At 53.6% G+C, this 141,780-nt stretch overlaps 1 protein-coding gene across 4 annotated transcripts; it reads left to right on the top strand.

The window, feature by feature from the left end:
* The first annotated feature begins 56,091 nt into the window (after positions 1-56,091).
* Positions 56,092-140,493, top strand: LINGO1 (leucine rich repeat and Ig domain containing 1). Of its 4 annotated transcripts, XM_061394762.1 has the most exons (3): positions 56,166-56,255; positions 70,980-71,077; positions 137,606-140,493. In XM_061394762.1, exon 3 carries the CDS (start codon positions 137,618-137,620, stop codon positions 139,460-139,462), a length of 1,845 nt encoding a protein of 614 aa, XP_061250746.1. In that variant the 5' UTR covers positions 56,166-56,255; positions 70,980-71,077; positions 137,606-137,617; the 3' UTR covers positions 139,463-140,493. The 4 variants fall into 4 exon arrangements, with proteins under 4 accessions (XP_061250748.1, XP_061250746.1, XP_061250745.1 ...); XM_061394764.1 differs by lacking the exon at positions 70,980-71,077 and having other exon boundaries at positions 56,092-56,255; XM_061394761.1 differs by lacking the exons at positions 56,166-56,255; positions 70,980-71,077 and adding an exon at positions 121,652-122,007.
* Positions 140,494-141,780: the final 1,287 nt, after the last annotated feature.

Here is a 141,780-nt window from a genome sequence, read left to right as displayed (position 1 = left end):
CTGGCTGAGCCCCACTCCTCTGCTTGGATCAGCCTATGAGCTACTGGGCACAGACGGTGATGCCCAGTATTTCCATCCACCTGGCATTCAGGCTCTGCCCACTGAGTATGGCCCGAGCCTCTCTCTCCCCTTCCTCCCACCAGACTCTCTCCCCCTCTGTCTGAACCCTGATTCCTCTCAGCCCTGCTCCTCTCTGGGTTCAGCTGAGGTCTTGAAGCCTAGTGTTTGGACGTTCTGGGCGAGGCTTCCCTGGTCTGTGTGGGGACCAGGCTTCAGGTCCTAGCAGCAGGCTGGGCTGGTTACACCGAGCTTCCTATGCCTCCAGCCGGCCCTGATGCCCGCAGAGCCCGCAGCCCCAGGGGGCTGCGCTGGAGAAGCTGAGGCGGGAAGCTACTTGCCTGCAGAACCACAAGGTCAGGCTGGGCTGTTCCGTTTCTTCCTGGCAGGGGTGGGCCCTGGGGAGAGAGGCTGGCCACACTACCATCTGTGGGAGCTGTGGCCTGCCCCTCTTGGGTGGCCAGGCTTGGTTTCCGGGGCCGCCTGGGAGATGCGGGAGGAGCATGCAGTTTCAGGGGCCTTCTTGGGTAAGAGCTCTTCACCTCTACTGTGTCCCTGGGCCCAGGAGACTGGGATCTCAGGGCCCCAACGTGAAGGACAGAAAGCCTGAGACTGGCCAGGGTTTTTTCAGAACAGCCTCTCAGGGCAATATGGTAGGTGGGGAAGGGGATGGTTTTTTCTAAGGTTCAGGCTGGAGTGGGCTGACTGTGTTCCCAGGAGCCTGGCCAAGCCAGAGACCCTGGATGGGTCAAACAGACCTACTGGAGGTTCTTCCCTCGCCCGGGATGACCTGCTGCCTGCAGTGCCTTTCCTGGCCCAGCTAACATCTCCTCAGAGAACCACTTCGGCCGTCTCTTTCCTCCCTAGCTCAGGTTTGGACTCTCCAGGCTCCCATCCCCCATCCACGGGCCACGTGGTGTGGTACCTGCCTGCCTACTGGTCTGTGAGCTCTTCTAATAGGGGTTGAGGCATCTCAGGTGGCACTAGTGGTAAGGAACCCGCCTGCCAATGCAGGAGACTTAAGAGACATGGGTTCGATCCCTGGGTCGGGAAGATCCCCTGAAGAAGGAAATGGCAATCCACTCCAGTATTCTTGCCTGGAGGATCCCATGGCCAGAGGAGCCTGCTGGGATACAGCTCATAGAGTCTCAAAGAGTCGGACATGACTGAAGCGACTTAGCACGCACAGTACTAGAAATGGGTGCTGGTGGACCATGACTGCTTAAGGACCTTTGGACAGCATCCCACCTGCCTCTGTTGCTTTGTAGAAGCAGCTGCTCTCTGAGCCTCAGTTTCCCCTTTTCCATTGTGACTTCTTACGGGCTACAGCTTAGTGATCAGCCTAGGCTTTGGGATGCCCACCTCCTCGGGCCTTTCCTGAGCTGCTCTGTCTCTGCTGCCCTGGATCCTTGCCACCCGCCATGCCCCAGCTTCTATTGTCCACATCCTTCTTTATTCAGAGCCCTGATCCACCTCTTCAGGAAGCTCTCTCTGATGCCTTCAGCCATCACTGATCTGAGCTGGAACCTTCTGATGGTGTCCCAGTTGCTCCCTTCTACTGGCCACACACTGCTGGCTATGTATGGGGCTCTGGCTACACAGAGACTGCTCAGCATGACTCATGTGAACAGGGGGCCTGCAGCATCCCGCAGGCAGGGTGGGGAGGCACCGGTGTAGGAGCCCTGAGGGAGCAGAAATTCCTGCCCAGGGGCCGATGAGGCAACATTTGAGTACTTCCCTGGTGGTTCAGATGGTAAAGCGTCTGTCTACAATGTGGGAGACCCGGGTTCAATCCCTGGGTTGGGGAGATCTCCTGGAGAAGGGAATGGCAACCCACTCCAGTATTCTTTCTGCCATCCCCACCCTGCCCCCCAAACAGCGGCTCAAATAAATATTTGGACTTCCCTGGTGGCTCAGATGGTAAAGCATCTGTCTACAATGTGGGAGACCCGGGTTCGATCCCTGGGGGAAGATCCCCTGGAGAAGGAAATGGCAATCCACTCCAGGACTTTTGCCTGGAAAATCCCATGGACAGAGGAGCCTGGTAGGCTACAGTCCATGGGGTCGCAAAGAGTCAGACATGACTGAGCGACTTCACTTTCACTTTGAAGGAGGAGGCTGGAGATGAGGGGAGTCTTGGGGTCAGAGTCCAGGCTAGAAAGGGACTTGAATGTCAGGTAAGGAATTATGGGATCTGGCCTCCCTTTGCAGGTAGAGAGCCCAGGGAAGAAGCCACCCCCCCACCCCCAATATTGGGTCTGAGAGCAGACCCTCCTGATAATGCCTGGAACCCTCCACCCACACCCTCTGCTCTGTGGTCTTCTACTTGTCCTTAGATTTCTGCTCTAAGGATGCTCTCTCAGGCAAGCCTCCCCTGACCTCTGTCTATGCTGTCAGAGTGCCCCCGCCCTGCCCCACCCCAACCACTGTGACCACTGATTGCTCACCAGGCTTTCGGGCCACTGAGGGCAGGAATCAGAAGGGATTGGTTGTCCCTTGGGTCCCCAGCTGCCAGTCCAATGCTCGGCACAGAGTAGGTGCTCAATAAATGTTGATTGACTGTGTGGACATATGTTGCAGTACAGAGCCAAGACTCCCAGGCAGGAGGGTGGGGTTGACTGGGGATGCAGAGCCATGGACCTCCAGTGAGGTGGGCAAAACCTGGGTCCCAGCTGGGGCTGGGCTTCTTTTGTGCGTCTTTAGGCGGCTCTTTAAAGAGCCCTTTGCCGGAACAAAAGTCGTCTCTGGCAGCGCCTCAGTGGGCGGGCTGGGCCTCGCAGCTCCCTTTGGAAATGCTTTGCGAAGAGGGGGTCTGAGCCAACTTGTCACCCCCAGGCTGGCTGGTGACTCTGGGGAGTGGGGGCAGCCATGGGGGTGGGGCTGTGGGAGGCAGGGCCATTGGCCGATCCAGTCCTGACCTCAAAGAAATTATTTTTAAAACCTGCGAGAGAAAGGGGATATTTTTAACCTTTGTTCCATCAAGGCATCCCAAGGGAAAAAGAAGGGGGAAGAAGGCAGACGGAGAATTGGGAGAGGGGCATGAACAGAGGCGGGGGCTTCCAGGGGAGGATGAGCAGCCCCAGAGAACCCTGAGGATGAGCTTTTTTGTCCCCAGCCCTTTTAAATTTTTTAAAAGCTCCAAACAGCAAGAGGGACAGTGGAGTTCATTATATCGAGTTATCTCCTCCGTTTCAGGCAAAGATCAATCTTCCGAGTCTTGCAGCTCCGAGGGGGAAGAGAAGAGAAAGAAAATGGGAGGCGAAGGAAAAAAACTCCCTGGACCAATTTCCGCTGGCTAACACGATTACTTGGCTGCCTGGCAGCAGCGCCAGCTGTTGGCAGCCATCCTGGCCCCCCACCAGTCGCGCTCAGTTGCCGGCCGCCCCCCAAGGCTCCCTCCTGAATGGGACAGGTTGGCAGGTGTGAGGGCCTCAGTTCCCCCCGGGGGCAGGGGCTGCTGGGCTTGGCATGCCAGGGAGGCCCCAGGCCCTGCTGCTCTCCAGCGTGCATCCGCCACTCCAGCTGGCTTTGTCTCAGCTTTGCGCCCACCTCTCTGCCTTTGCTCAGAGGGTCCTGCCCTGCCAGGTCTGCCTTCTGGCTCCTTCCTGCTTCATATGGGAGCAGGCTGTGTAGGAAACAGAAGCACAGGCTTTGGAGTCAGATAGAGCTGCCTCTGCCCACTCATTCATTCATTCATCAGATATCTACTGAGTGCTCTGTGTCGAGTACCACACATGGTAAGAGGTGGATGTAGAGGTGAGTAAGATGGATACGGTCCCTCCCTGCCTTACTGGGTTCATCTTATGATGAGGAGATGCATGAACAACAAGGAGTAAATCACAAGATAATGTCAGATAGGGATAAAGTCTGGGGCTTCCCTGGAGGCTCAGCGGTAAAGAATCTGCCTGCAATGCAGGAAACCTCAGTTTGATCCCTGGGTTGGGAAGATCCCCTGGAGGAGGGCATGGCAACCCACTGCAGTATTCTTGCCTGGAGAATCCCATGGACAGAGGAGCCTGGCGGGCTGCAGTCCATGGGGTTGCAAAGAGTCAGACATGACTGAAGCGACTAAACAGCAGCAGCAGGGATAAAGTCCATGAACGATGGGAGAGGTTGGGGTGGCTGGGGGTGACCAGGGAAGATAAAGAAGGTCCCATTTGAACAGAATGATAAGAAGGTCTGGGGAAATAGCATTCTGGGCAGAAGGAGCAGCGATGACAGAGTCCCTGAAGCTGGCTGGTGTGGGAGGGGGCCAGATTGTGGTTCAAGGTGAATTCTGAGCCGTGGTGGGCAGACTTTCAACATTCTGGACTTGATTCTCTCTGCCATGGAAACCCCTTGCATATAGCTGGAGAGCGAAGGATTCTGTCTGTAACATTATGTGGCTGCTGTGATAGTTTGGGACCAGGGTGGGATCAGGGAGCCCGGAGAGGCAAGAGGCTGCTGCAGTTATCCAGGCAAGGGCTGATGAGGGCAAGAACAGAGGAACAGGGAAAGCAGGTAGGTTTGGGATGTGTTTCCGGGGTTGTACTGACCTGGTGTGTTGATGGCTTGGGTGTGGGGTGAGGCAGAGAGGAGTCAAGGCTTGAGGGAGATGTAATTTTGGGGATAAAAATTAAGAGTTCTGTTTTGGACAGGTCTCTTAGATGAGCAAGTGGAGATGACAAATAGGCCTGTGGATACACGCAGCTGGTGCTCAGGAGAGAGCTGGGGCTGGAGAGAGACTGGGGGCGTGGCTGGATTTAAAGCTACAGAGACCAGGTGAGAGCAGGGAATGTAGACAGGAGAGAGCAGAGAGCCCTGCCAGCCCTGGGGCCTTGGATGTTTGGAGGCAGTTTGGGTGAGAAGGGAGGAAAGCCTGGGAGCACAACCAGGAGAGGCTGAATCCTGGGAGCTCAGAGATAAAGTGTTTCCTGTCGGAGGAAGCAGTTAGCTGCATCAGGGTGACTGCTGGGTTTGGAAAAACGGAGGTTTCTGGGGACCTTGAGAAGAGCAGTTTTGTGGAGTGACAGAGTGGAAGCACAACTGGAGAGGGAGTGAGGGAGAGCTGGAAGTGAGGGAGTGGAGGCTGAGATGCTGAGTAGGGACTGCTCGAGACCTTTGCTGTAAATGGGAGCAGAAAGATGCAAGGGCATGTGGGTCATGTGGGTTGAGGAACCTCTCTCCCTCTCGCCCTCCTTTTTTTCCTCCCTCTCTCTCTTCCTCCGTAATATCAAAGAAAATCGATATGTTCTTTATCCGATGTGTGACCTTTGGCAAGAAAGTTAACCTCTCGGAGCCTCTGTTCCATATCTGCAAAATAGAAATGACAACCCAGATGTTACTGGATCTGGCAACTAGTATGTACTCAATAAATGGGAATTGTTCTTCAGTAGGCATTCACCTGGGGAAATAGTCAGCCTGGCGTTGGCATAGACATTTTCGGAGGACAATTTGCCAGTGTATCCAAATTTAAAATGTGTATACCCTGAGATCTCACCCCTGTGGTCCAGGGGTTAAGACTCCACACTTCCACTGCAGGGAGTGCGGATTTGATCCCTGACTGGGGAACTAAGAAATGCTCCCCCCGCAAGAAAAAAGTAAGATGTGTACACCTTTTGACCTACTTTTTAGGAATGCATGTGTATACAGAGATAGGCTTTTTCCTAGCAATGGAAATAAAAGATTGGAACCCCCTAAGCACTCATCCTGGGAGGTCTGATTAAGCAGGTGAGAGTTTGTCCCTGAGTGGAGTTCCTCCATGTAGCACTGAACATGGGGGGCAGGGAGGGCTCCCTTTGGAGCACGGACACTGGTGTTCATGTGCTCAGCCACTCCCTAGGCTGGGTGTTCTTGGGCAGGTTACTCTGCAGTTTGGTTTTCTCCTCTACAAATTAGGCTAACAGTAGCACCCATCTCGGAGAAGGCAACGGCACCCCACTCCAGTACTCTTGCCTGGAAAATCCCATGGACGGAGGAGCCTGGTGGGCTGCAGTCCATGGGGTCGCTAAGAGTCCGCATGACTGAGTGACTTCACTTTCACTTTTCACTTTCATGCATTGGAGAAGGCAATGGCAACCCACTCCAGTGTTCTTGCCTGGAGAATCCCAGGGACTGGGGCGCCTGGTGGGCTGCCATCTATGGGGTTGCATGGAGTCGGACACGACTGAAGCGACTTGGCGGCAGTGGCAGCAGCAGCAGCAGCAGCAGCACCCATGTTGGGGAGGGGAGTGTTAGGATAATTAAATGCGTTAATACATATAATGCTCAACCCAGTATCTGGCCCATAGTAGGTGCTCAGTGAATACAAGCAGTGATCATTATTATCTTTATATATAGATGGGGAAAGTTCTCCAAAATCTATTAAGTGAGGAACCTGATTATACACCAGCACAGAGACTTTCCTGGTGTGTAACTGCGGGTTTGTTCTATATATAAACACTTGTGCACCTCTCAGTATGTCTGTGCAAATGCTTAGTGAAAGTTTCACACCAGATGGGCAGTCAGGATCTCTGGAGATGTGGTTGTGAGTGAGAATATGTTTACCCTATAGGTATCTGTATTTGAAGGACTTCCTTGGTGGCTCAGTGGTAAAGAATCCTCCTGCAATGCACGAGATGTGGGTTCAATCCCTGGGTAGGGAAGATCCCCTAGAGAAGGAAATGGTAACCCATTCCAGTATTCTTGCCTGGGAAATCCCATGGACAGAGGAGCCTGGTGGGCTACAGTCCATGGGGTAGCAAAGAGTCGGACACGACTGAGCGACTAAACCACAACAGCATCTATATCTGAAGCTCTTTAACAAGAGAAAGCTTCCACGCAGGCACACCTCAGAGATATTGTGGGTTTGGTTCTAGACCCCCACGATAAAATTAATATTGCAGAAAAGTGAGTCACATGAAGTTTTTGGTCTCCCAGTGTACGTAAAAGTTATGTTTACACTATATTACAGTCTATTAAGTAATAGCATTATGGCTGAAAAAAAACCAGGTACATACCTTAATTAAAAAATAGTTCATTGCTAAACAAATTTTAACCATCATGTGAGCCTTCAGTGAGTCATAATCTTTTTGCTAGTGGAGGGTTTCAACTATTGCAAGAATTACCAAAAAGTGACACAGAGGCATGAAGCAAGCAAATGCTGTTGGAAAAATGGTGCTGATAGACTCACTCAATGCAGGGTTGGCGCAAACCTTTAATTTGTAAAAACAATAACTGTGAAGTGCAATAAAACCAGGTATGCCTGTATTACTTGTTTAGGAATAAGACTACAATATGTAACAAAAGGTAAATTAGGCCTTTCTCTCCTCCAGGGAGCCTTACATGACTGCACTGGCCCATAGCCCAAACCTAGTAGATCTATAAGCCACATTTCCTGCTGTGATCTATAAGCCACATTTCCACATTCCTTGAGTCAGTGGTGGGTACACATACGTGTGGTCTCCTCAGTTAGCCTGTGAACTCCTTGAGGGTGTGCACTATGCACTTTGCAGGCCAAACATAACTAGACGAGCAGTTTTCAAAGTGTGATCCCCAAATGGCAGCATCAGCATCACCTGGGAGCTTCTTGGAAATGCTGATTCTCAGGCCCCATCCTGGCCGTGCTGAAATCAGAAACTCTGGGGGTGGGGCCCAGCACATTGCGTTTTGACAAGCCCTCCAGGCAACTCTGATTCACCGACTGGTATTGATGGGGAAGTCAAGGCCTAGTGAGGGGAGTGGGCCTGCCCGGGGTTGTGGGGTGACAAAGCTGAGATGACCAGGTCAAGGTCCCACTTAGAGGTGAAAGAAAGGGCTTGGGTGCTCCCTCTGGCCACCACATCTGACCCCAGGAGGGAGAATCTGAGGCTCAATCCTGTGTGTCCAGGGGCCAGAGAACCCACAGGTACAGGTAGGAGGGGACAGCTGCTCTCTGCTTATGTGCGCATCCCTCAGGGCCCACGTGGAGCTCGGGTCTGCAGCAGGAACCCCCTGGGATAACTCCGTCTGTCCTGAGGCCCCTCCCCGGGGCTGCAGCAGAGTACCTGACTTACGGAAAAGGGCGTTCTTAACTCTGTGCAGTGAGTCTGGCACCCCTGGGCTGCCCAGTCTCCCGCTCCCTCTGTCCTGGGCTGCGGGCAGAGGCTCGGTGGGGTTGATCGCCGGACGGGTCCTATGGGTGAAGAGTCTGCAGGCCTCCATCTGACTGTGCTCTCACCCCTTCTCTGCTGTCTCTCTGCAGGTGTCCCTCTGAAGAGTCCCTGAGCCTGCTTGCACCCCCTAGAGGTAAGCAGTGGACGTCTGGGGTGGTGGGTGAGGAGAAGACCGGAGGGTGAAATGTGTGTGGGGCAGGTTCCAGGGGCCTCGTCTCCCTCTGCTTGGCCCTCTCTGACATCTTTTCTTTCTTTCTTTCTCCTCTTCTGTCTCCCAGAGCCCCTGCCCTCCTCCAGCCATGACCCTGGGGGTACTTCTGAGTTGCAGAAAGCAGAAGGGGTTTGGGATCAGCTTTCAGGGAAGAAAAGAGGAGAGTGGTTCCTAGGTCAGATGGGGTGAGGCTTACTGATGCTGGGGAGCAGCTGCTGGGGTTTGGGAGCTTCTGGCCTAGGAACCAGTCAGGAGTGGGGCTCAGGGACCCTGGAGGTCCCTCACTGAGCAGGGGGCAGAGCTGTGGGCCTACCTGTGGGGGACAAGCTCAGGGCATGAGTTAGGTGGCCGAGCTCAGGCTTTGGGGGCCTGGCTGTGCTCTGCAATGAATAGGCATTTGGGGGACAGTATTCTGGGGTCTGGAGAATGCTGTTTGATGAGGGGCTGCATGGACAGGGCAGACGCTTTCCCTCCCCTCCCCCCAGTTTCCTGTGTCTCCTCGGACTTCAGCTCTAAGGAGGCTTTGCTGAGTGGACGATTTCTAGGAGGGCTCTGGCTCTAATTTGGCGTCAGGGGCCCCAGGGTGTCTGCTGAGTCAGTCTCGCCTCCATGCAAGGGAGGCAGTGGAGGAGTGTGAGGCGGGGGAGGTGGCACCATCCCCCCCAAGCCTTTCACAGCAATAGTAGCAACCAGTGCGGAGCAGTGAGGGGCTTGAGGGTAGGGTTCCCTGGTCCTCCACCCTCATCTGACAGTCTAGACTTGCTGCAAGCACAGGGCGGGGGTTCACTGGGATAACCATTTGGAATCCTGGCTTCCCTCCTTGTCTCTGTGACTCTTCAGCATTTCCCCATCTGTGAAAGGGGCCCCTCACAGCGCATCCTTCAGGGCATTGTATTGTATAGAGAAGGCTTGCTACAGAGCCTAGAACACAGTTGATGCTCAGGAAATGTTAAAAGTCACATCAGTTATTCTTGCCTCATGGACTGAGTTCTGTGAGCACAGAGCCTAGGGTCAGGCAAGGGCGGGGTCTGGTTATTGGGAAGAGTCTGCAGGACTCTGGGGAACAGAGGAGAATTCAGACACCCCTGCCAAGGCCAACACAGACTTCCTGCCATTCTTGTGAGGAAAAACTCTGCCCAGTGAACCCAGTCCAGGCAGACTGCCTGGAGGAGGGGTGTTAATTTTTATTAATTTGCCATGATTGGCCACCTCTTTCAAGTCTACAAGAAACATTTTTCACACTTTAATTAGCTCATTAATCTTAACAACAACTTGTGAGCAGGAGCAGTTTGTTCCCTTCCTAGAGGTGGAAATGCCAAGGCTGGGAGGTGGGGACGGGGCCCTGTTGGCCAAGATAGGATCTGGCTCAGGTTCTCTCTCCAAGTTCTACAGTCTGCACATCACCCCCAACTACTCCACACATTGCCTCCCAGTTTGGGGCCTCCCTAGGGGAGAGGAATGGTTGGAGGCCACACTCTTGGCCCCCATGCCTCCTGGCCAGCTCCCCAGGAGCTGGGGCCTGCCCTCCAGAGAAGCCATGACATGTGGAGTGGGAGCTGAACTCCCGTCTGGACCAGGGGCCACAATCAGCAGGGCTGCAACAATGAAGCCCCTTGACTGGTCTCTTGGGCTCCCTCTCTGGGCACACCCCTTTCCTCTCCTCTGTGTCTGCCCCCTAAGCCCCGCTGCTCAGAGTGTGCCCCTCTTACAAGCTACCCCCACAGTCCCTGCCCTTAGCTGCTCTCTGCAGTTCTCCATCCCCTGGGTGGCCGAGTGGGCTCCAACCCCACTCGGTTGAGTGAGAGCAAGCCAGGTGCTTGTTTCAGACATGGGCTTCAGCACAGGGATGCTGCTTAGGGGTAGAACTGGGAAGGGGCAGGTTCAGATCCACAGGGCTGACCACAGAAGTCTGAAGGGATATCATCAGCACACCTGGAACTGGCAGCCGATGCACGTTTGATTATTTATGACTCATGGGATGGCCTGAGGAATCTTTGGAAGAGAAGAAACCTGTGCTGGAACAGTGCCCACATCGGGGGGCAGAGCATGAGGAGCCTGGCAGAGAGGCATTATGCAAATCTGGGAGCCACGGTTACAGCAGCATCTGTCCAGGGGCAGAAGGGGGAGCCACGGGTCACACCAGGGCATGGGCTCCATCTGCACTCAAGGCTGGGCATGGGTGGTGGCCAGCCTTAGTCAGTGCTCTGCCCCACGTGAAGCCACACTTGGGCATCTGAGGGGACCAGAAAGGTGAGGGCTGCTCCAGAAGGGGCCTGGGTCCACCCAGCAGAACCCAGGAGGCCTAGGGAAAGGCTCTGGCTTGCCATACACCCACCCCCTCTCCATCACACCTGCCAGAATTCACTGGCTTGACTTTTGGTGTGGGTCTGAGATGTGGACCCAAGCTGTGACTGCCCTCATTTCTAAAACAGGGGACTGATGGGGCTGGGTGTCAGGCCTGTGCCCTAATTGACATCCTATTCCTGGGGATGTAATTTTCAGCTTTAAGAAGTCAGAGTGTCTCTGTTTCCTTCGTTTTCACCTCTGTTAGCTCAGCACAGAAGGGAGACCCCATGGCCCTCTCCCCACCAGGCCTTCAGTCATGGGCATTTCTATAGTGCTTGGGGATAAACTTAGCAGAAAAGTAAGAGGCCAAGTTCAAAGCCAGATCATCTGGGTTCATAGTGTCACCATTTGTGAGCTATGTGACTTTGAGCAAGTTTCCTAATTTCTCTGTTCTTCAGTTTCTTCATCTGTACCACGGGTGCAACAGCCACTTCCTCGTGGGGATGTTGGATAAGATGATGCGTGAGAAGCTTTTAAACATGGCCTGGCACGTGGAAAGGGCCCCATCCATGGAGCTACTGTGATTGCCAGGATTGGTGGCTGGTTACTTTTACGTGTGGGTGGGCAGCTGAGTCAGCTGCAGCTGAAGCCAGTGGTATTTGGGTCTCTGTACTCCGGCCCCTGCAGTTGTGGTGGTGGGAAGGCAGCTCTGCTGTCCTCCTCTGGGTATCAATTACTGAAGGCTGCCGGGGGCACTGCTGGGTTTAAGGGAGCTTGTCCCTGCTTTGGTGATTGGTGCTTTCAGCCGCTAGGGTGGAGGTGGGGCACAGAGGGGTGACATTGAGTTGCGAGGAGATAGAGAGGCTGCTTTAAACGGGGTACAGGGAGGCAGTGGCCATAATGCTGGGGCTGGCCTGAAAGGCAGGGCAGGTGGAAGTGGGAGGCAGGGAGGAGAGAGGGGAAGAGAAAGAACTGGCACATGCCACCTGCCAGGCATCTAGCACAGTTTTCACACACGTAACCTCGTTTAGCCCTCATAGAGGAGAGGGCTATCGCTAGCTCTGTTTCCATATGCAAAACGGAGGCCCATATAGGGAGGGCGAGTTGATCCAAGTCACAGAAGAGGCAGAGGTGGGGTTGAACCCCACTGTGGCCTACGTCCTGGGGGGCCTGCAGGGCACCAGGAACCGGTGGGGTTGCAGTGCCAGGCTCTGGCTGTTCTGGGCCGTGGTCATGCGTGGTCCTGGGTGTGCATGTGCGACTATGTGTCCATGTCCTCCCTGTTCAGCTGGATGCTCCTGGGAGACTGGGGCAGCCGGGTGGCCCTCTGCCACCTCCTGAGGAATTGGCATCCGGGGGGTGGCTTCCACACTGGAGCCTGGTGCCTGGCACCTAATCCTGTTCTGCACATGACTCTGTCCAATCCCCCAACCAGAAAGAGGGGATTTCTAGCATGGACTAGAGGTGCCCCAGGATAATAAAAATAATTACTGGCTGAGATGTTGTATGCCAGGCTCGGGTTAGTGATAATTCTATTATACCCATTCTACTGCTTAAGAAATTGAGGCAAAGAAGGTGTAGTGATTAGGCAGTTGTGGGGTAGGGTTCTGACCTGGTGGGGCCCAGCTCTGGTTTATCTCAGTGGGCAGTCCTGGGAGAGCCTGTAAAGCTTAGGGAGTCAGGATCCTGCCCAGCCCTGTGGGCCAGGCCCCAGGGAGGCCTCTGATATGCACCACCTCAACTAGCCTGCCAGCAGGTTCTGACTGTTCTTATAGATGTGGAAGCTGAGGTTCAGAAGGGGCTCAGGCCACTCTGGTGAAAAGTCAGGCCTTTATCCCCCGGCTTGCTACCTCACAGTGCCTGCTCACTTCCTGCCCTGCTACCTGTGGAGTGAATGCATCCTAACCTAGCCGCCCTCCCCAGGCTCATGCCTGTTAACACAGCTGGAGGGGAAGAGAGAGCCTGGTTCCGTGCAGACACAGAAAGTCAGCGAGGCAGGGTCGGCCCCTGCACGGGTGGGTGGGGGCCAGGGCTGGACTCCTGGTCTCAGGGATGTCTTGCGGAGCCCCTAGCACCCTGCCCAGTCTCATGTCCTTTTTCAGCCTTTTTTTTTTTTTTGCCCCACTGCATGGTTTGTGGGATTTCAGTTTCCCAACCAGGGATTGAACCTGGGCCATGGCAGTGAAAACACTGAATTGTAACCACTAGGCCACCAGGGAATTCACATATCCTTTTTATTATTCATTTATCCCATTTATTTTTAAAATATTTTTTGGAGTATAGTTGCTTTACACTCTGTGTCAGTTTCTGCTGTACAACAAAGTGAATCAGCCATATGTATACATGTATCCATGGGGTCATAAGGGATTTGCATGCGATCTATATATATACCGTCCATGCGGTCACAAAGAGGCAGACACAGCTGAGCGACTGAACAACGACAATGCATACATCCCCTTGTTTTTGGATTTCCTTTCCATTTAGGTCACAGAGCACTCAGTAGAGCTCCCCGTGCTATACAGTAGGTTCCCATTAGTTATCTATTTTACACATAACCGTGTGTCTATGTCAATCCCAGTCTCCCAATTCATCCCACCATCCCGTCCCCCTTGGTGTCTATACATTCCTTCTCTATGTCTGTGTCTCTACTTCTGCTTTGCAAATAAGATCATCTATACCATTTGTCTAGATTCCACCTATATGTGTTAATATGTAATGTTTGTTTTTCTCTTTCTGACTTACTTCACTATGTATGACAGACTCGAGGCCCATCCACATCTCTGCAAATGACAGTTTCATTTTTTTTTTTCTGGCTGAGTAATATTCAACTGTATATATGCACCACATCTTTATCCATTCCTCTGTCGATGGACATTTAGGCTGCTTCTATGTTCTGGCTATTGTAAATAGTGCTGCAGTGACATGTCCTTTTTAGTATGGGTAATTGTTAAGAACCTGGGCTGTGGCATCAGAAAGCCTGCTGTGTATCCCAGCTCTGGTATTTACCAGCTGTATGACTGTTGACATGTTACCTGAGCCCTCTGCGCCTGTTTTCTCAGCTGGAGAAGGGAGAATGGTAGTACAACCCACCGTGCCAAGCTGTTGGAGGATCAGCTGGAGTGCTCATGGGCCCACCAAGAGTCAGGCTTTTCACATAGTAGGCACTCAACAAATTCCAGTCATAGATATCAATGTTGTTATTAGCAGGGCTGTGGAATGTTCTAGGATGAGAACAGGACCCTCCCAGCTCCTGTGTGCAACTAGAGACCAGAGGTAAGAGGGGCAGGGCTGGAGCCTGCCACAACTTCCACCCCCAGTCCCCACCCCCAAACTTCAGGCCCTGAGTTTCCCATGACCTGAGGAGGAGCTGTGGGTGTGGTGGGAGAAAGGTGTTTTTTTTTTTTTTCCCCAATTTACGTGTTACCTATTATATATTTATACCTACTTTATTCTATCAAATATTTGAGAAGGCTTCCAAGCATACTAAGAGACATAATCCAGGGCAGGAAAAATAGGATGCAATAGGAAGAAAAGGCTCTGGGCGCATTAGATGGTGGACACACTGGGTCTGAGGCCACCTGTGCCTGCCTGCCTCAAGAACTTCCAGTGTCTGCTCCTCGCCTGAGTACCAGCCACAGTTTCCTGTGCCTGGATTCTTGGCTCTCAGCCCTGAGATCAGCTCAGCCTTTTGGGGTTGCCCTATGCCCACCTCATCAGTGGCTCCTGAGCTGTTCAGAGGCAGGACAGAGTCTTCCCTGCCACCTTCCCAGTGCTTCCTGGGCTCCTGAGGGATGGAAGTCTCCATAAAGTGGGGCAGGGAAGGAAGGTTAAAGGGATGTTCAGCAGTCACAGAGGATGGGATCTCCAGTTTGCAGAATCTTGCTTATACTCAGCCATGTCCAGCCCCGTGAGGCAGCCTGTGAAATAGGACACCATCAGCATACCAATTACAGAGTGATGCTTTCTAAGTGCCCGCTATGTGCCTGGCGCTGTTCTAGGCATTTTACAAATCTTTATTTATTTAATCCTCACCACAACCCATGAGGCTGTTTCACGGAAGAAGAAATGAAAACAGAAAGGTTAAGTAACTTGCCCAATGTAACACAACTCATAAGTGGCCAAATGGGGATTTGAACTCAGGCGCTCTGGATTCAAGAGAAAGGGGTGGGGCCCACTGTTTATTATACTTCCATTATATTCCAAGCATTTGACCCAGCCTGTGGGCTGGTGAGGGAGTAATGTGACACTCATATTACCCATGAAAAACAGGGCCTCAGAGAAGATGAGGCCTGCAAGGCCACGTAGCTGGGAGGCAGTAGACAAGATAGGTTCCTATTAGCTCTGTCTGATCCTCTAGAGCCACCGCTGGACGTGCCTCCCTGGAGGCTGAAAGGAAGGGGCCAGAGTGAGGTGGTGAGGGCTGTAGAAAGCCCAGCTCCAGACACGGCCATCACTCAGGCCCTGGCCCTCAGTGAGGCTTTGGTCTCTGGCCTGGCGGGAAGCTAGGAAGACTCTGAGGGTCAGGACTCAGGCAGGCCCCAGTGCCGCCTACCTGCCCTGAGCTTGTGGGGCTGTGGCATGGCTGTGATGAATGGGCTCCTGGCAGGTTGAACATTAATCATACTGCTGGTGGCGGGAGAAGGCAGCTGCCTGAAATGCTTGCACTGTGGGGAATCTATCCCCACCAGGCCTGGCTGGACTGGGATGGGGAAGGGCAGTCAGGGGTAGAGGGGAAGTGGGCCTAGTCTGAGGGAGGAGAAACAGCCTTGACCCCAGGAGTCATTTCTGAAGAGGCTCAGTCTGAAGGGCCCCCTCATTTGTGTATCTTCTTTGGAGAAATGTCTATTCAAGTCCTTTGCTCACTTTTTGATTGGATTATTTGGTTTTTGATGTTGAGTTCTGGGAATTCTTTAGATATTAACCCTTTACCAGATATGTAATATGCAAGTGTTTTCTCCTGTTCAGTAGGCTGCCCTTTCACTTTGCTTCCTTTGACATGCAGAAGTTTTTAAGTTTGATGTAGCCTCATATGTCTATTTTCGCTTCTGTTGCCTGTGCATTTGGTGTTATATTCAAGAAATCATTGCCAGGTCCAATGTCATACAGCTTTCCCCTTATGTTTTCCTCTTAGAGTTTCATAGTTTCAGGGCTTACATTTAGATTTTTAATCCATTTTGAGTTAATTTTTGTATATGGTGTACCTTTAAGGGTCCAACCTCATTTTTTTTTTTTTTTGTAAGTGGATATCCAGGTGGCTCAGGTGGTAAAGAATCATCTGAAATGCAGGAGTCCTGGGTTTGGTCCTCGGGTCATTCCCCCTGGAGAAGGGAATGGCTACCCACTTCAGTATTCTTGCCTGGAGAATCCCATGGACAGAGGAGCCTGATGGGCTATGTTCTGTGGAGTCACAAAGTGTTGGACATGACTGAGCAACTAACACTTTCACTTTTCATCCAGAAACTTAATGCAGGATGAATTAAGTTTCTGCAAGCTAATTCTTTCCTGTGCAATATCTATATATCCAGGTCCATCAGACCCACGTCCTTTCTACCTGGGGGATGGCTGTTGCCCTGGCCATGAGTCCCTCCTCCTCACCTCTTTGGGCTCTGCTGTACCCAGGCCCAGTTAGGCAGGGCAGGTACCCACAGCCCCACTGGGGTGGTGTGGGTCCCTTCAGGGATGCAGGCTTCTTCCCCACCCATCTTCAGGGCTGCTGGGGCCTCTGGGTGAATTCTGGGGCTCTGTGATGGGACAGATATGGGTGTAGTGTACTCAGGAGAAATGGACAGGATCAGAGACACAAGGAGTCCACAGCAGATATTGGTTTGTGGGAAGAAGGTCCCCGGTTGGGGGGGCATTTAGGGCCTTGGCCTCATTCTGCCCCAATCTTCTGATGACTTAGATGAAGGCACACAGTCCCACATTTGCCAGCAAAAGGCGGTTCTCACTTTGGATCCTCAGCTGATGGAAGCTCTGGGCTAAAAACCCACCAAACCAAATGGAATCTTAGAGATAGAAGAATGAAGTTCTGAACCTGGGCACAATGACTGGAGGATGGGTATAGGAAGGGGACAGGGTGCTTTCACACACATTGTAGCAGTGCCATCCTGCTGGAGCTGGCTCACACACTGCCTCTCGTTGGCACACGGTCGGGAATTTTGCTAGCCAGTGGTTCAGCACAGGCATCCCAGGTGTCCTGGCTTCCCCAGGCTTGGTGGTGCAGGCTCCACCTCTGATAAGGCCGCCCATGGAGCCACCAGCTTTCTGTGTGACCCAGGCAGGCCTTTTCCCCTCCCTGGGCCTCAGTTTCTTTATCTGAAAAATGACCATTGTTTCCTTCCCTTAGGGGAATTTTGAGAGTTCAGCAAGATGATGGCTGCAAGTCTCTCTGTGGGGAGTCAGTTGTGCTCAGAGTGGACTGTGATCCCAAGGTTCCCAAAGACCACGAGTCCACTCCCTGCCCTGTGTAGATGGGGAATCTGATACCCCCAAGATCACACGGCTGATCCAGGACTCAGACTCCAGTCACTGAATTCCCCATCCAGGGCTCTTTGTCCTGCTTAGGTCCTGGCACAAGAAAGCAGTTAAGTCCAGTGAGGCCTGCCTCTGGACTGGGTACACCCAAATCAGCTTCAGACACTGAGGAGGAGCCCCACTATCTGGAGGGGGGTGGTCATGAGGGTGAGTCCTCCTACCCTGACCCTCTACCATGGCTTATGTGACCAGTGGGAGGACAGAGAGGAGGCCAGAGTGCCATCTCAGGCTCTCCTAGGGTAGGTGGTAAGTGGGTCCACGTGCCATCTGGGAAGCACCTGCTGTGGGCTGGGTGGAGACCTGCCAGGCTAGGATGTGGGGTGGAAATGGACCAGTCCCTGGCCATGAGGCTGGAGCCTGGCCCACTGGGCCTCTGGCCAAGGGAGACTGTGGGTTTCTTCCCGGCCCTTGGGAGCTCATGGCCCTTTCTCATTATAGAATGGTGGCTTCATATGCCTCACTCCATTCACTCCTCACAGTAGCCCATGAGGTGGAAGCCAGCCTGCCTCAGCCCCACTTCACTGATGGTGCAGCTGAGTTCAGAGAGGTGAGCTTGAAGCTAGCAAGTGGCTCTGACTGGCTGGTGAGCTTCAGCTCTCAGTTTCCCCATCCAAACTTGAGAACTCGGATGGGTGTGTTTGGGGGAATGTTTGACTTCAGATGTATCTTCTACTAAGGATGCTAAGTGACAGAGTCTGAAGATTTGACAAGTCCAAGAAAGGAGCCTGATGGCGGTGTGTAGACCAGCAAACCCCAGGCCGAGAGAATTAGAATTAGGTTTTTGGAAATCATATTACTCTCCTCACCCAACCCGCCCTCCCTGGGAGGGGGCTTGCCGGTTGCTCTGGGCCTTCTCCAACGACCCCCTGAGACGGGTCCGAGCCGGCAGCCACTGGGACGTGTGTCTGGCTGTGTGTATGTGTGCACAGGCATGTATTGGGGTGAGGGGTGTGCCTGGAGGGAGCCAGAGCAGTCGAGCAGACTTCGTGGCCCCTGGGCAAGAGGAGGGCACCGTCCCCGCCCGGCTCCGGCTCTGGGGGCAGTGAGTGGGAGAAGCCCTGGGTAAGGGTGTGTGCCCACTATATATAGCTGCTCAGACACGCACACCCAGCTATTTCGGTGTTCTTCCTCCTACTGAGGCAGGGGGAGGGGCCAGAAAGTAGTCCATCTAAAAATATAACCCGGGGAAAATATCACAGCGCCAGAGCCTGAGAGAGATCCGTCTCGTTCTCTCGCCTCCCGCCCCCGCGCCCCGACTTACCTCACAGCCGCCTCGGCTCCCTCAGGAACCTTCAAGATATGGCCGCCTCTCCAACCCATGCCGCCTTCCCCTCGTGCCCGCTAGGTGGGGCTGGGGACCTGCCCCCATTTCACAGGTGAAGAGACGGAGGGTGAATCCTGCCCCCATTTCACAGGTGAAGAGACGGAGGCCTGGAGAGGGCTGGCTTCAGTGGGGCCACAGGCTCCCGGCCTGGGCACTTTCCACTGATGGCCCCTTGGGGTGATCGCGTGTCCCCAGCGGCTTCTCGCCCTGTTGGCCCTTGGGCTTGGGTGGCAGGTTTGGGCTTGGCTCGGCCCTCTCTTGCTGTAACATCTCCTTCCTCACCTCGATGTCCTCGGCTCCAGCGGGGAGAATGGTACCGGGTACCTGGGCGGGGGTGGGGAGAGGTGCAGGTGAAGCCTGTGACCCAGTGCAGTGAGTCAGGCCCTATTGTTGTTGTTGCTGCTGTTATTGTTGGAGTTGTTCAGTCGCTAAGTCCTGTCGGACTGTTTGCCACCCCATGGACTGCAGCCCACCAGGTTTCCTTGTCCTTCACAATCTCCTAGTTTGCTCAAACTCATGTTCATGGAGTGGGTGATGCCATCCAACCATCTCATCCTCTGTCATCCCCTTCTCTTCCTGCTTTCAATCTTTCCCAGCATCAGGGTCTTTTTCAATGAGTCGGCTCTTCAAGTCAGGTGGCAGAAGTATTGGAGCTTCAGCCTCAGCATCAGTCCTTCCAATGAACATTTAGGGTTGATTTCCTTTAGGAAATCAGGTTGGTTTGCTCTTCTTGCAGTCCAAGGGACTCTCAAGAGTCTTCTCCAGCACCACAGTTTGAAAGCATCAGTTCTTTAGCACTCAGCCTTCTTTATGATCCAACTCTCACATAGGTACATCACTACTGTATTACTATTGCCTTTTTCCTGCGCCAAGTCCCTTTTTCCCCCAGTCCTAGAGTCATCTCAGCCCCATTTCCTGAGGCTTTGCTGGGTACTGTGTAGTTTACAAAATGACATTATCCCTGGGTGCTTCCTGAGAGCGGAATGGCTCTTATCAGGTCTGCATCCCTGTGCCCAGTAGGAAGCTGGCCTGCCCACCCCAGGCTTCAGTAGCTGAAGGCTGTCTTATATAAATTTACTGAGTAAGGCGGGGCCAGTCCAAGGGTGATTAAGCACCTGCCTCAGGCTGGGCCCCTGCTACCCTGGGCAGGTCAGACAGGTCAAGTGGGGTGGGGTGTTACCACCCCCTTACGATGATAGGAATCTGGAGCTCAGAGAGGGAAAGCCATAGTCCCTGCGTCCCTTAAACAGAGGCTGCCTGACTCCCAGGGTATCCCAAGTCTCTGGATTACTGGGGCCCCTCACCTCCCTGTCTCCCCTTCTGTGGATGGCAGGAGCCTCTGGGGGTATCCCTGTGAAGGTTCAGCTCCCACCCCACGCTCCTTCCTGGTGTTTTATGTTGTCTTGCTGGCCCTTGCTGTGCAAGGGGTCCAAGGCTTCAGTGGCTGGGAGAGCACGTCCCTGGGTTTAATGAACACGTGCTGGCTGGATGCCTATGTGATGGTTCAGTGTGAAAATGTCAGCCTATCTGAAAGTGGAGGGACTACTGAACCCCACATACTCATCAGGGAGCGTGGACTCAGGACCAGACTGGTTTCCTCTGTACCCACCCACTCCCCGCCACCACTGGGTTATTTTGACATCGTATAATTTTATCCATAAATGTTTCAGGGTATATCTCTAAAAGGTAAGGACTCTTTAAAAAACATAACCATAATGCCATTGAAAGAAAGTGAAAGTATTAGTCACTTAGTCGTGTCTGACTCTGCGACCCCATGGACTGTAGCCTGCCAGGCTCCTCTGTCCGTGGGATTTTCCGGGCAAGAATACTGGAGTGGGCAGCTGTTCCTTTCTCCAGGGGATCTTCTCCACCCAGGAATCAAGCCCAGGTCTCCCGCATTGCAGGCAGATTCCTTACCATCTGAGCCACCAGGGAAGCCATAACCATACCTTGAAAATCTAATGTTAGTCGGCACTTGGTTTTTATTACCTGATTCGCTCTTCAAAAAAGCCCTGAGGCAGGAGTTAGCATTGCCATTTTATAGGTGAGGAAACTTGGGGCTCAGAGAGATTTGGTAACTGGATTTAGGTCACACAGCTGGTAAGTGACCAAGAAGGAACTTGAACCCAGGATACCTGACTACAAAGCCCATGCTCATTCCACTGTTTTTCTACCAGGCAGGGCCCAAGTCTGCACACAGCCATTCCCAAAGGGTTACTGAATCTTGTGGCCCTAGTAGGGATCTGGGCATATTTTTGTTGGGAACTGTCTAGTTCCTGGCAATGCCAGAGTCCAGCGCAGGTGGACTCGGTAGCATGGGTGCTACTCAGAGAGCAGACTGCAAGGGAGTTCAGGCCACGCCAGGGCCAGGAGTGAGCTGTTTCCTCTGGCCAGCGCTGAGCTTTACGGGGGCATTAACGAGCCATTTAAAAAGCGCTGACAATACACTTTGCGTCTCCTATTTAAGAGGTACTAAAAAATAAGCACCTTTTCAGGGAGGAAACGGCAGCATGTCTGGGTAAGATATGCCCGTGGTGTCACCTACGCACATGTCACACTGCAGGTGTTGGTTTGGGTAGCAGCAGGCTCCCAGCGTCACCCTCCCTGGGTGGCCACGGAGGGTGGCACGTCCTGGGCGAGCAGGTGTGTTTGTCAGTATCTCCGGCTCTTCAGGGGAAGGAAGAGGGTGGGTCTGAAGCTTTGAGGGTGTTAGATGTCAGCTGAGTCGGAGTAGGGGTTGTGGGTAGAAGGCAGAGGATGGTACCTGCTCCAGACTGCCCATTTCACAGATGGAGAAGCTAAGGCTCAGATGGGCTGAGAAGTCCAAAGTCACACATCCTAAGACGTGCTCCTAGCAGTTCTCAATCCCCCAAGCCCGAGGGGAATACTATACCCACAGTGGGTACTCCTGTATCTCTCTCCTCCCTTGTTGTCCCACCTCAAAACAGACATTCTCAGAGCCCGAGACAGGCCCAGACTCTTGCGCTGCTTCACCACAACCTTGATCCTGCCTCTCTACGCCTTAGTATCCAGTTCTGTAAAATGGGGAGAGTAATGATGCTGAGGGGCTTCCCTGGTAGCTCAACTGGTAAAGAATCCTCCCGCAATGTAGGAGACCCCAGTTCAATTCCTGGGTCAGGACGATTCCCCTGGAAAAGGGACAGGCTACCCACTCCAGTATTGAAGGGCTTCCCTGGTGGCTTAGATGGTAAAGAATCTGCCTGCAATGAGGGAGACCTGGGTTCGACCCTGGATTGGGAAGATCCCCTGGAGGAGGGCATGGCAGCCCACTCTGGTATTCTTACCTGAAGAATCCCATGGATAGAAGAACCTGGCAGGCTACAGTCCATGGGGTCACAAAGAATTAGACACGACCGAGTGACTAGCACACAGCACAGTGTGGCAATGATGCTGAGATGGGATGAGGGAAGTAGGACATTTCATAGTTTGTTGGGGTGACCCCTTACCTCCTCGAAATGCCCTCAGCAGTCCTTACCTCCTCCGTGAAATGCCCTCATCTGACACAGGGGCTGTGACAGTCTACCGGCACATGCCCTGAGCCAGGACTTTCTTCTCCTCCCTCCTCCTTCTCTTCCTTCTTTCCTTCCATGAGTATTTCTTAAGTACCTACCACAAGCCAAGCACCGTCATGGGCATTGGGGACACAAGAGTGAACAAACAGGAATACTGTCAAACAAAGCAAAACAATAAAGTGTCTGGCTGCTTTCTGAACTTTATAGTTGAACGGAGGAAACTAAAGCTAAATAAAGAATCACAGCACTGTTGTAAGGCCACCGCACACACACTAGCAAGGGGCGGGGATGCAGTGCTGTGAGAGGGTTTAAGAGGGGATGGATCAGGTCTGGAGGTCAAGGAGGGCTTCACCGAGGGGGTGACACATGAGCTAGGCACTGCAGGATGAACAGGAGAGCTGAGAGCGTGGGTGGTGGTGGCTGGAGGGATGAGGGCAACAAGCAGAGGGCATGGCATGTGAACTGAGAAGGATGAGGAAACACTGGGGAGGCATGGTGGGAGGTGTGGCTGAAGCGGGCTGGGCCAGGCCTCTGTGAGGTCCACGAAGATTTTTAAAAAATATTTATAGTTTATTTATTTGGCTGCGCTGGGTCTTAGATCTTAGTTCTTTGTTGTGGCATGCTGGATCTAGTTCCTTGACCAGGAATCAAACCCAGGCCCCCTGCATTGGGAGCTTGAAATCTTAGCTACTGACCACCAGGGAAGTCCCCAAGAAGGGGTTTAAGTTGGAATGAGGAGAGTTATACACTTAGATTTGTGGTATGAACAGATTTCTAGCTGTTATGTGGCTAAATGGCCTGAATTTGAGTCAAGAATAGATGGGAGAGGTAGGAGGTGAAGGTTGAGCATCCAGGTGGCTTGGACCAGGGTGATGGTCTGGGGTGCCCACTGGCTGGCTGTCCTCCTCCATTATTCCTTCTGGGTCAGCTGGCCCAGGAAAGTCCCCGCAAGTGTCGGGAGGAGCAGTGCTCTAGGACTTGTCATCCAGCAGGGAGTTGAGGTGGATGCCTCTGGAGATGGGTCTGTCTCCTTCCTTCCCAAGGAGGTGGGGAGAACCTTCTGAGGTCAGGCATGAGAGGGGGTCATGGTGCAGGGCCCATTGACCAGGGGCTCACCCTCTCTGAAATGCAACTCCAGAGGCAGCCGGGGTGTGAGAGTATGAACCCGTGGAAGGCGTGACATCTGCCTTGTCTCTACTTTGAGATCTAACCTAGGGAGGAGCAGTTGCCCAAGAGGGGAAGGGAGCGAGAGAAAAAAAAAAAAAAGGCTCGCTTTACTTAATTATGACTGATTGTGACAGCTTGCATCTTTAGTCTGAAAAGTATCTATGGAGTAAGGACTGCTTTTCTCAATCGGGATAATTATGTTAATTAAAATGCTTTCTTTATAGCAGTTCTGATTAATAAAAACAGTTCCACTGCTCTCTTTAAACACTCTAACCTTCTGTTGCATGGGGAAAGAGGCCCTTTCTCAGCGATTTATGGTTCTTCACACAGATTCCAAGAGGCAACCTGCTGCCGGGTGGCCCGGTGGCAGGCCCTTTGCTCACACACATGTGGGGATGGATGTGGGGAGAGGGCGGGAGAGTGGACCTTGCAGGCGGCTGGGCTGGCCATTAGGTGGGGATGATGGGGGCCCCGTGCTGCTGAGTATCCCGGAGAATAAAAACACCACTTATTTCTCTAATTGCTGTTTATTTCCTCTGGAAAACATAGGGATAATTGATGAGCTCCCAATTAAGAAAAATTACATATTGGGGAAAGAGGTGCTTGGACCAGGAGTGGTTCTAGAATTGAGGGGTGAGCTGAGGGGTGACCCCCATCCTGGCCTTGGTGGGTGGGAGTGGGGAGAGTATGGAAGGGGGGTGAGCTGGAGGGTAAGGGGCAGGGGGAGGGTCCCGAATGAGATGGGGGTGGTTGTTGATGTGCAAGGATGAGAGATGAAGTGAAGAAGGGACAGAGGATGAGAAGGAAGAGGGGGAGGTGGGGGTGACACCTGTCTCTCACCCCAGGGAAGCTGAGCTGGAAGGGAGTGAGATAGGACCAGGAGAGCAGAGGTGAGGCATCAAGGCTGAGAGACAGCAAGGCCAGGCTCAGAGTCACACAGCACGTCTGTGGAGGACCCCAGCCCAGAGCTCAGATTTCTGCCATCAAGGGCCCCTTCTCATTCCTCTGTGATCAGGATCACAAAGGCTGTCAGTGGCAGAATCTGCCCCAGTGGCCCATGTGTACACGTGTTTGTGGACTGCGCTGGGAGCCGGCCCACTGGGGACACTGGAGATACTGTCCTTCTAGGCGGGGCTCAGACCCTGCTGGCGGCTCTCTGGCCCCCTTGCCCTTCTGTGGAAAGAGCATGGGCTATATAACCTGGCCCATGACTCCGCTGCCCAGAGGAGGGCTGAGGACAGAGTAGGGACCCTCTGTGGCCATTCCCGCCGAGACCCAGCCATGACTGGGGTAGGCTGGTCCCCACATGGCCCAGCCAAGCCCTGGATGTGCAGTGGGGTCTGAGCGACACTGAGGAGGGCCTGTCTTGGGGCCTGTCTGCTGGGGTTCCCTTCCCACAGGGCAGCCTGGTGCCAGAGGAGCTGCGATTGCCCCAGCCTCCCAGGGCTGCCCCTGCCTTTGCCAACACACTGGCTGTGGTAGAAATCAGCTCAGTCCTGCCTCACCTCTCCTGTCTCTCCCCCTATTATCCTGGGGCTGTCCCCTTCCCAAGAGGGAATGTGTTTTCAAAGATAGGATGATTTCCCTGCCCCCCCACCCAGGACGTGGTATGCTAATGGAGGGGTCTCAGGCACTGTGAGCCATGGCGGGGGTGCCCCTTCTGGGCAGGAACACCCCCTCGCCTCTGTAGACACAGCTGGCTCCTGCCTAAGTGTGGTGGCCCCACAGGCCTGCTGGGACCTGGGCCTGCCACCCCCACCTCAGCCTGCCTAGGGGGCTGCCCCCCTCTCACCTCCACTGTATTTACGTGTCTATTTTATGATTTCAATTTTTAATGCCTCTGCTCTTTGAAGACGCTTAATGCTTTCGAGTGGAACATTTCCTTCCAGGACCTGAGCGCAGATTGAGGACAGAGCAATAAATCAACTAATAACTGGAACCTCATTTTCTGCTCCACGGCAGAGAGTTAACCCCCGCCTCGCTGCGCTCCTCTCGCTCCTCTCAGAAGCAGGCAGCTTCAGGCAGGCGGGGAGGAGGGCTGGCGCGCTGAGCCTGGCCCCCTGCAGCTCGCTGCTCAGACTTCCCTGCTGCTCCCCTCTTCTCCTCTCTTCTCCCAGGTCTGCTTCTGGCCTCTGTTTCCTCTCTTTCTCTTCTGTCTTCTCTTCATTTCTATTATTTCTGTCCTGTTCAAAGCAAGCAGAAATAGAGATGTCTGGAATCAGAGATTGTGGAGGGGACCCCGGGATGGTGTGAAAACGCATTCGTTGGGAGCTTTCTAGGCTTGGGCACTAGTCTAGTTTTGTCCTGACTTGCTGTGTGACCTAAAAGGAGTGTCCGACCCTCTCTGAGCCCCCAGGTTCCACCAATATAAATAAATCTCACCATAGGGACCAAGCAGGATTTGGTTTTAATATCTAGGATAGACTTGACACCAGGGGTGGGCAGTGTCTGTGACTGCCCCACCCATGGTGACTTGGGGAGAGGAGAGATGAGAGACTCCTGGGCAATGGGACTGGTAGAGATGGATCTTCATGCCTTTGTGTGCGTGAGTGTGCACGTGCTCACTAATGCCTGCATCCGTATGGAAGTCTGTGTGAGAGTATTTATGTATGTGTCCTGGCCTCCAGGGTCATGAGGCCCCACCACTGTTCACCTGGGATGGCTTCTGATCCTCTGCAGGACTTGTGAGAGCACCTACAGCGGGGAACGCACATCTGCATTGCGAGGCTGAATGGTACAGGCGGAGGTTAGGCACACCGACTCTGCCTGGGTGCAATTCTGGCTTTGTCATTTAGTGCTGTGTGACCTTGGATAGGTCACTGAACCTCTCTGAGCTTCAGTTCCCCAATCTGTAAAACAGAGATAAAATAGTGCTTCCCTCATAACTTTGTTGTACAGATTAAATGGGTTAGTTGCCTATAAAGTGCCTGGTACATATTAAGTGCAGTGTATTGATAAATGTTTGCTGTCGTAATTGTTTAACACACACACACAGAACACACTCTCGTCCCCCAACCCACTGACCATGAGATACCAGTGATGCAGTCGGCACATGTGCCCAGACCCACGTGCCTCCAACACCCAGTGGGTACCACAGCCTGCAAGGCGGGAGGAGCCCAGCACCTATCAAAGCAGCCTGGGGCGGCTTCCTGGAGGAGGTGGTGCCGGTGCTGGGGTCCAGGTAGATACTAGGGGTCCAGATACATGGGTGGACCTGAGCACCTGTTGGGCCAGGGCAGGAAGAATATTTGGAGAGTCCCAGGGCCCAGATGGCTATGCTTACATTGATTCTAGGGAAGCAGGGCGGGGAAGGACAAACATTTAGTAGGCACCAACTACCTGCAGAGATCTTGTACATGTTACCTCTCTGTGGAGACGAGGAAACTGCATCTGAACCCTGAGATGTAACTCGCCCCAGGTCACCCGAACTGCAGCAGAGGCAGGATTTGAATAGGTGTCCGTTTAATCCTGAAGCGCTACTCCACTTGTGGCTCCAGTTCCAATGCTGCAGGACTGGAGAAAAGCAGCCGGTCCACACCGTCTCCCTACAGTGTCCTACTCCACTGGACACCGGCGGAGACAGGAGGTCACTGCCTTTCAGGACAGTTCATGCCCTTTTCACAGGGTTCCACTCACTCTAACCACGGTGTTCAGCCTCAGCCCAACTCCAGTTGCTCTACGTCATCCCTCACGCGCCCCGCACCCCTTGAGCCCCGCCCTGCCTGGTGGGCCCACACAGAGCAGGCTGCACCATTTCCTCCCTGTGTCCCACGGACATGGGAAAGTAATGGGAAGTGCCCTTCAGTGAGTGCCTGCAGCGTACCGGATGTGGTACATGGCACCGTGGCCTTCCACCTGTGGCCACGGTCGCCCTGTAGAACAGGCTTGTACCCCGCCCTCGGCGTTGTGTGTCCCACACAGCCAGGCCCCTCAGTGGCATCCAGGGCAACCCGGAATAGTGCTCAGCCTGGAGTGTTCAGTTTCCAAGAGTATTTAAACAGATGAGTGTACCAGGTTATAATTTTAGCCCATTATAGCTGATGTCTTCTCAGGGCCATAAAACAGCAAACTTTTACCGCTGGAAGCAGCTTCCAGCAAGATGTGGGGGAATTATCCTGTCGTCGAGTCATCGGGGTGTCAGTTACTGTTTTGGGGAGAGTGGATCATGTGGGTATTTATAGGCACGTGCACCTTTCCCCATGCACAGGCGAGCCAGCCTCATCAGGGGAGAGAGGATGCTGCCAGGGGCGCAGAGACCGGGGACCTCTCGCTCATTCACTTGACAAGCACGGCTGAGCGCCTACTATGCGCCAGGTACTGATGCACAAACTCCCTCTGGCTGGCGGGAAAAGAAGACACGAACAAAATAACAGCACACAGGGGATCTGAAATCGCTGATGGTGCAGTGATGGGGTGAATAGGGACACCTGTGGGGTGGGGTCCAGGCCCCTCTCAGGTGAGGCTGCACCTGTGTGAGGCCCCGAGTGTGAAAGAGGCAGCTGTGTGGTAGGAGGGGGGGGATCTCACATGAGGGTGTTGGCCTGGTACCCTGGCTATGCGGAGGAACTGCGATGTTTTCCAAGGGGGTGATGACCAGCTAGCTCCTGATGGGTTAAGCCGGAGAGTGACAGATCTGATTTATGATTTTTAAAGAGCTTTCTGGCTGCTGTAGGAGGGTAAGGCAGAGAAGTGATCGAGGCTTGGGCCAAGGTGGTAGCCATGGAGATGGAGAGAGGAAGATGATTTTAGACTCATCGTGGAGGCAGAACTAAGAGTTGGGAGAATTCCCTGGTCCAGTGGTTAAGGACTCCATATTCTCACTGCAGAGGACCCCAGTTCAATCCCTGGTTGGGGAACTAAGATCCGACAAAACACGTGGTGTCCACCCCCCCAAAAAAAAAAAAGAACTGGGAGAAAGACATGATGGAAGCAAGGGGTCTCCTTGATTCGTGACTTGAGCCACTGTGGCCATTTTCTGAGATGGGGAGGACCAGATGAGGTTTGAGATCGGGAGTCAGATGGGAGTTTCATTTTGATTACCTCCGGAAGCAGAAATGTCCACTGATAGCTGGGTCCACAGGGCTGGAGATCAGGGAGAGACTGAGCAGGGGGTGGAGATCCGGGGGCCAATGGCTGTAGGTGGAGTTTGTGGACAAAGGCACAGATCGCCCAGGAAGAGATCTGGATGGTGGAGAGAGAGGACCCAGGTCTGGGGCCTAGGCTCCTGCATGGAGAGTGGGTGGAGGTGAAAGAGTCAGCATAGGAGGCTGACAGGGCACACCCCAGGAGAGCAAGGAAAGCCAGGATGGTGGCATCTCAGAAGCCAAATAAAAGTCGCTCAGTCGTGTCCAACTCTTTGCGACCCCATGGACTATCTAGTCCATGGAATTCTCCAGGCCAGGATACTGGAGTGGGTAGCCTTTCCCTTCTCCAGGGGATCTTCCCAACCCAGGGATTGAACCCAGGTCTCCGGCATTGCAGGAGAATTCTTTACCAGCTGAGCCACGAGGGAAGCCCCAGAAGCCAAGAGGGGGTTCCAAACAGAAGGACAAAAACAGCCATGGTTGAGGATGCTGTGAGGGTGGGTAAGATGGAGACACTGTTGCTTTTGACAATAGGAGGCCAGGATGGGAAGAGAGAAGTGTCATGAAGGGGTGAATGCATCCAACTTCAAGTAGGTTGAAGATGGCTGGAGAGAGAAGGGAGAAAGAGCGTAGTTGGCTTTTCCTAGAAATGTTGTGAAGAGGGAAAAACAGTGGATGGAGTGGGGGCTGGAGAGGGGAGAGTCACAGGAAAATTCAAAGAATGTTTAGGTGAGTCCCGGATACCCCTCCACCGGACTGCCCTCAGTGGTAATGTTTTGTGTAGCTCTAATACACAGCAAATATCAAACCTGGTCACTGACATTGGTCAAGTCATAGATCTCATTCAGATTTCCCAGTCATATGTGTATGTGAGTGTATGAGCGCACATCAGTTACATGTTAATTGTGTAACTGATCAGTTACACGTTGTAACGTTACACGTTACAGTTCAATGTGTAATTGCACTGCATGTGTAGTTTGGTAACCACCATCACAGTCAAGATTCAGACTGTTCCATCACCATGAGGCTCCCTGGGCTACCCCACCCCTCCCCACGGTCCCTCCCCTGCAGCTCCCACTACTTTATCCTCCGTCTCTGTAGTTTTGTTACTTTGTGAGTGTTATATAAATGGAATCATACACTACAGAATCGTCTGAGATTGAATTTTTAAAAAACTCAGCATAATTAAGAAAGGGGTTTTTAAAGGACAAGAGATAGCAGAACATGACTGCTGATGGGGGAGGATGGTGGATCCAATAGATGATAAGATGGGTGATGCCAGGAGACATTGTAGTGGTGGGAGCCAAATCCCTGGGACCAGAAGTGATGGGCTCAGAGTCCAAGAGGAGCAATGGACCCTTGACAGGCAGCATGGCCCCTCCGCAGGCAGGAAGAGGGGATACAGGCAGAAGAAAGTGGGCTTCTGGAATCTGCAGTGGGCAGGGAGGGAGTTCACATCTGGTGCTTTATGACCGGTCAGACAGAGCTGGGAGGTACGGGGCAAGTGGGGACGGGGAGACATGGTCATGTTGGAGAGCAGGAAGTGAGCCAGCCCATGACTGAGCTGGGACTGCTGGGCAGTGCTGGGACCACTCGAGGTCTGAGATTTTGAGCTCACAGAGGGGACGGTGTGCATGGCAGGCTCATTTTCTCCAAGCACATTTGACTTTTCAGTGTTAGGTGCCTAGAAGGTGCTAGTTGGATTTCTCCAGATACGGGTTTCATGAAAGTACTGCCAAAGGAGAGAGGCAGGCAATGCGTTTGAGGGATTTATTATACTGATGGATCATGGAGCTCAAACTAGACAAAGAGGGTGAGGACAGAAGAGCAGTGAGGGAAAGAGGGAGGTGTGAAGATCTCAGGGTGATGAGAGACTGGTGGCAAGAGGGCTAAGAAGAGGCACAGGTGGGCCGGGCAAGGAGGGTTGACTGGAAGCTGTGTTGCAGACAAGGGCCTGGCTGTGGCCCAGGATGGGAGCTGGCAGACATGGAGGCCAAAGGTCACTGGAGGCAGGAGATCTGGGAACAGGGAACCCCAGCGTTGGTCATCCCTAGCGTGGGGAGGTCACCTAAAGGGTGACAAGGGCTGAGGCTCAGAGGAAGATGGGAGCCTCTCAGCGGATGAGGAGAAGTGGCCAGGAAGGTGGAAGGAGGAGATGGTGGAGGCAGTCCGACAGGGTAAGCATCCAAGGGGCAGGAAAATTCTAGGTGGGAGAGGTTTGGAGCTGAGGTCTGGAAGGGGCTCAGAGGAGTGGGGAGCACTTCAGCCTGCAGATAGATGGTCTAGCAGAAGCCATCTATAAATGTCATTGTATGCCCATCCCCGAGATGGGAAAACAGAGGCCTGAGAGGTTAAGGAAGTTCAGAAATGATGGGTTCTGTGGAAGCTTGGCTGAAGCCTCCTTGAAAGTTAGTGCGGTGGTGAAGAAGGCAGGTTCAGGAGCTAGCATGCTGCCTAGAATTGAGTTCTTCTGCCTCCTCCTACCAATAAGCTGCTTTTTAAACCTCCCTGGGCCTTGCTTCATTTGTGAAATGGAGCTAATAACAGTATATATTCCACAGGTGGTCATGAGGATTGAGTGAGTTAATACGTGCATCCTATGAGTCCTGGAGCCAACCTTGTTAATGTTAAGGGAAACTGAGGCTCAGAGCGAGAAACTTGCTTGTCCAGTCCCAGGGGTCCCTGGCATCCCTGCCAGATCCCGTCCCCCTGCTCCAGGCACATCCTACCCACTGCACTGCCTCGCTTCCCCCAAACACATGGTTCTGTCAGGGTCAGCCTGGATGCTCCAGCAGCCCTAGAAGGAAGCAGGGTGAGGGCCTCGTTCCCATTTGGCAGATGGGGAAACTGAGGCAGGATGGCATCTTTTCTCTAGGTGCATTCTGGAGCACCCAGGGAGGGTAGGCTCTGTATTATCAGCCAGTCTTTCCTGTGGGAGGGACACCGAGGTGACATAGACACTGTTCCAGTCCCCATGCCACAGTGTCACAGGGGAGGCAGGACAAAACCATGAGCCAAGGAAGTAGCATTAAACAATGGAATACACAGCAAGAAATGCTTGCTCCAGGTGACAGGGATGTGGGGCTGGAGGATCTCAGAAGGGGAAAGAAAGGTCTGGTGACTGCGGTGGTGAAGGAGGAGCAAGGGGCGGGGCTGGGATTTGAAGGGTGCTATGAGTTTAGAGAGAGGGGGCCTTCTCAGGGAGAGAGAGGAGAGGAGCTGTGAGCAAAAGCCCAGAGCAGGGGTGGGGAGGAGGCTTCTGCTAGAGCAGAAGAGGCGGAGGGTGAGGCCTTGCAGGCCGGCTCCCACGATGTCTCAATCTTCTCGAAGACTGGTGAACCAGATGTCCCTGAGGCTTGTGAACAGATGCCAACAGCGGGAAATTGGCCAGTGGATTCTCTGTGGCCCAGCACGCCTGAAGCCGCCAAGAGCTGAGGCAGAGGGGCCTGCAGGCCGGAGTGGGGCTCTTGGCCCCTGGGGGTGCGCTGGGCCAGCCAGCGGTGCAAAACGGGGCTAGCCTTGGCCGCTCCTTGACCCTCCCGGGCGGGCTGTGGGGGGTGTCACGGCCCTGTGAAGTCTTCTTCAGCGAAACAGAAGCCAGCGCTGGGAGTGATGCGATGGAGGTGAAGGCTCTTAGCTCCCTGGCAGAGACACCCTGCAGAAACCCGAGGCACGTCAGAAAGCAGAGTTTTGGGAGAAGCTTTGATTTAGAGAACAAGGTTTTGGCATCAAACTGCGATCAGAGAACAGCGGCAGCCCGCCACGCCGTGAAACTGAGCACCATAAACCTCATTAATCTGAGGCCTCCGTGTTCAAAGCGACGCCTAATTAGAAAGAGCCGAGACTCTTCACCAGGCTGGGTGGCCCATTGTTCCTGCTGGACAAGTCACACCAGGTGACTTCAAAGCCCACTCCTTCCATCCCTCCGCCGTGCAGCGCCAATTAGCCAGCATTTAGAGCGGGCCACCCTGGCTGGTGAGCTTGGCTGTGCTCACGCTCCATTTGGTGCCAGAGCTGGGGGCCTCCGCGCCGTTCTCTAGCTCCTGGGGTAACAGAGCCAAGCCAAGTGCCAGGCGCAGGTGGGAGTGTGGTGCAGTCTGCCGGTGCTCAGAGCCTGGGAGGAGCTGGAGAACGCCACACTCTCACTTCCCATCCTTCAGCTGCCTTCTCCGGAGGCCCCAGGAGAGGGCCTAGGATGTCTACCCTGAGGTCACACTTGGTCTGGGGACACCCTGTGAGATCTTGCTGGGTGGTCTGATCCGCATGAACTCTGGGTCCCCAAGGGGATGCAATATCCCGCCTTCCCTGGTTTTCACCCCCACCCCACACTGTGCCAAGGGCCTTGCATATAGTAGGTGCTCAGTAAGGGTCTGTGGGCCAGGGTAGCGCCTCCTTGAGCCAGATGCTGTGAGGGGCTGGTGACTGTACCAGGATGCAGTAGGCAGCCAGTGTTGCTTGGAAGCCTCTGTTTAGAGTTGGGCTAGGCTTTCAGCAGTGTTCCATTTTCAGTCTGGAACACCTGGGTCCTGGGAAACCATGGGTTTTTCTCTGCCTTTCAGGATGTTGAACTGCAGTTGAATCTAGAGGCAGGGGAGGCACAGAAGGAAGACTCAGGGTCATGAGCCTGAAAGAGCCCAGGACTGGCACCGGGGACTCCAGGATTCCAGACCTGTCGTCGGCACTGACTGGCTACCTTGTGCTTTTGAGCAGGTTGTTTACCTTCTCTCAGCCTCAGTTTCCAAATCTGGGGACGGGAATGATAGCTCTTTCCTCCAGCACTCTGGACTTCATACAGTGAGGTCAGATGGGGGACTAAGTGTGAACCTGCCCCAGCATCTGTTCAGAGTGCAGGGGGGAGATGGGGATACTCCTGGCTTTGCTTGTACAGCTCTAGAGGCTGGGTGCTCATCACCTTTTGAGGCTGCCTTTTAAATCGCTGGATAGTTGCAGTTATTAGAATGGTCATTATATTAATTTCCTAGGGCTGCCATAACAAAGTACCATAAACCTAGTGGATTAAAACAACAGAAACTTATTTTCTGATTTCTGAGAATTGGACTATAAAGAAAGCTGAGCGCCGAAGAATTGATGCTTTTGAACTGTGGTGTTGGGGAAGATTCTTGAGAGTCCCTTGGACTGCAAGGAGATCCAAACAGTCCATCCTAAAGCAGATCAGTCCTGGGTGTTCATTGGAAGGACTGATGTTGAAGCTGAAACTCCAATACTTTGGCCACCTGATGTTAAGAGCTGACTCATTTGAAAAGACTCTGGTGCTGGGAAAGATTGAGGGCAGAAGAAGGGGACGACAGAGGATGAGATGGCTGGATGGCATCACCGACTCAATGGACATGGGTTTGTGTGGACTCCGGGAGTTGGTGATGGACAGGGAGGCCTGGCGTGCTGCGGTTCATGGGGTTGCAAAGAGTCGGACATGACTGAGCGACTGAACTGAACTGAGAGGCTAGAAGTCTGAAATCAAGGTGTTGGCAGGGCTCTGCTCCCTCTGGAGTTTCTAGGGATGGAAATTTCTTGTTTCTTCCAGCTTTTCATGGTTGTTTGGCATTGCTTGGCTTGTAGAAAAATCATTCCACTCTCTACATCCATCTTCACAGGGCATTCTTCCTGTTTGTGGGTCTGTGTCCAAAATTCCCTCCTCTCATAAAGACACCAGTCACTGGGCAAGATCCTACCATAATAAAGCATGACCTCATCTTAGCTAATTACGTCTGCAGTGGCTAATTACCCTGTTTCCAGATAAAGCCATGTTCTGAGTTTCCAGGTTGACATGAATCTGGGACACAATTCAACCAGGACCTTCATTTTCCTTCTCCTGAACCCACCCCTGTGACCCTACCCCAGAGATTCTCCCCTGTCCAGCTGCAGCTCTGTCAGCCTTCCGGGCTCTTGTCTGCTCTTCCAGGACACCTGTTGGTGTTGCAGACATGTTTCTGGGAAAGTGTCCATCTTGCCTCCCCAGGTTTGGCGTCCCTCCCCCTGCTCTCCTCGTCTTTAGACATGGAACTCCCATTGCTGCACTCCAGGACACAGCCCAGGTCCCACCAATTAGCAGCCGCTTTGATGTATAATACTATAAACCCCTTCACCTCATTATAGGAAATTTCTTTTGAATGGCCTTTAAAAACCGTCTCATTACACAGGGAGAACTGTAATTATGTTGCACGAGAAGGAGGTTCTGGATGAGCTGGTGCCCAGCACTGTCAGAACCGCCCGGCAGGGTTCACCGCTGGCTGGTTTGGCCACTAGGGGTGAGCTCTTCCTTTCCCCCATTTAACCCTTTCTGGTCCCTTTTCTTCTGGGATCTGGGCACCCTTGTCTCCGTTGGTGGCCTCAGGGGGTCAGAGCCTCCCATGGAGAGAGCAGAGCTGCAGAGTGGCCAGGGCTGGGCCAGGCAGCTTCGGATGTGTGCCTTGTGCTCAGAGCCTCCCCCAGCCATTTTCAGGAGCTTCCCAGCTTTTCTCAAGCCTACCCTCCAGGAGGTTGATGGAACTTGCCTGGTGGTCCAAGAAAATCACAGTGGAATGGGACCCTCAGGGTCAATAGCAGGGCAGGACCCTGCCCTCAGCCATTCACCCAGTCCTCCTCAGCAGCCTCCTGAGAGGGGCTCCAGCCTTCCTGGGACCATCTTCCTGGGATGAAGTTTTCTCCAGCCCTTGGGGGATTTCTTCTGTGTCTGGCTAAAACCCCTTCTGCTGATGTTGACCTGATTTTAAGCCCCTCTCTTCCTGGCTGTGTGATGGTGGGTAAGTCACATGACCTTTCTGAGCTAAATTTCTTCACCTGCAGAATGGTCAGCACTGTTTCTGCTTAAGGGTGTGATGAGATGGGCATGGCTGCCCATGTGGATGCCTGGCGTTGGTGTGTAGTGGGGAGTGAATCCTCACTGCTTCCCTCCCCAGAAGAGGCTGCGTGGGGGCTTCTCTCTCTCTCCTCTGCTTAATGCCAGACGGAGTGGCCACCCTGCTGACTTAAAGAGTGGCTCTGCGCATCGCTCAGTGGTCCTGGTGGGGGTGGCTCTCCTCTCTCATACACCTCCAGCCTGGGGCGGGGGGGTGTGTGTGCACGTTGAGGGGTGGTTTCAGGGATGCTTTCTTCCCCCTTTCACCACTCGTCCAGCCTCACCCTGCCCTGAGGTTGGCACCATGTTGGAGGAGCTGCAGTGGGAGGGGAGGAGAGACCATTAGGGTGCCCTTCACTGGAGATGCCCGCCCCCATAGAGCTTTTGTGTCAGCCTGAACTTTTCAGTTCTCAGCTTTCTGGGAGTCTCTCAGGACCGCCTTGGTCCCCACTGACTAGTTAGGTGGGCCACGGCCGGGAGATGGCGGCATGCGGAAATGTCAGTGGCGTCGTGGAGCCTGGCACAGTGGCTCTCTGGGGAGGGGACCTGCTGCACCAGTGTTAGGACATCTTTGAAGAGACCAAATTCCCTCCCCCGATAGGCCTGGCGATCAGGAGTTGGGGGGCAGAGTCTGTGTGTGGAGGCCCCTGAGTGCCAGGACAGGGCTCCTGGGGTTTAGTGACAGTTGCCCGAGACCCTCCCTGCACCACTTGCCTAGCCTCTGTCACACACTGCATCTCAGCACAGACACTCTCCTCCAGGGAGTCTGTCTCCAGGATCCCTAAGCCCTCCCAGTCTGGGCTAGGCGGCCCCCTCAGCATCCTGGACTGCCAACCACAGAGTGCTTACTCCACGCGCCGGTGCACCACCCAGGACCTCGGGGGCCCTGAACAGGCAAGCGTGCAGGAATGTTACTGTGTGGTCCTCTCTGCCAGTAGTCGCCCAGGGAACAGAGCTGGGTTTATTCACTTTGGTATCCCCAGCACCCAAGAAGTGCCCAGAGCCTGGTGTAGGTTTGCTCAATGATTGACTGACAGGAGGGTTGGACCTTGTAGCTAGGTCTCCTTCATCAGACCAGTGCATCCTGGGGGCAGGGATCATGCCTGCCGCCCCCGCTCCTTTCAGAAGGGCACAACTGGCTAAGGAGCAGGAAGAGCTGGACTCACAGCACACGCTTGGCCCTGCTTGCTGCCGGCCCTCCACCTTGCTCACCGGGTCTCCACCCTGTCTCCTAGGGGTGCCGACCTTCACCTGCAGGAGCAGTGATGGGAGCAGAGGGCTGCCTCTGTAGGGGTTCCCTGGGCCCGGGGGGTCCAGGAGTGCTTCCTGTGTGAAGTGGGACTTGATCAAGATGAGATCTGGAAAGAGAGATGATGAAGAAGGAAGATGTGAAAGTGTGACTGGACGGCCTGCTGGCAGGAAGACAGGAATCTGAATTTGGGGGAGGACCCATGTAGGAGGATGTTGAAGGGATCAGGGAGATGCTGATCCCCGATGCTGGGCACAGATGCCATTTACTCCCTGCCCTGCCAGCACTTCCAGGAGAGTTCACGTTGATCTAATTCCATGATTTGAGTCCTGAGAACCCTGTGTGTGAGACCCAATCATACGTAGCCACTGCTCGCCTCGAACCCAGGTCAAGTTGTCCTGCGCCTGGGTGCTGTGGGGGGTGTGCCCCGTGGAGGGCTGACCTGCCTTAGGCTGCTGTGGGTGGGGCCAGGCTCAGGGACCTGCCAGAGCCCAACACTGAGAAGGCACAGTCAGAGGGGCGAACTTGGATTATTTTTTCATCTCTGTGTATCCTGGAGCATCAGATGTGGGCACATGCCCACCCACTGCTTGCTGCCTGCTGAGATGGTTTGCTGTGAGAATGCCCAGCCCCTGGCACAGTCTCAACAGCTGCAGGTCCTGCCCTGCTGTGTCCCTCACTGTGCTGTTCCCTGCAGGGTATCTGCATGGTGTCTTGGCATAGCTGCAGTCATGGGCACCAGCCAGGGAGGCAGAATCCTGCCTTTCTGGGTGTCTGTGCCTGCCAAGTCCTCTTCTGAGACTCCAGATATGGCTTTTGGAACTGGCTGAGGAAGCTGGGAGGGTGGACTCTCTGATTGGCTCTGGGGTGATGGGCCTCAGGGGGGATTCCTATTTATCGGGCATCTAACTAGGCCCAGACTCTGGGTATACAGGGCTGAGCAAGGCAGCTCTGGCCCCTTCCCTTGTGAAGCTCACAGCTTTTGTTGGGGGGGGGGACAGATAATAAACAAGTAAACAAACACATAGATGTATAATTGCAAATTGTGACAAGTGGTGCAAGAGAATAATAGAGAATGCGGAGATGCGGAAGGCTCCAGGCTCCCTGAGACAGGGTAATCCGGGAGGGCTTCTTTAGGAGGTGTCTCATCCCTTAATTGGATGGATGAAGAGGAGTGGGCTGTGTGCAAGGATCGGGGAAGAGCATTCCATGCTGGTGGGAGCTGGGGGGGACCGTGGTGTGTTGAGAAGCTGGGAGGAAACTTATGGGGTAGGAGAAAGAAAGCTGGAGGAGGTGGGTCAGGGCAGGTGGGCAGGGGTGGGTCAGGCAGAGTCTGTGGACCATGGCCAGGAGGGTGGGCAGGTTTTGTTCTAAGAGAAAGTGGAAGCTGCTGGAGGGTTTTAAGCAGGAAAAGGACATAATCTAATTTACTGGCTGCCAGCAGATGGGGAGCAGAGGGGAGAGGCACAAGGGCAAAGGGTGGAGCCCAGCAGACAGTGATGGGCTTGCCTGGGATGGAGGTGCAGAGAGGAGTTTGGACTGGAGATACGTTGAGCACTCATGCTGGCTGGGATGGGGTGAGAGTTGGGGAGGAGTCGCAGGGGCTCCCACGTTTCTGGAATGCACAGCTGGGTGGATGGTGGAGACATTCACAGAAGCAATAGCTCAAGAGCAGGGGGAGCAGACTTGGAGGAAGATGCAGGATGAGGGGTTTGTGGGACACCCTGAGGGAGATGGCAAGGATGTCAGGATTGTCGTGGTACCAGCCAGGTGACTGACATCTTATCATCCCCATCTTACAGATGAATGATCTGAAACTCAGAAAGCCACACAGCTGGTAGTACTCAGAGCCAGGATAGGAACCCAGAGCCATCACCTCTAGAGGGGACCCCCACCCTTGCCTAGTCTTGTGTTCGAGAAGGGCAGTGCTTTACCCAAAAGGATGAGTCAGCCTGGGTGGGCAGGTTGTCTCCCCGCACTGCCACCTTGGTTTTCCCCTGGGGCCAGGTCTGCGTTCAGATGCACACTCCCGCCTAGTGTCACACTGTAGTCTTGTGGGCCAGGAGGCCTCAGCTGCCCTGGGAAGGGTGGGGGCAGCTCACCCCTGTGGCCCCATTATGCCAGGGAGGATCTGGAAAAGTTCTTCAATTGTTCAGCCTGAGAAGATGTCCAAAATTAACCTTGAGTTAGGGCTTTCTGAGGACAGAGGAGCCCAGGACAGGGTGGCTCCATGATGCTTCGCTGCCTCCTGCTGCCCGCCTGGATGTGGGAGGGGGTTTGGGGTTTGCCTGACTCCCATCTGCTGGGGCCCCTCCTCTGATGGCTGGGTGGGGGGCCACTGAGAGAAGGGAAGGCCTTTGGCAGCCAGAGGGCCAGGTAAAAAAGTTCTGGACCAGGATGGAAATCCCGGGGTTGCCATTCACCCTCAGTGACCTCAGCGTCCTCACCTGGACAGGGAGCCCAGTGAGTGGAAAAGACCAGGGGTCTTTCCCACAAGCATCCTAGGATCGCCACCATCTGAGGTCAGAGTGGCAAAACATACCAAGGGCTTGGGTTGTGGGGCTGTGGTCAGGGGACAAAACTGGTCAGGGGGCCTAGAAAACATGGCCAGGGTGATGGAAGCAGATCTGGGGTGTGTGGGGTGCATCTTTAGACAGAAGCCAGTGGCATAGGGCAAAGGGGTGAGGAGGGTGTGAACAGAGGGGCAAAAGGCCAGGGACACACACTGAGCCCACAGGCCCCTGCCCCCTCCCCACTGGGGATGAGCCAATTTATTCGATGGAAGATTATCAGCAGCTTTTCTACAGGAAAATGGGAGTCTGACAGCCCTCACTAGGGCAAGCTATGACACTGGTCTCTGGTGGTGACTGCCTGCAGTGGCTGGTTTCTGATTCAAGGCTCAGCGTAACCAGGGTTGGGCCCAGTGTGTGTCCAGGGTCAGGACTCAGATTGTTTCTCTAGGGAGAACCCTGCTGGGGTGGGTTTGGTACCCACCTTATCCATACTTCCTCTGAGCTTTCAGTGCTCATCTCCTCCATGGGGCATGCTATTTACTTGTCCATAGCTGATGTCACCCACTCTGGGCTTTGATATGAGAAAACCCAAAACCCTGGCCAGGAATCTGATCACAGTTCCTCCAGAACTTGCCACTACTGGACACTATATGGTGTGATTATTCTGCCACTTTGTAGATAAGAAAAGTGGAACTCAAAGAGGTAAAGCAACATCCTGGAGTCAGCCAGCTAGTTAAATGGTGGAGCCAGGATAGAACTCTTTGTTCTTTCCCCTCTTTCCCTCAGCATCCCTTCCTGGTCCAGAGAAGGGGCCTCAGCAGAGCTTTTCCTGCCCAGGCCTCCCATGGAATCTTATTCTCTTTTCCATCTAGATTGGGGGTGTAAGTTCAGCCTTTCTCAGGCTGAAGCTCCCTGTATAAGTCAGTTGGGCCTGAGGATAAATGAGGGGACCCTTCTCCAAGGTCCAAGGCATGCAGGCAGGCCTGTCCTCATTGGGCCTGGGAGTGGGTAGCGTCTGTCTGCTGGGTCCCCTAAAGACCAAGAGTTTGACTTTGGTCTTTGTTGGAGGATAAAGGAGTGTGGCAATCCCAGTGGAGGCATTTGGACATCATGGTCCTGGATTTGAGAGCTTCAGAAGGTCCTTCCCAGCGCCTCTGATGTCACTCCTGCAGGCATTTTCTCCTGGAAGTGGTGCAGAGAGGGCCGTCTCACCTCCTGGATGCCTGGATACTGCATGCTGCAGGCCAGAGAGAAGAAGACACTTCTACTAAGTAATAGTATGTTAGTAGAGAAGAGGGACCAGAACCCCAGGACCCCACCTCCACTGTCAATATTCCTAGGTGTTTCTGCTTTCAGGCTCAAAGCCACTATGGCAATTGGACACTCATGAGCCCACAAAGGCATCAATTCTAATAGTGGAACTCCGAACACTGTACCAGCTGTTTTCTTGTGGGCTTCCCTGACCTGTCTGCTAGGCTCAGACTTTTCTCAGTGATAAGAATCCACCTATTTATGAATCATTTGGAATATTTCATGGGGGGAAGTGGTCCATAACTTGAATGAGGTCCCAGGAGGGTATTTAAGAGGGTGTCAGCAGGTAGTCACACTATCATGGGGGTAGCAGCTCCTCGCATGGCTTATCTGTGCTCTGTGTAAACCACAGTAGGTTTGTGAGATGGACAGGATCAGCTCTTTTCCCAGCTGGGGAACCTGAAACTCAATGAATGAAGTAAAATGATGAGCCTAGAGTTTATCAGCCTATTCTCACCCACATCCAATCCAAAGTCAGTGGATTTCCACAAGTCCCCTCTGTGTGCCCAGACTGTGGCAGAGAAAGGAGAGAGGGAGATAGTTCCTTGCCCTCAGGTTGCTGCTGAGAGAATGAGATTTAAGTCAGAGAAGTAAAAGGGAGCAAGAACTACTGACCTAGGGCCCAGTGCTGTGTGCACAGATCACGGCCATGCCAGGAGTTCAGGAGAGATCAATGAAACTGGAGCAGTAAGGGAAAGCTAGGAGAAGTTTATATAGGATGAGGGAGTTGGGAAAAGCAGACATATCTAAGAGTATGTGTGTGTGTGTGAGAGAGAGGTGGGGGTGACAGGTGGTGGCCTGGAAGGAAGGCAGTGGCTGGGAGCTGTCCAGCGTGCTGAACAAAACAGCACTGGTAGGACCTGTCTGAAGCTCTTCCTGGAGGCTCGGAGTGTCCTTTCTCTTGTGTGAGCCTCAGTTTGCTCCCCTAGACAATGGGAGTACCGATATCTATGTTATAGCCTTGTTGAGAGGTTAAAGAAAGACCACAGAGGATTATGTTGAGCATGGAGCCTGCGTCTAGTTGATACAGGCATTGGGAGGAGTTGCTTGTCTAGGGTGTTTCCACTCCCTTTCCGTGTCCCCCAGCCTTCAGGCCTGGGCATCTTACAGATGGGGCAGCTGGGGAGTAGAGTGGGAAAGACACGTGTGCCAAGAAACACAGTATATCAATAGAGGAGGGGGACCATAACCTCAGAGCCCTACCCCCCACTGCCAGTATTCTTAGATGGTGCCTCTCCCTGGTTCAAAGCCTTATGGAAACCAAACACCTCTGGGAACTCAAAGGAATTATGCTCTAATAGTGGGAGTCTAGGCACTGTGAGACCTGTTCCCTTGGGCCTTCCTGACCATCCCTTCCCATCCCCTGCTACTAGTTTTAGTCCACAGGTGGTCTTGTTCTATCTTTGGGCTGAGTTTCATCTCTCTTTAACCACACCCTTTGCCCCCTACCCCAGCCTCATAAAAAAGTCCTTCTCAAGCCCTTTTGGCAACATCAGGTCACCAGGGAGATGGATGTTTCAGGCAGGGTTGGGGTGAGGCAGAGGGCTGCTGGAAGCCACCATGAGAGGTCTCCTTCACCGTCCCCTGCCTCTCAGCTCCTCATCTTCTCAAACTGCCAGACCATCTGAGTCCTGGTTGTGGACAGCTTGAAGCCACTGGGAGGGGAGCCAGGAAAACTTCACCCCCCAAAGGCCTCTCCCAGGCCTACTGATTGTGCTTGAGACACCTTCCAACTTCAGCCCCATGAGCCTTTTAGCCTTTGGCATCTCCTTGTTTGTTAGAAATAGTCCTAGGTGTGAGTACCAGCTTGGCCATTCCCATCTGTGACCTTGGGCAAGGGACATAATCTCCTGGAACCTGTTTCCTCATCAAGTGGCAACAATAATACCTACTGCCTAGCATCATTGTGCAGTTTACCTGCCCTGCCTCTTCAGAACAGAGAACTTCTGGAAGCTGGCATGTAGGTGAGATTGGTCCTGTGGGAGATGGTTAGGCTGAAGTGGCAGGTAGAGGCCGTACTCATCACCAGTGTTTTAAACACTGGGAGGGCCAAACTGAGCTGCCACCATGGTCATTGCATAACCTCTGACCTTGCTGCATCTGACCTGGCTCTGGAAGTTTCCCTCCCCCACCCCCTCCCCCCACCCAACTCACTTGGAGTTATGCTGACAACATGGGGCAACTCGCAGACCTTGGCGTCTTGCCTACCGACCTCCCTCCAGCTGGCCCAAGGCTCAGACCTCAGTCAACCCTCCACCAGCTGGTCCAGCCAAAGGGAGGCTAGGAGGGGGTGGGCTTGGCCTCAGCTCCACCTCAATCTCTCTGGGAACAAAGTGTTCACACTTGGGCCTAGCACCAAGTGAGCACCCCAGATACTTAAGGCATTATTATTACTAGTAGTAGTTACAGCAGTAAGAAGAGGAGGAGGAGTATACAGTCCTATTTCACAGAAAAGCCAGGTGAGACCCGGAGCAGTTGAAAAGCCACCTCCTTTGGGAAGCCTTCCAGGTTCTGCCCCTCCTCCCAGAAGTGGCTCTTCCTTCCTTCTGACTTGTGTCAGTTTCTCTCCAATGCTCTTGTTGGTTGGGCGGGGCCTGGCTTCTGAGGTGGGCCGGGTGAGTTGGCGGAGCAGCTCACAAGGCTTGGGGGTCATGAGGAGGCCTGGGGCCCACGAGGCCCATTTTCCCTGGGACTCTCCCCTTGGGTGGACCCCCCTCCCTGCCGCCCTCACTCCCCTCCCCTGGCCCCCCTGCCTGCTGAATTATTAAGGAGTGCTAATGCGTGTGGTGAGAGCAGGGGCCTCTGCTGCCCCAGCAACCTTGGCCTCTGGGGCATCCTCACGTCTGCTCCGCAGGGCGTCTCCACATCCCCCCGCTGCTGTCCTGCTTTCTCTCAGCCCCTTCCCCACTGCGTCCAGTGGGCAGAATTCTGACCTCCTTCCACTGCTACCAGCCGGTTAGCTGTAAAGTGCAATAAAAGTGAACTGAGCAAAAGTGTGTGCGAGGCACTGCGGATGCTATGAGGACTAGAGAGGCTCCACCGCCGGGGACAGGAGGGCCAGTCATCTGTGCACACCTATGTGTGTGCATCCGGGCACTGGGCAGTGCTCTCCTGACCTGACTGGCCACTGAGAGGTGAGGTCTGCCTCAGTTTACCCATGAGGAGAGGAGGGCCCAGGGCAGTGGGGAGCCTGCTGGTGACAGCTCAGAGTGGATGGGCTGGCTTGAGGAACTGAGAGGGAAGAGCCATTCCTGAGCTGACTCAGGGGCTCCCTTCAGTGGCAGGGAGAATCCAGAGGCATGTAGCCTGCTCTGGGCTTTTCCCATGCCTGGGCCCTTGGGAGCCCACACCCCAGGGAGGTTCTCAGTCCCCTAGGGGCACAGGGCAGCCTGAGGCTACTGGGTGGGGCACCCACTAGGGCGGTCATGAGGCCTGTTTCTCCCTGCTGGGGTTCCCTGCCCTCTGCCCCTCCCCTAGAGCTCAGACACCTTAGGGGGCCCAGCTCAGCTCTGGGTCCTCCTGATGGGCCCACTCTGACCCCTGACCCCCACCCTCTGGCCCTGCCTGCGGGCTGCTTCCTCTCCTCGGGTGGGGCTGATGGTCATTCCTCACCTGTGCCTCTGCCGCCCTGTCCCCAGCCTTTACCCACAGAGATCAGCACCCTCCACCGTGAACTTCCCTTCTTCCCCTCACACTTTCTGGCTTCCCACCCCACCTCAAAGGAAGAGGTGCTTTCACTCCAGACTGAGGCCCCTCCCTGCTCCCGCCCATGATTCCCCCTTCACCCACCATTGGGCTTCCCCTCTCCACAGCTCCTATCTGGCATCTGGCCCGCTTCCTTCCCCATCTCCGGAGGCTATCTGGGTCTCCCAGCCCGTGGGCATCCCCGATCACTCCTGCAGTCTCTGGGGCTATAGCAGAGGCCCTGTGGCCCCACTCACTAATGGAGACTGACAGCAACCTGGACTTTCCGCCCGCTCCATGGGGCCATGGAACTTCCTGGGCAGCACTTCTGGGCCTCAGTTTACCCTCTGTTGAGTGAGGCGTAACAATGCTTAGAACAAAGCAGGCATTCCACAAGTTCTTGTTGAGTGAACGAACTAAGGAACTGCTAACAGTAATCCCTGAACTGTCCCCCGGGCTTCCCAGGTGGCGCTAGTGATAAAGAACCCGCCGGCCAAAGCAGGAGATGTAAGAGACGTGGGTTCAATCCCTGGGTCGGGAAGATCCCCTGGAGGAGAACATGGCAACCCACTCCAGTATTCTTGCCTGGAGAATGCCATGGACAGAGGAGCCTGGCGGGCTACAGTCCACAGGGTCGCAAAGAGTTAGATGCAACCTAGCATGCTTGCACAATCTGTCCCCTCACCTGAAGGCTGTGCAGATCAAAGGAACTAGTGGATTTAAAGGACTTTACAAAGTTGGATGCTGGGAAAGACTGAAGGCGGAAGGAGAAGGGGATGACAGAGGATGAGATGGTTGGATGGCATCACCGACTCAATGGACATGAGTTGGTGAAACTCATGGGCAGAGACTCATGTTTCACCAACTCATAAACTCTGGGAGTTGGTGATGGACAGGGAGGCCTGGCGTGCTGCAGGCCATAGGGTCACAAAGAGTCGGACACAACTGAGCAACTGAACTGAACTGAATTGACAAAGTTGGACAGTGTTGTTTGGACATGAGCACCCATGATGTTCAGCAGGATATCGCTGCTCCACACCCAGCTACTCATTTGACCCTTTCCTCTCCCCGCACAGGTCAGCGAAGCCCCTCTTGACACGTAAGGCCCTTTCTGGCCTGAGCACCTCCAGGGCCTCAGTACTGGGCCAGGAACCCAGTACTAAGTCCCACCGCTATGCTTCTCTGACCTGGCCGAGCCCTGCCTTGTGCCCTGGCCAGCCTGCAGATGGTCTGGCTGCCATTGCAGACTCATGTTCTGGAATGTCTGGCTTCCTAGCTCAGCTTCCCTGGTGCTGAATGTGTTTCCACGAGTGATGCCCTTCCATGGACCCATTCCATGCCTGGTCCTGGCTTCCTCCAGCCCTAGTCTGCACATCTAGCAGAGTCCTGAGTGCCAGTCATGTGGGTGAGAGGGCTTGGGGAGGATGGGAAGGCGGAAATACTGTCCGGTTCAGAGGGAACCCCTGAAGGTGAAGGGCCCACGTGTGAACCACCACTGGAAGCTGGCACAGCCCAGAAACCCAGGAGGTGGGGTTCTGGCTGTAGGAGATACTCAAGGGGGGGCGGTCAGGGAGGGTTTCCTGGCGGAGGGAGTGGTGTCCTGCGGGGGCCAGTGAGAATGAGAAGGAGGGGGTGAAGAGGTCCTCACAGTGGGCAGAATGGGGTGGAGGGGGTGATGCCCTGCGGGGGCCAGTGAGGATGAGAAGGAGGGGATGAAGAGGTCCTCACAGTGGACAGAATGGGGCAGAGGGGGTGATGCCCCATGGTGGGTGGTGAGGATGAAAAGGAGGGGATGAAGAGGAGGTCCTCACAGTGGGCAGAATGGGGTGGAGAGGGTGATGCCCTGCGGGGGCCAGTGAGGATGAGAAGAAGGGGATGAAGAGGTCCTCACAGTGGACAGAATGGGGAGGAGGGGGTGATGCCCCGTGGGGGCCAGTGAGGATGAGGCGGAGGGGAGGAAGAGGAGGTCCTCACCAGTGGGCAGAACAGCGTGAGCAGAATTGTCCTGGGTGCCCATTTTGTGCCAGGCTGGGCGCCAGTCATCCTCCCCACAGCACAGCCTTCGGGTGAGTATTATTAGCTCCATCTAGCAGACGGGGAAACAGAGGTTCAGAGGGGCTCAGGGACTCACCCAGGGTCACCTGCTGTCATGGAGGATTGTCTGGCCTCGACCCCACATCTAGCATCTTTTCAGACTCCTTAGTGGAGGGAGAGTCTGGGGAGGAGGGGGTGGGGTGCTGGCACCCGCCACAAGCTTCGCATAGCTGGTGACTGTGACTTTCCCGGGAGTGGGTGTGGGGTGGGGGGCGGCTTTCCTAGCTGGGCCTATTCTTTCCTTCCCCCACCGCCGTGGGAGAGCCCTCACGATGAGAGGTTCCCACCGCGCCCCCCTCCCTGGAGAGGCCGGCAGTTTGCCTTTTCAGAGGATAATTCCCTATTATCCAGAGATATTTAGCCTAATAGAAGCCGACAGATCATTCAGGGCAGTAATGTACTCCAGCTTCCAGCGTTTAGTTTCCTTGGCCTGAACTCCCAGATTAAAGGCTCCTTGCCCGCGACTGCCCCACAACGATGCCTGTGACCTTGACTGCAGTGATGCGGTAGGTTTCTCCCACCCTCCTTCCCTCTCCCTCCTTTGCTGGCTTCCTGCTCCCTCCCTTTCTCTCTCTCTCTTAAAGAAAAAAAAAAAAAACAGGAGGGGTAATTTTCTTCTTAAATATTCAGTTGAGAGGCTGTTGCTAAACCCTGCATACTCTGGGGACAGACCAATTGTGCTCGGCTGCCAGCGGGACCCGGGAACACCTGGCTAGCCCAGAATACTCCTCCAGACGCATGGGGCCGGCAGGAGTGCTGTACTTGCTGGGCGGTCGGGGCAGGTGGACCCTCCAGCCTGGCATGGGCAAACAGAAGCCGGGCTGAGGGCCTTGCCCAGGGACAGACTGGCCCCTCTCTTTCTCTGCCCACCTCCTTGACCCAGGGATCTGACCTGACACCCTCACTGATGGGGTACTCCCAGGATGGGAGTTTTCTTCTGCTCCTTGGACCTGGGCATCCTGCGGAGGACCTAGGGAAGACTAGTAGCTAAATTGGAGCAGCAGATGGCTGCAGAGGTGGCACTTGGGGGCTTTTCATTGATCAAGATTGGGGCTTCTGTAGTTGCCTCCTTCTGGCCCCTGCAGGGTCCGCTTGTCAGTTCGTCTGTCCCTGCTGATCTCTGTCTTGTCTTTGTCTTGTCTTCTCTCTCTGCCACCACTGCCCCCCTTTCATCTGCTCACCAGGCTGCCTATTTGAGCTTCCTTGCACTTCTGTGGAGGCAGCAGGGAGCCTGGGAAAGCACAGGGTATTTAGAACCAGCCAGTCCTGGATTCAAATCCTGGCTCTAGAACTTACAGGCTGTTTCTGTTCAATTTAGTATTTTGAATTTGAGCAAATTCTTAATCTCTCTGAGCCTTCATTCCATCACCTGTAAAGTGAGATGCTGCTCCTTGGCTCACAAGAGTAGCCGGGGGTTCGATGTATGATGTGGCATGGGGTGGTACTGAAGGTGTCAGCTTTCCTGCCTCGGTGGTCCCAGTCTCCCCACTCACTGACACCGTCACATCTCCTGCCCAGATGCCCTCTCTCTGACCCTCTGGCTTGGAAAAGGGAAGGTGTTCTGGAGGGATACCTGGTAAGGTGGACTCTGGTTCTCCCATCTCAAGCTGCCTGTGTAGGTGTGAGGTGAAGAATAAGGCTGAGCAGGAGGGACACTTCCCTTTGAGTTCATTTCCTGGGCAAAGCCTAGTGTCTGGTCCTCAATCTGGTCTGAAGGAACCAACCTAAGGGGCTGTGCCAGGACCATAGGGGAGTGAGAGGAAAGGGGTGGGGAGCAGGACACGTGTAACCTGGGAGGAGACACCTTCTGGCCTGGGACTCCATTCCAAGGTCTTTTGTGGGGGTGCACAAAGAGAGCCTCTAACCTTCAGGGATAGGGAGTCTTGGCAAACGGACAGGAGCCCTGGTTGGAGGGCAGATTCCTGCTCCCTCCTCTGCAGCAGGAGTGGTGGGATGACCACTGGAATTCAGGAGGGGAAGGCCCCTCAGTCTGGGCTGACGTGCTGTTGGACCTCAGGCTAGTGCCATTCCCTCTCTGGGCCTCAGTTTCCACGTCTGCTAAATGGGGTTAATCATCCTTTGTGCCTCTGGGATGGGCAGAAGATCGAGTTAGAGAATAGATGGGAATGTTTGGTGATCTGTAATGTAGTAATAATAATAATAATAACTATTATTCTGGGCATTATCTTGCCTTCCCTTCACTCTCTGTAACACCTTCTTTGATCCACATAATCTAGTCCTGATTCACATGTGAATAGAATTAAAGAACCCCATGGCTGAAAGCAACCCCCACATTTAGTGCAAATCCCTACCCAGCATATATGTTCTCCAGACCTCTGCTTGCATGCCCCCAGGGACAGGGAGGTCACTACTCTTCGTGCTGAAGAGAGATCTCTCTTCCTGGAATCTTTTCTCACTGGGCCTAGCACTGCTCTTTGGACCCATAAATGCCAACGCCAGGGACCTGAAGTCCTGACCAGGCCCTCGAGGCTTCCCCGGGGAACATGGGGCTCAGGCCCACCTCTTCCTGTCAAGCCCCTGTGCACAGACCTCACTTTATCCAAAATCATCTCGACAGGTACACTGATGACGGAGCATGGCTGCACCATCTCCAGAGTTGGAGTGGTTGGCTTACCCAGCCCCTGCGAGTCCTGGCCACCAGGATCCACAGACGCCACAACTCCCTGGCCGTTCTTGGAGCTACTCACAGAACTCCGCCAGGGCCTAGTAACCCTCTCTTGTCCACTTTGGCCCCTTCCTGGCTAAGTAGAGGGCTTTGAACAGGGGATCCTGACTACTTAATTGACCCTTCCAGGCTACCCTTCGAAGCTCCATCCTAGTCTCTGAAGTTGAAAGTCACTCAGTCGTGTCCGACTCTTCGTGAGTCGGACTGTAGTCCACCAGGCTCCTCTGTCCATGGGACTCTCCAGACAAGAATTCTGGAGTGGGTTGCCATGCCCTTCTCCAGAGGATCTTCCCGACCCTGGGCTCAAACCCGGGTCTCCGGCCTTGCAGGCAGATTCTTTACTAACTGAGCCACTGGGGAAGCCCACATCCTAGTCTCTAGTCTCTGGCAAAAAAGGTTGTTCCAGGAAGGGCCAAGGACCAACCCTGCTGATGCTGGTGAGATTCCATCCCAGGGGCCAGTCCTCCTCACTATCCCACATTCTTGGACGTGGTTATATAGCTAACCACTGAGAAGCCCAGCCCATAGTTTTCTGTCTCATCGACAAGGATGTATGAGGGCCTCACTTTTGGCTGGCTGGAGTGCATGTCACTCTTTTGAGCAGCCAAGAGAGGACATGCAGTTATCCCACAAGACTCTTTGGTCATGAGATTCTGACACTTACCATCGTCTTTCCTTGCATTCTCGGCAGCACTTCCAGAATCTTGATTGGGATAGATGTAAGTTTACCTGTCTAAGCTTAAATTGATTTCTTTAGCCCCTTTTTAAACAAAAGGGGAAAGGTGCTAATATTTATAAATGTCAGTTCTTGACATATATTACTTCACTGAGTCTTCATCACAACGTTGAATGGGAGGATTGTGGGATCTGAGCCTTTAGAAGCAAAGGAACTAACTCAGGGTCCCATAGTGGGCCGGGGGTGAAACGGAGACTTAAACCCAGGATGGTCTTACCCTCAAACTCATGCTTTTCCCAGATGCTGCGCCCTGCCTCCCCAGTCCCATGCCCCATGCTAGAACTTCTCAGGTTCAGCCAGCATGTTCTTTAAAACCTGCTCTGGACCAGCCCCTCTACACCCTCCCCCTTCCTGCCCTGTCCTGTCTTTTTGGATAATCTTGTCTCCTGCCAGCCTGAGGGTGGGACCCAATCTCTTTCCCACCCTGTGTGCCACATGCAGGACCAGAGAACACAGCAGGGGCTTGGAAAGAAAGATGCACCCTGGGGTGTGTGAGACTCAGTGTGTGTGGGGTGGCGGTCTTCATGGTGGCTCATCTGCTGTTATTTTTTAACGGTTATTTAAAATTTTTTCGTGGGGGGTCTGGTGGTAAAAGCAGTTTGTGTCCGTGGTAGAAGATCTAGGAGTCATCCTTGATTCCTTTTTCTTACCCCCACCTCCTCACATCCAACTCATCAACCAACTGCTGATGAGCTGTGTTTGTAACAGCATATATCCTCAATCTGTCTAGTCCCTCCCTCACCCTGGCTCAAGGCACATCTCCCTGTCTTGGGCAACTGCCAGAGCCAGCCCACGGGTCCCCTGCTCCTGGGCCTGCTCCCCTTCAATCCAGTCTCCAGTTGACAGCCCAGAGGAACTTTTCACGACTAGCAAGACGTCCCAGCACTTCCCAGGTGACTCTTCATTGCACTAGGGATGAAGGCCGAAGCTTTATCTTGGCCTTCAGGGCCCAGCCTCCCTCTGTGGCCTCCTTTCCACAGTTGCCCCACCTCTGCCCGTCTCATTCTAGGAGCCAAACAGCTTGCTGCTCCTCAGAAACACCAGTCTCCTTCCCCACTCTGTTCGTTGCCCTGTTCCTGCTGCTCTAGATTGCTGCTGCTAAGTCGCTTCAGTTGTGTCCGACTCTGTGCAACCCCACAGATGGAAGCCCACCAGGCTCCCCCATTCTTGCTGCTCTAGGTTGACTGAGTTCTTATTGTCCAGATGTAAATTCAGATGTGGCCTCTGCAGACAGGCCTCCTCGGATCATCCCACTCGAGGGACCCTTGAGCCCCATCCCAGGCACTCTCTCTCACGTGCCCAGGCTTATCTTCATCGCACTTGTCACTCTTTGGAACTATCTTGTTTCTTTATTTGCTTATCGTCTGTACCCCCCATCCCTGTGAGGGGCACCCCAATTAATCTCCAGCACCTATAATATAGTTGGTACATAGTAAGTGCTCGTAACTATCTGGTGACAGACAGAATGAAAAATAACAGAAAAATGTAAAGGAGAAATAGAAACACCACTGTGGATATGGTAACAGTTAGTAACATAATCATCATTGTGTGTGGTAGTGTATAAGCTGAATATCAGCGGATATTTTAATTATACGCACACATGAGAGACACACAGGGCTTCCCAGGTCCTGCTAGTGGTAAAGAACCCGCCTGCCAATGCAGGAGACTTAAGAGAAAAGGGTTCGGTCCCTGGGTGGGGAAAATGCCCTGGAGGAGGGCATGGCAACCCACTCCAGAGTTCTTGCCTGGAGAATCCATGGGCAGAGAAGCCTGGAGGGCTACGGTCCACAGGGTCGCAAAGAGTAGGACATGACTGAAACGACTTAGCAAACACGGTAGACACGTGTTCGTGTGGGTTGTATGCACGCATAGGCACGTGGACGCACACGCTCCCCTGTTCAGTACCAGTGTGACCCCTGATGAGGTCTTTTACCTTTTGGGTGGCCTCAGTTGTTCCACTTGTGGAACGGGGCTGCCTGGGGCTGGAGGCAGAGTCCTGGATGACTTGGCCTTTCGAGGTCAGCCCTGGCCAGCGACAGTATGCCGCAGCAGCTCAGGCTCTGAAGTCTGTCTGCTGGCCTGCTGTGTTGTGCCGAGGGCTCTGGGAGGTGTTTATTGAAGTCCACTCGCACACAGGGCCGCTCCTCGCTGCCCTCTGAGGTGAGGATCTCACCCAGGCAGGAGGGAAGAGTCCGGGGTCAGGAAATTGGCAGGAAAGCCTGGAGACATGAGCTTGGCTGCCAGGGGCTGGATTGCATTCACAGTCTCTTGGATGTATCAGTAGCTTTAATTTTGAATAGGTTTTCATCTTTGTGTTTGTGCTTGTTTTGTAAAGAATTTTTGGTACAATATTTTATTTCTGGAACTTTTTTCTTTCAACTGCTACAAGAAAGAATTTCCATGCAATTAGAAAGGGAGGCCACACACGCACATACACGTGTGTGCTTGCACACATACACCTGTGTTTCTGCTGCTCCAAGTCAGCAGCTCTTCCCTCCCTGTCACCTTGCCCTCCTCCTGTGAAGACAACGCTGAAGGCTTGTAGAAATGTGGAAAGTAGAAGTGAGCCTTGACCTCTGTGCCCTAGTTTCCTGATCAAAAAAAATGAGTATCAACTTCTCCCTCTTACAGCTATTGTAGAGATCACATGAGCCCACGTTTGTAAGGCACTTAGAATGTATCTGTTAAATAAGATGAGTTAATAAATAAAAAGGAGAGGACAAAAGTTAACGTCCCCATCATGGCACAAAGAAACAGCTGTGGAAGTCTGTCCTTAGAGTCAGAAATCAAGAGTTCAAGCCCTATTCGAGCCCTCCCTCCCCATGTGGCCAGGGCTGTGGGTGGCTTATTGAAGCCTCAGCTCCTCCATCTCTGGAATGGGTATGAACTCTGGATGTCATTATGCTGCAGTGCAGGCTGGGATAACAGATCTAAGTGGGCTCAGTGAGCACAGGGTGCTGTACACCACTGCAACCCCACCCCACCCCCATCCGTTTTCTGTTTTCTTGTTCAATATTGTTAGGTAAACATTGCTCTGTGCTGCTACTAGCCTCTGTGTTTATCATTTTTAGTGGTTGTATAATATTCCATCAAACAGCAGTGTCGTGATGCACTGCGTCATCTCTATTGTGGGATGTTTAGGCAGCCTCCAGCATTTTGCTGTTATTAATAACCCTGCAGTGAACAGCTCTGTGCCCAGAGCACTTCCTCTCTGATGAATGATTTCCCCAGCTATATTCTTTGGGGCTGCTTGACTAGAGGCCTGAGAGATGGGCCAGCAGCAGTGGCTGGGAGAGATGATCCCTTCAAAGGTGGCCTGATTCCCTGTCCTGGGAGCAGTAGCATGGTTTGTGGGATAGCAAGACTCTGTGTGACGGGCCTGATCAGGATGGGAGAACATGAGCCCAATATGGGAAGGGCAGTGGGCGCTATCAAGAGTTGGGGCTAGGAGTCCGAAGAGTTAGGTTCTAGATTTTGCCTTTGCCACTCTCTATGTGACCTTGGGCAAATCCTATCTCCTCTCTGGACCTCAGTTGTCTCTGGGTACTGTGACCAGGGGGGCTTCCTCAATGGCTCAGAGGGAAAGACTCTGCCTGCAATGCAGGAGCCGCAGGATACGCGGGTTCTACCCCTGGGTTGGGAAGATCCCCTGGGTTAGGAAATGGCAACCCACTCCTGTATTCTTACCTGGAAAATTCCATGGACAGAAGACCTGGGCGGGCTATAGTCCATGGGGTCACAGAGTCCAACACCACTGAGCATGCATAGCACTGGGGCCAGGGGCTAGGCAAGGGTTGGTCCAGAGATGTACTATCGAATATGGTAGCAGCTAGCCACATGTGACTATTTAGATTTAAATATAAATGAATAACGGAGAAGGCAATGGCTCCCCACTCCAGTACTCTTGCCTAGAAAATCCCATGGACGGAGGAGCCTGGTAGGCTACAGTCCATGGGATCGCTAAGAGTCGGACACGACTGAGCGACTTCACTTTCACTTTTCACTTTCATGCATTGGAGAAGGAAATGGCAACCCACTCCAGTGTTCTTGCCTGGAGAATCCCAGGGACGGGGGAGCCTGGTAGGCTACCGTCTATGGGGTCACAAAGAGTCGGACACGACTGAAGTGACTTAGCATCAGATCAGATCAGTTGCTCAGTCATGTCCGACTCTTTACGACCCCATGAATTGCAGCACGCCAGGCCTCCCTGTCCATCACCAACTCCTGGAGTTCACTCAGACTCACGTCTATCGAGTCAGTGATGCCATCCAGCCATCTCATCCTCTGCCGTCCCCTTCTCCTCCTGCCCCCAATCTCTCCCAGCATCAGAGTCTTTCCAATGAGTCAACTCTTCGAATGAGGTGGCCAAAGTACTGGAGTTGCAGCTTTAGCATCATTCCTTCCAAAGAAATCCCAGGGCTGATCTCCTTCAGAATGAACTGGTTGGATCTCCTTGTAGTCCAAGGGACTCTCAAGAGTCTTCTCCAACACCACAGTTCAAAAGCATCAATTCTTCGGTGCTCAGCCTTCTTCACAGTCCAACTCTCACATCCATACATGACCACTGGAAAAACCATAGCCTTGACTAAACGAACCTTTGTTGGCAAAGTAATGTCTCTGCTTTTGAATATGCTATCTAGGTTGGTCATAACTTTCCTTCCAAGGAGTAAGCGTCTTTTAATTTCATGGCTGCAGTCACCATCTGCAGTGATTTTGGAACCCAGAAAAATAAAGTCTGACACTGTTTCCACTATTTCCCCATCTATTTCCCATGAAGTGGTGGGACCGGATGCCATGATCTTCGTTTTCTGAATGTTGAGCTTTAAGCCAACTTTTTCACTCTCCACTTTCACTTTCATCAAGAGGCTTTTGAGTTCCTCTTCACTTTCTGCCATAAGGGTGGTGTCATCTGCATATCTGAGGTTATTGATATTTCCCCCGGCAATCTTGATTCCAGTTTGTGTTTCTTCCAGCCCAGCGTTTCTCATGATGTACTCTGCATATAAGTTAAATAAACAGGGTGACAATATACAGCCTTGACGAACTCCTTTTCCTATTTGGAACCAGTCTATTGTTCCATGTCCAGTTCTAACTGCTGCTTCCTGATCTGCATACAAATTTCTCAAGAGGCAGATCAGGTGGTCTGGTATTCCCATCTCTTTCAGAATTTTCCACAGTTTATTGTGATCCACACAGTCAAAGGCACTTAGCATAGCATAGCATAAATGAATAAAAGGAAAGAAAACTCAGATTCTTAGTGTCAGTATCCACATTTCAACATGCACATGTGGCTGGCAGCTATCATATCAGGCAGCACAGGTATCGAACACACCCATCGTTGCAGAAAGCTCAATTCCACTGCACCGGTCTAGAGACGTTTCTGGAGACCCAGCCAGCCGAGTGTCTGTGACGCAGGATCTCAGTTGTTGTGCCTTTTTTATGGAGCCAAGAAGCAAGCCAGTATCCCTTAGATCAGAGGACTCACGAAGGGATAAAGGGGCTTAGTGACTTTCCAACGGCCAGGACTGCAGGCAGTGTCCTGAGTCTGAAATATCTCCATCCTTTGTCCCTCCCCAAAGGTGCCACTTGGCCTCAGAGAAGCTGGGGAAGACTGTGTTTATCACCCCCTTGAGGGGTGGCCCCCACAAGCTGGATCAGTGCCCAAAGGAGGCTGATGTGAAGGCAGAGTAGATGATTTCTGCTTCTTCAGCTGGGAAGGCACTCAGAGGCGCTACATTGTTCTCTGCCCATGCCTGGAACACCACCATTCATTCCCTTAGGTTAAGCATTGTCCTCTCTAGAATTCTTTTAGAAGTCCCATGTGCCAAGTCACTTCAATCTGACTCTTCAGTCAGACTTGCAATGTCTGACTCTTTGTGACCCCATGGACTGTAGCCCACCAGGCTCCTCTGTCCATGGGATACTCCAGGCAAGAATACTGGAGTGGATTGCCATGCCGTCTTCCAGGGGATCTTCCCGACCCAGGGATTGAACCCTTGTCTCTTATGTCTCCTGCATTGGCCGGTGGGTTCTTTACCACTAGTGCTACCTGGGAAGCCCATAGAATACTGGAGTAAGTTACCATTCCCTTCTCCAGGGGATCTTCCTGACCCAGGGATTGAACCTGTGTCTCCTGCATTGCAGGCAGATTCTTTATCATCTGAGCCACCAGGGAAGCCACTTAGAAGTCCAGACCAGTGATCAAAGAAGATAGCTGCCTCACTCACCTTTGTCCTGTTCTGGCTGCCTCAGGCCCTGGGCCCGGTTCTGGGCACTCACTGGAAGAGGAACTGTGAGAAATGAGCCCATAGTCTTGAGGGGGACGCTCCCCTGCTCTCCATCTGCCACCAGGCACATACACTCTGGCAACAGCACATGGACTCCAGCCATGCCTGCACGCCCCTCCCCCACCCTCCCTTCTCTTCAGAGGGAAGGGCTCCTACAGATGCTCTTCTGCAGCCTGGAGGTACTCCAGGTGAGGGTGCAGTAAAGGGGTAAGTGGCGACATACAAGGGGTGAGGAAGTGAAGATAGACTTGGCTGACTCTGGCCTCACCTTGGTAAAGGTGTGACCACTGTCTGCCTGATGCCCTGTGCCCCGATGTCCCCCATGTGAACCATACTGCTCATTCTTGCTTTTCCTCTTTTCTAGGGACTCCACAGCCATGTCCTGGTTGCACTGAGCCTGCCTCCTGCCAGCATTTTGGGGCTCTGTCCCTGCCCAGCTCCTGGACCCACTCCCCAGCCTATTCCTCACCCAAGCCTGCACCGAAGTGACTCCTCAAGCTTCAGGACTCAGTGGGGCACAGTGGCAGTCACGGTAGGTGTCACACCCACCCTGCCCATTCCCTGGCTCCTGGGAATGCCTTAGCCTTCTGCATCTCTGGAACTGGAAGGATATCTTTCTGAACACTGTGTCTGTGAAGATCCCTTTGGTTGCAAGTAACAAAAATCTTATTCCAATAAAATGAGATTATCAACTCATGACACTGAAGTGTCTGGGGGTAAGTTGGGTTTCAGGCAGGGCTTGATCCAGTCACTTCAACAATGTGACCAGGACTGTTTTCTGTCTGTAATTCTCTGCTTCTCTTTTTTTGGTGATGGCTCCCCTCCTAGTAGCTTTTCACATGATGTAATCATAAGATGTGCCAGCAGTTTCCGGGGCTACTGGCTACCAGGTTGAAATCTGGGGTCTCGGCTAGAGACAAAACCTGCTTTTCTGATAGAACAAATAAAAGTCCTGGAGTTGGGACTTGGGATTTGTAGTCCCAGGTGACTGTAAATCTCTTGGGCCCTATTGACAGGGTTAAGATAATCCTGATCCTTTAACTGGGTACACAGGAAATGAGGGTGGGCTGGGGTAAGGGTCTGTCCTTCCTTAACCATGTGACCAGGAATGAGAGAGAAGCTTCCTTTGAGAAGCTCAAAGGAATCTCAGAGTCCTGCTGGCAGAAAGGAGATGCCTCTGCCTCTGACTGGGGAAGACAAATAATAAATGATTACTAAAGATGGAGTCTGCCCCATCCTCTTTTTCAAGGCCTAGTTTAGATCCCTCCTGCTCTAGGAAACCTTTGCTGACTGCTTCCGCCAATGGTCATTTCCTTTAGTTCATGCTCAAGCTCTGCCCTTTTTATAGATGGAAAGACCAAGGTTTGGTGTGCATTTCCTTATGAATACTCTGTTGGTTATGACCTTAGTGCTGAAATGTGTTGCTCTCTTTGTCTTGGCTGCTAGGAAGCTCATAGCTGGTTTGTGGCCCCTTTCTGATAAGTGCTTGGGTTGCTGTGGCATGTAGTTGCTCAGTAGCCTTGGCTTTGGCTTCCTCTTCTTCTCTTGCACATCTTTCCCTTGTTCTGATTTCTTCTGTTATTTTTCAGCTTGTGCTGTTCTTAGCAACCTCAAACTCTTTTAGAAGGAGGTGGGGTATAAATAACCAAGAGTGGCTGTAAATGAAGCATTCAGCGCTGACTGTATCCAAATTCTAGGCCTTTTCCTTTCTAGAGGTAGTTGGGAGGAGGGTCTCCCTATGCCCAGGGCCAAGCCTGTCCTCAGGGAGACACCAAAGCCTGACCACAGTAGCCCCAGTATACTGTCCACCTTGCCCTCTGTGGGTTGAGAATGGCATTGTTCTGCTTCCCATCCCCTTCCCTCCCAACTCCCCCATCTTATCAGAAGCTAATGAAAGAGGCTGGGAAACCCAATCCTCTGGTAATTAAATTTACTTAACGGGTATTCAAGTGGAGTAATGAGAAGTTTAATGCAGTGATTAGATTTTTCTTTAATTAATTAAAATGAGAACCATGTGTCTTTCCAGCAAACCAACTTGACCCTCTGCTTGGGAGTAGCAGGCAGAGGGAGTGGAGGGTTTGGCTGGGTGGGTGGGAGTGCTGAGGGGCGCGGGCAGCCTCCTGCCAAACTCTGACACGCACTCAGGTCAGTCCCTGATTCAGCTCCCATTTCTGAGCCCTGTGAGTGCCAAACCTGGGTTAGACATGAGTCACCCAGGGCCGAGGGATCTGGCAGTCCCCACGCCCAGCTAAAAACTGATTCCGGATGGAGGTTTCAGAGGAGGGTCAACAAGATTGACTTCAAGCAAGGAACACAAAGGAGGATTTCAGGCACTGTGACAGGAGGAACTGTTTGGGTGGCACATCTCGTTGCCACGTACCAGCCAACACCTTTGCCTGCATGTTCAGCCAGACCTGGATTTACCTCCACTGGCACTGGATCATCTAGGCTAATAGAGTGGGGACAGTGGGGTGGCTAATAGAAAAACCAGAGCTAACCCAAAACGACTTCTCCTTGGCTTGGGAACGCATTCAGGCCAGAAGGCTGACTGTCCTTGCTGTGTTTCTGAGGGCCAGTTAGGGATGCAAGGAAGCACTTCCCACCTTGAACCCCTTCTGTGGGAGTCAGGTGGTGGCTGGGCACAGTGAGTATGGGTTGCCTCCACTCCATGGCTGCCTGGAGTGGAGCATAGGTCAGGCCTTGCCTGGGTAGAGCGTGGGCAGGGTGGGGACTCAAGACAGGCCCCAGAACTCCAGGGGCAGGAGAAGTTATTTTCAAAGCAGGGGGTAAGGCTGGGAGAAGTCCTGAGCCCTTCATGGTAGAGGGCAGAAAACTTCCTTCACTGAACCCTGATCCCAGCCCCGAACTGAGCCCTGATCCCAGAAGACTGAACCCTGACCCCAGCCCCACTGAGCCCTGATCCCAGACAGACTGAATCGTGGTCCCACACTGAGCTCTGCCCCCAGCCCCACGTGGAACCCAGCACTGTCATGAATATTCAATAGAGCAACAGGTGCTGGGGTGGGAGGGGTGAATGGTCCTGCTTGTTCATCCCCACTGCGAGCTCTGCTGCCTGTGGGCAGGACTCTCGTGCCAGACCCCACACTCTGCAACGGCCAAGATGAATCAGATGTAGTTCCTGCCCACGGGGCTGGTGGGGGAAGTGACAAGCAAACAGTGACAGCCAAGTGATTAGAGTTGAGGTGGGCCTCACTTAGAGAGTTCTTCTGGCAGCAGGTGGGCAGGGGCAGTGCTGTAGGTGGGCCAGTGGGGAGGCTAAGATGGGGTCCCTGTGAGCAATGAGGAGGATGGCACCCATGGGTGTCGTGGGGGTTCCTGGGGGTGAGTGATTCTCCCCCACTCCCAGAGCTGGCTGAGACTCCCCCAGGTCCTGCTCAGCTCCTGGTGAACCAAAGGGCTCACCTATGAGGCAGGTTGCTGGTGTGCTGGGCCCCAGGGTAATAATGTTATTTGCAAGGAAAGCATATTTATTCATCTCCTAGAAGAGAAAATGGAACTGTGCAGGGACTTGCCTAGTGGCACTCAGCCTGAAGTAGCCCAGTGGGGCATGACCCCCGGTCTTACCTGCCTCCTGGCCCACCCATCGCTGTTTCTGCTGTTCCCAGGAGTGAACTTGCCCTGGGACGATGGAGCTCCACTTCTTTCAGCTTCTCCACCCCCAACTGAGTGAATACACCCTGGGCTCTGACTGGGGCTGTGGGCCTTGGAGTAGGTGGTGTGAGGAGGCCCTTGGCTAGTTAGGGGACTAACCCAGGAAGGAGCGTCTTCTGCTTCCTTCATCCCCGACCCTCCTCTCTCTGAATCCCATCCCTCTGGGTTTCCATACCTCCTTGCCATCACCCTTGGCCCATTTCCCTCCTTCCACGGCTCAGCCCCTTCTGAATAACCAGGCCTAGAGAAACCACCCAACCTGTCACCTACCCCCCACATGGGGAGATTGAGGCCCCGAGAGGGGTAGAGACCTGCTCAACATCGTGAGGCTCTGCCTTTCACATCTCTTTAAGAAAGAAGAGAGTCTGAAATCACATTGTCTGGAGTTTGTACTTTAAACACAAGGCTAGTATTTGAGTACTTTTGCTGGGCTGGGGGGCCTTGAGGGGCATATGCCCACACCAGTTCTCATCACAAAGGCCGATGCCCCCGGCGAGCCGCTCTGTCTCCTCCAGTACGGTGCCCCCACCAGACGTGTTCCCCTGCCTCCCCAGGTTCAAGGTGCTGCAAACCACCGTCTTGTTTAATTCTCTCACCAGTCCTGGAAGTTGCGTGATTTTCTATAGGTGAGGGCACCGAGGTGGGGAACTAGGCCACTGTCACGAGCTGACAGGGGAGGTGGATCTGCCTGACAGGTTCCGGTCCTAGGCAGTCCACGTGCTTCAGATTGCCCCCTCCTTGCTGTGGGCAGCTGCTCCCTCCAAGGGCCCCAGCATCTCGCACCCCCACATCCACTGCTGCTTCCCTACTTATCTTGTTTTCCAGCCAAAACCAGTGACTCTTCCCCAGAGCTCTCCACACTTGCCCACCTCCAGCCCTTGCTTAAGCTGTTCCAGTCCCCTGGAGTTCCCTTCCCCGCTCCATCTGCCCAGATCCCCCTTCGTCTTTTGGGGCTGGGCCCAGATGCCACTTCACAGAGACCCCTGTCTGCTTTGTCCTGATCGGAAGCCAGGCCCCTGCTCCTCTGAGCACCATCCCACTGTCCCCCTCTCTGGCTCCTGGCTTCCATGTGTCTGACTCACAGCACGTGGAGGGCAGAGCAGTCTCCTGGCCCCTGGCTTCCCTGGCCCGTGACCCCTAAGGGCCTGGCTCACAGTAGGTGTGCAGGGAGTCGCTTGGGTCCTCGCCCCGGGAGGGGCTGCACCTCCACAAACCATGCCATTCCTCAGCAGTCCCAGGTCCGCTGGCCTCCAGCTGAGCTGGTCCCAGCTCTCCCCACTGGGGAGACCAGCTGCTTCCTTTAGCACTGGATGGTTGATGTTGGGAGCTGGCTTGTTGCCCCAGCAGACTTCCCTGTGTACACTTACCCACCCAGGTTCTGGGGGCAGGAACAAGGCAAACCCCCATCTCACCCACCTACCAACTCGGGACTCCTAGGCAAGTCTGGGAGCCTGGAAGGTATAGGTCCTGGGTGCTGAGTGCTGGCAGAGGGCCTCACGCATGCTCTGCCTGGCACCGCCACTCACTGGCTCTGTTGATTGCTGGTGGTGTGACTTTGAGCAAGTTGGTTAACCCGTCTGTGCCTCAGATTCCTCATGCATTAAATAAGGTGATGGCAGACCTTCCTAGGGTTGTTGTGAGGATCGAAGGAGTCGATACGGAGTAAAGCATACAGCACGGCCCCGACACAGACACACACATGCTCCCTGGATGCTGGCTGTCACCGTTGCCGGGAGAGTGGAAGCAGGGTGTGGGGGAGTGTTCAGGGAGAGTTTCCAGAAGGTGGCGATACGTGAGGAGCCACCTGAAAGATGAAACGTGGAAGGCAGGAAAGGACGCTGCGGGAAGACGGAACTGCAGGGACCAAGGCTTGGTGTGGGGACCTGAAAGGGAGTGTGGGAGACCCAGGGCTGGCGGCGCACAAGGGCGGTGTCCCGGACTTCAGCTGCCGCCTGGGGAGTTTGGACTTTGTCTCACAGCCACTGAGCGGCTGTGGATGGGGCATTTTTTTTTCTTTTTCTTTCTTAACCACAAAAGCAATATCTGCTCATGTAAAAACTGAAACAATACAGAAGTGCGTCCTGTTAAGAAATATCCTTCTTTGCCCTTAAATCTCATTCTGCCGAGGTCCCACTGTTGTTGATCTGGTGTGCTTCCTTCTAGAACTTTTTCTGTGCCTTTATAAACATATTTATTGTGTGTTATCTTTAAAAAAAGAAAAGGAATGAATCATATTATGTGCATTATTCTACAACTTCCATTTTTCATTTCCCAGTGTGCTGTGGGCATCTGTCAGTGTCACGGAATACAGATCTCCCGTGTTCTTTTTAATCGTTGCCTAATATTCCATTGTTTGGCCGTAACGAAATTTATGTAACTAGGCCTGGGTTGATGGATATTTAGGTTGCCTTCAATTTTTCACTCTTGCAAATAATGCTTCAGTGAACATCCTCGTATATATATCTTGGCTGACACATGTAAGCCTTTCTGTAGGATAGGCTTCTAGGCGTGGAGTTGCCCTGGCGCAGGGTATGCTTATTAAATTTTAATAGGTACTGTCACATTGCTCTTCCAAAAGGTTGGACTAGTTTTTGCTCCCACCCTTGATATCTGCGGGGAGCCATTTCCCCAGTTGCCCTCCGCACTGAACATTATCAAGCTTTTTAATTTTCGCCAGTCCAGGAAAACATCTCACTGTGGTTTCAACACACTTTCTTTCTCCCCAGCGAGGCTGAGCAGCTTTTCATGTGGTTATTGGCCATTTGTATTTTCTTCTCTGTGAATTGACTGTTCATATCCGCTGCCTATTTTTCTTTTCTTTCTGCCTTTTTCTTATGGGTATGAAGGAGCTTTTAGTATATTAGGGATTTTAAAACTTTTGTCTGTTATGTGTGTTGGATATATTTCCCCTAGTCTGCCATTTATCTTTTTAACTTTGTTTATGGTATCTCCAGCCATAGAGAAGCTTTAGATCTTTATTCAGGCAAATCTGTCAGGCTTCTCTTTAGGGCTTTATGTGAAACTCAGAAGTTTTCAGAGAAGGCAATGGCAACCCACTCCAGTACTCTTGCCTGGAAAATCCCATGGACAGAGGAGCCTGGTAGGCTGCAGTCCATGGGGTCACTAGAAATCAGACAGGACTGAGCGACTACACTTTCACTTTTCACTTTCATGCGTTGGAGAAGGAAATGGCAACCCACTCCAGTATTCTTGCCTGGAGAATCCCAGGGACGGGGGAGCCTGGTGGGCTGCTGTCTATGGGGTCGCACAGAGTCGGACACGACTGAAGCGACTTAGTAGCAGCAGCAGCAGCAGAAGTTTTACATCCTGCTTGATTAGGCTTCCTGGGAGGGTTTTAAGTGGTGTGCGGGTGAGGTAAAACTTGCGACTGGGAAAAGTCATTCTGGTTGCCACTGTGTGGAGGGTGGGTGGAGTGGGAACTGCACGCTGGCTGGGGTGCGGGTGAGGGAGAACTGGGAGAAGATGCGATTGAGAAATATTCAGGCATTGGCTGACCATGGTGAGGGAACGTGAGGGTGAAGAGGGGAAGAAGGGACTCATGAGTGATGTCTGGGTATTTGGCTGGGGACCACGTGGCTGATGCCGCCACCAGCCTGAGTTAAGGATGGGAGAGGAAGGGAAATGTGTGCACATGAACGTGAGTGCTCCCCTTGGCAGGGACACATGTGCACACGAGTACACACATGACAGGGGCACGTGTGCAATGAGTACACACATGACAGGGACACATGTGCACATGAGTATACACACGACAGGGACACATGTGCACACGAGTACATACATGACAGGGACATATGGGCACATGAGTATACACATGACGGGCACATGTACACACATGACAGGGGCACATGTGCAACGAGCACACACATGACAGGGACACATGTGCACACGAGTACATACATGACAGGGACACATGTGCACATGAGTACACACATGACAGGGACACATGTGCACACGAGTACACACATGACGGGCACATGTACTCACGAGTACACACATGACAGGGGCACATGTGCAATGAGTACACACATGACAGGGACACATGTGCACACGAGTATACACACATGTATACATGTGTACACGTGAGTACATGCATGCCCATGTACATGGTTGGAAGCTCTGAAGATGGGCATATCTGTGCTCTGGCTCCATGGCAGGCAATAGGGGGGTGGTGTCTGCTTTTTGTGGAGTTTTTGTTCTCTACCAAGTACTGTACAAGGCAAAACGCATACACACACACACACACACTCACACGTGCTCTGTAATCTCTATTGTCATATGAAATACACTTTATAGGTAAGGAGCCAGTCTCAGTGTAAGTAATTCACTCAAAGTCACAGAGCTAGGGGCAGAAAGTGGATCTTTTTGACAACTTGGATCCGACCACACACAGACAGAATTCCTGTCAGTGGCACTGAGGAGCCTTTCATTCAAGTCTAACCTGACCAACCCAGCTTCATCAGGGACTCTTAGGATGAGTGCTACAGCCTGACTGCCTGGGTTTGAAACGTAGCCCCATTCCAAATAAGGCAAGTTACTACCCCTCTCTGTGCCTTGGTTTCCCCACCCTGAAGATGCAGGCAGTGGGACTTTCTGGTGATCCAGTGGCTAAGACTCCATACTCCCAATGCAGGGGGGCCCAGGTTCGATCCCTGGCCAGGGAACTAGATCCCACATGCTTCAACTAAAGATACCACATGTCACAACAAAGATTGGAGACCCCACATGCTGCAACTAAGACCTGGTACAGCCAAATAAATAAATATTTTTTAAAATTAATAAAAGAAACGCCGACAGTGACAGTCTGCATCTCCTGGGGTGCTGGTGGGCACTGAATGTGTCAGCGAGTGGGAAGTACCTAGCACAGCGAGGGCTGAGCTCTCGGGGAGGCTGACTGTGGTGACGGTGACGAGATGGGGATGTCCGTGCCCTTTACCCTCTCCCACCCCCCACCCTCCCTCTGCCTGCCATCTCTCTCCTGTGTGCCAGCTCTCCCTCCATCCCCCACAGGAACGTCTCTTATTTGCCTTTGAAACTTCATCCTCTGTTTTCAGCCCCCAAACCCTTAGCAGACAGTGAATTAAAGCCCAGTCAGTCAGCAAAAACCATTCAGGGGAAAACGATTCATGTTGTGCCCAGGGAATCCTCCCCCAAGCAGTTCTAGTCAGGCATTTTCCATGAGCCAGTGCATCCATCCCAACATTGCCTGGGTCCCTGGGTACCAGACCATAATGTCCAAGCCTGAAACCCCTTCGTCCCTGAGTGGGGATGTCCGAGTGTACTTTCGAGCCAGGGGGCTGAGCTAACCCCGCCTCAGCCAAATCTCTACTCTCACCACAAGCCATCACTGGAGCCCTGACCCCAGGATGAGTAATTCTCAGCATCATTGGTCAGGAAACTTGCCTCCAGGAAACAAAAGGAGAAAGCGCAGCACATTCTGGGCATGGTTCCTTAGCGCTAGCATGTCTAAGCAAATCCTGTGGCCATCAGGGCCGGGGCAAGGTATGCAAACTGGGTTAAAACCTCAGGTCTGCACCCAATTTAAATTTTCTCCTAAACCAAAAAGCTCACCGAAATCACCCAACTTATCATTATGAATTTCTCATCATCAAAATAAGCCCCCAAGTAAATAAACGCTTGTGGTAAAGAATGGAGCAGTTCTTGCCTGTTTCTTTGTAGGGTTTAGTTTTCAGTTATACTGTATCAGTCACACCCTTTTATTCTTAACCAAAAGGATGGCAAAACTCGCTTAAGTTTTTCCCAGAGACCAGCTACACCAAAAACTGCAGGCCCCCAACCCGAAAGCCTCCAAGAGAGGATTCTTCACGACCGCTCCTTTGGAAGCCCCCAGTCCCCAGGTCCCCAGGTTCCACAGAGCCTGCCTTTGCTCCAGGGGCTTCTTCACTTTAAACAACCCCACCCCTACCTCTGACCCAAGTCCCCACCCCCAGCCCACCCCAGCATCTCCGTAGGGTGCCACGCATTGCTGCAGTTTTCATCTACCCTGGCGTCAGTTCAAAACTACGGGCCTTTGGATGCACACATTCAAGTACTGACACCAGCACCCAGCACTCATTCTCAAGAAGAGTCTTTTTACTGGCCTCAAAGAAGCTGCATTGCACCAATTTGGGGTGAGTGTGAGTAGCAGAGGCAGTGTATTTTACGGCAGCCAAATCTCACTTCTTGGAAAAGGCAAGAAGTCACAGGGACCCTATATAAACTAAGGGATTTCCCCCCAGGTCCTCTACCGGCCTCCTGCTGTCATCCTGAAGGGCTGCCTCCTCCCCTGTTCCCTGTGTTGTCCCATAGGAGTACACACTATTTAAGGTGATAATTGCCAAAGTAGAGTTCCAATAAGTTCAAAACATAAATCTACAGTTAAACCTGTGGCCCACTGTTGCTTGTGGCTTCAGGGCCCTGGTTGAGTTTTCCTGCGCTTTCCCCCACCCCAAATTGTCCATCCAGGACAAATCAGCTTGAAGTTCAGGGGACTTTCTGGGAGCTGGTCCCAGGCCTGAGTCAGCGATAAAACTCAAGATGTACCAGCCTTTATTCTAAAGTCAAGTTCAAGTCCTCGAACGTGGGCCAAGGCCCTCACTGTCGCAAAGATGCTCCCAGTTGACTCGGCTCCCACCTCCCTTCTCCAGGTGGGGACTGTCCTGCTAGTGGATCCTGTGGAAGGGCCAGGAACTGCCCCCCTTTCCCTTGTAAACACAGGGAACCCTTCAACTTGGGAACTGAAGTCATATCTCTCACGGGAATCCTAGTTATTTTGGGGATCCTATTGTTCTGTCACCCAGAAAGCTATCCAAACCTGTTCTTAAACCATATGCCCCCATGTGGCTGGTGGGGGTGTGGGGAAGGTGGTGAAGTGCTGCCCTAAAAAGCTCTCTCTGAACTCTCAGTGATTTAATGCCATAGTCCCAACCTTTCTGGCACCAGGGACCAGTTTCATGGAAAACAATTTTCCCACCGGGGTGAGGGTGGGGGAAGGTTTGGGAATGATCCAAGCTCATTACACTTACTGTGCACTTTCTTTCTGTTGTTATTCCATCAGCTCCAACTCAGATCACCAGGCATTAGATCCTGGAGGTTGGGGACTCCTGATTCAATGTGACAAGGCTCCCTTCTTTTACCATATGAATTCACATTACATGACCAATGTGGGAAGTGGAGAGGGTGGCAGAAGCTGGTCCATTTAGTCACACGGGGACCCAGGCTGAAGCTCAACCATGTGGCAGCTGCCCCCTGGAACTCACAGCCTTCTTTGGCCACAGTGGCAAAGGAGGGGAAATGGTAGAGGTGCACACGGGCTCCTAAATGCATTGGCGCAGAGGTGACACACCATTTTTGTTCACAGCCCACTGGCTAGAACTTCTCATATGGTCTCAACTCCCTGCAAACGGGCCGAGGAAATGTGGGGACATTTTGTTGGGGAGAGGGCATGGAGGAAATGTGCCAGACATTCAGTGAGCAGTGAGAAGTGAAGTCTGGACAAAGGGTTTTTATGTTATGGGATGTTCTCAGAGCGATGTTTCTGAATTCCTGAGGCCATGACTTCCTGTTCATTCTCTCCGCCTGGGGAGGCCTTGAGTGTGTGGGAGGGAGTGGTGGGAAAAGCTTTGAGGAAGAGTCCCTGTAAAGGAATAAGCCCTTTGGCAGGCCTGGGCCCTTCACGGCCAGGCTCCAGGTTTGACTCAACCTCACCCCACTTGTCCCTATTGGTTGCTTGCAATACCAACATAAAATGAATTTTTTAGGAGGTGAAGTAGAATCAAGAGTGAGAATGAATTCACCTTTGGAGGGGAAATATCCAAGAGGTAGCATCTAGAAGCCTCTGTGTCTTTGTTTGGGCTATGTAACAAAATACCAGAGAAACTGGGTGCTTATAAACAACTGTAGTTGACGTCTTACAGTCTGCAGGCTGGAAGTCCAAGATCAAGGTGCTGGCAGACTCAGCGTCTGGTGAGGGCTGGCCTCCTGGTTCATAGATGCCCTCTTCTCAACATGTGGCCATATGGCACAAGGGGCAAGAGAGCTCTCAGGGGTCTCTTCTATAAGGGCACTAATCCTGTTTACGAGAGCTCCACTCTCATGACCTAATCACCTCCCCAAAGCTGCACCTCCAGATACCACCACATTGGGGATTAGGGTTCAACTATGAATTTTGAAAGGGACACAGATATTCAGTCTATGCCACGCTGGACTGAGTTGTCTTTCTTCCACATTTTCATTCCTTCAGCAAATGTGACCGCTATGGACCATGTTCTTGTATTGATCATGACTCCAAACTCTTGACTCCAGCACACCAGAGACTGAAGCTCTGCTCATCGCCTTGTTAGCTCTGAGTTAATTACATCTGTCTACCTCTGTTTTCTCCTCTTTAAAGTGGGGATAGCATCTGACTCTCTTAGGGCGGTTGTCAGGATTAAATGAGTTAGTATTTGTCAAGCACTCAGAATGGTGCTGGGCGTATGATCAGGACTTTGTAAATGCATCAGCATCATCACCATTATCCAATACCAGGTACCGTTCCAGATATTGCAGGAGTAGATCTCACGGTCCCTGCTCTCACATATGATGGGAGAAATGGAAAATAAACAGAATTAAATCAAGATGTACTTTCAGATAGTGATGGTACTAAAACAAGTCAGGTACATTTAAAAAAAATCACTCATCTTCATGAGTCAGTAGGGAAATGCAAATCAAAATGACAATGAGAGTTAAAGCAATTCTACAAATGCCCCCCAAAAACTTGGATTTGATAGCCACCCCCTCCAAAAAAATGAGATACCACTGCTTATCTCTAACATTGACTTTTACAAAGTTGACAATGGTAACTGCTGGTGAGGGTACAGAGTGACTGAAACTCTCGTATGTCGCCAGTGGGAATGAAAAATGGCACAGTCACTTTGGAAAAAAGTCTGGCTATTTTTTATAAAGTTAAAAATATGCTTACTGTATGACCGGGGAATCCTACTGCTGGGTATTTTCCCAAGAGAAATAACAACTTATGTTCATGAAACACTTGTATGTGAATATTTATAGTGGTTTTATTCATAATCACCCCAAATTGGAAAAAATCCAAATGTCCTTCAGCTGGTGAATGGATAAACAATTGAATACTACTCAGCAATAAAAAAAGAATGAAATTCTTGTACAAGAAACAACACAGATAAATCTCAAATGCATTATTTGATAAATGAACAAAGCCAGACTCAGAAGGTTACATATGGGTGATTCCATTTGTATGAGATTTTGGAAAAGGCAAAACTATAGAGACAGAAAGCAGATCAGTGGTTATGAGAGGCAGGGATAGGGGGAGTTGACTACAAAGGGGACAACTCATGGAGACTTTCAGATATGGATGGTTAATAGAATTGTTTTTTATCTTAATTGCAGTAGTGGTAACAAGCTATATACAGCTATCGAAGCTCAGAACTGTGCACTAAAAAGTGTAAAGTTTGTTCCAGTTTTATTTAGAAATAATCAATATACATCACTGTAGACATTTAAGGTGTACGGTACTATGGTTTAATTTACATATATTGTGAAATGATTACCGCCCAATATCCATCATCTCATATAGATATATAGAAAGAAAAGAAAGAAGAAAAAAGGTTTTCTTCTTGTAATAAGAACTCTGAGGATCTACTTTCTTAGTAACTTTCGTGTGTAACAGAGTGCTAACTATAGTCATCATGCTGTGCTTATCCCTGGCACGTACTTATCTTATAACTGGACGTTTGTACCTCTTGACCCTGCTGTGCCGTGCTAAGTTGCTTTAGGCGTGTCCGACTTTGTGCAACCCCATGGACTGTAGCCCACCAGGCTCCCCTGTCCATGGGGCTCTCCAGGCAAACTGGAGTGGGTTGCCATTTCCTCCAGGGGATCTTCCCAACCCAGGGATCGAGCCAGAGTCTCTTAAGTCTCCTCCATTGGCATGCAGGCTCTTTACCACTAGTGCCACCTGGGAAGCCCTTTTGACCCCCTTCCTGCAATTCCTTCTCCACCCACCCTCTGGCTCTGGTAACCATAAGTCTGATCTCTTTTCCTAAGAGTTTAGTTTTTTATTTCTATTTTTTTAGATTCTGCAATACAGTATTTGTCTTTGAGTTATTTCACTCAGCATAATGCCTTCAAGGTCCATCCGTGTTGTCACAAATGGATTTCCTTATTTTTTCTGACTGAATAATTTTATCATATAGATGTATATGTATATATCTCATACCTTCTTCATTCATTCATTCACTGATGGACACTTATGTTGTCTCCACATGCTGGCTGCTGTAAATAATGCTGCAGTGAACACAGAAGTGCATCTATCTTTTTGAGATAGTGTTTTCATTTCCTTTGGCTATATACCCAGAAGTGGAATTGCTGAATCACATGGTAGTTCTATTTTTAATTTTTTGAGGACCCTCCGTAATGTTTTCCATAGGCGGCACCAATTTCCATTCCCACCAACAGTGCATAAGGATTCCCCTTTCTCCACATCCTCACTAGAATTCTTTATCTAAAAAAGGGTAAATTTTACTGCAAGTAAATTGTACCTCAATTAACCTGACTGGAAATAAAGCTCGCCGTGGGATTGTTGAGATAGGGAACACCGAATGACACGTTAGTCACTCAGAGTAGTGTGACTCGGGGAAGGAGCGGTTCCTGTGCAGGGTGGTCAAGGAAGGCTGTCTGAGGAGGTGCCTTGAGCTGAACCTGGCTGAGGAGGAGCCAGGCCTGTGTGGAGCTGGAGTGGGGTGTGCTGCAGGGCGGGCCTTGCAGCTGGAGCTGAGGGAGGGAGGAGAGGGCGGGAGACAGGTCAGGGGCCTCGACTCTCCTCCAGGCATGATGGAATCCCCTGGGGGGCATGGACAGAGGGTTACTGAAACACAGGTGTGGGTAAGTGGTCCAGGGAGGAGAAAGGAGGGAACATGGCAGCTGGGGGCCATGTGTGAGGAGGAGTGGTGAAAATGAGGGGAGTGTGGGTCAGGAGCCTCATACAGGAGGGAGAGTTCAGTTGGCCAGAGGCCCAGCAGCTGGGGCAGGAGGACTGGCCTGGCGAGTGGGGATCCTGGCAGAGGGTATTGTGTGCAATGGTGGGGCAGAGGCCAGCCATGCTGGGGTGAGGTGCTGGGGGTGAGGACATGTAGTTGAAGCTTCCAGGAGGCAGGGGAAAGGGTTGCTGGGTGGCAGAGGGAATCTTAGAGAGAATGAGGTAGAACTGTCTATGTGTGTGTGTGTGTGTGTGTGTGTGTGTGTGTGTGTGTGTGGTGAACAAAACTTGCCGAGGTGGGCCTGACCTATTGAAGACAGTGTGAGATGATGAAAAGTGAGGGGTTTGGACAAGGCCTCAAATGCCAGACCTGGGGGGCTATTCGAGGGAGCCAGGAGATAGCAGGGAGACAGGTGGCAGAAGGCCCCTCGCTGAAGTGGGAGGCAGCACTGAGCCCCCGGGGGCAGAGGGTCAGGATCTGCTCGGGGGCGGGGGGCGCATGCTGAGCTGGGCACCCCCAGGTTGCAGAGGCCCAGTGTTTGTCCGCACTCACCTCCCTGCTCTTCCCCGCAGTGCATGCTGGGACCGAGACGGACGGGCCGCAGCTCCCCCTGCCACGCCCCCGGCCCCCAGAGGCCCGGCTGTTTGCCTCCCGGAGCCGTCTGACCCAGGTAGGGGGAGATGGAGGTAGGCTCTCCCTCGTTGTGTCTCTGCAGTGGGTGGGAGGACTCTAAGAGTAGGGTCCTCGGGCACTGGGTGGATGAGCCCCTGTTTGGACGATTGGGGGGGTGGGCACATGGCGTGGGGTTTGAAGCCCCCAGGCCCCCTCAGGGCCTCCTGGGGAGGAGTTCCAGACCTCCAAGAGGCAGGCCGCCTCAGCAGCAACGCCTGCAAACCAGGCCTCATCCCCGAGACACGGAGAGGCCCCCGTGTGGCTCCCACATATCGCTGTCTGCAGCTGGTTAAGGATCCTTCGTGGTACACACCTGCCAAGCTCTTTCAGCGGTGGGAGCTTTTGCCTATGAGGTTTCTCATCCATTGCTGTCACTGGCTTTTCCCTGCCGGCGCTGCCGTCTTCACTCGCCTGGTGTGTGTGCTTCTGTGAGTGGGGGCTCTTACTCTGGAAGGTCCCTGCTGTCTACAGGACACCCCCAGGGCAGAGGCGCTGTTTCTGGCACCGAGAAGAGCCCTGCTCACTTTTAATCCCTTTTAATCCCTCTGCGTTGGGCCCGAGAGAGGACATTTCTCGGTTGCTCCTGGGTGCCCCAGTAGAGGCTTTCTGCTTGGGGTCAAGAGCTGGGATGCGGTGGGAGCTAGGCTTGCCAGAAAAAATACAAGATGTCCAGCTCAATGTGAACTTCAGAAAGACAACAGATCATTTTTCATCGTAAGTATGTCCCAAATATTGCATGGGACCTGTGATTTTATTGATTCAATGTGGCGATGTTAATGGGAGCTGAAACCCCAGCCCCCTCTTCCTCTGTTCAGTCCCCGCTTTGCTGGGCTCATGTTGGCACCCTCAGAGCAGCTGTGTCCATGGCCTACAGAGGGAGCCCTGGAGCCAGGGGCGGTCAAGCCTGCTCAGGCCACAGTAAATAGATCCTGCAAGCCATCCCTGGGGCAGAGACCTGGGGTTCCCGCTAGAGGCTGCAGGGCTGGCTGTGAAGGGTGCTCTTGGGGTCCTTGTTTTCGCCCTTCTGGCTCTCTGACAGCAGAATTCAGGCTGAGGGGGTCACTGTGCGGGGTCAGCTGGGCCTTTGTGCCTGTGAACGGAGCTGTGAGACAGGTGTGGAGCTGTGAGAGGAACCAGGAATAGAAAATTGTTTCGTGAGCTTGGAACCCAGAGTGCTGGGGTTTGGGGATGGAGGTGGGTGGGATAACAGGGATGAGGCAGGGCCAGATAATGAGGGCTTAGAATGTCCTATTTCTGCATCCTTCAGCACTGGGGAGACAAGGGATGTGTTTTCTCCTCAGGTGGAATAATTTTTCCAACTATTAAGGTCATATGTTCCCTATATCTACCTATTGATCTAAGAATGTAGATAGATTATTTTTTAAGATTTTTTTAATGTGGACCATTTTTAAAGTCTTTATTGAATTTGTTACAGTATTCTTTCTACTTTATGGCTGTGAGGCATGGGGATCTTAGCTCCCTGACCAGGGATCAAACCCACATCCCCTGAATTGGAAGGCAAAGTCTTAGCCACTGGACCACCAGGGAAGTCCCTGTAGAAGTATCTAAAGTATGCAGTTCACGCTCTTCCCAAAATCTCTTCCTTGCCAAGGCTAGCCCCTGCTAACTAGTTCCATATATCATATCCTTCCAGATTTGTTTCTATGTGCTTAGAAACATATTTTAAAAGGAAAAACTATCACACTAGTTATACAGCCCTGTCGCTTGATTTCTCACTTAATATTATTGTATAGATCATTCTAGTGTTCTTCCCTTCCTTTTACGCCCATTGTATGGATAGTCTTTAAGTTATGTTATCAATTATTAATCCTGTCCGGGGCCATTTAGATTGTTTCTGGTGTTTGGTTATTTATAAACTTCACTCAGGGAAACTCCCAGTTCCTACATCTGTGTGCACTTGTGCTACGGGTCCTTTGAGGGTGTTTCTGGAAGTGGACTGCCTGGGTCAGAAGGCACGCACATTTCCAGGTTTGACCCACAGGCCAGATCAACTTCCAGAAACTTGTGCTGACTTGTCACATACAAGACACCCTTGCCAGCCTGACACTTAAATCCGGGCCAACCTGGTAGGTAAAGCTGATTGATTTTACATTTCTTTGATCACCAATGAGATTGGGCATATTCGTGTGTGTTCTTTGGCCATTTCAGTTTGTTTGCCTGTTTATCAAGTGCTTATTCATGTCAGATCCTCAGCTTATTCGTCTATTCATCTGTCCCTTTATTCAGTAAGCATTAATTGAGCATCTACCATGTGTTGGATACTGTTTTGTTTAGGGACCTAACAGTGAACAAAATTAACAAAACAAAATCCCTGCTCCGTGGAACTTAAGCTCTTGTGAAGGAGAGACAGCCAAGGAAAAACAGATAATCAAGTGAAATCTAGTGTGTGTATGAGTGCTAAGTGCTAATGAGAAGAAAAGCGAGCAGGGTGGGGATGAGAAGTGTTGGGACACTTGGTTATGGCAGTCAGGAAGGCCTCGCTGGGAGACGGCAGTAAAGAAAAGACCTGTAGGAGGCGAGAGAATGAGTCATACAGATGTCTGGGTCCCTGAGTTAGGGGTAGGCCTGGCCTGTTCAGGGCCCGGGGAGAAGGCCAGTGTGGCTGGAACAGGGTGAGGGAGGGAGAGAGTGGAGTGTGCGACCAGAGAGGGATCAAGAGCCAGACCTCACAGGGCCTGGTGGGCACCCTAAGGCCTGGGCTTTTCCTCGGAATGAAGTGGGGAAATCAGGGAGACATGGAAGGTTCTGACTAATGGTATGACACAATCTGAATTTCATTTTAGCCAGATCGCTCCGGCTACTGAAGGGGGCTAGAATGGATGCAGGCAGATCAGGCGGTAGACGGTTGTGATGATCCAGGGAAGAGATGGTGGGGTTTGGACTAGGGGGTCTTGATGGAAGTGGGAAGAAGTGAAAAGGTTCTGAGTACATGTTAATGGTAGAGCCAATAGGATTTGCTGGCAGATTGGATGAGGTGGTGTGTGTGTGTATGTGAGAGAGAGAGAGAGCCAAAGATTACTGTCTTAGTCATTTTAAGCTGCCATAATCAAATACCATAGGCTGGGTGGCTTAAACAACACACATTTATTTCTCACACTTCTTTAGACTGGGAAGTCCAAGATCAAGGTGCTGGCAGACACAGTTCTTGGCGAGGACCCTCTACTTGGCTTGTAGATGACTACCATCTCACTGTATGCTCATGTGATTTTTTTGTGTGCACACGGAGAGACTGAGCCCTGGTGTCTCTTCCTCTTCTTATAAGGTTACCAATCCCATCATGAGGGCCCCACCTTCATGACCTCATCTAACCCACATCACATCCCACCTCCAAACGCCATCACATTTGGAGTTGGGGTTCCAAAGTACGAATTTTGGGAGACACAAACATTGAATCCATAACAGTGATTCCAAAGGTTTTGGCCCAAGTAGGGAGAAGGATGGGACTGCTGCCATCCACAGAGCAGAGTGAGTTGATTAAGAGTGGGTTTGATGTAGGGGAGGAGAGGAGCTCGGCTATGGACGGGACCAGCTACATGATGTATGGGAGCCAGAGCTAAATGAAATGTATGGCTTTTTGTTTAAAAAATAATATCAAGAATTTCAAAGTTCTGAGAGTAGAGCATTAAACTAAGCCTGGGACCTTGCTGAGTGTGGGGCTTGGTACACCGCCCAGGTGGGCCCCGGCTGTGGAGAGGTAGAGTGTGAGATGCTAGTAGACATCTAAGTAGAAATGGACATGAGGGTGAAGTTCAGGGCCCAGGTCTGAACTGGAGATACAAATACATGGTCATCAGCATAAAGCTATGAAATTGGATAAGAGCATGAAGGGAGTAAGTATAGGTGCAAAGGGCTTCCCTCGTAGCTCAGCTGGTAAAGAATCTGCCTGCAGTGCAGGAGACCCTGGTTTGATTCCCGGGTTGGGAAGATCCTCTGGAGAAGCGATAGACTGCCCACTCCAGTATTCTTGGGCTTCTCTGGTGGCTCAGATGGTAAAGAATCCACCTGCAATGTGGGAGACCAGATTCGATCCCTGAGTTGGGAAGATCCCTTGGAGGGGGGCATGGAAACCCACTCCAGTATTCCTGCCTGGAGAATCCCCATGGCAGAGAAGCCTGGCAGGCTGCAGTCCCTGGGGTCGCAAAGAGTGGGACCCAACCGAGCGACTAAATGCAGCACAGAGGTACAAAAGAGAAGGACCAGAGGCCCGGTCCTGGAGCCTCCTTTGGTCTGAAGTGAGGGAGCTGAGGAGGCACCGAAAAGATGACTGGGAAGGTGCAATGAGTGAGGTGGAAGAAAGCCAGGTATGCTATCCTGGAAGCCAAGGGCGAGGCATGTTTCAAGCATGAGGTCGAGTACAATGCAGACTGAGCATTGATCATGCATTAGCCGTGGGGAGGTCACAGGCAACCTTGTTTGGTGGGAGAGTGTGTGAAATGCATCTTATTGACCTGCAAGAGCAAATTGATTTATAAGAGGATGAGAGATTTAACCCTTTACCTGCCATATGTTGCAAATTTTTTTCACAGTTTTGTGGCTGTTTTTTGGTCATTTCAATTTATAGAGCTTTTTTAAAAACCCCTTAAAAGTTTGAAATGGTCCTGCGGTCAAGTCCATCACTATTTTCCTTTAGAGTTTCTGGCATTACCCACCGAAAAGTTTTGAAAAGTTGTCTTATGTTGTTTTCTACTTCTTTATGATATATAAGGGGCTTCTCAGGTGACGCTAGTGGTAAAGAACCCACCTGCCAATGCAGGAGATGTAAGAGATGCATGTTTGATCCCTGGGTCGGGAAGATCCCCTGGAGGAGGAGATGGCAACCCACTCAAGTATTCTTGCCTGGAGGATCTCATGGACAGAGCTCTCATGGCGGGCTACAGTCAACAGGGTTGCAAAGAGTCAGTTACTACTGAAGCGACTGAGCATGCAGCACGCATAATATTTAAAAATATTTAGATTTCTGGTTCATTCAGAATGTTTCTATGGGTGTGGTTTGAGGATAGCTATCTAAGCAGTTTCCCTCCAAATGACTAGCCGGTTGTTTGGACACTGTTTACTGAGTGAGCTGTCCTTTCTCTTTGCTCTGAAGCTCCTTTCCCATCATCTGAAAAGTGTCCCCACAATCTCATGTCTGTCCAGGCCTTGCTGTTTGATTCCATTGATCATGGCCTGGGGAAAGATGGTAGGGGGTTCAGAGAATAGACTTGGCCATTGATTAGGGGTAGAGTGTGAGGAGGTGAGAGGTGTGGAAGGAAGAAGCAAAGGGAAGTTGGAGATGGTGGGAGCTCTGAAGGGTGGAGGGCCTCCTGTGTGCTGTTACAGTCCTGCAAGGCTGGTATTCTATAAACCCATCTATAGATGAGGCAACTGAGGCTCACTGAGGTTTCATCACGTGTCCAGTGGCATCAACTCTAAGGAGGTGGAGAAAGCCTGGGAGGCAGCTCCGATGCCTGAGTTCTGTCCATCCCATGACAGGGGAGGTGAGACAGAGTGGGTTTCAGGAAGGCTGGAAGGGCTCCAGGCACAAAATATCCTCCCCCCCAACCCCCCCAGCATCCCCCGTCTGCCATTTGGCTGGGTCTTGAAGGTTTTCCCATTTCAAAGAGCAACCTGTTAAAACCAAAATACTCCTGGCACGGAATCACATGTTAAGTTCTCAGCTAACGTCTTAATTATCAGCTAACACCTCTGCAGGGATTAACTGACAGTCAGCTGAGGACACTGAATGGGGGCCTGTTGCATGTGTATGTGGGCTGGGGAAGGCCAGGAGAGGGGAAGGGGGAAGGCGGAGGGGACAGGTACCTAGAAATTCACAGCTTTTTCCTGGAAGAGGTGGCTCAGATGGTAAAGCGTCTGCCTGTAGTGTGAGAGACCTGGGTTCTATCCCTGGGTTGGGAAGATCCCCTGGAGAAGGAAATGGCAACCCACTCCAGTACTCTTGCCTGGAAAATTCCGTGGACTGAGGAGCCTAGCAGGCTACAGTCCATGGGGTCGCAAAGAGTCGGACACGACTGAGCAACTTCACTAAGGAGAGGGGAAGGGGGGAGGGGGGAGGGGGAAGGCAGAGGGGACAGTTACCTAGGAATTCACAGCTTTTTCCTGGAAGAGAGGGAGGTAGAGCTGGATCCTTGTGGAGAGGGGAAGGGATGAGGAGGAGCAAGGGAGCAAGCTCTGCTGGGCTGGGGAGGGGAAGGGATGGGCATGGCAGCTTCGCCATGGAAGCCTGGGGCTGGGGCTCCTAGAGGACCTGGTGTCTACTAGACACATGCTGTGTCCTGGACACAGAGGAGCTTGTCACCTGCTCAGTCTTGGTCTTGAGAAGGTCAAGAAATCAGCCACCATGAGCCACCTTGGGCACCAGCTGCCAACAGTCACTCAGAGCTGAGCTCTGTCTCAGACACCCAGACACGGTGTCTGTCACCCAGGCCTGAGGAATGGGGGAGGTGAAAGGCTGATGCTGCTGGAACCTCCTCCGTATCTTTGAGCGTCAGTCTGCCCCGAGGGTCAGGGCTCCATGTGGGACAAGGTCCGGGCTCCATGTGTGAGGAGGGTCAGGGCTCAATTTGTAACTAGTGTCGGGGCTCCGTGTGTGACCAGGGTTGGTGCTCCTTGTGTAAGGAGGGCTGGGACTCCATTTGTGTAGAGGCTTCAGCACGTGATGACGGTCAGCTTGGAGTGTGACCATGGTCAGAGTGCAGTTTGTGATCAAGGTCAGGGCTCCATGTGTGAGGAGGCTCAGGGGTCAGCTTTTAGTGAGGGGCCGTGCTCGGCGTGTGACCAGGGTTGGTGCTCCTTGTGTGAGGAGGGTGGGGGGTCCCTGTGTGACCAGGATCAGAACTCCATGCATGAGGAAAGCCACGGTTCAATGTGTGACCCGAGTCAGGGCTCCATTTGTGGCCAGAGTCTGGTTTCTCCACTTGAAGAATGTCGGGGCTCAGTGTGAGAGGAGGGCCGAAGCTCAGTGTATGACCAGGGTTGGTGCCCCTTGTGTGAGGAGGGTGGGGGATCCCTGTGTGCGAGGGGGGTCGAGGCTCAGCGTGTGAACAGGCTTCAGGCTCAGAGCGTGAGGAGAGTTATGGGACCAGGGCCTGGGCTTCGTGTGGGAGGACAGTTGGGGCTCCTTGTATGAACAGCGTGGGCACACAGTGTGTGACCAGGCTCAAGGTCACTGTCTGAACAGGGTTAGGAGGACCTTCTCTCCCCCTTTATCACTCTGAACCGTGGGGCGGTGATCTGCATCTCTGGGGGATATTTGTGTCTAAGTGTGACCGGCTGTCCTGCGCGTTCATCACTGTGTTGAACTTTGACTCGGCCTTCCTGGGACTCCGGGGCTGAGAGTAGCTTCTCCCTCATCCCCCCTGTTCCTCCCTGTCTTGTCCCTTCTCTCCCCTCCCCTCCCTCCCCTCCCCTCCTCTCCTCTGCTAGCCCTGGCCTCGCACCCAGGTGCTGCCGACAGACCCCGAGACACCCAGACACCCTTCCATCTCGAGGATGACCCAGGTCCTGGGCAACCTGCAGTTGGGCCCACTCCAGCTCTTCCCTCCTTCTCACCTGCACACCCTCCCTAAGGTGTTCCAGGGCTCAGCTGGGGAGAGAGCCTCACGGAAGGGGACAGATAGTGATGAAGTCAGACTTCACTGAGCTTGGTGCCCAAGAACAGGCCTGAGAGAGACTCCAGAACGGTGTCCTATGGGAGCGAAGGCTGGGGGTCTCTGGAGGTGCCAGGCATGGGGACTGTCAGTGAGTTAAGGGGTGGCTGGGAGGTATGAGGGGTCAGAGGGAGGAGGCCTTCATGGCCACCTGAAGCCTTCTTTAGCAGTTCAAACCTACTGTAGGAATGCTTGGCATGGAAAATAGACCCAGTCATTCATTCAGCAAATGGGCACCTAGTCATCTAGACTAGGCACATATGAACTGAACAAGAGGTAGGTTCCTGCCCTCTGGGAGCTGACAATTTACAGGGAGGCCGTGACTGAAGGAGCAGTAAACGGCCTCACCCCGGCCTCTCCTCTTGTTCACCCAGTCAGTGGCTCCCAGGGTGTCTTCACAAACACAGGGGCTCATGGGGCTAGTGCCAGGAACCTGCTGCCCTTGAGGGACCTGAAGGGGAAGCTGAGAGAGAGGGCTCCTTTCTGCTGATGGATGGTTCTGGAAGGAAGGATGACCAAGATGAGGAGAAAGTGAGTGTGAGAGGAAGGGGTGAAAGGCTTCTGAAGAAAGGAGCCCCCATACTCTGCGGCCTGCCCTGGGCCTGAGAAAGGAGATGGACCTCTCAGGCACTGTGGCCACCCGTCCCATTTTGCCCAGGGCTGTCCAGTTTAGCACTTCTCAGTCCGGGGATCGTTGGTCATTCCACACCAGAAGGCCATTCTACAAGAGGCTCAGCTTCTGCCCCTGGCAACCTACGTGTCCAGGCCTCTGAGGGCTGGACATCTAGGTCATGGTGCTGGCCATGCCTGGGACTTGTGGGAAGTAACTGTGGGCTCCTGGGGGTGGTGCTGACAGAGGAGAGAGGAGCAAGGGGCTCACCACAGTGCCCAGATCTGGCGGCTAGGCTTGAATCTGAGGCCTGGGCAGGACACAGTGGCAGAAATGCCCATGCTTTTGTGTCCAACTTCCTCTGTCCACCAGAGGCTGGTTACCAGCGGCCCTGATCATCCTGCGCTGGCTTGGGAGGCTTGGCTTCAAAGTTCTGTCTCCAGCTTGTCGTGTGACCCTACTTCAGTCAACCCTGAACCTGGGCCTCAGGGGTCCTTGCCTGAGTTACTGGACCAGGGCCCTCTGAGGGAGGTTGTGTGAAACATGAAATGTGGCCTGCGTTCACATGCTGCCATGGTCACTGTTGTGGCTCAAGTGCCTGCCTGTGGAATGCCAGCTCTGGGGACCACTGAGGGGCTGGCCTCAGGTAGGGCTGACTCCCCATTCTTGCAGAGGAGACAGATGTATAAACTAGAAGTTGAAAACTGGAGGCCCCAGCCAGGGATGTGGCTGATGGATATGTTTTGTTCCATTTTAAACCATTTGTTTTTTCTCATTGAGATATAATTCGCATACCATAAAACGGGCCACTTTAAAGTGTACAATTCAGTCTTTTTTAGTATAGTCACAAGATTATGCAACCATCATCACTAATTCCGGAGCATTTTCCTCACCCCAAAAGGAAACCCTGTGCCCATTAGCAGTCATTCCTCCTGTCTCCACCCAGCAAGCCCTGGCAACCACTAAGCTTCTGTCTGTCTCTATGGATTTGCCTATTCTGGACATTTGATATAAATAGAATCATACAAGAGATGGCTTTCTGTGACTAGCTTCTTGCCCATAACTGAATGGTTTCAGTTGATCCATGTTGTAGTGCGTGTCGGTATTTCAACCCCTTTTATGGCCCAATAATACTCCAGTCTGCAGATATTCCATATTTTGTTTATTCATTCGCTCATGGACATTTAGGTATTTCCACCTGGGGGCAGTTAGGAATACTAGCACTGTGGACATCTGTGTCATAGACTTTGTGGGAACATGTTTTCCATTCTCTTGGGTTTCTCGCAGGAGTGGAATCACTGGGCCATAAAGTGACCTGGTGTTGATGCCTTAGGCAGGCCACGAGCTCTCCCCTTCTCGAGTCTTAACCCAGCTCCTGACTGCATGACTTACACCCCTTTACTCACTGTCATTTCCCCTCTGGTCCCTGTAGGCATCTAGGCTTCCAGCCCTTGCTACAGGACAGTGATGGAGAGACGCAGGGGCTGTAGGAGCCAGGGAAGCCTCCTCACCTAGGGAGGACTCCGGAGGGCTTCCTGGAGGAGATGCCACCTGAGTTTAGTTTAAGCTGAGTGGACCTTTTTTTTTAGGGAAAAGGAGTGAGGAAGAGTGCTCCCTGTGGGAAGCAAAAGTCTGGAGTTTTGAAGCCCCCTCCCCTTTCTCTCCTTTGTTGGCTGAGCCTTCGTGAGGTAGGGGATGGATGAGAACTCCAGGGAGCAGCAGAAGGGCCCTCTCTTCTTCCTCTAGTGTGTACCTCCCCTCCATCTTCTCTTTCTCATTCTTCTCTGTTCTCTGTTTTCATTTTCCTTTCTGTCTTTTCTGTTTGTTCAGGGAGCTGAAACAGTTTGATGAACTGAGAGGAGAAGGGGAAAGATGAGGGAGTGAGATGAGCCAGACAGTCTTAAGCCCCTACAGAGAGAGCTGGGGGTGGGGAGTGCGTGGGCAAAAGGATCTGTCCCTTTCTGAGCTAGGGACAGAGGCTGAGAACTTAGGACAGAGGTGACCCTGAGCCAGGACACCCTGTGTCCCAAATGGCATTCCTCAGGGGCGGGTGAGAGGGGGGCTGGGCCCCACCAGGCTGGAACCAGGCCCGCAGGCAAGGCAAAGCGAGGGGCCCAGATTCAGAGCTGCACGCACATCTTCCCAGGTTTCTGCTCCACTACCTAATGGGTAATTATACCCTGACATGCATGGAGCAAAGAAGGGATTTTCTGTGAAGCAAAATCTCCCGTGAAATATTCAGGCCATGCTGGGCTTCGCTTCCCAGCCACCTAATCGCTGCTGCTTGGCTGGGCCACAGCTTGAGAGGCCACATGAGCCTGGAAGGCCACATGGGGCTTTTTATTTCCTTCTCTACAGGGAGAGGTTTCCATGGACTAGGAAGAAGCTTGGTGTTGCGCCTAAGACAGGCTGCGTGCGTGTGTGTCTGTGGTGTGCATGGAGTGTGTTTGCCTGTTTAGCCTCTGCACATTCATTGGTGAACCTGGTCGTGCATGTGTGTTCTGAGTGTGTGTGCTTACACACGCCTGTGTCTGAGATGCACCCTGGCACGGACAGTGCGTTTCACACCACTGTCTGGATTGTCCCTGAAGGTGCTTCTCTGCTGTGCCCTGTTCTGTGATTCCAGGCTGGCTGCCTAGGAGACCCTCTTGGTGGGTGGAAGTCCACCCTGTGTGTGACTTCTGTCTGTGACCCACCTTGGGAGTCTTCAGGGTCTTGGGATTGCACTGAAAGCCTTGAAGTCCTCCCAAGCTCAGGGGCTCAGAGGTGGCAGCTGGTGCGCCGCACATGAGTCAAGCTTTGCCTCTCTTTTCTCTGGCTTATTGTCTGTTTGGAGTTCTGAGTGGGGCCACAGGGGAGCACCTTTGCTTCTGAGAGTTCGTTGAACTGGGACACGTCTGTCTCTTTGTTCGGGCCCCTGAGCCTCTAACCCTCGTCTCACTTGTCTCCTCTGGCCCATGAAGCCTCTGTGTTTGCACTGAAGGGCACCCTTCTAAAGCCTTGCTTTTGCGCTTCAGTCACTCCTCCATATTGCACAAGGTAGGCAGGATTAGAATTATTGTACCCATTTGGCAGATGAAGGAACTGAGGTCTGGAGAGGCAAAAGGACATACCTAAAGTTGCCTAGTGAACCCAGGCTTCAAGCAAGATCATTAACTTCTCCTCCTTGTGTATGAACCCTTTACCTGCAGCTTTGGCCCTGGTCCTTGGTAAAGGAGACCCTGCTCAGAGGAAACGGGCCCTGGTTTCATGAATGAATCAAACTGAAGGGTGTTCCCTTCTCCACATGGAGTTCTCCTCCTCTCTGTCATCATTCAATGTTGTCAGCCCTGGATATCTCAAATCAACAGGAAGGGACGCAAGAGGCAATAATATTGATGTCCAACATTGATATTTCCTTATTGTGGCTGTAATTAGCAATTCTTCCACGGCTGAGGCTCAGTCTGGCAGGCAAGTGGAGGAGCTCTGGCTTATTAATGTCAGCCAGTTAATGTCACACTGACATGGCTGATGTTGTGGGGGGGTTCTGAGGTAGGGAGAAGGAGAAGGGGGGGCTGAGCAGAAGGTCGACAGCTCTTCTCTCCTCCCCAGGCACTTGTTCTCCTTGAGCACAGACTGTTAGAGTACTCCTTATCCTGTGTATCCCAAGACAGTTCATTTTCCAGGTTGCCCCCTTCACCCCATGGCCCCTCGCCCCTCCCTGTCCTACCAGGACGGCTAGGAGGATATAGTGGCTTACACCTCCTGGGAAATTAATGTATCCATTTGGCAGATGAGGAAACTGAGGCCCAGAGAGGCTAAAAAGACATGCCTGAAGTTGCACAGTGAACCTGGGCTTCAAGCAAGATCACCAGCTTCTCCTCCCTGTATGTGAACCCTTTACCTATAGCTTCAGCCTAATGTCTTCACAGCTCAGGAAGCCTCCAGGAGGACTTCCCAGGTAGCCAGAGGTGGGAGACCAGCTCCTCAGCCCTCTGCCCTTCTCCTCCAGGTGGAAAAATGCCCCCTACTTCCACCCCGAGCCTTGCCACACTCAGATCTGCATCTCCCTGTTTATGCTGGCCTCCTAGGCAAGGCGTGCACCACCCCTTCCTGCAGGGCCTGGCACACTTCCTCTCATCTATGTATGTCACACAAGGGCTGACGTGAGGACTCCCAGACCCCTAGGAACCTCCTTATCCATCCGCTGACACCATCCCCTCTTTACCTCCCTCAGGGTCCCTCTGCCCAGATCTCTGTAGATCCTTTGCTTCCTTGAGCAGAAAAAGCCACACCAAACATCCTCTGAACAGATTGATTTCCTCAGCCCTAGACATCTCTCCAACTCCATTGCTGCCAGCCTGCCCATTCTCTGCATGCCTAGTCTGCATGCATGCTCAGTCGTGTCCGACTCTTGTGACCCCATGGACTGTAGCTCACCAGGCTTCTCCGTCCATGGGATTTGCCAGGCAAGAGTACCGGAGTGGGTTGCCATCTAACTAATGATGAAACAAACAATAGTGGCTGTTCTTGTTCCTTGGGTACTTATTCTGTTCCAGGCACTGTTAAAAGCAGCTTGTAAGCATTTGATCCTCATAGGAACCCTATGGAATAAATACACATAGCATCCCCATTTTACAGATGAGGAAAACTGAGATGCAAGGCAATTAAGCTAGCTGCCCAAGATCACGGCTTGCTAAGTGGTGGACAGCATGAACCAGGATGCGTGGCTCCCAAGCCACCCTCTCCTGCTTCGAGTTTTAGCCCATCAAGTCATTTCCTCTACCTGCATCTCTACTTCATGAGCTCCTAGGGCAGGCAGGGGCAATAGCTTCCTTGGCCCTGCAGCAGGTGCTCATAGTCGGCAAACGAGGGTAGTGGTGGCAACAACACGCTCTTCTGAACTCTGCGTCGTGCAGATGGCTCCCCTCCAAGGCTCTCTGGTGCTCCCAAGGGCACTGTGCACTCTCTGAGGATGGAGCTTCCTACATCGTATGCCCTGCTGGTGGTGTCTGCTGAGTGAGGGACCAGTGTCTGACTGCAAGACTCCCTAAAGTAATCTGCCCCCCTCGAAAGAGACCTTCAAAGCTGTGTCTCAGCTTATGCTGGGCCTTGGCAAGGATGTTCACATGCTCGCACTGTCCATTCATTTATTCAATAAATACTTGCTGGGTCCTGGGTACTGAATGCCAGGCCCTTTGGAGGGCCTTAAGCATGCTGAGTGCAGGTCCCAGCCATGCCCTGGGGTGCCCACAGCCTGGTCAGGACAAGAGCTTAGGCACATCTGACCAGTGCAAGGTGAAACTTGTCCCATGGAGGCAGTGCCAGAGCGTCATGGGGGTATAAGCACATTGAGGCACGAAGGCTGCACAGAGGAGGAAACATTTGAAAAGAGTCATTAAGGAGAGGGAAGCATTTCACAGAGAGGGAAGGTCATCACAGCAAAGGAACAGCCTGTGTGGAGGCTGTGAGCCTGAGAGAGCAGGGCAGATTCAGGAAAAGGCGAGGAGTTCAATTACAAAATACCGAGTGGGCCTGGCTGTGGAGACGGAGGAGGGCTCGCTGTTGGAAGGAGGGGTGCACGCTGTCTCCCCTGCAGATGCTGGGGAGATGTACGGCAGGGCACGTGAGGACGGAGGCCAGGGCTTCTGCAGATGGTCCCAGCCTCAGGGTGGCTCAGCGTTTCTCCTTTCCGTCCTGGTGCAGGGTGAGGCGTGGACTGGGTCAGCATCCAGGGGTGGTGGTGCACACAGGCGTGGTGAGGGGATGGAGGGTGTGTATGAGGACAAAGGATCCCCTGACCATGCTGGGAGGTCGCCTCGGGCTCAGGAACTAGGTGCTCTGGGCTGCGGCTGGCCTGGAGGGTGCCCATGACCATGGAGGCATCCACCCTTGTACATCTCCAGACCTCCCAGCAGCCCCTCCAGGCTGGTCAGTCCTAATGGGCAGAAGGGAGACTGAGGCCCGACAGTGGCAGGCCACACCCAGGGTTTCAAACAAGCAGTAGGTGAGCATAGCGTTTCTCTCACCCTTCAGCATCACTGACTCAATGAACATGAGTTTGAGGAAACTCTGGGAGATGGTGAAGGACGGAGTGCTGCAGTCTGTGGGGTGGCAAAGAGTTGGACATGACTGAGCGACTGAACAGCAACAACACGCTTCAGCGGGATGTTGGGGTTCTTGGCAAGGACAGACACCCCAGCTCTCAGGGTTCAGGATGGAGCCAGGGTGGCCCTCAGGATGGAGCCTTGTTTGGTGCAGAGAAGGCCTGGCTGGAGAGGAGGACAGACACCCCAGCTCTCAGGGTTCAGGATGGAGCCAGGGTGGCCTCCTTGTTTGGCACAGAGAAGGCCTGGCTGGAGAGGAGGTGATGCAGGGCCTGTGGAGGTCAGAGGTCAGGTAGGGAGCCTAGAATGTGGCCAAGGAGGAGGCCTCTGTCTCGAGTCTTACCATGGAAAGGGTTTCAAGGATTTAGCTTGAGCCCCTAGTAGCCTCTGGGGAAAATTTCTCTCACAGGCCTCAGGGGGCCCAGCATAGCCAGGAGGGAACCAAACATATCCTTGGTGGGTCTACGGGTTTACCAGCTCATGCTTGAGTGTACAGCCTGCTTCTGTGTGTACACTCAGGTCTCTGTGTACATCATGTGTGTGTGTCTGAAGGAGTGTGACCCTGGCAGGATAATTCTGTGTATGTGTGCACCAGTGCCCCCGGCCACAACCAGCAGCCCCCCACGACCCTCATCCTCACTCCCGAGCCAGAAAGCTCCCCAACCCGCGGGGGCTGGGTCTAGGAGGCCTGGGGGCAGCTCTGCCCTCCCCCTCACAAGGCCCGCCCCTTCACAAGGCCCTCCCCCTCACAAGGCCCGCCCCCTCACAAGGCCCGCCCCCTCACAAGGCCCTCCCCCTCACAAGGCCCTTCCCCTCACAAGGCCCTTCCCCTCACAAGGCCCTCCCCCTCACAAGGCCCTTCCCCTCACAAGGCCCTTCCCCTCACAAGGCCCGCCCCTTCACGAGTCCCTCCCCCTCACAAGGCCCGCCCCTTCACAAGGCCCTCCCCCTCACAAGGCCCGCCCCTTCACGAGTCCCTCCCCCTCACAAGGCCCGCCCCCTCACAAGGCCCTCCCCCTCACAAGGCCCTCCCCCTCACAAGGCCCTCCCCCTCACAAGGCCCTCCCCCTCACAAGGCCCTCCCCCTCACAAGGCCCGCCCCTTCACAAGGCCCTCCCCCTCACAAGGCCTGCCCCCAGATACTAAGGTCCAATCCCTTGGGGACAGGCACTGTGGGTAGGCGTGGCATCAAGGGGACAGCTCAGACTGGGAGGGGCCATCTAGCTCTTTTTTGTGTTTGCTCCCTCCTCACCCATCTCTAAGCGCCTGTCACGGGCTCCTGACAGGTAGGTACCTGCCCGCTGCCGCTTGTACAGACCCCATGACGAGGAGCTCACTGCCTTCTAGGGCAGCATCCGTGGGACCTGTGGGACACCACCCAGAAAGGAAGGCCAGAGGGTGGCGTGGAGGCTCAGCTCTGACCACCCAAGGCCTGGGCCCTCCCTCAACAGCCGGGCCTGGGGCGCCAGCAGCTCCCGGGGGCAAGGTCAGGCCGGAGTCTTCTGGGCCTTTCACCTTGTTGTCAAGAGCATATTTTAGCTATTAGTGACAGAGCAAGGGATTTGGGGAGGATTTCTCTCTCATTTCCCAGAGCTTTCAACAAGCTTCCTCCCTTCCCACCCCTCCGCCTGCCAGAGCTGAGAATAATACACACACACACACACACACTACAGACACACACACATACACACACACACACGCTCATACCCGGTGTTCCTGTGTGGCAGGGCGAGAGGGAGAGAAATCTGGGTCAGTCTCCTAGGGAGAGCTCCGTGGCATCTCCCCACCTTCCCCAGCAGATGCTCAGTGCTGCAAACTCAAGACTGTGGTCTGAAGGCCGAGGCCTGTCTCAGTCCTGCCCCAGAGGCCCTGTGGGCCTTCCCTGGGCCTCCCTGCCAGGTGACCTCATGTTCTAGCCTCCGTGTTTCCCTGGCCAGGCCCCGGGACTCACAGTTCATTTTTGCCAGCCTCTGCTGATTGCATGGAGGGTGGCAGAAGCTCTCCCATCTCCCACTGACTCTCCAGCTTCAGCCCCTGGGGTCTGGGGATGAGGGGAGGAGTGGTTCGGGGAGGCCTGGCTGGAGCTGGGGCTCATCTAATAGCAACCCCCATGTAGGGGGCTTCCGAGGTAACTAGTGGTAAAGAATCCACATGCCAATGCAGGAGACACAAGAAACTTGGGTTCAATCCCTGGGTTGGGAAGCTCCCCTGGAGAAGGGAATGGCAACCACGCAATGAAGTCTTGCATGGAGAATTCCATGGACAGAGGACCCTGGCAGGCTACAGTCCGGGGTGTCACAAAGAGTCAGACACAACTGAGGATGCACGCAACCCCATGTAGAGAATGCCTGACACAGGAGGGACCCTAGTGGTAGAATTTGGGGCAATTTGCAGGATCTGGAGTCTGAGTAGGATGCCTCAGGGGTAGAAAGGAGTTTCCAAGAGAAAGTGGACAGAGAAACAGCCAAGAATATTACTGCCGTTTCAGGATGGACTCAGCTAGTCAATGTCTGAGACAGGACCTAAGTTGCCACACCCTTTGAGCTCAGAGAGACATTCTTGGGACTAGGTGCAGAGTGATGGAGGGGGATTTCCTGTTCAGCTGGGAAAACTGGATCCTGGGAATTGCCGTGGTGTAAGTCACCCAGGGACTCGGGACACCTTCTCCCCGCTCCACCCCTGGAGACACCAAGGCCGCTTCCTCCTTAGTGCACCCAGCACACAGTTCTCAGGTGACCCGGGAGATTTTTCCTTCCTTCTGCCAAGGCATGACCACTGGGTCCTCAGCGCCTGCCCAAGAATATCTGTTGAGTGAAAGGATAGACAGTTGATTTGATTTAGGCTAGATGGAGAAAGGACTTCCTAATGCCACTGAGTCAGCCTTAGCCTCCAGATGTGATGCATACACAGGTGAGACATTCGAAAGGGCTGTCAGGTGGAAGGAGGGACCCCAGCCACCCCCAGCTTCCCGCTGAGGCCAGTTCCTAACCTACCAGGTGTGGGGAGAGAGCAAGCGGCCTGCCTGCAGGGGCTTCAGCTCATCTAAGAGCCTCCAGGCCCAGAGCCTGCTACACTGCTTGTCTTTTTCAGAGTGTACACGTGTGTCCCACGTGGGCTTCCTAGGTGGAGCTAGTGTTAAAGAACTCGCCTGCCAATGCAGGAGACATAAGAGATGCGGGTTCCAGCCCTGGGTTGGAAAGATCCCCTGGAGGAGGGCATGGCAACCCACTGCAGTATTCTTGCTTGGAGAATCCCATGAGCAGATGAACCTACAGTCCATGGGCTTTGAAAGAGTCGGACATGACTGAAGCCATTGAGCGCACATGCACACATGTGTCCCATGTGGGGGCTGGCTGTTGAAATGCTGGTGTCACTGGTGTTGTTGTATTGGATGTGTATGCACAGGACGGCTCAGGAGTTGCTTCATGGACTTAGAACCTCTTTTGAAATATGGAACCAGAGACCATCCATCTTTAGGAGCTCCAGGAGTTGTGTTTGAGGCCACAGAGAGGGTGGTCGGCCTCCCTTGACTCACCAGCCCCTTGTGGAGTGAAGACTCCCAGGCAGGGGGACTCAGGGGAACACTGGCCTGGCTGTGAGAGGAGTTAAGGAGAGTCAGGAAAGAGAGGATGGAGTGCAGGGGGTGTTGAGAGGTAGAGGTGAGAGCAGGGTCATGCACGGCCTCTTCAGATGGGCCCCAGAGCAGGACTGTTTTTTTTTTTTCTCTCAGACTGGGGTCCCTGTGGCCTCATCTAGGCTCCTGGACTACTTGCCCCCTCCTTGAGAAACTGTGAGAGGAGTTTCCTCCTCCTTCATTCCCAAGGGCCCCAGCCAGTCCCATCTCTCTTCCTTTCTTTCCACGCCGGAGCCCATCCTTCCTTTGCTCCCTGTGGCCCTGGCCAGGCCAAGCCGCAAGCACATGTTCAGGACCCCTCAGGGTGGGGCGCTGGGGGCAAGCTCAGCTCCCTCCTGGAGGGCCTGAGCTGGCAGCACACCATCTGTTTGCAAAGCTGACTGACTCAGCGCGTGCACTGGAGCCCCCAGAGCCCTGCGAGCTAGGTGCACACGCCTGCTCACACATGTGAGTCCTCTCGGATCAATAGGGTAAGGAACTGGAAAAGGTATAATTCAATCTGCCAGCCCGGTTAATAGTTATCGTGCTGGAAGTAGCTTCTGGTCCTCCGTGGCCTTCTTCCTCTCACCTCCATTCAGAGGCCCAAGCAGGATCCGGCTGGGAGGAGAGCTGGGCAGCGTGCCGTGTCCCGGGTCAAAATGACCCATGAAGACTGAGGCAGAATCTGGGACAACCTCTCCCTGTCCAGAGCCATTAGCCCTTGGAGTGTCTACAGGAACCTCTGGGTCAGCATGTACAGATGGAAATTGAGCCCCAGTGAAGGTAGAGGGCCAACTCGTGCCCGGGTGTGGTGAGGGCTGCCCTGTGCCAGCTTGCTCAGCCCGCTTCAGGAAGGGCAGGAGGAAGAAAGGAGCAGAGGGTGGGGAAGTCAGCCAGGGAGGGTGTGCAGGATCTAGAGAGGTGTGAAGATGTGACCACCAGCTCACCTGGCAAACGATGTCTAAGCCCCTGGGCCAGGGAAGGGCTTGTCTCCACCCTGCCCTCAGGGATGGAGGCCCAGCTGGGAACGGACAGTGACCTGCACTGTGTCTCATTCGGATTCTCGTACAGCCTGGCAGGGAGGACACTGTTATCCCCATTTCACAGATGCACACACTGAGGCCCAAAGGAAGCCTTCCCAAGACCTATGGATAAGGAGGGGCAGTGCCTGCCCATAGGGGACAGAGACCTGCCCGTGGTAAGGGGTCTCCCACAGGTTAACACTCTCAGCAAAGCGGGCTTTGCTTCACGCCTTGAGGCAGAGCTGGGACCAGCTCCTCTGAGAGAGGCAGACACTTGTCTTTAGGACACTGGACTCCCCAGTTGGTGCCTTTTGCTGGCCAAGAACTTCCTCTGCAAGTCTGACCACAGTCACTCATGTTTTAACTTCACCCCACCACTTGTGGGTCCCTATGCCTTCTTGGTTCTAGGTGAGTGTCGGGGTATGCACCCTGCCTCCTGCAGCCTGGCCACCCCTCAGGGCAAGGGGTGAAGCTGATCACCTCCCCCACCCTCTGTTTTCCTAGCTGGGCCTGTTTGAGAATCAGCTCACCTTTGCCCAGCATTGCCATTCTTATCACAGCCTCTGCCCATCTCATTTCTATTAAACTCATTTGCCATCTGAAGGGCTTCATTTTCCACTCTGTTTGCCTGTAATCACCCCCCCAACCCATCCCCATCTCCCCAATCCCCCCCTGCAGTGCCCAGAGTGGTGGTGAGCAGGCAGCCAGGCTTGGGCACAGCTCAGAGCCCCCCATCTTCCCCCCTGCCTGTTTTGGGAAGAGACTTGTGCTCTGGGCAGCATTTCACCCCTTCCTCTGTGAGTCTTCCTGCTCTCAGACCAGGTGCCCTGTTTAGTTGAGAACTAGGGGGCAGACTCTTCAGCCCCTGAGGGCTTTTCACCCCTCACTCTCAATTTTTTTTCCCCTAGCCAGGCTAGGAAGACCTGGACATCTTCACCTTGAAATCTGATGCTCAAGGCCCAGGTGTTTCTTATTATGTGCCCCCCTCCCAACAAGCTTCAAATTTACCCTCATCCCAAGAGAAGCTGATCTTAGATGGGTGAGCAGGAAAGCAAGATGGTTTTTATTTTTTATTTATTTATTTTTTTTAGCAAGATGGTTTTTAACTTATTCATACTAAGGTGTGAGTGACTGATAGCAGTTTATCCTGCTTATGGTATTTGGATTTGAACAGAAGAGCATTACAGTAATTGTATTAATAATAATAGCAATAATAATCACTAACACTCAATTTTTACTGTGGGTCAGGCACTATTGTTAACACTGTATGAGTATTAAAAAGCAGTATAAAGCCATTTATTAATAATTAATCTACGGACCCAAATGAATTTCTTGTTGGTAGGAAGAAAAGGGAACAGTGTTGAGGGGCAGGAGGAGAATGAGGGAGTGGGAGCAAACCTCTCCCGCCTCCAAACCCCCATCCAGTTGTACAGAGAAGTACCAGTGCATCTCCACTGCACAGGGATTACCTCCCACTCAGTACACGGAAGAGAGTCCAGTTGTCTGCACTGCAGACTGTGTCAGGCATTCACCTGGGGTCACCTTGCAAGGGCAAGAGAGTCTCCTTTGCTCCCTGGGGGCTCCGGGTTCTCCCAGGAGATGCTGGGAGGCTGGTGCTCCAGGGTTGGCAGCCTTCCCCCAGGAACCTCAGAGCACCCCTTAGAAGGGCCCTTGGTGCCTAGGGTCATCACAAGGGCCCCTGAGAAGCCAAATGCAACGTCCTTTATGGTCTCTGAACCCCTCCACGTCTCCCATGGCTCCACTCTTGACTCTACTGTAGGCTGCACGTGCCCCAGAGCCCATCTATAAGCTGGACTTTTTAACATGAGCTTCAGACAAACCCTATAAGGTGAGTGGAGCTGGGACAGGATCCCCATTCTGTAGGTGGGGGGACAGAGGCTCTGAGAAGAGAAACTTACTTTGAGGACTCCTCCTATCTAGAAGGATGCCCTGATGAGCTCTGCAGTGAGGGGCGAGGAGAGCTGATTGCATTCTGACAGAGACCTCGCCACTTTCAACAGACGAGCGTGAGATGGTGGTGACATTTCAGTCCTTACCCCTCTCCCTCTCTACCAGGCGGTCTCCTGTTTCTCCCAGGCACGCCCTCCCCTATTGGAGGAGGCTGAGCTCTTGCTCCCAGGCTACCTCCTCACCTTACTCCAGCCTTTCTTGCCTGCAAGCTTTCAAGGTCAGATTGCCTGGTAATTCAGTAATTGATCTAGGAGACTTCCATTATAAATCTCCCAGCCGTGGCCAGCTTTTCCCATATACCCAGCTACTACGCCCCACAGCCCATTCTATCCAGCTTACCCTGGTGATGACCACTCATGTGTTCCTCCAGGGGAAGACAGCCGATCATCCTCTGTTTCCCCCCTTTCCCCCAGCCCCCTGCCAACAACACTGCTGTGGGCAGGGCCCCAGGGGCTCTGAATTTAGACAGAAGTGACATGGTTCTGAACTGACCTCAACCATCAAATGCTGTATGGTCTTAAACAAACCACTTCCCCTCTCTGAGCCTCCGTGGCCACACCTGGAAATGGATCTGGTCAGATGGCTTTGAGGATCTAGTATGACAAAGTGTGGGAGCTGGCAGGGTAGCCACTGTGATGAGGGCTCCCTTGGGACCCAGACTTGCGGATCCTCAGGTTGAAGGAGACCAGAGTAGGGCATGATTGCCCCTGCTTCTCTCAGCAATCAGGGAAGACTTCTCAGAGGAGGTCCATTTGGGCTGGGCCCTGAAGGATGACCAGACTCTCCTATATTTGGGGGTGGGTACAGCAATGGATGGTGTTCTGGGGCCCTCCACAGAGGCTTGACCAACCTGTGGCCTTTGGATTTCTTACTTGGAAATCTGACCACAGTAAGCCCACATTATATATACCCTTCTGTGGTGGCTCAGATGGTAAAGAATCCACTTTGCAACGCAAGAGACTTGAGTTTGATCCCTGGGTTGGGAAGATCCCCTGGAGAAGGGAACAGCTAACCACGTCAGTATTCTTGCCTGGAGAGTTCCATGGACAGAGGAACCTGGTACAGTCCATGGGGTCACATAGAGTTGGACACGACTGAGCAACTAACACATTTTTTCACTTTTTCATTCCCTTCAGTGGCTCCCTGATGCTCTTTGGCTAAAGTCCCCACTCCCTCGGGAAGCTTCAGAGGCCTGGCAAGATCTAGTCCCTGCCAGCTTCACATACCCGAGCCGGTGTCTCCAGCTTTGATGAATTTTTTAAACATTTATTTATTTTTGGCTGTGCTGGGTCTTCGTTGCAGCACGCAGGCGTTCTCTAGGTGGGAGCTACTCCTCGTTGAGGTGCGCAGGCTTGTCATTGCAGTGGCCTCTCTTGTTGCAGAGCACAGGCATTAGGTGCACAGGCTTAGTTCCCCCCCACCCACATGTGGGATCTTCCTAGACCAGGGATTGAACCCGTGTTCCCTGCATTGGCGGCAGATTCTTAACCACCAGACCACCAGGGAAATCTCCTTTGATGAATTTTTTAAAAAATTCCGTACAGGCTTTAACCTGTGCACCAACTGCTCCCTAATTTGACTCTATGACCACAGTAAAATTTGACTCTGTGACCAAGTAAAACCCCTACTCCCTTCCAGGGCCTACTTACTCCCCCACCCCTAGAGCCTGCCCCTTCTTTCTCAGAGTCTCAGACCCTCACACCGAGTCCCCACGTTTGGACTCAGCGCATACGTGCCCAGCGCTTCCCAGGTGGCGCTAGTGGTAAAGAATCTACCTGCCACTGCAAGAGACACGAGACACAGATTTGATCTCTGGGTGGGGAAGATCCCCCAGAGACGGAAATGACAACCCACTCTAGTATTCTTGCCTGGGAAATCCCACGGACAGAGGAGCCTGGCGGAGGAGCCCCAGTCCATGGGGGTCACAAAGAGTCGGACATGACTGAGCATGCACGCACGCATGCACGTATGCCCATCTTAAAGTGGCCATCAGGTGACCAGTCATCCCGGTTTACCTGGGACCGAGGCATTTCCAGGATGCAGAAGTTTTAGTGCCAAAAGCAGGACAGTCCCGGACACATCACGATGGTTGATCTCACTGATTCCCCTCCAGCCGTTGCCACGAAGCCCACCTGTTTTCTTATCCTCGCCACCCTTCTGTTGGAAGACACTCATTCATTGAATGAATGAATGAGGGGATGCACTCGGACCTGAGCAAGCTTCTCCTCCTCTCTGGCCTCAGTTTCTTATATACATCATGAGGGGATCTCCCAGACCTTGTGCACACAAACACAGCAAATTGGAGAGAAGGGGCAGTGCCCAGCTCAGTGAGGGGCTGTGCGTGCACTGGACCCCAGGGTGGGCAGAGGTGACAGTGGTCTGGCAGTAGGGTGGGCCACCATGGCTGGGGATGAGCCAAGTGTCCGAGCCCTCACCTTCCTAGATGTCCTGCCATTACCGGAGGGCCATTTCTGGGCCAGGCTGTTGGTCCAGACCCAGGGTTGGGGGTGACCAGAATGCTGACACCGACTGCCAAGCTTCACTCCCCTCCCACCCCCGGGGAACAGATGGCCCAAGCTTGGGCGGGCGGCAGAGATGGGGACTGGCATTTGTGTATGTGTGTGGTTTTTAAAAAATCTGACACATTTTTGTCACGTCTTGGTGCATCAGAACAGTAAAGGAGGCGGGAGTGTGAAGAATGTTTTAACTCGCAACTTTGTAACAGTTCCAGATTCTCTAGGCCTCCTCCCCCTCCCCCAAGCCCCTGCGGAGGAGCCTCAAAGCCCATCTGTTCCTGGATCCCTGCTCCCGACTCCCCACAGCACCCCCCATCCATCTACTCATCTATCTATCCATCCATCCACCTATCCATCCATCCATCCATCCATCCTTCCCTCCTCCCTTTGCTCCATCAGCCGAGAGGGAGAATCAGAGAAAGCAGCTTGATACTCCAAGAGACCCTGAGCAGGGAGGCAGGAGCCCTATTTCAGGGCTAACTTGACCTCAGACTTGCTGTGTGAACTTGTGCGGTTTCTGATCCTCTCTAGGCCCCACCTGTGTGCACCTGAGGGTCAGGTGCACCCCCTTTGGGTGTCCTGACTCTGACACTCATAGACATGTGTATGACATAGGGAGAGAGATTAGAGATGAAAAGATACAGGAAGGCAAGTTTTGCGTTTAGAGCTTCCAGGAGGATGGCCCCACAGTGGCAGAGGGAACCACGTACATGAAGCCAGACTAAGCGGGTCCCAACCTTCACTCCCCTCAGGTTTGGGGCCTGGGTCCCCCACTTGACTCCCACTGCACCTAACCCACCCAGGGTGGATCTTTGAAGGTGACCTAGGGCTGACAGAGGTCTGGAAAGCTGCTCTGAGTCAGGTGGGGATCCAGGCAGTACCAGCGACCTAGACATCCCTGTGCCGCCCCGCTGTGCTTGTCTAGTCCTGCAGGGCCCTGGAAAAGGAAGCAGCGTGGGTGCCAGGCCCTGGAAGGTTTGCTTCTCAGCCGCCAGCCCTGCTGTCCCCAAGCCTGCCTGGCACTAGCTTCCGTTTCATTAGCCATGAAAATGCCAACTGGCCTGGAAAACTAGGAGTCCACACAGGAGGCTGGTAGGAGCTGCTCTGGGCATGGGGAACAGCTAGACACACGAGCAGACAGCGCCCTGGGGCAGCTTAGCCATGGCAAGGGCCCAAGCCTTGGTTCCTCATTCCACAGCTCCGAGACCAGCAGGCGTGCTGTGGCTTGGGAGGGGGTGGGGGCAAGTAGCTGGAGCACGGCTGCTAGGACCAAGGAAACCCTCTCCAGGTCATCCTGCTTCCTGCAATCCTCCACACCTGACATGGAAATCCTAACGTCCACGGCATGGGGAGCAAAGGCAGAGGGAAGGGGAGGCAGGGGAGCTCCCTCTGACCCTGTTTGACCAGCCCACTCTGTTCTGCCTTGAAGGTTGAAAGACAGAATTCAAAGCCTGCATCAGATCACAGAATTCCCATTCTCGGGGCCGAAGCAGCTCCTGAACATTGCCCCCACCTGCCTGCATCCTGGGTAGGGCTTAGCACCCCCAAAGAGTCCCTATAGGATGTGGTCTTGTTTGCTCAGGAGGGTAGGTTGTGGCCAAGGCAGCCGAATAAACCAACACTGACCACACTGAGGCCTAGGCCCGGGACCCCAAGGCCCAGCTGAGTCAGCGCCGTGCGCATCTCACCATATGGGCATAGGGCGGCTGGGCGGGGAGGAGCTGGGGTTGCCATGAGAACCCGCACGCTGGCATTTCCTCTTTTGGGGAGGCTGAACCATACTTTGCAGGCGGTGTAGGCTTCTGAATCCCATTTTTTTCTGTGTTTTTTAGGAAGGGAAAAAGGGCAGGGGAAGGGGGTGGGAAAGGCAAGGAGGGAGAGATGGAGTAAGACAGAGGCAGCAGCAAGAGGGTGGGAGCTCCTGCGGACGGTTGATCAGGGTTCTGTGTCCTGCAGAGCTCGTCCCTGGGCCACAGGAGGCCTGGCGTGCCCTCCGACCCCCTGTGCAGGCCTTGGGTAAACCTTGTCCTTAAAACATGGAACCCTGTGCCCGGCTCGAGTTTTCAAGTCAACTCTTTGGCCCTTTCTGGGTTCCTCACCCTTATCCCTGTCTGCTGAGCCTTCCCCTGTGGACAGGTACACTGGGGCAGACATGGGCAGAAGACTCAGGCCCCACTCCTGGTCAGGGGCAGGCATCCGTCTAACCTGAGTGCATCACAGACTCCTTGGGTGGTGGTGGACTCCACACTGCCTGGTCAGGTGTGGAGGGCTGCCTGGAGAACAGGAAATGGTGCAGAGGCAGGAGGTGGGAGATTAGGCTTGGGAGGGTTGGGGGAGCTGAAAGGAGAGGATGGTTTCCACCCACCCATCTGATCAGGGAGTGAGGGGTGAGTGTGTTAATACAGGCTTTGGGGACCTGGCTGTGAATCCAGATCCATCTCTTCTTGCCTGTAGTACCTCTGCCGAGTGAGCCTTCTTGAGCCTCAGTTTCCTCATTCTGTAAAATGGGCTCATAATCCCTCCCCTGTAGGATTTGTGTGATGTGCAAATAGCCCAGGGGCTAGAGCAGATCTCATTAAAGGCAGCTGCCACTGGTGTGGTCATTCTGGACGTGATCCCTGGCATTCACTGGGGACACAGGGATGAGTTCGTATGGTCCCGACTCTGGAGGAGGGACTGCCCCAAGCAGAGGCCTGACCCAATGTGGCCATGCTGTGGAGAAGCAGCACTGTATTGAGGGGCTCTCTGGATCAAGAAGAGTGGGCTGGCAGGAAGAGGCTGTGTTGTTGTTCAGCCGCTCAGTCATGTCCAACTCTTTGTGACCCCATGGACTGTAGCACGCTAGGCTTCCCTGCCCTTCACTATCTCTTGGAGCTTGCTCAAGCTCATGTCCATTGAGTCGGTAATGCCATCCAAACATCTCATCCTGTCATCCCCTTCTCCTCCTTCCTTCAATCTTTCCCAGCAGTAGGATCTTTTCCAATGAGTTGGCTCTTCACATCAGGGAGCCAAAGTATTGGAGCTTCAGCATCTGTCCTTCCAATGAATATTCAGGGTTGATTTCCTTTAGAATTGATTCATTTAAAAAAGAGGCTGGGATGGCAACTTGAAGAAGAGGTTGGGGCTGGGGTAGAACGGGGCCACATGGGCAGTTCTAAAGTAGGACCATTGCCTCCACTGAATCTGCAGCTCTCCCCCAACTCCTCTTCCTGGAAGCCCTGCCTGGCATGTCTGGGCAGCCAGGCTTCCTTCTTGGAAAGCCACCTCCAGACCTTTGGAAAATGGGGCTACTGAACAAGGAGGCCAGCACAGTGACTCCAGCTCCACCAGCACCTTCTGATGTGTGATGCTGGGAAAGCCTCTCCCCTTTGACTGTAAATGCAGTCACAGAGTTCTCCTTCACTCCCCCAGGGGCTGAGAAGGGCCCTGTAAGATGATGGAGCAAACTTCCTTTAGGATGTGTCTAGAGGAAACAGGACAATAGACATGACTTTAAGTAAACTCTGGGAGATAGTGAAGGACAGTGAAGCCTGCCTGCTGCAGTCCATGGGGTCAGACACAAGTGAGAGACTGAACAACAACAACAATAACAAGAGAAATCAGAGCAGGGAAGCCTGCCTTTATTCCTGTTGAGGAGGTAGGAAGGGCAGGGATAGAGGGTGAAGCGGCCTCAGCCCTGTATGTTGCCTCCAGTAATAATGGAGCCCAAGTAGCAGGTCCTACCATGTGCCAAGATCTTTGCATCTCATTTCATTCTTACGGTATCTAGGGAAGTAGCATTATTCCCACTTGACAGTTGAGAAGATTGAGGCTCAAAGAAGGAGAATATCTTGCCCAAGTTCGCCCAGCTAGGGTAGCAGAACCAGGATTAGAATCCAGGTCTGCCTAACTCTGGACTGTATCCATGACCTCCCCAAACTTCTCGCTTCTGACCTCCACCAGCCCTCACAGACTGAAAGACCCTAATCTGGCCATTCCAACGGGCCACTCAGAAGGGTTACAGGGACACTACACTCAGTGGAATGGAAAATGAGGAGACCTGGATGCTGAGCAGTGGGCCCCCATCCCCTGACTGGAGTCTGACCATCCCTAGCCAGCCTGGCAGACGCAGAACCCCAGCTTAGGAAGAGTGTGGTCTTGGCATCAGGTATATAGAGACTGAGTGAACTACTTACTCTGGTTCCCCAGCAGGTTACTGAACCTCACTAAGCCTCTGTTTCCTCATCTAGAAAACCGGTCCAGAGCAGCACTGTATCAGTCAGGCTAGGTAGGTTTTGCTGCAATAACAAACAGCCTTAAAAATCTCAGAGACTTAAGATATCTTAGTTGCATTTCTTGTGCAACTGGAACTGGAGGCGAGAGAGTCCATTCTTAACTGTCACTCAGGACACCAGGCTGAAGGAGCTTTCCCCATTTCAACACGTGTGCCCACGATACCATAGCAATGGGAAGAGGCATGGCCCAGCTGGGGCACTGGCTCTGACGCTCCCTCCAAAGCCAAATGGGTAATTTCCACTAACAGTTCATTGGTCAAAGCAAGTCACATGGCCATGTCCGACTTCAAAGGCAACAGGGAAGTCCAATGCCTTACTACATGCCTGAAAGAAGAAAACTGAGATCTTAGCAAACATTCCTTACTGATGACCCTGTCCCCCAAGGATGCCAGGAGCATACAATATGCTACAGGGGATGGAGACCCTGGCAAACAGAAGGTGCCTAGTTAGTGTTAGCTGTCTTCCTCTGCACTTCCAACTCCTAGGGAATCAACCCCCTTTCCTTTCCTGGCCATCTCCTCTGATGTCATCAGGGCTGACGGACAGTCCCTGCCTTGAAGATGAAGACCTTTGCTTCCAGGACAGAGCAGAGGGGTGTCTTCTCCAGGGCATATGGCGTGCCTCTTAACACATGAAAAAAAAAAAAAATCAGGAGATAACAGTAATACCTTGACTTTATTAAGGGCTTCATAAGACCTAGATCAAATTACATCTCCTACAATCGAATAGTAAATTCAATTCTGTTCAACAAATGTTGCATTTGACATGGAGAAGGCCTGGGGTGGTCTGCGTGGCCCACCAAGCCAAGGACCCCTCCTCTCACTCAGCACCTTCCCTCATTACACAGAAAGGTGCCACCCTCCCTGGCTGGAGGCCCTAGAGTCCAAGGCCTGGGGCAAGGCGGGGACAGTAGGCATACAGAGTGACTTAGGACTTGGGCTTGAGTCCTAAGTCACATAAGTCACAGCCACATAAGGCTGTGTGATCTTACGCAAGTCCCTTTCTCATTTTGGCTCAGTCTCTTCCAATGAAGGGATTGACTTAGGTCCCAACCCCTACCTCTGACATCCAGTTTCTGAGAGCTTCTCTACCAACCAGCGTTTCCCCCTATACTGGGGAAAGAGGTGGCTTTTCCTTCCCCTTCTCCTCACCCTATATTCACTGAGCAAGTCAGACCCTGCCCTACCCTGCAGTAGCTCACAGTCAGAGGGAGAGACAGGCAGGTAAGCGGGCAAAGACCAGGTGGTGTGACAGAGGCACACTCCCTCCAGGGAGTCTCATTGGTTACCAATCATGGCACAAACCAGACAGGCTATAGGTTGAGCCTGATTTCTTGTCCTCTCCTCCCAGATCCTGGCATTGACCACTGCTGGGCTGGGAGAAATCCAGGAGGACTCCCTGATAAAAGAGGCATTGGAGCTGGACCTCAAACCACTCAGCTGGAGCAGGTTCTAGGTAGAGAACAGCAGGAACATGGCTTAGAGGTGGGGTGCGTCTGGTGTGGATGTGAGTGACAGATGTCATCTGGAGTATACATTTGCATGGAGAAATGTGATTTCCCCATGTTCTAGCAACACACACACACACACAATTTCCCCAGCTGCTGCCACAGGCAAGAGCTGTTGGGGCTGATCAGAAAGACAGAAGAGCTGTCAGCCAAGATTTCATAGTTCAGAGCAGGGATGCTGCTGGAAGGCCCAGACAGGTTTCTGAATCTCCAGGGACTGTGGGAAGGGACCCCCTTCTACCCAGTGAATCAATAACAGCAACAAGAATACTAGTAATTCTTTGGTTCATATTACTGTGAATGAAGCTCTTGAGTATTCATTGTCTTATTCAGTCCTCACAGTGGCTTTTTGAAGGATGGTTTGTCCCACTGAGTCCCTGATTCACAGAGAAAACAAAAGTTTTGGCCAAAGCTGGTTGGTCCGTGAGGTGTGCTCATGCCCTTTGACCCCATGATGTATATACTGCCTGCTTTTCAGAAGCCATGTGGGCCTTTACCAGGGAAACGGTTCCTTGGTGAGTAGAGGGAGCAGGGTTCTGTCGTGAATGGGAAATGGGTTCTAGGTGTCTTGTTCTGAGGAGTTTCTTGACTTCTTGGACTTGAAAGGTCTCTCAAGGTTTGCTGGTCTCCCAAGGACTCTCTCCCAAGGCTACCCTTGCTCAGCCTTCAGTTGAGAGTCCCTGAGGGCTTGACCGAACCCGGAGATCCAAAGATACCAAGCCCCAAACTATTGCAAACCCTCTTTCCTTTGAAACAAGACTGCAGCAAAAGTTGATGGGTGAACGGGTCTGCCCTGACCATGCCCCAGAATCTACATTTCCACTAGCTGGAATTGCTTACCCATCAAAGACTTCCCACTGCCTATGTGTTTGCTCTTCATTTGAAGCTGTTTGGCAAGTATAACTTCCAGGATGTCAGACTGTGAGGTTGGCATGTGTATCAGAATCGTGGTTTATTAAGTCCAAGCAGGACCTAAGGAAGCCTGAACACCTGGCACAATGTGGTACTTTCTTGGTAGGAATGGACTCTTATCAATCACACTTGATACAAATGCGGGTTTTTATCATTTGGCGTTAAGAGGAACGGTGACCACTTTTCCCCAGTTTAGGTTTCCAGACGCTCTGGGTGTGCCCTGGGCCACGTGATGCTCAGATTCCTCCGGTTTCCTGGGCCAGCAACCTCCTCATTTGCATTTTTAGGTCAGCTTGGTTTCTTTTGCTGCTTAACTTTCAATACCAGCCTGCAAATGATCAGAGAGAAGGTGTCAGCTGCCTCCTTAGAGCTCGCATGTAGTGCTCTGAACACCATTCAGTCAGACCTCTGCCATTCATTCATTTATTCAAAAAGTGTTCCTTGAATGTCAGTGCTAGGAATACACAGTGAAAGGGGCAGTGAACTCCCAGCTATTTTTCACAAATGTAGGACTCTTTCTATCCCCCAATTCAAATTTCCATTAAAAGTGGCCTCTGTATGTACCCAGATGCATGAATCTTCCATAGCTACTTTTTTTTTCCAATCAGGATTTTTTTTTCATTTTTAATGAAAAAATTTTATCTAGTTGTACTGGGTCTTAGTTGCTATGTATGTGGGATCTAGTTCTCTGACCAGGGATCAAACCCAGGCTCCCTGCATTAGGAGTTCAGAGTCTTATCCACTGGACTACCAGGGAAGTCCCTCCAATCAGGATTTTTCTTCTCCCCATTTCTCTCTTGTCTGACCCTTACCTTTGGAGCCAAATTCACTCTAGACCTAGCCTCTAAAATGATAACTTCTCCATTAACACAGGCTCAGGGGTGGTTGGGAGAGCCACCAGCTTCCACACCATGCCCTGTCCATTCCAGCACCCAGGGTGGACCCTCCAACACTTATTCCAATCCTTGTTCAATCATCTGTTGGCCATGCATGGCCTCTCCCCTCTGTAACTACCACATAGGATTCCCTTACTGCCCCGGCAAGCCTTCAGCCACCCATCTCATCCCATCCCCATCCTGAGACTTCTCCACCTTCAGATTCAGCTCCCAGGCTGAACCTGGACTGGCCCCACCATGAGGCAACTCCTGTCTGTCCTTTTCCCATTGTGCTGGCCCCCAGAAGAGGAGGAACTGGTGGCCTCTAGGACACAGGTACAGGGCTGGACCCAGCCCCATCCTCCAGGGTCTGCTGAGCTGACTCACCCTGTTCAACCCAGACAAACCTGCGGAGTCCAGGCCGCCCCCTGCCGGATGCCCAGGGTTGCTATGACGACCCTCTGCCTGTCTTCCCTGCGTGGAGACAATCGAAAAATAAAAGCAAAGACTGTTTTATTCTGTGTCCCACCTGGGAGCCATTTAAGCCTCTCCACTCCTTTTGACACGTAATAATTTTTTTTTTCCGCTTTTAAGATTATCCTGAAATTTTACTTCCTTCTCTTCCCCCTCACTTCAAAACCCCATGGCAGAGTCTCAGAGAGCCCCAGGCCTTAAAGACATACAAACACACGTGCGTGTACATGCTGTGCACATGCTTACACACCATGGAGACATTAAACTGGCCTCCCTGGTGCTTGTCAATCAACAGCAAAGCCCCAGGGACCAGGACTCCTCCACCTCACATTGCGCATCACTTTACAGTTGGCAAAGCCCCTATCTCATGTGGGAGCCACACAGGTGGTATTTTCACACTCTCCATTGTTTTTCTTTTTCTTTAGTATATTTATTACAAAATATATTCAATGTATAACATTGTTTTTAGAAATAATTTGTCCATTTATTTGTTTATGCAATCAATTTTAAACTATCTTTGTGTGTGTGTCCAGTCATGTTTGACTCTTCACCACCCCATGGACTGTAGCCCACCAGGCTCCACTGTCCATGGGATTTCTCCAGGCAAAAGTACTGAACTGGGTTGCCGTTTCCTTCTCCAAGGGATCTTCCTGACCCAGGGATTGAACCCATGTCTCTTGCGTCTCCTGTATTGTCAGGCATATTCTTTACTACCGTGTGTGAATTATGTGTGAATTACTGTGTGTGAATTATTTACTACTGCATGTGAATTCTGGAGATATAATTCATATATTATAAAATTCACCCATCTAAAGTATACAATTAAATATCTTTTAGTATTGCATACAGTTGGGCAACCATCACAACAAACTAAATTTAGAACATCTTTGACCCTCCCCCCCCGCCTACCAAAAGAAACCACAAATCTGTTGACTCCCTTTGACACCCCTGTCTCTCACCAATAACTAATCTAATTTCTGGCTTTGTAGATTTGCCTGTTTTGGATATTTTAAATAAATTGTCAACCTCCATTTTTCATGTGAGAAGACCGAGACTTGGGATCTTAGGTCCATTGACCAGTGTTACCTTGATTAGGGCTGGAACTAAGGCTTCTTGACAGTCTAGTTTTATTTTTCTGTCATCGACCTCCTGGGATGATAGAGTTGGGGTGGTGGTGGAAGGATGCCCCCCTTTTATCCTCCCCACTCTCCCTTTAGTAGAGTGGTTTCGCTTGCCTGGTCATGAGCAGTCTTGGGAATTGCTCTTCTCTGAGGGGCAGCCTGTGGGAGCCCAGGCCAGGTCCAGGGTCCACCTGGGCACACGGATTCCAAGGTCCCCTCAGTGCACTCTGGCTCCCTTGGCTTCTGTTTTCCGCTGGAGACCTTCCCCAGCCACGTCTGGACCCCAGCTGAGCAGGCTCTCCACCCTGACCCCAGGGCTACAGTCCACTGGCCCAGCCTCTCTCTGCACCCTCGTCCCCACTTGGAACCCTTCTCTCCTTTCCCCAGTGTGCCCCGGGGCTTTGCTCTCACGGTACCACCCTTTCTTACCATGATTTCCGTCTCTGATCGCTCCATCTGCCTTAACCGTCCATCTGTGTGAACACACGCATTACCATTGGTCCCACACGTGCATCTCACGTCAACTAGACGTTTTTTTCACGAAGCCCTCTCTCTTACCGAAGACTGGATGTGTGCATTGAACACAGCATCGCCACCTATCATGTTTATTTTGAAGTCATGAACATTTACACGAGCCACACGTTAGCTTAGAACATTCCCATTGACATGTACATCTGTGTTGCTATTTAAACACATTTATGTTGGACGGCCAAGGAGGGCCGCGGGTTTGCAGATAACACAGGCTGCTCTCCTATATTACTGCCAGCTCTGATCCAAACAGCCTTTCTTAGCTTGCAGGACTGATCGTCATTCCTTGGATGAGTCTTAAAGGCACTGTCCCTAAGTTTGGACTTGAGGGTGCACAGATCAGGACCCACAATAACACATACAGAGCTGAAGGCCTCCTGGCCTTAACAGGGGTGCCCCAGGGTGTGTGTGTGCAAGATTCTGATGGCTGCTGGGGTGTGTACCAGCAGGTTTGTGGCCCAGGCCAGGGTTCCTGTTGTCCCCTCCTTGAGTCTTTTGGCCACAGGGAGCAGATTAGAATCCCAGAGGAGCAGGGGCCTGCCTGTGTTCTCCAGCCTTGGAGAAGAGGATGAGCAAAGGGACCCTTGGGAAGGAGGCATGCATCGCTCAGCATGGTCCTGGGGGCCCTCGGCCCCAGTTCCTGTGTTGCTACCTGGAGCTCAGCCTGTCCAGTCTCCCCCACTTAGCAGGGTCTCTGAGGTCCAGAGAGGGCAGGTCAGAGGCTGAGCCAGGCTTGGTCTGGAGGTCTGTACCCCTTAGCCTCAGGAATCAGACTGGGGTCAGGATCAGGCCAGGTTATTCTCTGATTAGAACTTCTGTCTAATGTTTTCTTGGCAACAGCAATCAGCATGGAGTAGAGTCCAGCTTTGGAATGAGAACATAGACAAATGTGGTTTCAAATCTTGATTCTCCCACTACCAGCCATCTGGAGGGCAACAGGGGGTTGCAGCTGGCAGAATGAACATGGGCATGGTTGTATGGGGGGATATTCCACTCTACTGGTCCAGCTCTGTGGCCTTGGCCTAGTGACTTCCCTGTGAGCCTCAGTTTTCCCCTCTGTAAAATGGGCTCGGTAATATATCCGCCTCATTGGTTCATTGCATGCGAAAGGTCTACCACAGTACCTGGCACGCAGCAAGTGCTCCTTAAATGCCAGCTCTGTGTTTAGTGTTAGTACTGTAATTACTGTTGTATCTGGGTGGTCTTGGGGCTCAGTCTCCTCATCTGTAAAATGGGATTAACGATCCTACTGAGGGCCCCAGTTGCCCACCTGATGCCAAAGTTCTACCCCTTACTACCCTTTTCCTCCCACTGCTGTGTGACTTCCCTGTCTTTCCCATATACCCCGGAACAGAGCCCAGAGAGGGAGAGGAAAGAAGGAGACAAGGAAATAAATATCTCAGCGTCCACCTGTCAGTTAGCAATGGTGGCGTCAGTTTTCATAGAGAAGGGGAATCTGCAAAGTAGTCAAAAAAATATTTCCTCTGTGACTCCAGCAGCCCAGCTGTTCTTTTTCAGGAAAAGTGCTGAGGGCTGAAAATAAAGGAACAATGATAGAAAGACACAAGGAAAGAGGGGAGGGGGGGGATGGAAGGGAGTGGTAGGCGAAACAGATAAAGGAGAGAGGGCTTGGGGCATGGCAGCAGAGAGGGGACCGAGGCTTGGCCAGTGCCTGTCTCAGGCTGCCTGGAATGGCCTTCAGCGAGGCTGTCATCGCCCCAGCACAGGCTCTAATGGAAGAAGCCGTCTCTGATCTCTAACACTGGGATTTTTTTGTGAGTCTTCCTGCTCAATTTCAGGGAGCCCCTTGGGCCCCTTGGCCTTTTAGAAAAGGACACATCTCATCAATGAGTTAAACATTGCCCTCAGTGCTGAGGAGGAAGGACTTGAAGAAGAATTCCCAGGCCCCTACTCAGCCTCTGATCATATTCTGACTCTGACCTCATTCTGGGCAGTTGTGGCTACTCCATGGGCCTTGTGTACACCTTGTCCAACCTTTACACCTTTGCACCTACTGTTCCTCCTCCTAGAATGTCTGTCCCATTCTCTAAAGGTCAGAATCCTACCACTTCTGAAAGACTGCCTCGTCCAGGGAGACCCCTGGGATTTCCTCCCTTCCCTGGGGTTCTTCTCTCCTCCCTTCCTGCTCTGATCACTGATCATCTTGTGTCAGACCCTCTCGTGAGCTGGGCCTGCCTCTCCACTGGCTTGTGCCCTGGCAGACAAACTGGAACCCTTTCAGCTCTGGCTTCTTAGTGCCTTCTGTGGGGGGCAAGACAGCACAGGGGGCATAGCAGAGGCCTGGTCTGGGAGGCTCCAGGGGCCTTGATTCTCAGCCAGGCGCCCACCTGGCCCTAGACTCCCACCAGGGAGGCTACAAGAGAACCGTTCCTCCCAGCTTCAGCATTAGTACCTGTAAAATAGGCAGTTAGACAAATGAATTCCAGGTCCCCCACCACACACCCAACCAGCTGAGAGCCTTCCCCAGTCTTCACACTATGCTGGAATGTTCCCCGGGTGCCACTTCCTTCCCTATGACCTTGGGTAAATTACTGTGCTTCTCTGTGCCTCTGTGTCTTCACCTGTAAGACAGAGACTCTCTCAGAGCACCTTCCTCTTGGAGCTGTTGAGAGTGGGAAATAAGTGAATGCCTAGATTACAGGAGGGCCCTGGTACCTGGCACAGAGTAAACGCCCAGGAAGTATTAGGCATTTCTGTTTTTCTCCACCATCTGTGGTGGGGCCTGCCTCTCTTTTGGGCCTCATTTAGAGGAGCACATCGTACCTGGCTGCCTGCCAATCCCAGCCCCATCTCTTGTGACTGTCAAAGTCCCTGCCCTTCCTGGGTGCCCCTGAGGACAGAGAAGAGTCAGAGACCCCAGGGAGGACACCCGATGCTTGAACCGCAGGCGGTGGGGATGGAGACGGAGAAGGGTCATGGCAGCTCAGCATGGGGAGATATCTGAGCCAGGGGCTGACCCTCAGACCCTGCCCTGAATGTAGGTTTTACTGGTCTTTCCAGGAGAGATGGCCCGCTGGGCTCTGCTCTGGTCCACCGGGGTGTGGGGGAAACTGCAGGTTTCTGCCTGGGCTCCATGTGCTCAGAGCCGTGTGACCTGTATTGGGAGCGCTGAGAGAGAGGTGAGAGGCGGGAAGGAGTCCTTGACCTCTCCATGGATTGTGAGTTGCAGCCCAGTCTGCTCCCCCAGGCTCCTGTTTCCTCATTCCTGCCCCCGACTCAGCTCTCTTGGTTGCCATGACAACAGGGCGCTGGGAAGCAGGACTCCTTATGGGGACAGAACCAGAGTTTGCCAGCATGTATACCAGGGGTGGAGGTTGGGGTGTGCCGTTGTGTACACGTGTGCTGGGTCCGCCGGCACACTGGCATGTGCTGGAGTAGCGGTGGGGGCCATGTGTTTGGGTGGGGTCCCTGGTTCACACACGCTTCCCTGACGTGTAGCTGAAGCAGAGACAGGAACCAGCTGTGCCTTAACTGACTACGGGGGGCGTAGGTACATTTGCCCCTCCAGGAGATGGGTGTCCGCCCCGTCACACCCCCAAGGCCCTTCTGGTGTCACTGTCCCCTCCATGAAGCAGGCAGGCTTGGCAGAATCCCCAATCTGCAGATGGGGAAACTGAGGCTTGCTCAGGCACTCATGCGTCAGCCATGCTGAGGCTCTTCTGGGGCCTCCTGGCTCCTGCAGCAGAGGAAGTGTCGGGGGAGGCCTTTGGGATCCTGTGCTCCTGGGATCCACTGAGGAGGACAGGCTAATGTCCGCCACGAGGGGAGAATTAGCAGCAAGATGTTGAACTATTCTTCTCTTCACTCTCCATTTCCCAGAGCTAATTGATGGCTAAGGGAGGGCTGCTGGCCTTTCTAAAGTGGGTCTGGAGCCTGCTCTCTAGGGGGACCGGGAAGCTGTGTAGTGAGCGCAGGTGTGGGCAAAGCCAGGGAGGCAGCTGGAGGGACCAACCTGCCGGGGGATGGGAGGGCCTGAAATTGTTCACGGCGCTTCCCACACTTCAGACGCTCGCTGGCATTTATCTTTAGCCATGAGCTGTGCAGGTACCCCTCCACCCCAACACACTCCTCCAGCATGTTAACTAAATGTGGAGCTGTCCCTGCCAAGTTCAAGGGTGGGGAGAGAGCACTGGGCACTGGCGGGATGTGTGGTGATGAGTACCACCCCCACCTGCTGCTTGGGCTGCCTCTGGGGAGTGAGGCAGTGAGACAGAGCAGGCCTCGGGGTCAACCCTCCGCTCAGCCCTGTGGACCCCTCAGTCCCCTGAGTTGGGAAGTGTTGCGGGGGGGAGAAGGAGGCTCCCCACTAGCCAGTTTTAGGGGATGTGCTTATGCAAGGAGTGTCTGGGTGTGCCAAGAGGGGGGGGTCCACAAGTCTGTGAGTCACTGGGAAATTTCCTGAGGGCACACCAGGCCTCTCTTCCCACTTGCCTGATGAGCACCACGACAATGCAGGTATTTATGGCTGGTTTTCACACCCCAGCAGGTGGTGTGAACACACTGCATCTGAGTGTATGAGCCCATGCTTTGGTTCAGTGTGGGGGCCCCCCTTTGTCTGGGGCCTTCTAGATGTCTCCACCTCAGGCTGCCCTGAGCCACATCATTTACCCCTTGGAAAAGATTCCAACTGGAGTGTCCTCCTTCCATTCCCAAACCTCTGTGACTGTCAGCAGGGCCAGACCTGGCTGCTATTCCTGGCTCCACTGACTAGGACAAGTCACTTCCTGTTTCTGAGCCTCAGTTTCCCCATCTGTGAAATGGGCACAGTAGTGCCCTCTGTACATGTTGCTGAAGGAATTGAGGGTACCGTCCAGCATTGTGTCCACCAGCTTCAGGAGTGACCAGTGAGAAGTCAACCAGGCCTCAGCCGTGCTTTGGGGCCCCTCTCCTGTGCTGGGTTCTTTCTTGCCCTCCTGGTGTCATTCATATGTCTATCAGTGCCACCCTCATTTCACTGGTTATAGAAATGCCATATTAGGTAGCAGGCCCGGAAGGGGCAGATAGGTACTCAGGTCTGCTTTTGGAACTCCTGGAACCAGGGTGCGCCCCTCACTCATCTGCCCTTCAGGCTCTTGTCAGCCAGTTGGGGGAGGTGGGCTTCTAGGACAACATGGGCAGAGAGGGGATTGAGAGGGTGGACATGATCTAGGTGTAGACCACAGTTTGCTCCTCTCCAGCACAGCTGGAAATCCTGAATGGGGACTTGGGTTTTCCATCTGTGGACTGACGGGGCTTTGAAAATGGGGAGATGCAGAAAAGTCCTGTTCAGGTCACTTAACCCTGACATACGTGACCGAAATGACACATCACGTTCAACAATGACACAAACAGATTTGCAACACAGCACTGTTATAATAATGATGATGATAAGACCATAGCACAAAAAACTGGATACACACACAGAGCAGACATTGCCGCACCAACTAGACTCATGATCACAGCGGTGCACTCTCTTGAAGGCCGATCGTGGCGCTGGGTCCTATTCCAGGGCTCTGAATGGGTTATGTCATTAAATCCTCACAATACTTTGGAGCAGGTGAAAGGACTTGCCTAAGTGCTCTGCCCAGAGGGCTCCTTGTTCCAGAAGGTTATCCCACTCATCACACTCACCCATATCCCTGTTTGCAGATACATCATCCCCTTGCCCAATCTCATACTAGAGGGAGAGGAGACAAGAGGGCAAAAGGCCCAGGGGTCTTGCCGTGGGTGGTCCAGACTCTCAGAAAGGATGCCTGGGTTTCTCACATCCCTGCCTGTGATCTTCCTCTGGTCCTAGCTGCCTCTGGGCCAGAGCTGTGGCTCCTCTTGGGATGGAAACACTCAACCATGGAGCTTGGGGTGCATCCTCCCAGGGGCCCAGCCTCCCTGACGTCAGTGCTATGACTGGTGGACAGCACACTCAAGAATGGCAGGAAAGGGGGTGCAGCTCACGTCACCAGGAGAGACCCGAGGAGGTGCCATGGACCTGAGGCTCCTGTCCTCCCTATGTGTCCACCCTCCAGCCTTCCGCAACGAGCCTCTCTTCCCCTCCGTGTAACCTGACGATTGCTGATAGTCCAGCAGTCCTTATCAAGGTCTGACCTAGCTAAGGGAGGAGAGAGGGTCCTTCTCACCTTCAAGGGTTGCCCAGCCCTCAGTCCTACCCCCAGGGCCCTGTGTTTCCCCTGACCCCCTGGACAGCCCTATTCTCCCCCACCGATCCAGACCAGGCAACCTCCCTACTCTCCACTCCTCAGCTCCCAGCGCCATCCAGGGGGCATGGTCAGGTCCACCTGTCACTGGCCCAGGAGTCTGGCCTGCCTTTCTCTCCCTGACCCTCTGAGAGAAGGAGAGTAAGCCAGAGAGATGGAGAGAGAGACAGAGATAGAGCGACAGACCCTCTAGCGGTCAAGGAGGGACCAGTGTGGATCTCCAGGAGCCATGAGGGGCTGACCTGATCAACCCACCCCCCCCAAAAGTGCACACCAGCCTGTAACCACTCTATGCACCTTCTATATGCTCTGCCTTTTTAGTTTGGTGCAGACTTTGAAACCAGATAGACATGTTCCAGCTCCCCCACATCTGACTTTTGTGATCCTGGGCAAAAGATGTTCCCTCTCCTGGCAGGGGTAGGGAGAGGTGTCCTTAGGTTCTGAGTGAGCACCCAGCCCCAAGAGCCGTCCCTCCAAAATGTCTCCATTCCTCTCTGTCCAGGCCAACTGGCTGTCATCCCACTGGGCAGGTGGTAGGTAGATAAGCAGGTGCCTGGGGCTGGGAGTCCTCAGGCAGGAGGAGTGCTCCTGGGAACCCCACACCACAATGGCTGTCAGAGTGTTCACATCCCAACAGTCACAGCACAGTGCCCAGCAGCCAGTGTGACAGTTCAAGCCTCCCACTTCCTCCAGGGCTGAGCCCAGCAGGTGTGGGAAGAGGCAGGAGGGCCTGGCTCTAGGCATCAGTATTGACTTGCTGTGTGACCTTGGGCAGTGATGATGCCTCTATGCATCTGCAAAGAAGGCCATGGTGGGACAGAGCAGTCCTGCACCAGATAAGGGGTGCAGAGGGGACCCCTGGAGGAGAGGCCCAGCCCAAAGCATAACTGATAGAAACTATCAGGATTCCTTTCTTTCCCCCAGAAGAAGGAAACCACAGACAGAAGGAATGCTTTCCTGGGGGTATTTCTGCTGCTGGAAGCCAAGCCCAGGTGTCAGGCCTGCCCTTAGCTCCCTGTGTGGTCTCATGCAGGTTATGGAGGGGGATCTGGCTGCCTCTCCTGGGCACCCTCCCTAGGCCCAGGAAGGAGGCCCTCTTGTCTTGTGTGGCCCTTCGCAGAGCTGACCACAACATGGGTACCCAAGTGCCCCACTCAGGCTGACTGGCTGCACCCCCTGGAGGAAAGCATTCTAGAGACCACAGGTCTCCCAGCCTGAGAGACAGTGAGGTTCAAGCTCTTTATCATCCAGGAGCCAAAATGCTTGCCTTCCCAACCTCCCTCCTACCCTCCCACTCCCCTCTCCACCCCGAGGTCTCTCTCTCTGGCTCCAGAGTATCCCCCATCTTCTTCCTCTGTTCCCTGGGGCGGGGATGCCCTGTGTGTGGTGGAGCCTGGGGTGGCCAAGCCCTGGCAGCTGGACTCCTTTCCCCTCCTCAGCTGTCTCTCTCTTCCTCCTAATGTCCTGCAGGCCTTAAATGAAGCATAAACAGAGCCTGGCAGAGGGAAGCCTCATTAGGCCTGATCTAATTAGAAGCCCCTGTGAGGGTGGGGGTGGACGAGGGAGGTAGAGGGGGCTCCTATGCACACCCAGAGTATCACATACATATGCTCCTAGGATCCTCCTCACAATCCTCCAAGACAGGCGTGGCTAGACCCAGGTAGTGTGAATGGGAAGTGGCCCAGAGAGGGTGGGTGACTTGTCCGAGGTCACACAGCCAGCAGGTGGCTCTCCTGTGATGTGCACCCTGCGTGTCTGGCCCTAGCATCCGGTTCTTCCCAGTAACCCCAGTCAGCCTCAGTGTGTCAGACTGTGCAGGACCTCAGAGTTCTGGCTCCTCTGTGCCCTCTGGACATTTGGTCCAGCCTCTGCTTGTACATTGCAGTGAGGGGAGTTCACAGCCCGTTTGGGGCTCTTTACGTCTGTGGGCCTCCTCTCTTTCCCAGGACCACCTGACTCCACAGTGGGTCAGGATGCTGGATGGGGGCAGGGAGGGGGCGGCCAGTCTCTCCTCCTCTCTCTCCACACCCACCGTCATCCATCTTCCCTCTGCAATCAGGGAGGCCATTGGGGGAGCCCACACGATGCCAAGCGGCAGGCTGCCCCTTCGTTAGTCTTAGCTAACAAGCTGTTATGGGTGCGACATGACACCTGCTTTCTTCTTTATAACTTCAATAATTTATGGGCATATTAGCGGCCAGGCGCTGCCCTGGGTCCCAGCCAGACGGGACGGGGTGGCGATACAGCCGGGTTCCTCTGCTGATATTTACTCTCTCCCACCATCAATTATTAAGACGCTCTCCTTCATTTTTGCACATAATTACATGCACCGTTATGGTTCGTACTCGCCTGCTCTTAATCCCTCTGGAGAGGGGCCCTGCCTGCCCAATAGGGCTGAGCTGGCTTGGGGACCCAGCTGGTTAGAGAACCCAGCACGCGGACACTGTCCCTACCTGGTAGAGAGATGGTGGCGGCCTCAGCCCCCCAGCCCCTTCTCAGCTGAGCTGGAACCGCCTTGGTCATTGTTGGCTTCCATGGGGTCGGCTGTCTGTCCCCACTGCCCCAGGGCCCTGCCTTTGCCCCTGGTGTTCTCTGTTGGAGTCCCATCCCCCACCTTCTGTCTGCCGGTTGACCCCTTACGTTTTGGAATTCAGCTCAGCTATCACCACCTCCTGGTTATCTATCCCGCCTCCCTAGCCCCTGCTCTGTGTGTGCACGACACCCCATGCGTCCCTCACCTCAGTCTAGATGGCGCTGTGCTGTCCTGTGCAGGAGATCATGGGCTCTGGTGCACAGAGAAAGCTGTAGCATTAACTGAGGATATGAATGGGAGAATGGACGGATGAATGCCTTCACCTGTTTCACCATTAATGAGCCCATTGAAGCAACTGTCCCTCCCTCTCCTCCAGGAAACCTGTCCTGATTGCCCCAGCCACACACATCTCTCTCTCCTCCCAACTCCTCCAGACCTTCCTGGTCGGGGCCAGGATCCCCAGAGGGCAATGAGGCCTGGACCCTTCCCATCTATGCCCCTAACACCAAACAGAGGGCAGGTCAAGGGTGGAGGGAGGACAAATCCTGATAATCCCAGTTCTACTGTGTGGTCTGGGGAAGTTGCTCACCCCCTTGATTATATGGGGATGATAGTTCCTACCTTCCTGGGTTGTGGTTGAGGCTTGCATGAGCTAATTTAGGAAAGCACCTAATATAGGGCCCAGCATATTGTAGGTGTTCAAGCAATATTCCTTAACTTCAACAATTGTCTGTGAATGAAGTCTGTGCAAAGTTGAACGGAACTGAATTGTGTTGAATGGAACCATATTCTTCACACCTCCTTTTGTCCATGTGCATACATGTGTGCTTAGTCACATCCGACTCTTTGCAACTCCATGGACTGTGGTCTGCTAGGGGGCCTCTGCTTATGGAATTTTCCAGGCAAGGATACTGGAGTGGGTTGCCATTTCCTACTCCAGGGAATCTTCCTGACCCAGGGATTGAACCTGCATCTCCTGCATTGGCAGGTGGCTTCTTTACCACTGTGCCACCTGGGAAGCCCCCTCTTATCCACACCTCCTTGTTTTTAGTCTCTCCTAGCCAGCCCCAGACTTGGTTCATGGGGGCTTCTGCAAATATTTCAGATTGACTAATCAAGACTTTCCCAACATCTCAATCCACACCTAGGAAGGGGGAGGCAGAGGGCAAGTCTCTCCCAAGCTACAGAACAGACTGAGGCCTGAGAGGTAATGTGGCCTCCCTCCGTTTAGTGACAAAGTGAGGAACCAAGTCCTGGTGTCCCACTGGACTCCAGGAAAATCTCCCTGAGGACCTTGTGCCTCAGTGTTCCCCTCTGTAAGATGACAGAATAATAGAATGGACCCCATGGGGTTGTGGAAAGGATTCAGTGAGTGACTTAGATCCACTGTGCTCATGGTAAGTGGTCAGTATGGGGTTCAGGCCAACTCTACACCTCCCTTGCCTTCCTCCCTGGAGGTAACACTCCCCTGGAGTCAGACTTGATCATCCTTATGTGTGTGTTTATGCTTTTAAAAATATATAGAGATATCCATACATCACTTACAGGGTTTGGGGCTTGTTTTTAAACCTTCTATAAGTGGTACCATCTTTGATTTCTTTCCTCAACATTGTGTTTGTGAGCGTACCCACACTGACACGCGTGGCTCTAGCTTGTCCACTTTGAACGCTGCATAGTATTCCACTCATGGTATACCACACTCTGTTCATGCCCGCTACCTGTAATGGGCCTTCAGGAGATTCCCGATTCTTCACTATTACAAACACTGCCCTTAGGATCATTCTTGTGCTTGTCTTCTGTGAAGTGCTTCTCCAGGCTGTATACCCAGGAGGGGATTGTTGGGTCACAGAACGTGCGTCTCCTCAACTGTATTAGATAACCACCTGGTTGCTGTGTCATCCTTCACCTCGATTGGCAGCAGGCACTTTTCCTGCATTATCTCAATGCCCCCAGCCATATGGGGAGGAAGGAATTTGTATGCCCACTTGACAGATGAAGCATGTATTAGTTATCTCCACTTGCTGCATAACAAATCATTCCAAAACACAGAGGTTTAAAACAACAAATAATTTATTTTCTCACAGTTTCTGTAGGTCAAGAATCCAGGTGAGCCTTAGTTGGGTACCTCTGGCTCAAGGTCTCTCACAAGGATACAATCTCTCACAAGGATACAATGTCCACCAGAGCATCAGTCATCTCAAGGTTGGACTTGGGGAGGGTCTGCTTTCAAGCTTACTTGTGTGGCTATTGGCAAGTCTCAGGCCCTCCTGGAGTGTTAGGTTAGAGACATCAGTTTCATTCCATTTACACTTCTCAGCAGGACAGCTATAACATGGCAGCTGGCCTTTTTCATAGTGAATAAGCAAGTGATGGACAGAGGGTACCCAAGATGGAAGCCACAGTCTTTCTGTAACCTAATCTCAGAAGTGACATCCCATCCCTTCGGCCATATTCTGTTCACTAGAAGTGGGTCAGTTAGTCCAGCCCACAATCAAGGGGAGGAGACTGCACAAGGACTGGGGAATACCAGAATACAGGGACCATTGGGGGACATTAGGAGCTGCCTATCACAGGGCAGCTGAAGCTCAGAGAAGCAAAGTGACTTGCCCAGGATCACACAGCGATTAGAGACAGAGCCAGGACCAGAACTCAAGGCTGCCTGGCTCTGGGGCTGGATGTCTTCCGAGCTGCCATGCTGCCTTTGGCTTAAGTTAATAACAGGTTCCGACTTAAGTTAATAAACAAGTCTCCTGCACAACAGAACTCAAGACAAGTGCTTAATAAATGGATTTGCTAATAGTGCTGTCTGTTTACACACATTAGCTCGAGTTCCCCCTGACATGATCCGTGGGGACAGCCAAGCCCAGGCTCTTGGGAGAAGTCGCTCTGCCAAGCCTAGAGCCTAGATTCCCAAAGAGCCAGGGAGTGCCCCTTTATACAAACTACTTTTTATATTTGCTTTTTGTTTTTGCTCTCAATTTAATCATTTGGATATCGTGTGTGTGTGTTTGTGTGTGTGTGTTTAATGGAGTGCATGGCTTCCCTGTGTTCTCAAGGAGAGCTAACTTCAAGGTCAGGAACATGAGTTATTCCCCTGGAGGGACTTCAGGGTGGACTGACGAGCCCCTTCACCGACTGGCCTCAGACAGATTTCCTGCATCTCAGTCATTATGGATGCAGCAGCCAGGCGCCAAGCTCAGCAGACTGAGGAGGGGCAGTCCCAGGACCTCATCCCTGCCGTGGGCTCCTGCCGTGGGCTGCTGTGGGCTCCCCAGGAGACTTTGGCCTCCCCCAATTCTCAGTGCAATTCCAACTAGTGGAGGCTGCTGCCCACATTGTTTCTAGATAAGTGAATGTCACCGATGCTGGAATATTTCCAAAGGAGGCGTGGGTTATGGAGGCCCCTGAGATGAGGGGAGGTGAGAATTGGGGATTCAAGAGTATCCATGCCCACCCCGCTCCATGCCTTGGCCCCCTTCTCCAGAGGAACCCATGGCTTCTTCCTGATGAATGGATTTCAGTTGAGTGTAATTTGCACACCCCAGACTCTCTGGAATCCGGGCTTCAGGCTCTCTGAGGAAACTGGAGGAGACACAAGATCAATCTCTGCTTTCAGGGTGTTCCTGATTCTCGGAGAATAAGGAACTCGGCCCAGGCTTCTCCTGATGGGAATGTGAAAGGAACCTTAGGGTGGACCAGTCTTTACAGAGGATGGGCTGAAGGGTCAGGAGGAAGGTAGGCCCCTGTCTTTACAGAGGACGTGCTGCAGGGTCAGGAGGCAAAGCACAGCCATAACAGTATGTATAATAACTATCAAAAGTACCTAAGTTTATCAACCACCTACTGAGTGCCAGGCCCAGCGGCAAGTACAGGGTGTGCATTCAGTCCTCCGTATCCACAGGTTGCATCCACAGACTCAGAAGGCCAGCTGTAAGGGACTTGGACGTCTGCGGATTTGGGTATCTGCGTATTGTCATGAGATCCTCACACCAGCCCATGAAATGGTCCTACTGATCCGCCCAGTCTTACAGAGGAGGGACTGAGGCTTAGAGAGGTGCCCAAGGATACAAAGGCCAGCTCAGAGAAGGAGACAGAGGGGCTCAGAGCAGGCTTCTGGAAGGAGGGGGCCACATAGTGCCCTGCCTTGGAAGGGGAGTGGGTGAAAGGATTCAAGGAAATGGTCTCAGGTCTAAGGATCTAGGAAAGCTGTTAATGATAAATAAGAGGATGCCCCAAGGAAGGGAGGGTGGGCGTTTCACATTCCTGCCCTTGGAGTCTTGGCCTCAGCCTCTACCCACGGTGGGTGTCCCTCTGTGTCAGCCAGCACATCTCCTCATCCAACAGAGCCAGCCACTGTATAAATAAGTTCCCTGCGTGCCAGCTGCCCCAGGCAGGACAGAGAGCTAGGGCGCACCTGGACAAGTGACCTTGAGTAAGTCCTTTCCCTTTTAGGTACCTCAGCCAGATCTTCTGTTACATGTCTAGGTGGGACCCTGGAGTCCCCGAGTCCCTTCTGGCTCTTAGGGAAGGGCTGAAGAGAGAGCAGGAAGGTCTTAGCCCTGGTCCCAGCTCCGGGCCTACCTCCTAAAGAGAACTTTCCTGCCAGCCCCCTCAGGTGTCACCCCATCCCTCACCCCCTCCATAGCTGCTCCAGCACAGGACTCTGACCTATGGATTTTCTGCCATTTCCTGATCCACTTCTCTCCAGCCTGAGTCTTCAGGACTTCATTACACCAGCAGCCTCGGCAATCCCAACATGGAAGGCTTTCTAGGTGGCTCCTGGAGGCTACAGGGCCCCCTACCTTCTGGGCTTCAGCCTTCCAGGGACTCAGGGTCGTCTTTCAAGGAGCCCCCTCTTACAGCTTCATTCCACTCTTCCCATAGAACCCCTCAAACTTAGAGACCCCCCCAGGTCAACTCCTTATTGCGTAATTGGGGAGACGTGCACCCAGAGAGGGCGATGACTCCCTCCAAGGTGACACAGCAAATGAATGAGTGCTCAGAATCAAATTTGTGGCCTCAAATGGGATACAGTGTCCACCTGCTCCACAGGGACCTCCGGCTAGGAGTTGGCTCCAAACCACTTCCCCAGCCCTGCTTCATGCCCAGTGCCACTTGCCCAGCCCCCACCTGCCTCCCCAGCTCCTGGTCTCCTCCGTTTTTCTTACTAATTAGAGGTCTCAGCAATGACTCCACTGTCCCAGCCATTTTAGAGCTGTCATTAATTTCAAGTGCCTTCAGAAATAATCATCATCGTAAAACCCTGAGAGCTGCTGGGATGCAAGTGGGCAGGACCAGCACAAAGCAGGCGTGCTGGCAGACCAATATGTGCCACCCATTCCTGCCTGTGCCACGGGGGACTAGGTCCTGTCTGCTCAGCTTCCCAGAGTGGGGAGAGCAGAGCTTGTGCTCTGACATCACACACACAAAGCTTCAAAGCCCAGCTCTACTTCTTATACAGAATAAACCTGGTCAAGTGACCAGCCCTCCCAGAGCCTGTTTTTTCATCTGTACAATGGGGATAGCAATCTCCATCTTGAAGTGAGATAAAGTACAGCAGACCCTGGGTCACAGTAGGAGCTCTATAAATGTTAGAGGCCCTGCCCCTCCTCCTGAGTCCCCTGACAAATCCCCAGCTTCTCCACTTTGCTGGGAGCACTCAGGCATCAGCAGGCTGACCCCTTCCAGCCATCAATTCCTGCGTGACTTGGACTTGCCAAGTTTTCACCCCGAAGCTGAGATCTGCTGTGTGCCCACCCGTAAGATATGCTGTCTCAGGCCTGCTCTTGGGAGCTCCTAGTCTGAGGACAGAGAGGGAGGAGACTGGACTCATGCCTCTAAGGGCATTTCAGCCAGAGGAGGAGAGGAATAGAAGCAAATGGTCTTAGTGTGGTCTTGCAATGCAGGTGGGAACCAGGGATAGGGCATGCCAAGCAGGTGGGCCAGTAAGGACCAAGGCTTGGAGGTGCGGGTGAACACTGTTCAGCTAAAGCTACAGGGCATGGTCTCTGGGCCTTCCTAATCCACATTCTTCCTGGTCTTGGTCCTTAAGAGGACTGTGTTGGGGATCACCCCACGAGATAGGAGCGGAAAGATACCTGTTCCCAGTGACAGTCCCCCTACCCCATAGGGTCTCTGGTGACAAAGCCAGGGGTGTGTACTCTCACCAGGTCCAGGCTAGACCTTCAAAAATGTCTTTTTCTAAATACTTCCCCCCAGAGCCTCCCCTTCCTCATCATTTCCACTGGTGAAATAAGATAAGGACTGCTGGGAGGGGTCAGTTCTTTGAGCGAAACGGAGGGGTAAAAGGCTTGGATACTGTTCACGTGGAGAACTAAGACTCTGGGGGCAGTTTCTCCGAGATATACAGCACTTTCTTCGTCCCTGCTGCCTCCAAGGTTTAGAGGGACAATTGTGGGCCCCAGAAGACCTCATCCCAGGACACCAACTTTCTCAGCCAGTACCTGCGGGGTGGGGCGGGAGCGGTGGGCTCTCCCCCATTTCCCCGTCGAGATCACTGAGGCGGGGAGCAGGTGAGTCGGGGGCGGATAGAAGCCTTGGCCGCGCGGTGTCTGCGTCAGTCGCCGCACCAGGAATAGCCCCCGCCCCCGCCCCCGCCCCGCAGCGGGTCTGAGCGCCCGCCGGGTGCCTGGCAGAGCCTTTACGCAGGAGCTAGAGCGCGTCTATTCCTGTCGGGCTTGTGGGAGGAGGCGGCGCGGGAGGCGGGAGCTCGCGGGTAACTCACAAACAGCCGAGGTGGGGGAGCTGGGGAGCCTGGGACAGGGGTCCAGGCGGCACAGAGTCGAGGGGCCGGGGAGTCGCCTGCTGGGCTGTTGAAGGGAAGGCGGCGACTCATGTGTCGCTTCCTCTCTTCCCCTCCCGCCTTTTGTAGGTCCCTCTGCCGAGCCTGCCCCCTGCTGGTTTACTCGGAGCCCCGGAAGGCGATTCAGATTCCCTTTCCGGGCTTTACTAGCTGTTCGTCCGCACGGAAATGACAGAACCTCTCTGAGCCTGGGTTTCCTTCTTTATGTCACAGGGGGAACCACAGCGCCTCCTCCCAGGGTTGTTGGAGGATGAATGCAGAGTGCACAGCACAGCGTCCTCACTTGCTAGGAGGGGCTTCAGCTAGGCTTAGGATTTGGATGGACACGGAATACAGCAGATCGTTCTGCAGACAGGACTGCAGAGCTGTGGTGTGGCCGTGAGCCTGAGAAGGACCCAAACTCTGTTTAGCTAGAACAGGTCTGTGCAACTCTCTGGGCTGTGTGTGAGGCTGAACAGTGGAGAAGCAAGATGGTGCTGGGAGTAGGGGGACACTGGTGGCCCTACCGTGCTAGACAGGTAATTGCAGTGAATGTCAGGATCTATGGGGAAGGAGGTGAGGTCCCAAGGGTCGTAGCCCACTCTACAGGCTTTCCCTAGACACTTCCACCAGCCGATTCTCTGTATCTGCCGGTCGAGGAGGACCTGGATCTTTGAGGAGTGGTCCCATTCCTTGGGCCTATTCGAGAATGCGCCTCAACTCAGGATCCCCTGGACCTTTGGGGAGCAGTACGGGGAACAGCCAAGACAAGCCTGAGGCTCGGCGTTGCCCTCTGCTGGTCTTTGGGTGCAGTGCCCGCGGCCCAGCGGTCTGCTGCCCTCTGCTGGACAGGAAGACAGGCTGGGCGGGGACCCAGGCTGCAAAAGAGGGCGCGAGACCTAGCTCCTCGTAGAGCCGCGGGGCTAGAGCGCCTTCTCCCGGGTCTCCCAGAGCTTCCCGGCCGCCAGGATGTAGGTTCTCCGGGGATGCGCAGACAATTCCGAGAAGAGGGGACAAGGCGCAGGCAGGACTGAGGCTCCTGGCCTGATCCTTCCCACGCCGTCCTCCAAACAACCCTGGTCTGGGGGAACCTTGCGGGTTCACGTGCGTGTGTCGGTTCCCCATGGCAGTGTGCAATGACCCCAGTGAACACGTGTGAACACACTCACGCGCTCCCAAGTACACGCAAGTAGCCACACGCGAGGGTGCGCACACATACCCAAGAGGACCACAGATGGGACTCCCCGGGGCCCGCTGGCCTGGACCGTGAGGGGCGCGGCCGTATGCTGGGCTGGAGCACGGGGACGCTGCCCGCCTCCGCAACTCCCCCCCCCCCAACCCCCGTCCCCCAGCCCAAGGCTGACGCGTCCCTAGCTCGCTCCCCCTTGCCAGTTTCGCTGCCCCATCCAAGCAGGGCGGTGGTCGGGGCGCTCCTCGCTCTCCGCCCCCTTCTCTGAAAGGAGCCGAGCTCCCCACCTTACCTCCCCCCTCCCTAGGTTTTGCGGCCGCGCCTTCTCCTCCCCCGCCCGGCTCCCGCCGCTCACTCTCTCCCTCCCTCGGTCCCTCCTCCCTCCCTGGCTCGCTCCTCGCTGCTCGCGCTCCCTCCCCGCGCCGCGGCAGAGCGCGGAGCCCGGGCGGGAGCCGGCGCGGGAGCCGGAGCGGGCGGCCGGCAACAGCGCAGGCGGCGGCGGCGGCGGGTCGTGGTCCCGGTCCCGGAGCGCGCGGAGTCCCCACCCGCGCCGCTCCGGCTCCTCTCCAGACGCGGGGCTCCTAGCAGCATGCGCGGCCGCTGCCCGCCGGCCTCAGCCCTGGCCCCGGCCCCGCTGCGGAGCGCGCCCGGCCTCGACCCCGGCCCCAGCGGCAGAGGTGGCGGCGGCGGCGGCGGCTCCAGGCCAGCCCGGGGCGCAGAACTAGACTCGTAGAGCCCGCGTCGCGCGTTCTGAGCGCACCCGCCCTTCCGCCCGCGGGGGCCGCGGCCTCCCGCCACCCCACTCCCGGGCCCTTGCCCGGCCCCGGCTTGGCTCCCGCCCGCGTGGGGCAGACAGACGGACGGCTAGCCCCGCGAGGGCGCGCGGACTGCCGGGCGGAGGTGTCGGGCAAGGAGGAGGAGACGGAGGAGGGGGCTGGGCAGGGGCTGGGGCCCGGCAAGGAAGACATGCGATTGGTGACCGAGCCGAGCGGACGGACGGCGCGCCCGAAATGCAGGTGAGCCCGGCGGCCGAGGCCCAGCCCCGAGTAGGCAGCCCCGCGGCGAGCGCCCCTGGGGGCCGCCGTCGGCCCGGGCTGTGCCCTCTTGGGTCTGTGGGGCACCCTGGCGTCTCCCAGACCCGCTTCGGGGTCTCAGATCTGACCGCCCCCCTGAAGCCTCAGAAATGAAGCTTTCCCGCTCCTCCCACCGCAACAGATTCCAGGTTGGCTAGCTGGGACCCCGGAGCTGGGGAGGGGTCCCCGTCCTGCTCGTCCTCTGACCCTCCTCCCATCCTGAGCACTGGGCGTCCTGGCAGGTAAGCCCCCTGCTCAGCATTGGGTGACTGCCTCTTACCATAGACCCCAGACACCCCCAGGCAGCCCAAATCTGCTCCAGGCACCCCTGTGGATGCCGGTGGATGCAGGTCAGGGACCAGGTTTCTTCACGGGTACGGGGCTGGGCGCCTCCTGGCTCCCCTAATGGTTAGGAGCAGCCCCTTTCCAGCTCCTGCCCGTGAGGGGGAGGAGAGGGGAAACCGGGGGTTAGAGGAATGGAGGAGAGGGAGTTGGGGTTGAGGGGGACCCAGGAACCATTGAGGAGCCTCCCCTTTGTCTTCAGCCCCAGCTTCTCACTTCCCCCCTGCCCCACTTTTCATTCTGAAGCACAGCTGGTGGCAGGTAGGACCCGGCTGAGAAGGAAGGGGACTCCTCTCTCCCCACCTCTGTAAGGTGGGCTGTGGGCTTCCTACTCCCCTGGCACCTCCAGGCGGATCCCGCGTAGAAGAGGGGTGGGGCCAGGCCCAGTGGGCAGTCCCCTCCTGTCTCTTGCCCTGAGTCTCAGCCCAGCTCCATCTAGCCCTGGTTGTACCGGCATCTCCTCTTTGTTCTCAAAGGTCCTGGGGTTGGGGTAGGGGAGTTGGGGCATCTGGGAGGTTGGCAGCAGCTCTGCCTTGGAGGGTGGAAGGGCAGGAAGCCCTGAGGTGGGGGCAGTACCATCTGGGCAAGCCCCTTCTCTGCCAGCCGGCCCTCCCTCAGCCCTCCTGTGCTCTCGGGGCCGGAGGGTGCGCAGCCCTGCCTGGCCCGTGGCTCCGGCTCAGCCCTGCTGGTCATTGTGCCGATGGCTTCAGCACCGGTGCCTCCCATGCCCAGGGAGCAATAAGCCCGGGCATCCAGGCTTCCCCACACCCAGCGAGGAGTGCTGTGCGGGAAGGGAGGGTCAGCTGCTCCCAGACCCTTTGTCCTTGTGTGGCCAGGAGGGGCAGAGTGCTCACACCTCTGGGAAGGCACCAGTACCCAGTCTGCTGGGACAGCTCTTGCCTGCCCTTCCTGCCTTCTCCCCATGGCCTGAGGTGGGAGGCAGGGATTAGGGGGCAGGAGGGAGAGGCCAAGAACTCCTCGGAACCCAGAGAGGGGCGCTGGGCAGCACCCAGCGGCCCCTCCTGGAAGGAGGCTTAGCAAAGGCGAGGGCGGTCCCCTTGTGGTATTCTTGTTGTCTCCGCCCACTCTCCCACTCCCTGCCAGTTTAAGTGTAAGGTGGGCTTTGGGTAGGGCTTGGTCAAGGCGGCAGTACTCCCCCGTGCCTGGAGTTAGAGTGGGTTCCCAGTGCAAGGGGCCAGGTTTGGGGGGATGGCTGGGTGCTCAGGGCCAAGGCATCATAGTCTGTGGGCCGAGGGCAATAGAGAGACCACCCTACCCTTGCAGTAATCTTCTTTGATCCTAGAGATCAGTTTCTCCATCCCCTGCCTCTGAGTACCCATTTTTCCTATATTAGATATTATTTCCTAAGACCCAAATTCCAGCAGGATACCAAAAAAAAAAAAAAAAGTCTTGTGAGGGTGGGTCATTTTTCAGCATAAAGCCAGACAGGATGCCTGGTACCAGTGATGGTTCATCTGGTCTGCTCTCTGGGTGCCACCAAAGCAAATGGTGAGCAGGGTCTGGAGGGTGGGGAAATTCATTCCTGCTGAGAAATGAGACAGTGCAGTGATTTGCACAGGGTCCCGAGGAAGTGTGAGGCAGTGTGTCAGACATGGGGTTGAGGAAGTGGGTCCTATGGGGCTAGAGAAGGGCCAGGGAGGCCATAGGTGTGTGGTTTCAGAGCCAGAGCCTTGGTTTTGCTGGCTGGGGTCTCTTAGTTTAGCTCTCCTCAGGGACCTCCTGCCTCCTGATGGCTACCTACTGATGGCTCTCTGTCCCATTCTCAACAGTCCCTTTACATATCCCCCCATCACCTGGCTTGCTTCAGCATTTCTACCTAGAAGGTCTTCTCTTCTCCTGGCTCCTCCTCTAGGAAGCCTCCCTGACTGCTCCCCGTCACTGACCCTCTTCCCCCAGTCACCCACAGTACCTGGTTTGCATCTAATATTGTACCAATTCATCCATACATTTATTCTGCACATCCCGGTTGAGATGCCTGCTCTGCCCTGGACTAGACCCTCCCATGGCCCCCATGGATTGCCTTGAACACTCCAGGCAATCCTGTACCCAGCCCCAGGGCTCCCCTGCCTGGCCTCTAGGATAGGGAAGATTCTGGGAAGCACCAGGGAGCAGCTGGTTCTGGTGGCTAAAACCACCTGGAGGAGACACAGTATCTTCAGCCTGTGGATGGCAGAGGTGGAGGACATCAAGGATGCCCCAGGCAGGGTTGGGGAGGCCCCGGCAGGGTATTCAGTAGTACACATGGGTACTCAGAGAAGGATGGGATTTGTTCCTGGGGGGCTGCGGCAGTCAGGGGTCCTCTAGGAAGACAGAGGGGCTGGGTATCTCTTGAGGCAATAGAAGATTTGGCAGAGACATAAAGAGCAGGATTCTAGAACCAGGGACTGTTTTTTGGTAGAAAGAGTGTGGGAAGGCAAGTTCATTTCCAAATGCATTTGAAGCATGCTGCCCTTTGTTTCTGTGTTGAGTGACTATCCTTGGGCTCTGTGGACCCAGTAGAGCTGTTCTGACAACAGTCCTCTCCTCGTGTGCATTCAGTTCCTTCAATGTCATTTTATCGTGAGTGAGGCTGTTGAGTTTGGTCCCTGGAAGCAGATGCCTGGGTTCAAATCTCAGCTCTCCCACTGCCTACCTCTATGACTCTGAGCAAGTTATTGATACTTAATCTTTTGGGCCTTGGCCTCCTTATCCATAAAGTGAGGATAACAGAGGGCCATTATGAAAACTGTGTGTTCATATGTGCAAAGCATTTAGAAGAGTACACAGTAAATTCTCCAGAACTGCTATTACTCCTAGTATCAGTGATGTACTCTCTGTCTTAGCCTTGTAGGTGGTACAGAGATTTGATTTTATAGCTAAGAAAAAATGGAGGGCCAGAGAGGCAGAATGACTTTCCCCCAAATCCCCAGCTTACAAGCATGGGGCTCAATCTAGAATGCCTTCTTCCTGACCTCTGGTCTGGGACTCTTGCTCACTGGTGCAGGCATGGCCTGTTAATTAGTTAATATATTTAGTATTACTACTACTACTAATATAATGAATATCATGACCCTCCTCCCAACCTGAACACCAGCACTTTAATAGCAATATACATCTACTGTGTGTTTCTTCTCCCTCATCCCTTGGCAACCACTACCCTAAATGATCTATTTAGTATTCCCTTACCTTTTAAAAATCATAGTTTAATATAGAGAAATTGTTCCGTTTTAGTTATTTTTGAACTCTGTAAAAGGAACAGGAAACTGTGCCATCCTCTGGAATTTGCTTTTAAGAAAAAACATTGAAGAACAATGTTGTATGCCTAAGCTTCATCTATATTGTTGCAAATAATGATAGGTGTAGTTCATTCATTTTCACTGGTGCATAATGTTCTGTTATTTGCATTTATTCTTCAGTATATTATCCTTCTTCTATTAACGGGCATGTGGGCTGTTTCCCTTTTTGCTCTTACAAACAATACCACGGTGAACTTTCTGGTCCCTTCCCTGAGACAACATGCAGAGCATCTCTGGGGGCACACAGCTAGGAGCAGAATTGCTGGACTACACGTCGTGTTCACTGTCAGCTTCACTAGGAAATGTGCCACAGCGCTTCCCAAATTGGTTGGGCCATTAATGCCTCCCCCAGCAGGAGATGAGTATCCCCATTATTCCCCACACTCACCCACACTCGATATGGCCAGACATCTTAAAAAAAATCTTTTATTTATTTTTGGCTGCGCCGGGTCTTCATTGCTTTTGTGCAGGCTTTTCTCTGGTTGTGGTGAGTGGGGGCTACTCTTCGTTGCGGCGCGAGGGCTTCTCACTCTGGTGCTTCTCTTGTTGCAGAGCACAGGCCTTCTTACAGGGACGTCCCAGACATCTTGAATTTGACTGACTGAATGAGTGTAGAATGATTTTATGTTGTGGCCTTGATTTGCATTTCTGAAATTCACAGTTTCTAGTGTATGAAATGGGGGTTGAGATAGGCAACCGCCAGTGGGTAATGGATGCTCACTAAGCAGTCATTCCCTGTGCACCTCAGTTTTCCCAGGTATTGAGATGTTGTCCATACAAACCCCAAGCTCAGGGATGGGGAAGAACAGTCAGGGAGTTCTCCCCAGTGGGTGAGAATGAAGGAGGAACAGGGAGCGCTCAAGTCCCTGCAGATTTAGAGCCAAAGGAATCCTAGCAGCACTGTGTTCACCCACCGGATGGGCAGGGTGGTCCCAGCTTGGGAGGTAGAGGGAGAGTTTGCTTCATCATTTTAACAATGCAGAGCCCCCTGATAAACCCCTGGCACCTGGTGTGGGGCTTGGCCTGGCTGAGTGCTCAGTAAGAGTTTGGTGACCCGAGGAGTGAACTCATGTATCTGTGTTCCTCCGTTCCCACCTCCTTGGAAAGTCCTCCCTGATTGCCCCTGCCCACTGAGCAAGTGAGGGCTGGCTGAACAAGGTGGCTCCTGGGCATTTGCAAGGCCCCCAAGCCCCTGCCTGCCCTCAGGGGCTGAGCCACGCGGGGCCGGCAAGCTAATTTGGAGCGGCTCCCTCTACCAGCCTGGTGCACCAACAATTGATTCCGCACCGCTTTCCCCGCCTGGGCCCGGGCCCCTGGAGCTGGTTAGAGACGAGCGATGGGGCTGGCGGAATAATTATGCCTATTTCATGTGACACCCAAATTGATTGCCGCCAGGGTGACATTACCAGGGCATTGTTCCTCATCTCCAACCTCTTATTACATGTTATTAGGGTGTGTGGTGTGTGTGTGTTTTTCTATTTTTTCCCATTTCGGGGAATTAATCTCTCTCTACCACCTCCTCTGCTTCCCTCTGCAGGGAACCTGCTCATGGCTCTGGGAGTGGAGTGGGTGGGGGCCTGGGCAGCAGGCTCCCTCTGTCTGGTCCAGCATGGGGCTGCAGATGAGGCTGGGGACCTGGCCATGTCAGCTCTCTTGACTAGGGTGGAAGGTGGGGGTATCTCAGAGCTAAGAGGGGCTGCTGAAGTGTGGGCCCAGCAGAGAAGACTTCTACAGTGTCTCTGGTCCACAGTCTCTGCTTGCATACCTCTCATGACAGTCTGCTCACTCATTATCTCTCGAGGCACATCTTCCAGGCTGAGCCTTCTGATCTTCCATTTGATTCGTTGTACTGAGCTGAATGGGGCTTCCCTGGTGGCTCAGAGGTAGAGAATCTGCCTGCGATGCAGAAGCCACAGGAGACAGGGGTTCGATTTCTGGATTGGGAAGATCCCCTGGACGAGGGCATGGCAACCCACTCCAGTGTTCTTTTCTGGAGAATCCCCATGGACAGAGGAACCTGGTGGGCTACAGTCCATAGGGTCACAATGAGTCAGACATGACTGAAGTAACCTAGTGCTCATGCACTGAACTGAATGGGCCTCCTCTGTGACTCCATGCAGGGTCTTGGCTCCGCCTTATGGGCCTGCACTGGGCCCTTTGCACCCTCTGCTTTGCAACCTGAGAGATTTGCAGAGATGCCCGGGCCCTCCCAAGTTTGGGCTTCTCGTGAACACACAGCCAGGTGATGGCATCAGTTGTGACTAGGCAGAACTTGATACTGAAATTAGTATATATACTGGGTTGGGAAAATAGACTTTGGCAAGAGGTTGGCCAAGATTCAGTTGAACAGAGAGGGCTTTGAACAGTCAGTGCCAAGACAAGGCAAGGGTTTTTATTTATAGTTTGCCTGTCCCATGTTATAAATACCTCACTGGACCTTGGTTTGTGATGTATTAGGGGGTGGTTTTTAAGTCTTTTCCAGGGCAGAATAAACGAAAACCTTCAAATGTCCCTGACGGCCACACCGTGAATGGAGAGGCTAAGGTGTTGGGGAGAGAAGGTGGCCGCTGTTAGGAGGCCGGGCCTCTTCCCTAATCCCAACCGCGAGGTGCTGTAAGTCACTGATGCTCTCAGGCCTCAGTTTCCTCACTTGAGTGATGGTCTCTAGAGTTGTCATGCCTCTTGAATTAGACAAGCTCAGAGACCTTTGCCAGGTGAATTAATGGCCTGGAGCCTCAGTTTCCTCATCAGTAAAATGGGGCTTATGGTACTTCCATCATAGGGTATGTGATGAGGGTTGGTGGGTCAGTCTGCAAAGCATTTAGTTAATGTGCTGCATATAAATGTCTCTTCCCTTCCTTCTCCTCAAATTCTCTGCCCCCAGCCCTGTGAGAGCAGTTTCACCCCTGCCCTTCCCTTTTCTAAATGAGGAGTTTAGGGCCCCAAGACATAAAGCCACTTGCCTGCGACTGTGTAGCTCAGCAGCCCTGAACCTGATTTGGAGAGAGGCAGTATATGAGAATGGTCAGGACCAACAGAACCTCTTTGTGACCTTGAGCGAGTTACACAGCTTCCTTGGGCTTCTGTCTTTTCCATCTGCACAATGGGAACAATAATGGGACCTACCTCAGCAGGTTGTGGTGAGGGAAAGTTAATTTTCATAGGTAGAGTACGTGGAATAATACCCAGCACACCAAAAGCCCTCTCCTAGGGTTTTTCTAGTCGTCATCATCATCATCATCATCATTTTTATGAGGTCTCTGACCCTCAGACCCCACAATTAGATCCACCACTTCCCTCCACTCCCCCGTCTCCACCCTGGGTTTCTCAGGCTGTGACCTGCCCACTCTCTCAAACCCAAGGCTGGTGACCCTCCCAGGGAGGGACTGGCTGATTTTCAGACCTCCAATGCCTGAAATGCGCCAGCCTGAGAAGTTCCCAAGGTAGATGAGCCTCCAAGACTGGAGCACTGGGAGAGGGCCCTGGGTGCCCCACAAAGCCGGCTTGGAGGAGGAGGGCGGCGTTGAGGGGAGGTGAGGCAGGTGTGTCTGCTAAGCACCTCCCAAGGGGCCCCTGGCCTGGGTGGTAGAGGGGGCCCAAGTCCTTCAGGGGCACCTTCCTGTCCCTGAAGGTCTGAGTGGGCATCCAGGCCTGGAGAGAGATGGGAAGGGAGGTTTGGGGGTGAATGACCTGCACTTTCCTTGAGCCCCATCAGGCTGCCACATGGGTGCTTGCCTGCCCCTCCTCAATTCTGGGGTAGCACCGGGCCAACCGGGAGTGCTGTCCACTCAGGCAGGCCCGCAGCAGACAACACGGATGCTTCCCAGAGTCAGTGGTTCCCTCCTGCCTCCCCCAGGCCAGCTCTCTCACCTCGGAACAACCCTGTGGAAGGACAGGCAGAGTCCAGAGTGGTCCAGGACTCACCCAAGACCACACGGTAGGGCAGGGTGCCCTGGCCAGAGACCCGGCTAGGGACCTGTGAGCCCAGGACCGTTTGCCCACCCAGAAGTGGCCCTGCCTCACCCTGGCTCCTCCCCACCCAGCCAGCAGCTCCAGGATGGCAAAGCCTATATATAGAAGCCTTTAAACACTAAGATGCTCTGACAATTAAAATTCATAATTTATCCCACAAATGGCCTGGGGTTGCGAGCTGGCCGGAAGGTTGGCAGCTCTCGAGACCAGCTGTGCTTGGAGGGGTAGGCGATGGGGTGGGCAGGAGCGTCCCTCCCTTAGGTGGCACAGTGTTTGCCCAGGGCCGTACAGGGGCAGCTGCCCTAGCAAATGGGCGGGCAGCCACACTGTGTCCAGGCAGCACCCTCCAGCCCAGCCGTGGCTGAGAGGCCAGGTGAGCAACTTTGGGAGCGTACCTGGGAGATGGGGCTGGTGGCAGTGGCGGGAGGAGAGACTACAGGCCCAGACACCCACACAGGCCACCCAGGTGCCTGCACACGCGCGCACACACACACACACGCACACGCACACACACATACACACACACACACACGCACACACACACACACACACACACATCCTGGGAGCCCAGCAACTCTGCTGGAACCAAGAGCTAGAGGAAAATAAAGAATTACACATGACAAAGGACATGACCTCAATTTTCTTTCAGGTTGATTTTTCTCTCCCAGGGGGGTGGCAGCTGAAAGAGGAGAGGGAGAGGGAAAGGGTGGGCTGACCAGCCCCAGAGGAGACAGATGGACGGATGCACAGCTGAGGTTCAGCTGCCTGCCCGCCAGCCTCAGTCGTCCCGATTTCTCCTGCCAGAACTCAGCCTGGGTGCTCACCCCTCCTCTCAGAGTTTCCTGTGTCCCCACCCCCCTGTGCCGGGAGGCAACCCTTGCCCTCCCTTGGCTCTCAGCAGAGCCCTGCAGGATTAGACTGGCCAGGGAAGACCAAGTTCCCCCCATTAGCAGCTCACACCTTAAGCCATTATCAGCCATTCACACCTCAGCAGGGATTAGCCCTGGAAAGGCAGAATGGAGGATCTTTAAAAGGAGTCCAGGGACCTGGGTCAGGATTTGGGGTAGGAGAGAAGCAATTAGGAGCCCTCAGATGCTCTCAAAGGTTCCAGGACATCAGTCGCCTCCACCCTGCACATCTTTGCCCTCACCGTTCTCTTGGCTGAAAATGCCACCCTTTCTGCTCCGCGCTTGGCCGGTAGAAATGTGTCTGGGTTTCAGCCTGACACCTCCTCCCTGAGGCCTCTATAAAGAGCCGAGACCAGGAGTTGGGAGCTGTCCTGGGAAGCTGGCCCAGCAGCTGTGGTGGGGGCAGGAGGCCCTCTGTCCCTTGAAGCTGGGCCTGGCACTCCTGAGCTGTATCAGCCTCAGCCCTGCACTGTGGACTGTCCATCTGGGGGACCCAGAAGTGGGGGGGGGGCAGCAGAAGCTCCAGCAGAGGGAGAAAGGGACAGAGGTCAGCACACCAGCAGGGTCTGGTATGGGGGCACCCAAGATCCAGAGGGACCCCCTCCTCCTGGAAGTGATCCCTTCTTCCTGGGGACTTGCAAAGAGCAGCTTGGCGTGAAACACCCCTGAGCTGGATTCTGAAGGCTGAGCGGGAGACCTCCAGGCATAGGCAGATGGTTTACCACTGCTGTGGGACAAGACTCCAGGATGGTGCGGCCCTCAGGGGCTTTCCAGACGGGCCTCACTCCAGCCCCACTTTACCCTACTTTGAGCCACGTGGTCATGGCTGCCTCTGAACAGGCACACTTACCACAAACGTGCTCTATCATTTCATGACATGGATCCAGCTACTCTGTCCTGGAGCTGAAAGCAAAGAAGGGACTTCAGAGAGGCAGGGATTTGGGGACAGGGCAAGTCACAAAGAAGCTAGACCTTGACCTGCCTCCAACCTTCGGTGACCCTGCCTAAGTCCCTTTCTGAGTAACTGACCCACCTCAAGGTGTGGTGGTGGGAACAGGATGTGCTCATGGCCCAGGACTTTTGACCAGGTGGCGCTAGTGGTAAAGACATTGACATTGACATTGAAGTCGCTCGGTCGTGTCCAACTCTTTGCGACCCCATGGACTGTAGCCTACCAGGCTCCTCCGTCCATGGAATTCTCCAGGCAAGAGTACTGGAGTGGGTTGCCATTTCCTTCTCCAGGAGATCTTCCCGATCCAGGGATCAAACCTGGGTCTCCAGCATTGCAGGCAGACGCTTTACTGTCTGAGCCACCAAGGAAGAACCTGCCTGCTAATGCTGCAGACGTAAGATATGCAGGTTTGATCCCCAGGTGGGGAAGATCCCCTGGAGGAGGGCATGGCAACCCACTCCAGTACTCTTGCCTGGACAATATGTGGACAGAGGAGCCTGGCGGGCTACAGTCCATGAAGTTGCACCGAGTCGGACATGACTTAGCACGCACGCAGGAAAGGGGAGTAGAGCTGAGTGGGGCCCAAGGCAGACTCTCTGAAGCCCTCAGTTTCCTGTCCCAGGTCTGTCTCCCTCCTCCCTCCCGCTGCAGACCCAGCCTGAGAAACGCAGGGTGGCAGGACAAGACAAGACGGTACAAAACAGCCTCATTCTGCAGTGAGGGAGCAACCTGTCACAGCTGCCCCGGGTCACACAGCCAGGCTGAGGACCCAGGGGGCCACGCATCCTGGGGAGGCAGTGGGCGCCTCCGTGGTGAGGGATCTCATGTCTGCATGTGCTGGGGATTTCCCTGCGGTCCCTGAGGAACACTGAGTGGGAACACCATGAAATATTGATACCGTAAACCAAAAATAACTGAACCTTCCCTCCTTGCTGCAGTCGACCCCAAATTCGGTGAGATTGTAGCATAGACAGTGGCAGCAGGCAAAGGAGAATGGTATGGTGGGGAAACACTGAAAAAATTCAGTGTGTTCAACATACCATTTTCTGAAAGTTGTCTGATTTAAGGGGCAAGGTCATACCCCACTGGGTTAGCGGGTAAAATGGACGAGACCCAGATTCGATCCCTGGGTCGGGAAGATCCCCACTCCAGTATTCTTGCCTGGGATATCCCAGGGCCAGAGGAGCCCGGCGGGTTACAGTCTATGGAGTTGCAAAGGGTCTAACACAACTGAGTGACTAAGCACACGACACACGGACACAGATGTACCTGTATTCAGCTACCTAAGTTCTAGTGCCTTCCCTCGGCCTGGCACTGCTGGGACACGCCCCTCCTCCTCTGGCTCTGGCCTGGCCTGTGTGTCTGAAAGAAGTCCTGTTTCACATGGTAACTTGGCACAGGCAGCCTGACCCGCAGGAACAGGAGGCTCTGCTGCCTCCTGGCTTTGGAGCCGAGTTAAAGTCAGATGTATTCCCTTTTGGAAGCCTCCACCTTTCTCATTTGTAAAATGGACAAGAAATATCTCTTTGAACGCTGGGTGAGGGTTTCTAAGACGGTGTGGATAAAGCCTAAACCTGGCCTGTAGCAGGTGGCCTGCAGCTGCTAGTACCACCCCTTCCCTAAGTGCGGGCGTCTGATCATTTTCCATGGGTCGGGCTGGGTGTGTGGTCATGGCATGCCCACACCCCCAAGGGCCTCAGATGCTGCCTTAGGAGACAGAATGACCCCTGACCTCCCTCAGGGGTTTTCCAAGCCCACCCATGGGTCATCCCATGCCTCTTCAGTCTCCATCAGCTGCTCCCTCCAACCCTAAGCCCCAGGATGTGTGCTTAGTTGCTCACTTGTGTTTGACTCTCTGCAACCCCATGGACTGCAGCCCGCCAGTCTCCTTTGTCCATGCAGATTCTCCAGGCAAGAATACTAGAGTGGGTTGCCATGCCCTCCTCCAGGGGATCTTCCCCACCCAGGAATCAAATGGGGTCTCCTGCACTGCAGGTGGATTCTTTACCAGCTGAGCTAGCAGGGAGCCCCAGGGAAACAGCCCCAATGGGAGGCCCCAGCTAGGGATGCCACCTTCAGATAGATCCTTCCAGCCCCTATAGAGCTGCATTTTGGGGTCTGAGGCCCTACTGCTCTTCATTCCCTACATGGGTTTGAAGATGTTGTTGACTTTCTAGCTGGAGAAGATCCAACTTCTGTGAGGGAACCCTGGCATCCACCCCTCGCCCCCCACCCCCGTGCTGCACAGCTGGGGAAAAGGCAGAGAGGGGAGGAGTCCTCCAGGACACTCAGTGGAGTGGCTGGTGTGGGGAGCAAGAGAGCCGGGGCACATCTGCCCCCGACGTGAGTGGCAGGCGGCCCTCTACAGCACAGTTCTGATGGCGCGGCTGCCCCTACCGCTCTGGGGTTGGGAGGACACAGACAGGCTGCTGTGGGCTCTGTGCGCTGTGGCCCAGGCATGGCTCTCCTCTGTCTGCCCACCTGCCAGCCTTCCATGTTCATTTCCTTTGTATTTATTGGGCCAATTTTTAAACTCTTGCCCTTGTGGGAAGCCCTTCAGGGGGCAAGGATCCAAAATAAAACACTGATTAAAATATATAAAACACTTCTCCTGGGCCGCTGCAGGAGTAACCAGCAGGATTGATGGTGCCAGGGCAGACGGGAGCAGCATGTTGCTCACTCAGCAGGTTTGGTGACCCCCTCAGACACCAGCCTGTCAGCATCCCTTGATGACAGGGACCCCGCAGGGGTGTTAGATGGGGAGACCAGGCCCAGTGTGCTGTGCCAGCGTGGGAAGCCGTCTTAGCCCCTCTAGGCCTCAGTGTCCCCATCTTCTAGGACAGTCACACATAAAAGGTGAGGGAAGAGGCAATTCGGAGGATTTGTCTTTCTGGAACTGTCCATTCCTTTGTGGGTGTAGCTGCTGGGCCTGCCACCCAGAGCAATGCTGACCCGCTTTTTATCAACATTTGAATCCCGCAGGTGTCTCTTTGCTCAGTGGACCCGCTCCAGGGTCAGCCTCATCAGAGTGACTTCAACCCCTGCAAAAACTCTTTCATGCACACACACTTCCTTCCAGAGAACATTCAGTGAATCTTTTCCGTGCCACACCTTGGCCTGAGGCTGTAGACACACCATCTTCCCACACGCACCTTACTGTCTTAGCAGGTGGGACAAATGCACCCGTGAGGGTTTGACCCAGTGTTAAACATATGACACAGGAGAGGTGTCAAGTGCTGAAGCTTTGTAGCATATTTCCCTCTTGGCCCAGGTCACTAGGAAGCTCCAACCTTTTACCATTACACAGGATTTTGTGGCATTCTTTCTTGACTGGCTTGCCTCCTTTAGCTTTATCTTCTTATCATCTTGTAATATCATTTTACTGGCCATTGGCTCAAATCATTTTTAGAATGAGATGTGTTATACATCAGTTACATAATGTCATTACTGATAAATATAAGGTGCTTCAGAGTTGTGGGCAAGAGATGATTTTTGATTGAGTAGATCAAGGATGGCTTCATGGAGGAGGTGGCCTTTGGGGTGGATGTCACAAAGGCTGCTGGGGCTGCGAGGCTGGGAGAGATCTCCAAAAGGAGCTGGCTTAGAGGCAGGAATGCACAGGATGAGGCTGGGATGCCTGGGTGGCTTCACTGGGGGGAATGGTGGAAGAAGAGGGAGATGCATAGGTTGAGACAAGGCGGTGGGGTCTTCAGTGCTGGATTCTTGTCTGTATGAGGGTCTTACCAACATCTCAACGGACCCTGTGCACTCACTGCCCCAATTCTCATTCTTTGGCATCCTCTCCAGCAGCCCCCACCCCCACCACCCCCCCAACCAGCCCAGCCTGAGCTGGGTGCTAAAAGTCCTATTTACCTCTCCCGGTCCCCAGGCTCACACCACGCCAGCCCCAGCTGCCATCCCAATTACTTATTGATCGTCTGCCAGGATGTTTGCTTTTCTGGTGGGTCATTGGAGCGTGTGTGACTGTGGAAAATGGCCTGATGGGAGTGGGTGGGAGAGGCCAAACCGCAGAAAACTCTGGAGAGAGAATGAGAGGGGATGAGGGAAGTGGGGGTGGTGGACAAAGCCCTTGAGAATAACAAAACCTTGCAGATTTCGTAACATGTCGGTGACACCAGGAACCCTCTCTGGCTAATCGGTCACTTAGTCGATCAACAACTAGGGAGCACCTGTCAGTCCTGGGAGACCCTGGAGCACTGGGAAGTGGGTGGTGTCACTGAAGTCTGACAGAGCAGAGTCCTGGTCCCCAGTCTACCTCCTCAGCTGGCTGGGTGTCCTGGGGCAGCCGCAAGCTCTCCAAGCCCCAGCTGCCTTAAGTGTTGAAGTGTGGGTGACAGAACCTGTAGCTTTAGAAGTGGAGGCTGTGGGCAGGCGTGGGGAGGAGCTTGGAGGGATGGGAGAGGGCCCTGAGCGGTGGCAGAGGGATGGGATCCTCTCTGCCGGAGCATCCCCTTCCTGCCAGAGCATCCCCTTCCTGCAGTGAGGCCCCCTCGGGGCCGTGGGTGTGGGCTGTGTGGATGCCAGCAGAGCCCCAAGGGTTCCAGGCTGGGTGGGATGGATCTTCACCCCATGAACAAAAGGGCTTCGGCTTGGACTCCAGAGACCATCTGGTCTAACCTCTATTGTTCAGGGAGTTCCAGACTAGTCCTCCCAACCCCCTAAGTACTCCGCTGGGCCAGTTTCCCATGGAGTGGAACATTGGAGGAGGGAGGAGCATTCTGGGCAAAAGTGGGAGCAAATGGCCTCTGAACTCATGAGGAGAGAGTAATTGTGTCTAGGGGGTGAGTTCCTGCACACCCCTCACTCACACCACCTGCAGCCTGTCCTCAAGTGGATCTCCCTAGTCACCACCACCCAAGTCCCCACATTCCTCGGGACCCAACTGTAAGAAGCCTCCCATCCCCAGTGCTACAATGTGGGGCTGCCTGTGCCTTTCTGGGCCCTGGGGGTCTGACTGCTCCCCCATCAGACAGGACCCTGGTACTCAGAAGACAGTGATTGGAACCTGGAGAGACAGACAGATGAAGCCTGGTTGGGGGTGGGGTGTGTTCTTTGGAGGGAAGTACACTTCCAACTGGGCATCAGAAAAAGCTTCTCAGAGCAGTGGACTCAGTTAGGCCTTGAAAATGGGGTTTCCACAGGTGAGGGAGGGGCATTCCTGGAGGAAAGAAGAGCAGGATCCTGAGCTCAGGAGCCTGGGTGGGTCACCATGGGGACCTGGAGGACTGTGAGAGTTGCAGAGGTTCCATGGGGAGGCCTCAGGGCTGGGTCCTGGCTTTCTGAAAGGGGGTGCCCTCCACTGATCCAGAAACCCCATGGGGAGCAGACTTGTAGACACTGGCAGGAACCACTGGGTATGCTGTTTGCCCAGGGTTCTTGGCTTTGGGGTCAGCACATTGTTGATAGGGAGGGGGTCATGGTCTCTGTGCTGGGAAATGCTCAGGCTGAAGGCCAAGAGGGTGGACCCCAGTAGCCTCAAAAGCCCTTTCCCAACTGGGTCCCACATGTGCTGCTCTGTTGGCCATTCCTAGAGGGCTCAGCCTTTGAGCCCCTTTGATCCCCTCTCTGAGCCCTGAGGGCAGCTCAGCAGGTCTAGCTTTATCCCTGATGAGCACCAGGGGAAGCTGAAGCTCAGGGTGCCAGGTTGGGGGGTGGGATGCATGCTGGGAGTCCCATTGCCTATAAATGTAAAATGAAAAGGAGGTGGATACAGCCTAGGGTGCCAATTCCAGGATCACCAGAAGTGACCTCACCCCTTCCATGAAGCCACTGGATCCCAGGGATGTAGGACAGTCCTTTAGAAGGGCTCTGGGCAGGGTAAGGGGCAAGGAGGAATCAGCAGGAGTTCCCCTGGCCTGGGTATCTGGACCTCATTGTGTTGACAACCCCGACAGGTGTCATATGCCACTCTGGACCCCTGCCTCTCTCTCTGGGTCAGGGACATCCTGACGGGGCAGGACGGCACAGGGGCACACAGGGCTCCGGGCAGGGGACCAACGAACACTGTCTTCTAACCACCTCCTCTGTCCTGTGCTTTCTCCTGGCCGCAGGTGAGTGAGAGGATGCTGGCGGGGGGCGCGAGGAGCATGCCCAGCCCCCTCCTGGCCTGCTGGCAGCCCATCCTCCTGCTGGTGCTGGGCTCGGTGCTGTCAGGCTCGGCCACGGGCTGCCCGCCCCGCTGCGAGTGCTCCGCCCAGGACCGCGCGGTGCTCTGCCACCGGAAGCGCTTCGTGGCGGTGCCGGAAGGCATCCCCACGGAGACCCGCCTGCTGGACCTGGGCAAGAACCGCATCAAAACGCTCAACCAGGACGAGTTCGCCAGCTTCCCGCACTTGGAGGAGCTGGAGCTCAATGAGAACATCGTGAGCGCCGTGGAGCCCGGCGCCTTCAACAACCTCTTCAACCTCCGGACGCTGGGGCTCCGCAGCAACCGCCTGAAGCTCATCCCCCTGGGTGTATTCACCGGCCTCAGTAACCTGACCAAGCTGGACATCAGCGAGAACAAGATCGTCATCCTGCTGGACTACATGTTCCAGGACCTGTACAACCTCAAGTCGCTGGAGGTTGGCGACAACGACCTCGTCTACATCTCCCACCGAGCCTTCAGCGGCCTCAATAGCCTGGAGCAGCTGACGCTGGAGAAATGCAATCTGACCTCCATCCCCACCGAGGCGCTGTCCCACCTGCACGGTCTCATCGTCCTGCGGCTGCGGCACCTCAACATCAATGCCATCCGGGACTATTCCTTCAAGAGGCTGTACCGCCTCAAGGTGTTGGAGATCTCGCACTGGCCCTACCTGGACACCATGACTCCCAACTGTCTCTACGGCCTCAACCTGACGTCCCTGTCCATCACGCACTGCAACCTGACCGCTGTGCCCTACCTGGCCGTGCGCCACCTGGTCTATCTCCGCTTCCTCAACCTCTCCTACAACCCCATCAGCACCATCGAGGGCTCCATGTTGCATGAGCTGCTCAGGCTGCAGGAGATCCAGCTGGTGGGCGGGCAGCTGGCCGTGGTGGAGCCCTATGCCTTCCGCGGCCTCAACTACCTGCGCGTGCTCAACGTCTCCGGAAACCAGCTGACCACGCTGGAGGAGTCGGCTTTCCACTCGGTGGGCAACCTGGAGACCCTCATCCTGGACTCCAACCCGCTGGCCTGCGACTGCCGGCTCCTGTGGGTGTTCCGGCGCCGCTGGCGGCTCAACTTCAACCGGCAGCAGCCCACGTGTGCCACGCCCGAGTTCGTCCAGGGCAAGGAGTTCAAGGACTTCCCCGACGTGCTCCTGCCCAATTACTTCACCTGCCGCCGCGCCCGCATCCGGGACCGCAAGGCCCAGCAGGTGTTCGTGGACGAGGGCCACACGGTGCAGTTCGTGTGCCGGGCGGATGGGGACCCGCCGCCCGCCATCCTCTGGCTCTCGCCGCGCAAGCACCTGGTCTCAGCCAAGAGCAACGGGCGGCTCACGGTCTTCCCAGACGGCACGCTGGAGGTGCGCTACGCCCAGGTACAGGACAACGGCACGTACCTGTGCATCGCGGCCAACGCGGGCGGCAACGACTCCATGCCTGCCCACCTGCATGTGCGCAGCTACTCGCCGGATTGGCCCCATCAGCCCAACAAGACCTTCGCCTTCATCTCCAACCAGCCGGGCGAGGGAGAGGCCAACAGCACCCGCGCCACCGTGCCTTTCCCCTTCGACATCAAGACCCTCATCATCGCCACCACCATGGGCTTCATCTCCTTCCTGGGCGTCGTCCTCTTCTGTCTGGTGCTGCTGTTTCTCTGGAGCCGGGGCAAGGGCAACACAAAGCACAACATCGAGATTGAGTATGTGCCCCGCAAGTCGGACGCAGGCATCAGCTCCGCTGACGCGCCTCGCAAGTTCAACATGAAGATGATCTGAGGATGGGGCGGGGGTGCAGGGACCCCAGGGCGCGCTGGGCAGGGGGAGGGGCCTGGCCGCCCTCCGCGGGCTCCCCAGTCCTTCCCACCTCCTCCTGACCCCTCTGCACACACACTTTTTCTCCCTCCCACCCCGTCCCCTGCTGCCCCCGCCGGCCCTCACCGCCTGCCCTCTTCCTACCAGGACCTCAGAAGTCCAGGCCTGGGGACCCCACCTACACAGGGGCACTCGTTGACAGACTGGAGTCAGAAGCTGACAAACCAACATGCGGCACAGTCAATAGTTCAATAAAAAAAGTTACGAACTTCCTCTGTAACTTGGGTTTCAATAATTATGGATTTTTATGAAAACTTGAAATAATAAAAAGAGAAAAAAAAAGCTATTTCCTATAGCTAGTCGGAATGCAAACTTTTGACGTCCTGATTGCTCCAGGGCCCTCTTCCAACTCAGTTTCTTGTTTTTTCTCTTCCTCCTCCTCCTCTTCCTCCTTTCTCTTCTCTTCCCCTGTGGGGAGGGATCACTCAGGAAAACAGGGAAGGAGGTTCCAGCCCCACCCGCCTGCCTGCCCACCCTGCCAGGGTGGTCACCAGGAGCAGGTTGGGTGGTGGATCTGGGCCCAGCTCTGGGCTGGCTGTTTGCAGAGAGCGGGTGGAGGGGACAGGGCTGCCCAGTGGGGATGAGGGCCTGTCTGCCGAGCTGCCAGGCAGCACTACTGCCAGGGGGCAGGGGGGCCTGGCTCGGGTGTGGCTGAGACTCTGGACAGGGGCTGGGGTCCTCTGGAGGATACCGCAGTCAGTGGAGAGAGCCGGGCGCCGAGGCCTAACTCTGGTCCCAGCTCTATTGCCAACTTGCTATGTGGCCTCGAACAGGTCATCAACCCTCTCTGGGCCTCAGCCTCCACATCTGTATAAATGGAAACGCTACTCCCCGCCCTGCCTACCTCACAGGGCTGTTGTGAGGAATTGATGAGATGATGTATGTGAAACACTTTGTAACCTGTAAAGCGCTGTGCACATGTGTGGGTGACTGTTCTCATTATGGTCATTATTATTATCTCATTATTATGGGGGGCAGGGCTTCTAAGCGATCTCCATGGGGTCAGGGTTGGGGGCATGCCAGGGGTGGGCCACCTCCATGGACTTCCAGAGGATTTTCCCAGGACGGCTGCCCAGCAGTGACCACAAGCTTTGCCTGGATGGCTGGGGCTCTAGACCCCCGTGGGAGTACTAAGCCCATGAGCATCATCACTTCCACCCACTCTGGTGTCCGGTCCCCAGAAGCCCCTTGCAACTGACCTGGACCTATCCAGGGACTGGGAACACCATCTCTTTCCAAGCCTTCTTTCCATAAGCATTTATCAAATGCCTGCTTATGCCACTTCCCATGTACAGCACCCAGGCTTTGAGGCTGGAGAAGGCAGTTCTAGGGCTGTCCTAAGGACTGCCTGGACCCAGGTCACCACCCAAGTCTTGCCTCATCTTCCACCAGGCTTTACTCTGAGCTTACCCTGGGCTTTGAAGGGTTCCCAGTTTGGGATTGGGATCCACCTGCATGTGAGCTGACCAGGAGAGTCAGAAGTGCCCCGTTCATTCACACCAAACCAAGGTGCTCCAACCTCATCTCTGGAAAGGGATGTTCTTGGAGACAGAAGTGCGAAGAGCCAGGCAGGTCACCTTGTAACTTTCCCAGAATCCATGGGCTCGAGAAGCTGGGGCAGTAGCTCCTCCTGCAGACCACGTGCTCACCCCCCGACCTCTGTTGGACAGGGAGGGGCCCCAGGTTCAGAGATGATTGCCTTCACCCCTCCAAGTTTCCCCTTTCTCCTCAGGTACTCCTTGGATTCCGCCCCACGGTAGGCTCAGGGCGACCCTGCTGCCGATTAACCCTCGGACTAGGGGAGAATCCAGCAACGCAGGAACCCATAGGCACAGGTTTAGCTGAACTTGGGGGTGAGGGGAAGCAATAGACAAGTCAGCCTTCTACAACAAGACACTTCTAGAATGCAGCTCCTCCAGTCAGAGCTCCTCCTGGGTTCACCCCCTGCCCCACCACCAAGCTGGCATGAACTAGGTCGCAGCATGCCTGGTGAAAGTGAAGGTGAAAGTTGTTCAGCTGTGTCCGACTCTTTACAACCCCATGGACTGGAGCCTGCCAGGCTCCTCTGTCCATGGAATTCTCCAGGCAAGAATACTGGAGTGGGTAGCCATTCCCTTCTCCAGGGCATCTTCCCAACCCAGGGATTGAACCCAGGTCTCCTGCATTGCAGGCATATTCTTTATCATCTGAGCCACCAGGGAAGCCCAAGGCCATGCCTAGCA

This window comes from Bos javanicus, chromosome 21, assembly GCF_032452875.1.
Source record: "Bos javanicus breed banteng chromosome 21, ARS-OSU_banteng_1.0, whole genome shotgun sequence".
NCBI lineage: Eukaryota > Metazoa > Chordata > Mammalia > Artiodactyla > Bovidae > Bos > Bos javanicus.
Note: the sequence above shows the minus strand (reverse complement) of the source record. Positions and strands in the feature narration are given on the sequence as shown.